This window comes from Antechinus flavipes, chromosome 4 (assembly GCF_016432865.1).
Source record: "Antechinus flavipes isolate AdamAnt ecotype Samford, QLD, Australia chromosome 4, AdamAnt_v2, whole genome shotgun sequence".
NCBI classification, from domain to species: Eukaryota; Metazoa; Chordata; class Mammalia; order Dasyuromorphia; family Dasyuridae; genus Antechinus; species Antechinus flavipes.
This window is the reverse complement of record NC_067401.1, coordinates 25,221,787-25,340,245: the sequence shown is the minus strand read 5'-3', so window position 1 is coordinate 25,340,245 and position 118,459 is coordinate 25,221,787. Positions and strand designations below refer to the sequence as shown.

The window sequence follows — 118,459 nt, the reverse complement described above, 5'->3', positions numbered from 1 at the left end:
AAATGAGATAATTTGGAAAGGACCTAACACAGTGCTATTGATGATGATGACATAAGGCCCAAGCAAATCTTTTTACTTCTCTCTATATACTTGAAATTATGAAGCTCAGGAGCGAGGTGGCGTAGTGGATAAAGCACCAGCCCTGAAGTCAGGAGGACCCGAGTTCAAATTTGGCCTCAGACACTTAACACTTCCTGGCTACGTGACCCTGGGCAAGTCACTTAACCCCAATTGCCTCAGGGGGGAAAAAAGAAATTATGAAGTTCACCTAGAATCATAGAAATCATAGATTTTAGATGGAAGGGTGGAATATTGGATACTTTCTAGATTTAAATTAATGATCCCAAATACACTTCCCAGGGTATAGGAGTTTTCTCAGCCATCCTCCTGACACCCATGGCCATTTAAGCCCTCCTTGATCCTAGAAGGGCATCAGAAATTCCAATTAGATTCAGGCTTATTTGATAAGCATTCATTTGGTACCAGGTGTATACTTGGGACTGGGGATGCCGAGAAAAGATAAAACAATCTTGCTTTCCAGAAACGTACAGTCTGTAAGGGGATATGTCGTAGGGATGGATATGAAAATAAAATAGAGAGGAAACTGAGATGCATCAGAGCAGGGATGTCCGGGGCCAGCACAGGTGACAGGGTAGTGTGGAAGTAGAGAAGAGGAAATCATTGTTTCATTGAGCTCTGAGTTTTATACTAGCCCTAAACTTAAAGTCTAGATGGAAGATCTTTCCAGTTCTGGGTATGGCCTGAAATTCCCTTCCAAATTTGCCATAATGACTTGACCCGTTCCTCGCTCCATTTTCCCCTTCTGTAACCATAGAATAAGAGGGATCCTTCCTCCAGGTGACAGCCCCTTTCTCTAGAATCAGCTCTCCCTGCCTCCCACAGCAGGCTCCCGTGGGACAGGCGACTGTGAGTGTCTCCTCTATGGGCTCGCCACGGGTCCTTGGGGCACATGTACCAATAGGCTTCCGGGCACCAGCCGGGCTTTCACGCCAAGCCAAAGAGAGCTGGGCTGGAGCAGATTTTAGAGTTTGATGCCATCCGACGGCTGGCCTGTGGCACATGTGCCCAACGTGACACATAGGGCAGCAGGGATGACTGAGGGTATGGAGGTGAGCACCATGGCCAAGGCAGCAGGAAATGGGCAAAGCAAGCCTTCACCACCGGACTCTCATTGAACTTTTCTCTATATTGTTCTCCCTGTCCTCCCAGGAGCCTTTCTTGGGGCAGATGAAAGCCTTTAGGAACCAGGAGTGTTGGGTAGTGGGGAAAGGGAGGGGACAAAGCTATTGAGCAAACAAGCGGAGGTCAGCGGCCTCAGATACTGGCCTGAAAAGGCCAGAGCAGAGTCTGGAGTGGATACCGAGCCTGGGAAACAGGGGTCAAAGGCTTCCCAGCACAAAGAACCAGACAATAGCGTTGCCTAAAGCAAACCAAACTCACACCAAGTCCCAGAGGCTCCAGAGGAGGTAAGATCTCAGACCAGAAAATGGGATTGGAAGGGACCCGAGAAGGCTTTCAGGCTTACCTATCCCTGAAAAAAAATCCTCCCTGCCCCAATCAAGTGGTTCAATGACCTTTGTTCAGAAATCTTTAGGAAAATGAAATTTTATTCCTGAGGTAGCCCATCCATCATCCTCCTCCCCAGCCCTAATTAGGAGGAAATTTTTCCTTCCATGAAGCTGGGTTCAAATCCTACTTTTGTTACTACCTTTGTGACTATGAGCAATTCTTTTGGTCTCTTTGAGTCTCAATTTCTTTTCTGTGAAATGACTTCTGAGGTTCCCTCTGGTTCCTGATTTCTGATCCTAAAATTCATCTTCCAGTTAGTACCTGTGACTTCCACCCCTTCCTCCCTGTTTTGTCTCCTGGGACCATGAGGGACCAGGGCAATCCCTCTTTCAGATAACAGTCCTTCACTCATCCCTTTCTCTGGGCTAAACATCTCTGCTTCTTTCACCTGATCTTCATGTGACGGTTTCAAGGACCTTCACTATCTGGGCTGACCTCATCCCAGCTTGACCCCATCCACCTTCCTACAACATGGTTTCCAGAAGTGAGCCCCACGATCTGACCAGGGCAGAGTACAAACTCGTGGTTTGAAACACCGTGATTCCCTTATGCAGCTTTCTAGGCTGCCAACAAAAACAGTCTACAATCTGTGGAATTGTTGAGAGATTTGAGTGGCCCTCCAATCAACCCATCCCTAAAAAAGAATCTGATTTCCATTCTATTCAACAAGTTGTCTCCTAAAGCGTGCTTGAATACCCTCTGATAAGAAGGAAAACCATTCTACTTTGTGACAGCTCTAATTGTTGGGATGTTCATATTCCCTTTACATCTAATCTGTAGCTGCATAATATATATATATATATATATATATATATATATATATATATATATATACACTCCTTTGTTTGTTTTTCAAAGCCCGTCACAAACCATCCCCCTCTTGTGCTCTTTAATTCTGACTAACTGCCTTTTTTCCTTGGTTCCTTATACACTATATCCCATCTCCCACTGCCATGTTTTGTATTCCTGCCCCCCTCTCCTGGAATTCACTCTCATTTCATCTCAGTCTCATAGAATCTAGCTCTGCCTTCAAGACCCAGTAGCATAAAGACCTACTGATCTTGGCTGCTGGCACTCTTGACAGATGGACTAAGCCAGGTTGAGGGAACCAATGGGCCTCAACGTAATTGGTAAGTTGGAAGGAGTGTCTACCTCAACTTCCCTTGCCTGCAGAATGGGTAGATGAGAACAATTTGTTCCAATGTGCGTGAAGGCAGCTGAAGCAGGTGTTGTGAAATGCTTAGAGCTTAGTCAAGAAACAAAGACACCAAGGTCCTTTTGCTGCATCCCAGGCTACCTCCAGCCTTCTCCATTAAACTCTGACGACTTTGCAAGAGAAAATGAGGCTGTTGATTTTGTGCAACGCTCCCTCATTTAAATCCAGGTCATGAACAAATCAAGATATAACCGTGATGTCACTGGTTCTCTGAAAATGAAGGGCAAACAAGACATATAGTGAATGTGTATATTCATGCACCCATATTTACATATACATACATACATGTATATACATATGCATTTCTATACATCCATCCATAAAAATACGCATGTCCTGGTTGTCTTTACTATTAGAATATAAGCTCTTTGGGAGAGCTTTATTGCCTTCATGTCCTCAGCCCCAGTATTAGTAAGTACTTAGTTTTGTTTATCCATCGATGTGCAATATCTTCCCATTGTTTCTAGTTCTGTCATGGGATCATGCAAAGCAAATCTAATCCCCATAGTTGAGCTCAGAGTGAGCAATAGGATGTTGAAAACCTGGTGCACATGACTAACCCCTGCCTCCCAGCCTCCCCTGGTTCATTCTGGCTGGCTGTCATTTTTGTTGTTCATTCAGGTCTGACTCTGTGACACCGTTTTGGGTTTTCTTGGCAAAGATGGTGATTTACCATTTCCTTCTCCTCATGATCCCATTTGGGATTCTCTTGGAGTAATTCGCCATTTCCTTCTCCAACCTATTTTACAGATGGGGAAACTGAGGTAAACAGGCTTATGTGACTTGTCCAGGGTCACATAACTATTAAGTATCTGAGGCCAGATTTGGACTCAGGAAGATGAGTCTTCTTGACCCTATGCCCAACACTATCTCTTTTACCACTAGCTTCCCTATTGTCTGTCATCATAGCTGAATTCATTAGCTCCCTCCCGCCTCAACAGTTCAATAGACCTCCCCCATTCTAGGGGCTCCAAAACTATCAAGAAAAATCAGATTAAAGAGGAAAAAAATGAGAAAGAAACTAAAATCCAAGCAAACAACAAAAAAGTAAAAATGCTATGTTGTGGTCCACACTCAGTCCCCACAGTCCTTTCTCTGGGTGCAGATGGCTCTCTCCATCACAAGATCATTAGCCTTGTATCTCAATTCTGCAATAGCTATAACTCATTCTTTTTTCTTTTCTTTTCTTTTTTTACATTTTATTTATTATCATTTTTTATATACAAAACATATTCATGGGTAATTTTTCAACATTGACCTTTGCAAAACCTTCTGTTTCAACTTTTCCTCTCCTTCCCTCCACCCCCTCCCCTAGATGGGAGGCAATCCCATATATGAATAACTATAACTTATAATAAAGCATTTTATGGCTTAGAGAGTCACAAGGCACTTTATGGTTTTCTTCAGGTACAATGGAAAGAGTATTGGCTTTGGGGTCAGAATATGGCTTTCAATCCCATCTCTGACACGGCCTACTTGTATGGCCTTTCTGGATCTCAATTTCAGAGATCCAGATTTTACAGATTTTACAATTTACCTGTAAAATGAGAGGGTTGGGTCAAATGGCCTCAAAACTCAGAAGGTCCCTGAGATCCTTAAGGGCCTTCTCCCATGACACTGTGCTGGGAGCCCCGCTGAGTTTAATCTCAGATGGCTTTGGATAGTTCCCGCAGGGAGAGGGATGGGTTACTCATTCACTCTGATGGTTCCAGCCAAATGCTCTCCGCTTCCATCAGGCAGAGAGCAGCTCCCGCTGCACTCCATTATCAGAGACTCCTGGGTTGATGTCCCGGATATAATAATCAGGTGTTTTAGCCACCAGCCCTGGGAAGTGCCCCGTAATCACCCCCATCTTAGGCCGAGACCACTTAATGAGGCTTTCAACAGCTGGCTGTGAGATACAGGCTGATAACGAGCAGAGCTTTCGCTGTGAGTTTTTGTGCCTGGGAAGGAGGGAGCAGCTGGGGGTTGGGGTGGGGTGGGATTGGGGAGGGAGCTTGCTGGGGAATAAAAAATGCCTGGAACACTGTGAGGCGTCTTTGCTCCTGAAAGATGGGAGCTAGAGAGGGTGGGAGGGAGACCAGAGCTGGGGGGTGGGAAGACGTGAGCCTTTGGCTGAGATTGCCATCACTACCATCGAGGGCATCCAATTCAAGCCCTTTATTTGGTTACAGGGAGCACACATCTAACTTGGATTCCCAAGGAGGGAAAAGCCCTCCTTGAATCATTCTAATTTTTTCCTTTTTTTTTTTTTTTTTTATTTAAAGGAGAAACCTGAAAATTCACCTGTGTCACTTAAGAGTCTACAAGACTCCGAAGGAATGACAGAAGTACAGAAGTTGCGAGCCCTAAGGGAGCTAGTTCAACCTCTTACATGAAGGTGGTCTCTAGCCTCTACTTGAAGACCTCCCAGGAGGCAGAATTCACCAACTCTCCAGGCAGTCCTTTCCATTTGGGATACTTGTGGTGGGAGGTTGTTCCCCACCCCACCCCACTCTTCACCCCCACTCCCACTCCCATCCCCTATGTCAAATTGCCCCCTGGAGTCAAAAAGGACAAGTATAATTCCCTTTCCACATTCAAATATCTGCAAACTATTATTACCTCCCTGAGCCTTCTTTTCTCCAGGTTTACCTCCCCATTTCTTTCAGCTAAATTTTTTTTTGCTGTTGACTCAAAGCCCATCACTGTTCTCCTATGTCAATGTCCTTACACTGGGGTACCTGGGCTGAGAACACTCTCCAGATAAGAAGGGCAGAGGATGCCGTGGGAATTGTAGAAGTTATTGGGATGATTTCAGAGGGGCCCGGAGAGACTGACAGGAACTGATGCTGAGAGAAGTGAGCCGAACCAGGAGATCATCATTTGCGGCAACAGCAAGACTATACCATGATCCATTCTGATGGACGTGGCTCTTCTCAACAATGAGACAAGTCAGGCTAATGATCTTGTGATGGAGAGAGCATCTGCCCCCAGAGAAAGGATTGTGGGGACTGAGTGTGGACCACAACATAGCGTTTTTACTTTTTTGTTGTTTGTTTGAATTTTAGTTTCTTTCTCATTTTTTTCCTCTTTGATCTGATTTTTCTTGGACAGTGTGGAAATATGTACAGAAGAATTGCCCATGTTTGACATATATTGGATTATTTGTCATCTAGGGAAGGAGTTGGGGAAGGGGGAAATTTGGAATACAAGATTTTGCAAGGGTGAATGTTGAAGATTTTCCAAGCGTATATTTTAAAAATAAAAAAAAAAAACTTTAATAAACAAATAAAAGAAGTTAAGCCCCTCCAAATAACATTGGGATTTTTTGTCTGGAACCCAACAGTTCTGACTCACATTGAGCCTGCACACATAAAATCCCCAGACCTTCAGAACAGCTGCTATCCAGACGTGCCTCTTCCCCACCTCATTCTTGTAAAGCTGATTTTTGTACAAGAATTTACACTTATCCTCGCTGAATTTCATCTTCTGAAATTCAACCCAGTGCTCTAGCTTGTCTAGCTCCCTTTGGCTCCTGCTCTATCACCTAATGTGCTAAACAGCACTCCCACTTTTGGGCCAGAATTCAAGGCATTGATGAAAAAGTTAAATTATTAACTACTAATCTTTGTGTCCTAACGTGTTCCCAATTTATCTGATTATATTACCTTCTAGCCAACGTCTCTCTATCTTTTCCTCTAGCTTAGCATGAGAAACTTCCCAAAAGCTTTACCGAAATTTAGATAAACTGTAAACACAATTTTCCCTTCTGGCATGACCCATTCCAGATGAAACTATCCTGGCTGTTTGTCACTCTTTCCCTTTCTAGAAACTCATCTCTTTGATTATCTGTCCTAGAATTTTCCCAGGAATTGAAGTCCCTGGAGGCCTGCATACTAATAAACAACAAAACTGAAAAGGAAGTTAATATCAAGTCACACAAAGATTTATTAGGCACTTTAAAAAAACAACAACAGCTTTTTATTTTCCAAACACATGCAAAGATAGTTTTCAACATTCACTCTTGCAAAACTTTGTATTTCAAATTTGTTCCTTCCCTTCTCTCTCTCCCTCCCCTAGACAGCAAGTAATTCAATATATGTTAAACATGAAGTACTTTCTATATTACAGGCACTAAGTGCTGAAACTATTCTTTTTTTTTTTTTTTAAGGCAAAACAAAACAAAAATCTTCAAGGGAAGAATTTCAGGGTGATCGTGGTGAGGGGTATATTTCTTGGGGGACTTGTCTTGCTCAGGACAATCACATCACATAGGTAGCTATCTATTTTCCCTACATGTAGAGCCAGTTGTAAGGTATATGCTAATTGTCAGTTGAAGATGAGGATAACTGATCTGTTTGAAAATCACTGAGTCCTATAAAGAGTCCAGCTTTCTAGGGCCACATAATTCCTCTCAGCCCTAATTTCTTCATCTATAAAATGGAAAAACTATTAATAATTATCTTCCATGGATGTTGTGAGGATCAAAAAGAAATATCTGTAAAATGTTTTGTGTATGTAAATGTATAAATATTTAAATAAAGTGTATATAAGTAGTCGATCATATTATTATTATTATTACTTTATATGTGGTATGTGGTTTTCTGTGAGTGTCGATAACCGATCATAGATTAGACTTGGAAGGGACCTCACAGTACCACATGGTCCAACTTTAGGAACTGCCAGCCCAGAATGCACCATGTTTGCTATTTCCATCTGGAGCAACCAGGACCTTTTTGATTTGAATGACAATGGAGCTTCCCAATCCACAAAGGGGATTTTTAAAAAAAAAACAGAAGTAGAAGTTGAGGCAGATAAAAAAGGGAGTAATTTATTCTGGGGGAGAATATAGTAATAGGCCATTATTGTCTAGGAGCCTGGACCAGCTCTGGCCAACAAAATTTCAAGCTCGGGAAATCGGCTGTGGGAAGCAGGAGTTGGGAGGAGTCGCTTGGGACTGGAAGGGATGCTGGATGTGGAGCTTGAGGATTTGGGTTTGAATTTCAGCTTCATCTCTTACTAGCTGTGTCATCTTGGACAGATCATTTGCCCTCTCAAGGCTTTCATTTGCTCATTTAGATGGGGGAGGAAGGGGCAAAGGAAGGGGTAGACTAGATGGCCTCTAAGGCCCTTGTCAGATCTAAATCCACGACCCTGATCGGGGCTGGGACAGAGATGCTAGGACTCGATCAATCGCCTCTTTCCTGACCTAGTGCCCGAGACTCCCAATGTGATGGCTCTTGGTCTGCAGTTCATTTAGTAAGTTTGTCTTTCTATGGAGAAAGACATTTCTCTGAGGGACTTCTTATTCATGGAAGGGACAGGGCCTGGGATAGTGGGGAGGTGTTCCCTGTATTCTCCCTGAGTCCTCGATAGTGTCTTTCTGCTCCAGAGGCAGAATTAGAAGGAAGGATTTCATTATATTAAGTGCAGCATGGAAGGCACCGTGGAACCGGGCCCACTACAAGGCCTGGTCAGATGGATCCTCCCAGGCCTGCATCCTACTGCAGAGAGAAGGGAAGGACTCTGAATATCATAAACGGAAGCATTTGCCTTTTTTTTTTTTTTTTTTAATCTCATATATGTGAAATCATACCAAAGTTTTTTCATATTTGCATGAAAACATTTTTCTAATGGAATAATCATAATTCACTATTTCAACAGTCAGAACCTGAGTTCAAATCTTCCTTACTCTATTTATGATCTATGTGGATCATTGGATCACTATGGGACTAAGATTCCTCCTCCTTTCCCTGGATTTTTGCTTCTCTTTTTTTTCTCCTTCATTGCCCCCAGAACCTCGGGTGCCCTGCCTCTTTGTGCCCATCTCTACTAATCCAACAGGCTTTGTGTCCTGAGCTCATTCTAGTTTCATCTGGAAAATGGCTCTTGTTGAGGGCAGGAGGTGATTTTTTTTTTTCTGGAGGACTTTCTAATAATCTGTGTAGCCCCCATCCTGGGCTCCTTCTCTCAGCAGTGCCCAGGGGGTAGCTGGGTAACCTCAAAGGGTCAGAGTTTCTTAGGTGTCCTGTAAACACTCCCTGCCCATCACAAAAGAAACGGGCCTTATGTTTTCAGGGACACCTGGGGTCAGAGGGGAAACGTGCACCTGCCCCCTCTCCTCCTGTCCCGAATCCTCACAGTATTCCTTCTGCTTCCGAGCTCTAGGACAGAGAGGGAGAGATGTCTGTCTGAACCGGGGTTCGGTGCCACGGGGGGTAAGCCCAAGAGCAGGGGACCGCCATGTTGCCTCAAGTGGGGAAAGACCAGAGAGCAGGTCAGAGCTCCCAGGCTTTTCCAGAGCCTCCATGTCAGGGGCTTGGTGGAGGGACCATAAGTGGTCACTGTATTTCCAGCCTGGGTGAGAGAGGGGGACCATCCTTTGGAAAATAAGACCATCAGCACAATGCTAGGTTTTGAGGAAGAAGGGAATGTGGGATGAACCCACCAGGAGGGGCAGATTGAGCCATGTTCTAGGAACTAGGCCCCTTTTCCATTTGTATTAGGCTGGAAAAAGCCTTAACTTCCACGACCTGGACATTAAGAGTTTCCTAATAATCTGGTCACATTTTCCATTAAATATTTATCGAGCGGGTTAAGATGTGCAAGGCCGTCCATGGATGGGCTACATCCCTCCTGACAGACGGCGTCTACCTTACGTCCCTCCTGACTGACAGTGTCTATCTTACGTCCCTCCTGACAGTGTCTACCTTTCGTCCCTCGCTGACTCAGGCCCTCCTGTCAGCGGATTAACAAGAGCCGGCCCCCCCACCGCCGCTCGCCAGCCAGTCTATCTGTTTCCCCATCTTTGGAGGAATGCTCTCCATCGCTCCTGTGGTTCCCCCAGCCTACGTGCTCCTTCCTCTCACTGCCCATTTCAGCCCCACCTGCTCAGTTTGTGAGGCCCTTTGGGATTGTTCTGGGCCACAGCCGTCTCTTTGTCCTCTGAGAGATCCTCCTCGTCTAACATTATACGGAGGAAAAACAGACTTTCCTTATAAAGAGATAATAACAGTGAACATTTACATAGCATTTGTTCCTTTTTGTATCCTTAGCATTAGTGGGTGTCTGGCCCACAGCAGGTGCTTGATAAATGTTTCCTGATTGGTATTAAGGTGTGTAAAGTGTTTTATAAGATGTATAAAATGTATAAACTGTTTCGTGAATCTTATTTGATCCTTACATCATGATTATTCCCATTTAATAGGAAACTGAGGCTAAGGGGGGTTAAGTGCCTGCTCAGGGTCCCACAGCTAGTAAGTATCTGGGGTAGGGTTGGAGTTAGGGTTTTCCTGACCCAAGTCCAGCACTTTTTGCCCTGGCTGCCTCTCTTGCGAAAGTCAGATTGTAAACCGAAATTCTCTGATTTAAAAGCCAGCTCTTCCTTTTTACTGGGGCTGCTAGATGGCATACTCACTAGAATGCCAGGCTGAAAGTAGGAAGACTCAACTACATGAGTTCAAATCCGACCTCAGGTACTTATTAGCTGTGTGACCCTGGGCATGTCACTTAACCTAGTGTGCCTCAGTTTCCTCATCTGTCAAATGAGCTGGAGAAGGAAATGGCCAACCATTTTCTGCTCAGAAACTCTGGGTAGTAGGTGCTATTATTTTCACCATTTTAGAATGAGGAAACTGAGTCATACAATGGAAATTAAGTTACATGGGGCAAGTCACTTAATAATAATATAGACAGTAATACTAACAAGTAAAATAACAATAATAACAACTGGTATTCACATAGTGCCTACGATGTGCTTTATAAATATTATCTCCCTTCGATTCTCACAACGCTGGGAGATCAGTGGTATTGAATCTCATTTTACAGATGGGGAAACTGAGGCAGATAGAAGCCAAGCGACTTGTTCAGGGTCACATAGCTAGTACGTGTCTGAGACCAGATTTGAATTCAGGGTTGGTTCCAGTTCTAGATTCTAACTGCTGTACCACCTGGCTCTCCGACGATAGATGTTCAACAACGTTCAACAAATACTCATTGAATTGAAGTGAATTCTCCCCAGAGGAAATGATGAGACTGATGTAGACACTTAACGCTGAGGTAAGGTAGAAACATCCAATGGGGGGGTTGGTCATGTGATGAATTTACACTGGCTTTTCTCTTGCCAGAAGGAAGGGTTATTTATGAGAAGAGGTTACGGACAAAATGAAGAGATACAACAGACGCCAGGAGTGGTGAATGTGAAATAGAACTGGGAGAGCCTACAGTTAGCAAGGAAAGGGGTTTTAACAATCAATAAGGGGAAAGGCAAGTTTCCCAGGGGAATTCATAATTAAGCCCGAGAAAGGGAAATCACTGTGAGGGAGGAGCGTGTCCTGAGCTGGCAGGTTAAGTCCACGAGGAGTTTGGCTCCCTGAAAGAGTTAGCTACAGCAAGGAGAAAGACACCATGAGACATGGAGAGTCATTGGCGGGGGAGGAGAAAGACATTATGGGACAGAACACCGGCTAACCCAAAGGGGATTCAGCCAAGATGGCGCGGGCCGAGGCAGATTTCTGAGGGAAGTTTAACCTTGGGGTTTGATATGACTTGGATTTCTGAAGGGTCCAGTAAGGTGGGTTACCCAAGTCTTCCCCGAGGGGTGGGACGGTAAGAGGGAGCTGATTCCCAACAGCTCCCTTCCCTGCCTGCCTCAGTACTTTAGGCTTTCTGGGCCAACCCCACTTAGTGACCCAGGACCTCCTCAGAAACAGATGGGTATTTTTCCCTCCATTTCACTGATGAGGACAACAAATGAGGTCATTAGGACCCGGGGCTCTGCCCTGGTCCCCACTTGCCAGCTGTGGCCGGGGCGACGCATCCTCCTGCTTTTCCCTCATTCTGGGCGTGTTTTAAGTGGAAGCTAAATTGGGTGCTGGTTCCCGGCCAGGGCTCCATACCAATCCCACCCAGGAGTGCTATGTGACTTGGCAACCTTGCTGAAGGGCCTTGACAATCAGCCGAGGAGCCTACAGAAGGGCTGGCTCCCCACCACACCAAACTTGGCTTCCATTGACCTTGGGTTTCCTGTCAGTAAAATGGAGGCAGGAGGGTGGTCACGGGACTAGTTATCCCTTCAGCTCTCATTATGGATGGAGTGTGTGAGCTTCCTACATTTTAGGATAACATTCTGTAATGGGATTCTACAATTATCTAAAAATGTGCCCAGCCCTACCCTGGGCCTTGTGGGAAATCCAGGCATAAATCCTGCCCTCGGGGACTTCGTAGTGTAGTGGGAAACATGACACACACAATCCAATCATGGAATTTTATAAATTGTGTGACTCAGACCTAAAAATCCTGTAAGTGGTGAAAGGAGGGACTGAGTGGGGAAGTTTTCCTAAAATGTGGGAAGCGCTCCAGAAGGGGTGAAAGTTTGAGTTCTCTTTAATGCTGTTGTGCAAATGGTTACCTACCTGCACCTGCCTGGGCTGCTTTACGGATAGAGGGAGCTCATTTCTGACTTTCTCAGAGCTAGAGCTCCGAGTGACCTGAGAGGTGCCCTCGTGGAAAGACTTCCAGGTGAGGAAGCTGAAGCCCTGAGAGAGTCAAGGTCATAAAAAGTCGAAAAATCAGGATTTGAACCCGGAATCCAAGCTTGGAATTCTTTCCACTACCAGACACTCTCTTTTTTTTCCCTAGAGGAAGCTTTACTTCAGGGAAATGTTTGTCCCTTGTTATCAAAGATAATGATGACAGCAGGGAGGTGACGCCATGACACGCAAATGAAGTGAGGGAGGGCTGGGTAGGATCACCTGTCTCACTTTTCCCTCCAGTACTATCTGGGCCTGGTGGCCAGACACAGATCGGACGTCTGGAGATGGCCCCGGGATGTATCTGGCCACAATCATACAGTTATCTAGGAGTCCAGTCTTTTCCTGATCCCAAGCTGTCAGAGGCCAAGTCTGCCCTGAGGGCTTCCCAGCTGTCTAATCTTTGTACTGCAGCCTCAGTTTGTTTATCTATAAAATGGGGAGAATACTCAACACCAACTACCACATGGGCTGCTGCAAGCTTTACTGAGCTGTAGACATGCGAGGGATCTCCTTGCCTCTTGCAGCCTTGTGCATTCTCTCGGTTTGCTCCCACATAGAATTCCTGGAAGCAGCGGCAGCTTTGGCGATGTCTAGAGCAACAGTGTCAGGGCCAGCAGCATTGTCCCCATTGGAAGGGAATTCCTGTGGGAGAGGATAATTGTTCTGTGTTTACTTTTGAACCGAGCAAACATTTCAATAACAGGTGAAATTGTGTCTTATTATATATAACATCCCAAGCCCTCATATGCAGGTAGTCTGGAAAGTGAAGGTAATGAGACTGCAATATCTCCCTCCCAGGATGGGCAGAATCACACCATTTCCTGGCTACTCAGCCAGTTGGAGTGGGGGGTTCGGTACTGACGTAATGTGATCTGGGGGTCCCTTGACCTTGGGGCTTCTGTTCTAATGAGTCCTTGGTCTTCTGGCTTTGCAATCTGCCTCAGGAAAGCGAGCGCACCCAATCTGCCCGAGACCTCCATTCATCTGGAGATTACTTCCTAGCCTTATTTCGGTCATATCTATGATTGAAAGCTGTGTAAGTGTATCTCCTGGCTTCAGTCACTTTATTGGATTCTTATCCTCTCAGTAATGGCGTCACATTGCTTTGAATAAACTTTGCCCTTTGACTCGATGGGTTCAAGGCAGCAAATTCTTTTGAGACACCTTGTGACGCCGGTCTGGGACTTTTGGGGTCCCCCCTTCTGAACCTCAACAGTACTCCTTCCTCTGTCCCTGGTCAGTCACTGTCCAGCAGGTGGCCTGAGAGCCTCATGGATGCCCTTCTCCCTCAACTATCCTCCTGACCCTTCTTCCTGACTAGACTCCCAGCCCCAGCCACCACCACTGCCCTAGAATCCCTATTCCCAGTCTTCCAGCTATGGCTGTCTCCATCACTTGGGCACTTGCCACTCCTTTCTAAGGTCCCGTAGACCTTTTCTTCTGACCCGCTGACGCACTTCAAGGGCTCTTGGGCTTGGACATCTACCACAGAGCAGAATCTTCCCCCAGTGGGGGCTCTGGGGAGCTGGGACCGGCTAGCTCTCCTCAATACTTAGCCCTGGGGAAGTCCTAATACTTTTTACTTATTCATGGAGAGAGTTGCAGCCCTTAAGAGGGAATGTAAATCCCTTGTAATCTTTTGTTTGGGATTTAGGATTTCATTGGTTCAAGCAGGCCCGGGAGGGTGTGTAGATCTTCCTGTCTCCCAGAATTCCTTTTCTCCTTATTCTCCTCTTCTGTCTCCTTCCCCATGTGGATGGTCATCATGCTGCTACATGTATTTGGGGCAAGATAGAAGCAGTTCGGGAGTGCGACGTCTAATTTGAATGGAAGGATGCAGTCTCACACCTTCTGGAGAAGGCCCACTTTACGCTCTCTGGTCCCTCTGCTGCTTTCTCTTGACCCCACGAGGGAGCCAGGGATTTCTGAGCATACGAAAGGACCAGCTGGGTGCACGGGGGATAGAGTGTTGCAACTGGAGCAGGGGACGCTTGAGTTACTCACTGAGACACTCATTAGCTGTATCAGAGGCAGGGGTAGCTTTGCTTTAAAGCTAGAAGGGGCATCAGAGGCCATCTAGAGCAACTCTTATTTCACAGGCAGGAAAAACAAGGTCTGGGAAGTTTTAGTGATTTTCTGATGTCACCTCTGGGGTAAACACTTAACTAGGAAGGGGACGTGTCCCTCCTCAGCACAGCACCGCTCCCGTGCACCATTTCACCGCTGTGGCTAGAAGGGCTGCCTTTTCCTCCCCCAATCTCAGAACATGGAACACAAGCGATCTCCCCGCAGTGAGCCCACGAGAAATCTGGCCCGTTTCGGTGCGGTGGGAGCACTCCGGCTCTGCACTGATGGGTTGGCCCAGACTCGTACCCAGCCTAAAGTGGGCTTGTGTTAAATTTCTGGTATGGGGGGCCAGGGGGCAGGGATGTAAAGGATCGTCTCACTGCAAATAAGAAACTTTCTCAGCGAATAGAGAAGGAAGGGATGCATCCTTAAGGGATCATAGGAAGAATGTCTCTATAGATACCTCCATAATGTAAAGTGCAGCAACAGAGACTGAAAAGCCTAGGGTGGTCATGGGATCTAAGAGCTGGGGGAGGGGGGAACCTCAGGGGTCACTTGAGCCCCATTTTACAGGTAAGAAAGAAACCCAAGGAAGTTCTGTGGCTGCCTAAGATATAAAGGGACAGAGTCAATGTGTGTTTTAACTCAGGTCTCAGCAGTCAGTCAACAAGGATCTAATAAGTCCTTACTACGTGCTCAGAACTTTGGAGAGCTAAGCACGCCAAAGCAATCCCAATAGGCCTTGGACAGAAAATGCCATCTGCGTGGAGAAAAAGAACTAAGGAGACTGAATGCAAATCAACACATGCTAGGTTCACTTCTTTTTTCTGTTTTTTTTATTTTTATCTCCTCCATGGTTTTTCCCTTTTGCTCTGATTTTTCTCTCCCAACATGATTCATAAAGCAATGTGTATCAAAAATAAATAAATTTATTTGGGAAAAAAAAACTGGCTAAGCACAGGGGATATTAACAAAGGGAGAAGGAATAAATAAAAGGAGTCTGCATACTAATGGGGAGATAATGGTAAATCCCTAGGTACACACAAGGTCAATTCAGAGGACTGGAAGTGAATCTAAAGGAAAAGGCTTTAGCAGCTGGGGAAGGCAAGCCGGGCGAGGCTTCCCGGAATGCCGAGTTCAACACTTTCCAATCCCTAGTTACGGCTCTGGGGGGCATTTTTACAGCCTCCTCTCTGAATCCTACGGAACCCTGTCAGTCAGGTAATGAGATGTGGAGCAGTCTCTGATATCGGAGGACCTGGGTTCAAATGCTTCCTTCGACGATTCCCGTGTGACCTTGGGCTCTCCCTGAACCTCAGTTTCCTTTTCTGTAAATGTCTAGATGGATGAACCGGCCTCTGAAGCCCTTTGCAGCTCCCCGCCCCTGGTGCGAGGCTCTTCCCAGCCCCAAGCCCGCTGTTCCCAGCGGCGGCTCAGAGAGGCTTCGGCCCACGCTTTCCCAGAGGTCCGTTCCTGTTTGCCGGAGCCAGTTCTCGGAACTCCCCGAAGGCTCAGAAATTCCTGGTCACCGGAGTTTGCCCTCCTTGGGATGGCCCGGGACGGGGTGGGGGTGGGGAGCAGGGGGCGGCCATGGCCACGGGCAGTTGCACAATGGCCCTATTCTGTCCGTGCTGCGCTTGTCCCCCGGGCTGGCTGGACCCGGCCGAGCCCGGGGAGCCTCGCGGACGAGCGGGGCAGAGTCCCCAGCATCCTTCCCCAGCGGCTCTCCACCCGTCCTGTCCCAGTCCCGGCGGAGTCAGCTACGAGTCCGGACCGGCCGGCTGCATCCCCCCTGCGGCTCAGCCCGCTGTCCTGGGTTGACACCATCCGGAAACGGAGTCCGAGCCAGGGACTGGGGGTAGGGTGGGAGGCGGAGTCCTGGCCTCCCGTCTCACTCCTCCAAGCCCCTCTCGGCCTGGCTTTGCTTTTGACCTTCCCCCTTCCCCCACTCCAGTGTCAGACGCTCGGACCCCTCTCCAGAGGCGGGGGCCCGAAGGAGGCGGGGTGGGGGTGGGGAAGCCCGAGCAGCCTCCCAGTACGGGCGTCTGTGGGGGGGGTGCACTTTTTTCCCAGGCGGAGGGAGCCCGCGCTCTGCCGAGCGCTTCGCCCTATAAAGCGTGCGGAGCGGCGCGGAGGAGCAGGCAGTCGGCGCAGTCGCCGACCGAGCACGGGGCTCACCGGGCGGGGCGCGGGGGCTGCTGCTACTGCGGGGTGACCGGAGCCGGGCACTCGTCCCCGGCCCTCGGGCGACGCGAGAGCCGGGCGGGGAAGGAGGCCCGGGGAGCCGGGCCGGAAGAGTGGGGTTTTGGGCGGGGAATGGCGAGAGCGCGGCCGGCGTCCTGCCCCGGGGGCGCGAGCGGCTCCGGGGGCCCTCAGTGACAGCGGCCGCCTGCGGGCCTGGGCCCAGCGGGGCGCGGCGGCGCGGAGAGTCGGGACACCGGGAGAAAGGAGAGAGGCGGGCGAGGCCGGGCCGGGCTGGGACGGGACGCGAGCGGCGCGGCTGGAGCTCCCCTAGTCGGGGGCCGGGCCATGCGGAGGAGCGGCGGCGGCGGGCGGCCCCCGAGGCCTGGCTGAGCCCCGGTTGCCGGGCGTTCCGCTCCCCCTCCCGGGGCCGCTGCCCCGCCGCCGCCTCCGGCACCCCGCGCTTGCCGCCGCCGCCCAGTCCCGCCCTCGCTCGTTGGGGCTCCGAGGGAGGCCGCCCGGCCCCAGCATGAGCGCCCCCGCCGCCCGCCCGGGGCCCGGGCCCGCAGCCGCCGCCCGTGCGGTCGGGGAGACGCCGAGGCCGGGCCTGGGGGCCCTGCGGGGCTGAGCGGCCTCCCGCCTGCAGCCGCCCCCCGCCGGGCTTCATGCCCCCCGCCCAGCGCGCCCAGCATGGAGGTGGTGGGGGACTTCGAGTACAGCAAAAAAGACCTCGTCGGGCACGGAGCTTTCGCCGTGGTCTTCAAAGGCCGGCATCGCAAGGTAGCCGCTGCCCGAGCCCCCTCCCCAAACCCAGCGGCCGTGGCCCCCGCGCCCCTTTCCCAACTCCCCCCTTCCAAATATGTTCTATCTGCCAACTTGTGACAGGGGGCGGCCCCAGTGTCTCCAGGTTTTCTCCTACAAACGGACGTGGGTAGTGGTTGCCAGGGGTTGTTTCGGTGTGCAGCGGGTGGCGTGTGGGAGGTCCAAGTGTGCCCCCGGATGGACAGCGCCCCGTGCCCGCGGCCCACCTCATTCCCTGTCTCCCCCCTACCCCACTCCATCCTCCTTCATCCCCTCTAATCTCCCCAATCCCCCTCCCCTCTCTGGCCCCCCATCCCCTCTAACCCCCCTGTTATTCTCCATCCCCTCTTAAACGCCCTCCCCTTTCTATCCTAACCCCTCTCCAAGTCCCACTCCATCCCCATCCCCTGTCACTTTAACCCTCCTCTACCCCCTTCCTCCGTCCCTCTCTAACTCTCCTTCCATCCTTCATCCCCTGTAGCCCCTCTCCAATCTTCCTTCTCCTATATGTCTTCCCAGACCACTTCCTCCATCTGCTCTGTCCCTCTCCATCCATCCTCTATGATTGACAGTGCTAATGTGTCCCCCTCCCCTTTCCATTCTCCCTGTCTTCTCTGTCCCCCTTCCACCCACCTCCACCCACCTCCATTCCCCTCCATCCCTTCCTTCCCTTCTCCATCCCCTAGGATTGACAATGCCGATGCGTTCCTCCCTCTTCTCCTAACCCCCTCCCCCCCGTAAACTCCCCCCCCTCCCCCCAGCTTGCTCGGATTCTCCTCTGCTCCTAAACTAAACAGCAAAAGAAGAGATTTGTGGCCACTAACAACTTTCCGACCCCTTTCTCTTATCAGCCCCATTGGACTTGACATTCTTATTGCTTCCTTCCCTTAAAACAAAACAAAAAACAAAGACCAAAAAACCTCACTTCCTTTAGAAACAGAGATTGAAGCCTTCCAGATAGATTTCATTAACTTTTATATTTTGACTAATGATTAATGTTAGCAGTTTGTGCCCTTAGTATTGGGTTAAAGTTGCTTTTAAACCATCAAATTTTGAAAAAATTCAACTTTATAGAGAACAGTATAATCATGAAACATTTTTAAAATCAGATCAGTGTTTTTTGGATTTTGGGGGTGTAACTATGGGTAATCAAAAGTAGAGGGTCTGTATTGATCGCTGCATAATTAGCCTTAGCTGTATTGGAAGACCTATTAATCTGCAATTGTCTGCATCTTTTTTTTTTTTTTTTTGTTTGTTTGTTTGTATTGCCTAGATTGTTTTGAGGGCTTAAATCTTACACAACAGGCAGAGCTCCATCTACTGACAACTGGAGTGTTTTTCTTGCTGGCTTCAAGTTGTTAAATAATGTATATATGTATGTATGTATGTATATATATATAGTTTATAACAGAAGAAAAGTTTTATCCTATTTTTCCTGGGACTCCAAAATGTTTTTTATCTAGACATTTTAAACACTGTTGAGGCTAGGAGCCTTTTGGTCTTTGGGGAGTCTAGTAGTTCCAGTGTTTGTCATATTAGTGTTGATAATTGTAGACCCAATGGAAAATTGGCTGCTCTCCCATTGGCTGAGGTTTTCTAAAATTCAAAGGTGTCATGTTTCCCAGCATTACTTCCTATATAACCCCAGACAAGCAGAGCAAACTCTTCTCCCACTTCCCCCCACTTCTTGGGTATCTTAGAATATTGAGTGGAAAACATGATTTAAATGTGGACTTTTAAAATTCTAATGAGCATGCCCAAGACTTGTAAAAAAATTTTTTTTAATCAACTGAAAAGTTGATGGTCATGTTAGGTTTCAGAATTTGTTTAATATAAAAGTATGTCAGAAATAGAAATAATTGTAAAAGGTTTGGCCATTCTTTTTGCCAAGAGTGATAATTTACTAATAGGATGTTTTAAAATTTGAGTTTATTTCAGTTCTGATCTAGTGGAATTTTTGTTTTTTCCTTTTCAGAAAACTGATTGGGAAGTAGCTATAAAAAGCATTAATAAAAAAAATTTGTCAAAATCACAAATACTTCTTGGAAAGGAAATTAAGATCTTAAAGGTATGTGGATATGTCCTCTTACTTTGCATTCGTTGACACTTAAGTTCACAAATGATCCTCAGCAGCCTTGACTGGCAAGGAGGCCTAGAATTGAGTGGGCCACATTAAGATTTCAAGAGAAATGAGTATTGGGAAGGCAGCCAAAGAGCATTCACTGATTGCTCTTATCTTATAGAAGGGATCTTAGTCCTTTGGAATACTTGGTGCTCTAAAAGGTTATAGGAGACTAAATTTGACTAGGTAACAATTCTTAGATTTAAAAGTTAATGGAAACTAGTAATATATTAGATCCGACTTCTGAGATTTTTTTCTTTTTTCCTAGTTATATTATTGATTGAGAAAATCCATATTCCAAATGGAGGAGGAGGAATTGTCTATCTCATACAGTTTTTGTATTTTCAGTTGGCCACTTAATTTTACAAATTCTGCTTTTAAATTTACCTCTGCTAAATTGAGAAACTTTGCCATGACTTGTATTCCTTGTATGTGGCCTTTGATGTTTATTCCAGAAATGAAATGTTTACTTAGGTTAATTAGCTTTCATCTCTCAGGCAGATAATGTATCCTTTAAAGTACTTTTTATCAGTGATTCCATTGCTATTTAGAAATTGTACATTGCTTTTAGATGGTCAGCTATACCATCTGTGGTCCTTTCAGACACAATCAGTTTGTTTTTAGGGTTGAATCAATTAACTTACAGGAGTTCTTTTTACATTTAGTTAATGTAGGTGGTAGAAGAAATTGAGTCCTTATATTTTCCTAGAATATGGATCATCAGATAAATCTGTGCTTTCTTTGCCTACTTATAACCTGTTATATTTGATTAAAATGTGAAAATTGTTTTAATTATTAGTCTCATTTTAACTTAATTTTTGTTAAAAGAAATATTTTTATGATTGAATTTGTTTTATAGGAACTTCAGCATGAAAATATTGTGGCTCTCTATGATGTCCAGGTGTGTTAATTTGGATTCCCTATTTTCTTAACTGTGTTGCCTGTTATTTTTTTTTAAGTATATTTCACAGAAAATTCACATACCTAGAAAATTTTGGAAATAGTAATAATTTTAATGTTATTTCTATATTTCAAAGTGTGACTGGATTGCATAATGTACATATTTATGTGTATATGTATACATGTTTTCTCTAACTAGATATGGGAACTTGGATAGCTTCATTTAATCTTCGTTTCCTACTGTAAAATTAAAAGATTGGACTTAGATAACATGTAAAATTTCATTCATCTTAAAGTCCTATGTCCTAGTTTAAAAAAGCCATTAAGGTTACATGAATTAGGAGCCTTAAATAAGGCAGTGGAAAAGCAAATTGGTAAATATTGAGGATGTATATTGCCCTGGCCTTGTATTTAAGGTTAATGATATTTATTAATATTAAATACATAATTTCTGTTACTAATAACTGCATAAAGGACTGGGAAATTTGATGGTTTGTATTTTTTTTCTCACCCTGTTTGCAAAAGTGTAAGTTGAACATTCTTTAGGGAATTGAGAGGATTATAGAAAGAAAAATAAGAAAATAAGGCTAGTCCAGAAATCCCTTGTTGGAAATGGGCAGGATTTATTTTTCTTCAAAGGCTTTTAGTGTAGTCTGACTTAAGTCTCTATGGACAGAGAACATCAGCTGGCATGTCATTACTCATCATGAGAATTGTAGAGTAGTTAAATTTCCTGATTTCAGTGTCTTACGGAAAATCCTGTTAAATTCAGGTTGGGAGTGTATACCATATAGCATCAGATATTTTTCTGGCAATGACTTCATTCTCTTTGGGGACTATTTTTTGGTTGTTGAAAGAAATGATATAATCATAATTAAAAATTGGAATTTTAGAATATATCTTCAAGATGGTTGGATTAACAGTTATTTTGTGATATTGTGGGGTAGATTTGGCCACTGGATGACCTGTTTTGGCTGTAGGAATTTATGAATACAGTATAATAAGGCACTGGGTTGGCAAAGTGAAGACTTTGGTCTGATCCTTAGGGATATGTGATCAATCTCATCTGAAAAAGGAGGGGATTTCCCTAGCTATCCTGAGGTCCCGTCTAGCTCTGAGATCCAGTGAATCAATCGGAGAGTGAGAAGATGGGTCATGTGCCCCTTTTCCTGCAACAGCCACCGATGGGGCTTGTCTCTAGTACAGCCATGCTTGCTCCATTCTCTCCCATTCTCTCCCATTCTCCCACTTTTCCTCTTCCATTCCCTAGGCACCATTCCACTTTTTCCTTCCAAGCTGAGCTTTGGTCTCTCCAGAACTCACCGAGGTGGGCTCTTACTTCTGCAGTGGGTCAGCTGCCTTTGGGGCTGCTCCATTCCTTATGGCAGGTAGGCACTAGTGAGTTAGAGCCCTGCCTCCGGTCTTTACACCTCACTCTCCTAGCTTGAAAGCTTTCCATTGACCAAAGGATGTACTGGGGCCACTAGATTTTTCAGTTTGTGGCATTAATGTTTTGGTTCAGAATATTTCTTTTACTGGTTTTTGGAGGCACCTAAAATAAGATGGTGATTTTAGTGGGGCAACTAAATGACACTTCACAAAACTGGTGATAAGGAGGCCAGGAAATAAACTAGATTGAGAATAGATTGAAATGGAGTGGAGTGTAATTTGGGTGCTTTGGCCATGATTAGTATTAAAGATACTGAATTTTCTTGCCACTCTAAACTGATAGCATTACTGGGAGAGGTTTGGGCAAAGTGTTTCTGTTCCTTGAACTTACACAATGGGAAATTCAGAGCAGTCTTATATCTGGATATTTTGTCAGTGGAGTGGAGCCCTGGCTTGGACACTGAGCTCTCCCTGTGGGCTATTGCTTTTCCACAAGCTAGCTCCAGGCAGCTGGCCTAACTTCTTTGCTTTCCCTCACACAAAGTCAGGAGGAAAATGCCCATGATACATAGTTAACTTTATGCTTCTGGTGTTCTGTGAGAGAGTGTCTGGAATAAGCATTGTCATAAAATGGATTGTTCTTCCAAGATAGAGGAATGGTTTTATAGGGATGAATATTGTTCTTTAATTAGAATTTCTAAGGTCTGGCAGTCTAGGAAGTTTCATTAGAATAAATGCAAATCATTTATCTTGTGTAATAAATGAGGGGTTCATTTCTTTTCCTGAAGTTGTTAGTTTTCACATATTAATTTCTGCCTTTATTTGGGACAAATACAGAATTGGTGAAAGTTTCTCTTTACATGTGACTTAATGCTTTTCAGGCTACTGTGCCGAGAAAGATGCCTTCAGCATAAATGTACATGATTTGTGCAGTGCCTTTGGTCAGTTTTTCCTTGTCAAAAAAAAGTAATGAGGAGAATTCACAGTTGTTTTGAGGGAAAAGGGAAACTGCAGATGGGAGATGCATATTTCTGCTATTAAGTCTTCTGGCTTTTCTGAAATATATTTGATAAGATTAGAGCTACCCAGAGATTTTTGTAATTCGTTTTCAAATGGTCACATACTTAAATATTGACAATTAAGACCTATTCAGGGAACGTGCACATGCAGACTCATGACTGCCCTTCCCAAGCCTGGATGTACACTGAGATATTCTTAGCGTTTGGGGGAAAGCAGGCTAAATCCCATGAAGCAACTGTGTTTCATGAATCCACATAGGGCCATGTAACTGAATGTGGAGATTGTGAAATTATGATTTGTTATCAGTAAATGTTTGATCTGTATACCTATTTTATATACTTATATATCCAGGATCACATAAATATTTCTCAGGTAAAAAGGGGTTTTTGTAAGCAGAAAAAGTTTAAGAGGTCCTGAGCTAGGCTGTTTTCTAACAGAACTGAGCAGTGATAAAGCTCATTTGGAACTAGAAATATTTCCTTCTGTGTTCCTCTAGCTTTGTATCAGAGAAGGATAATAATAACTCAAATCTAGAGCCTTTTAATGATCATTCAATACTTCAGAATTATCTAGCAAATGTTCAGTTACTTTTTAGAGAGTTACTACATTGTATTATATAGGAACATACCACTCAGTATTATACATATACATTTTATTATAACTTTTTATTTACAAAACATGTGCATGAATAATTTTTCAACATTGGCCCTTGCAAAACTTTCTGTTCCAACTTTTCCCTCCTTCCTCCCATCCCTTCCCCTGGAAGACAGGTAGTCCAAGTATTGTACATATTTACCAGAAATTGAGACCATCTTGTATGAATGAACTTTCTCATCTGTAGATACAAACGTGTCTTTTAAGGCAAGTCCCTGGTTTCTCAAAACCTGTGCTTCTGGGGAGTGTACATTTTGGCTGAATCTACTCTGATGGTGAGGCTTCAAAAATGGTCCCAGAAACACACTGTGTGTCATTTGCAGGCTGTCTACCAGTGCAGAGAGCCAAGAGGTTGGGGATGAATTCACATAAAACCTTTTGCTCACATACCCATGAAGGATATAGGAAAGGATTGTGGGGGTAGAACTAGAAAGTTTTTCATCCCTACAACTTCATCACTTCATCACTCTGGTTTTCTGTGACTTCTTCCCTTGGACTGGGAAGGGAGGGAGTGAGGAGAAAATCTTGTCCTTTGTATTTTGCATTAATATTTATACCTGATAAGTGTGGCACAGAACAAAAGCAAGCTCTTGGTAAGCTTTACTGTTAGATTTCTATCACCTTGATGGAAAAATGAAGAATAGCTACAGTTAGAAATTATTTCCTTGCTTAATAATTTGTTTCCTTTTCTCCTGCTTTTAATCCCTGCTAATTATAGACCATTTCTTATTGGAAGGGCAATGTTATAGAAGCTGTTTTTAAAAACGAGTTGTCTGCTGGGGAAACCAGCATCTGTAGCATTAGCTTCTTTTGATTTTTTGGTTTTGCAGGTTTGGTATGTAAATGGAGCATCTGCTGGGTACTTCTCCTGTGATTTTTTTTTTTGGGGGGGGGGGGGGCTGAGGCAAGAGGTTAAGTGATTTGCCCAGGGTCACACAGCCAGGAAGTGTTAAAGTGTCTTGAGGCCAGATTTTAACCCTGGTCCTCCTGACTTGGCTGGTGCTCTATCCACTGCACCACTCAGCTGCCCCTTCTCATGTGATCTTTTGCCAGGAGATTTGGACATTATGGGAAAAAAACGATTATCTCAAGTCTTTTTGGGTGGCTCACTCACCTAAAAACAGTGCTGTAATATGTGCATTTTAGGCATAATTATCACAACAATCCTCATCATAATTCATGCCAAGGGCTGTGCTAATCCCTTTATAAATGTTCTCATTTGATCCTCACAACAACTTTGGGAGGTAGGTACCATTCTTACTCCCATTTGATAGATGAGAAAATTGAGGCAAATCCAGGCTAAGGGACTGCCCAGGAAGTCCTTTAGGGATACAGCTAGAAGAGTCAGGCTGGATTTGAACCCCAGCCTTCCTGACTGCAGTCCCCGCACTCTGGCCCTCTTCAGCTGCTTGAAATTCAGTGAAGCTCCAGCGTGTACAGGGATGGTGGCGCAGGCGTTGCGCCAGCTTCCAGAATTTCCCAGCGCATTCCTTACTGTGGGCCTGCAGTGCTGTGCGCTCCGGCCCTGTTCCAGTCGTGAGCTTCAGAGAATGCCGAATTCAGTATTCCAGACAATTGGGTACTTCCTACCTTTGACCAGACCCAGTTGCTTGGACAATGTTTAAGTATTTCTGTCCCCAAAAGAAATGTCTGTTTATCTCTTCAGGAGGTTTTTTGAACTTTGTCAGCTCCGAATGCTAGGTCACCTGGCCTCCCTCCTCCAAGCCCTCAGTCAGTTTGGGTGTGTTTAACTAAAATGCCATTTCTGGAGGATTTATACTTGGTCACAGGAAGGAAGGTGTATTGATTGAAAAGGAATGGAGAGGGATCCAGAGGATCCTGGGTACTTGTATGTGTAAATGAGCCGTCTTGTGGAGGTACATTTTTTTTTTTAAATAACTTTTTATTGATAGAACCCATGCCAGGGTAATTTTTTACAGCATTATCCCTTGCATTCACTTCTGTTCCGATTTTTCCCCTCCCTCCCTCCACCCCCTCCCCCAGATGGCAAGCAATCCTTTACATGTTGAATGGGTTACAGTATATCCTAGATACAATATATGTGTGCAGAACCGAACAGTTTTCTTGTTGCACAGGGAGAGTTGAATTCAGAAGGTAGAAATAATTCGGGAAGAAAAACAAAAATGCAAGCAGTTTATATTCATTTCCCAGTGTTCTTTCTTTGGGTGTAGCTGCTTCTGTCCATCTTTGATCAATTAAAGCTCTCTTTATCGGAAGAGATCCACTTCCATCAGAATACATCCTCAAACAGTATCGTTGTTGAGGTATATAATGATCTCCTGGTTCTGCTCATTTCACTCAGCATCAATTCATGTAAGTCTCGCCAGTCCTCTCTGTCTTCATCCTGCTGGTCATTCCTTACAGAACAATAATATTCCATAACGTTCACATACCACAATTTACCCAGCCATTCTTCAATGGATGGGCATCCTTTCATTTTCCAGCTTCTAGCCACTACAAACAGGGCTGCCACAAACATTTTGGCACATACAGGTCCCTTTCCCTTCTTTAGTATCTCTTTGGGGTATAAGCCCAGTAGAAACACTGCTGGATCAAAGGGTAGTGCAGGTACATTTTGGCTCCCTATTGGTTAGTTCCTGACGGGCATGTATTTTGGTATCCTGTATGTGAATTCTGTATTAGTCTAGAAATGGAATAGTTTGCATTTTGAGGTAGTGTTCTCCATTGAATGTAATCAGTCTGAGACCGCATTTACAGCTGCCTTTCAAATGGGATATTGTAGAAGAGACTCTCCATTGGGCAGGAAATTGGATCAGCTAACAGCTGAAGCCCTTTCCAATTCTTTGGATGCTGGGTTTCCAATAGAAGGCTGATCACCTAGCAGAAGAACTGGATAAATCTAAGTTTGATGTCTGCATTTTGAAGTCTGTAGCTAAACCAACTTTTAGCCAAAGTGCTTTTATGTTGACAATAACTTACCAGTTTCTGGACTGAAGAGGATGCAGATTTCTCTTTTCTTTTCTGCTTACAAGAGAGTTCAGCATTTGTATTTGCACTTGTCCATTTACTTATTCCTAATTGCCCATTTTAGCAAATTTTAGATTTGTAGGAGGTACATTTAAAAAAAATTCCATTTATATACAGATATAAAAATGTATCTGTAGTTTTTATATTTGTGATTTTTTTTTACCAAGTGAAAATATCCTCCAAATATGATTTTTGCAAACCTCAAATATATAGAAATTTTGCCATGAGTTCTTTGATCTGGTATATTAGTATATAATTTCCCTTTTTAGTTTTTCCTGTGTGAACTTTGCACATAGTAGATGACATTTAGAAGCTTGTTGTATTACATCAAGTGGTGGTATTTGTCAGTCTTTAGTAAAGTTTATATTCAGGTAGGTACTTGATACCTGCAGATCTTTCTTTAATTGGACCCACAATTTGCTCAATAGAATAAGGTAAGTCATCACTGTGGGTCAGAGTGTTTCAAATTGGAACTTCTTAACATTTTTTGTGTTGTAGACCTTTCCTGCAGTCTGATGAAACTTATAAACTTCCTCTTAGAATAGTTTTGGTTTTTTTTTTTTTAATACTTTGTAATCGAAGGAAATGTTAAATTTCCTTTAAAATTTAGTGAAAATAAAGGTGTCATTTTTTCCCCCTACTCATGCTCATGGATTTCTTTCTTTCTTTTTTTTTTTTTTAAATTTAATTTTATTTAATAATAACTTTGTATTGACAGAATCCATGCCAGGATAATTTTTACACAACATTATCCCTTGCAATCACTTATGTTTCATTTCCCCCCCCCCCCCCCCCCAAGATGGCAAGCAGTCCTATATATGTTAAATATGTTGCAGTATATCCTAGATACAATACATATTTGCAGAACCGAACAGTTCTCCCGCTGCACAGGGAGAATTGAATTCAGAAGGTAAAAATAACTCGGGAAGAAAATCAAAAATCAAATAGTTCACATTCATTTCCCAGTATTCCTTCTTTGGGTGTAGCTGTTTCTGTCTATCATTTATCCAATGAAACTCAGTTAAGTCTCTTTGTCAGAGAAATCCGCTTCCATCAGAATACATCCTCATACAGTATCGTTGTCGAAGTGTATAATGATCTCCTGGTTCTGCTCATCTCACTTATGCTCATGGATTTCTTGAAATCTTTCCATAGACTCCAGTTTAAGGATCTCTTAAGTTTTATTTTTTTGCCTTGCATGTTGCTGTGCTGCGAGGGTAGGGGGGAAGGCTGGTCAAAGTTGACGTTTAAAAACCAGGCAAGCAGAGTCTTCTGCATGACTAGATCTGTTACCCTAATAATGGTGACTGACAAACTTGGACACTGGAGAGGAAATCTGACCTGGAATCGTAGAGGTGAAGACTGTTTTCCACTTTCAGCCAGTCATTCATGAGTCTGTGTATTAGGTGGAGCCCTGTGCCAGTTCTCACTGTCACCCCTTGGCACCCCCTCTGGGCTTTGTCACGGCTTTTGTTCATGTCAGGAAAGGGCAGAATGGACGGAGAGGGGACAAGGGTACCGGTGGAGCTTGCTCACTTCAGAATTTAGGCTTTATTAGTAAGAAGTCCCTGTAGAAATCCAGATCTGCTTCTGGGTGCACGTCTAGTGTGACCATTTAGCCACGGAAGAGTTCGTTTCCCTTGTAGTAGATTTTAGTTGGGGTTGGGAAGGAAACAAGGATGAGTGCACCGAGATGCTTATTTTTTTCACTTGAGTGGGCAATAGCTCTTGCTTTAGGATTTGCTGTATTGTGCTCTATGGGGCACAACGTTGTTTGGTGTTTCTGGCTAGGGAACACCTAGGGAATCTTGATGATTTCTAGAAATGGCTTCTTTCTGAGATATATCCCCTGGTTTTTCATGTGGTCTATATTGCAAGAATACCAAATTCTTTTCCTTTTTATGGGATTCTAATACTTGGAATTGAAGGGGACCCTCAAGTCATTTTTGATTTCCTAATTTTACAGAGGAAGATGCTGGTTGTAACAATGTTTTCTGTCCCCAAATTCAGTGCTCCTTTTTTTTTGTATTCTACCGTGCTCCTTTCTGCTCTTTTACTTGGTGTACTGAATGATAATTTAAAGTCGTTTTTTCAAATCACAATGCAGTTTCTGAAAGGTGGTAGTTATATTCAGAAATAAATAAAATAGATGACATACAAAAGAAGCATGAACTTTTATTAGGATTATACAGAACAGTCTGAAGATTTCTTTGGGCATAGCTGATTGTTGGAGATAAAGATTGCATCCGATAAAAGTAGGTTTGAGGATTCTTCTGCCATTTGGGAAGGACTTCAAAGGATCAGCTGAGGACAGAGATTCTCAAGATCACAGAGATCTACTTGTCCTCAAGAGGAAATTAGAGTTGTCTTTTTTATCCTTAACTCACCCTATGGTCTGCTCATTTATGAAAATGTTTCACTTTCACTTTATAGACCCTTCAGTTTGTGTGTGACGGGAAGATAAATTTCTTTGTTTTCAAGGTAAACATCAGACTAGTTGGAAACTTAAGCTTACCTTCCTAGTCTGAGGGACTTCTATATTTCATGTACCTTTTAAGAATGGACAGTTGGGAGCAACAAGAAAGAGCTCTGGGCACTGAAGTTCCCCTAGCTGCTTGGTTTGGGGGGACTAAAGGGATAGGGCCATTTAGGGTCCTGTTAGGGGAGAAGGAGCTCTTTGTTAGAGTCCCCTTAATTTGTCAGAAAGTGGCTCACCTTGCTTTGTGTAATAGATTGCTCGTCTTGATTCTGTTTTTATATGAATAATTGGCAGCATGCAGGATATCTGATCGTCTAGTCAGAAGTCAGCTGACATTTTAGCCTGGTAGCAAAATTTTAATCCTTTTATGTTGATGTTGTTTGCTGTTCATCCAGAAGAAAATAAAAAGTACTTTGGGGCAGTATAAGGAGAATGGTTTTTAAAAATTGAATATTGTAAAACTAATCTAGTATATACAATGGGAAATATTGGTGATGTTATAAAAGTTATTTTTTAAAACAATCATAGTTGGGGAAGTTAATGGTTCAGTGCTTAGAGTACCAGTCCTGGAGTCAGGAAAACCCAAGTTCAGATCCAGCTTCAGACACTTAACACTTCCTAGCTGTGTGACCTTGGGCAAGTCACTTAACTCCAATTTCCTCATCCCCAAAAACAAATTTTAAAAGGACTTAAAAGGATCATAGGTAGCAAATAATCATCCACTACTAATTATCTAGGAGCTGCAATTATCAATGACAAATTTTAAAGCATTCACCAAGGGACCATTAAAAGAGATACAGGTCAAACTGTTTTTAGAATTTTGGGTGACTTTACCTTCATTTTAAAATTTCAAACTCAAATTCTTAGCTTCTTGGAAAAACTTTTCAAATATAAATATGTTCTCCAAGTTTGTGGGTTATTATTAGTGCCATTATTGTCCTCTCTGTTAGCAGAGGTAATTGAGTTAACTAATATTGCCATGGTCAACAGTTCTAATGGGGTTTTAAGTGAGATTTTCAAATTGCAGGTTTTTTTTTTTTTAATTGAAAAACTACTACTGTCTACTTTTTAGGTAGAAATATAAGACCTTTCCATGGTCTTGAAATCTATTGCAGAACACAAAATGCATATTTAAGTAAAAATAGTTACAAGAAAGTATATGATAAAGGTTAAGTGTGAGGGATGATAAGTTCAGTGAAAGGGAAGAGTAAGGCCTGGACTGGACGTGGCACCACTTGAGTGGATGTTAAAATGTGTAGGATTGAGATGATCAGAAGAGAAAGGAAATACATATATTTTTTTAAGTTTTAAAAATTTTAAATTTAAACATTAACTAAGACTAATGTTTCTGTGTATGTGGTTTTGGAGAAAGGGGAATGTATGTGAAACTGCAGGTCTGTAATGTGCACCTTGCATTTTTCCTTATATAAGGAAAATATATAATATTATATAATGTAATATAAATATGTAATAAAGTCAACACATTACTTTCAAAGATGTTCAGTTGATGATTACTTCTAGCCTTCCTTTTCTGCATTTCAGAAACATGTTTCAATGATTTTTTTTTTTTTTTTCATTTTAGCAAACCTTTCTTTAGCTTTTCTCCTCTCCCTCCCATTGAGGAAAAAAGAAAAAAAATCTTTGTCATAAATATGTATAGTCAGAATAGACTTCTAGGTTTGGCCATGTCATTCATGCCTAGGTTTGGCCATGTCATTCATGCTGCGACTCCAGCCCATTCCCATATTTCTGTGAGAAGATAAATGGATAGTACCAGCTTCAGTGTCTGTCCTCTGGCCTCAAAAACCCATGAATGAGTGTGCCAACTGCAATTCACAAATTCCACCTAGAATCCCATTAGGAATTTCCTGGGCAAGTCACTTGACCCTGTCTGCCTCAGTTTTCTCATCTGTCAAATGAGCTGGAGAAGGAAGCGGCAAACCACTCTTGTATCACTGCCTAGAAAGCCCAAGTGAAGTCGCAGCGGGTCAGACATGACTGGAATGACTGTCAACAATAAGGAACAGCAACATGAGAGATGAAGGAAGTCAGTTCTTAGTCATCAGGGACACTGCCTAGAAGCCTTTCAGGGTGGTTTGTGGAAGGCTTTTCTAGGCCCAGATGGGCCGGAAGAGAGTAGGAATGCACAAGGCCCAGAGGACAAGGGTGAGAGCTGGGAGATCGATGCAGAAGGCATTGTTGGCAATGGTAGTGAAGCTGACTGGGAAAGCATCAGTCAGATGTTGTTTTTGATCTGGGCCTGGCTTGGCCACAGCCCATTTTTGTTAGAAATAATTTAAAAAAGAAACTGGATGAAGAAGGTGGAACCAGCTCATGAAAAAGTCTTAAATTCTCAGGAAGAGGATTTGAACTTGATGTTAGAACCAGTGCAGACCATTGGAAGTTTTGATTGACATTGAAGCTTGAAGAGACAATTACCATTCTTTGTTTGGGGAAAGAAAGTTCTGATTAAAGATCAGAGTTGTAGGATGTTTCAGTAGTAGAATTTGGCATGAACACGTAGACCTTGTGAACTGGGAATGAGAAACACTTGGCCTCCTAAGATTGTTGTGAGGATCAAATAATTGTAATAATAATAATTGTAAAGTGTTTTACACATTATTTAAGCCTTACATAAATGCAGGCTGTTACTTTTATTAAGTGTCTAGGTAATAGTTCTGCAGAATCACACTATTTTGTAGGAGAAATTGGTACCTCCAGTATCTCCTCCAGTCTTTTTCAGGCCATTTTTTTTTTTAAAATAGCATTTAATTTTTCCAAATATAAGCAAAATCTAATTTTTAACATTCACTTTTGGAGAAATTTGTGTTCTAAATTTTGTCCCTTCCTTGCTCTTCCCTGTCAGCAAGCAATTCTATATAGGTTAAACATATAATTCTTCTAAACATTTCCATGTTTGTCAAGCTGTGTGAGAAAAATAAGATTAAAAGGGAAACCTAAGACAGGAAACAAACAAGTAACAACAAAAAGGTGAAAATACTCTGCTTTGATCTACATTGTCTCCATAGTTCTCTCTCTGGATATGGATGGCACTTTGCATCACAAATCTGTTGGATTTGTTAGGTCATTTTTTTCACAAATTGCATTCCAGATTTGTGGCTTTGCTGGATTGGGGTGCTTAGCTTCTTCTGGGTCCCCACCATAGACCACAAATGAACTTTTTTCTCTTTATGGCATTATTGATTCTCAGGCATCCAGGCCTGAAATCTTCCGAGTCAAATTTGTTTTTAGCTCTTCTCCTCATACGTAATTAATTGGTTTCCAAGTCCAGTTGCTACTTCCAAAATTCCTCAGCTCCTCCTCTCATCCCACTGCTTTTACTCTAGTTCAGGCTTCACGTAGTTTTCATCTCTGTCTTGATAGGTTTAACTTCAGAATGGAAGAGGAAGAAGTTATCTAATCTAACTCTCTCCTTTTCCTTGCATTGGGCAAACATTTATTAGATTCCCTATTGAAAAACTAGACCCTGCCCTCAGGAAACTTGCATTATTGGTGCCATTTTTACTTATCACATTCATTAAAATATTTATCTAGTGTCTATATGTGCCAGACCCTATGCCAAGGATACAAGAGAGTCAAGTGGTAGTCTTTGCTCCCAAGAAGCTTACAATTTAATGGGGGAGATCAGTGCAAAAATTTTGGAAAAAGCAAGTTCTATAAAAAAATTGAAGGTAATGGCCAGATGGAGGATCCTCCCTTCTGTGTGACTGAGGTGGGTGGAGGAATATAGCTCATGTCATGGGAAATAATGAGGTTGAGGAACTATGAGTCCTCTAGTATGAGGGAGAAATTTAGGGAGGAGAGAAAAATTGAGAGCAGGTGCCCAAAGGAATCTGGGGGAGGAAGGAAGGAAAGTGACTTGGTAGTATGTAGACAATGGCTGTGAGGATTTTGATAAGGGCATTAGAAATGGATGTCATGTACCTCAAAGGAGGAGAGATGCCTGCCCTGCAAGTCTGCTTTGTAAGAAAGAATCTAAAAGGATGAGAAAAAGATCGCTCAGTGAAACCAGCTGGGATATGCAGGTACAACAGCTGTTTAGCCTTTCACCCAGTTGAAACCAATTATATGATTAAATAAAATAATTAATTTCTATGATAGTTGAGAAAAAAAGCTCTTTACCAATCTTAGTTGTGCCTCTTTTTTGCAGCCTCATCAACAGAGACTGCTTCTCTGTCAGTTTTTCCCATTGAGATGTGTCATGGCCCTTAATTATTTTACAGAAAAGGAAATGGAGGGAAGAGAGTTAAGGAACTTAATGAAAGTCTTGCAGGAACTCCTAAGGCCAATTAAATATGTGTGATATGTTTGGCTTGGAGGCTGATGACCTCCACCTTGTCTACCTTCCAGGTGCTTGAGATACCCCAGAGCCATTTGAGTTGAGGTTCCAGTTCAGGCCCGAATTCTAGGTCAGACCAATTGAGACTATTGCAGATTCTTACTGGCCTTCCTTCTGCTTCCAGACTCTTTCTCCAGTGAATTGTTCACACTGCTGCCAGCGTAGTAGTCTTAATGCATAAATCTAACCTTGTCTCCCACCTGCTCCAAAACATTCCTTGTTGTTTACAGGATCCAATATAAACAGCTCCAGGCATTCCGAGCTATCCAAAATCTGCTTCTGGTTTATTTATCACAAATAATCTCAAGCTGCACAGCCAGTTTAACTTGCTTTGCAACATATGAATATTTTTGCTGTGTAAAAATTTTGACTGAGAGGGGGAAACAAAAACCTTACACTGAAAATATGGCCCATCCCCTTAAAAATAAATGGACTAGTTTAAAGTATACTTCCCTTTCCCCCCCAACCCCAGTAATAAAAAGTAGTGGGATCCCAAATCCCAGATTTGGTTTTCATCCTGACCATTTACATAGAATTCCCCAATGACCACTGTCATCAGAGTAAGGATAATAGTTCATTCTCTTCTGAGAGGCTACCTTACTCCTTTCTCCTCTTCTCGCCTTCATGTTCATGTTCCTTAGGGCAGCTGCTGTCTGAAGGTCTTTTAGACCCTCTATGCTGTTTAGCGTCTTCCAAAAATTTGTCCAGACCAAAGGGATCTTCTTCAAATTGAACTGGTCCTTCATGGTCTCGCTGTCTATGATCTGAGCCAGAGAACACCTTATCGGGAACAAATCTGTTGGTCTTTATTCGGGCCTCTAGGTCATCACCATACATGTCTTTGTCCAGATTTTTGCTGGGTCGGTAGATGTTTTGAGCCATGTCTTTGCCACTTCTCCATGCTTGATCATAAACATTATAAATTTCATCTTCTCCACCAGCAAAACCTCTGCCTCCATTGAGATTTTGTCCATTAATTTTCTATCTTTTTTCATTTTATAATAAATTGCTTTGTACTTTGTCCTAGAGTACTATTGGTAGAGGCAGCTAGGTGACCTGTTGCGTAGATCACTGGACATTCTGAGTGCTGATGTGGCCTCAGACACTTCCTGAGTCTGGGACCTTGGACTATTTGCTTCATGTCTGTCTGCCTCAGTTTCCTCACCTGTAATGTAATGTTGCTTCCCCATAGTGATCCCTGCCTCCCATTTGCTTTAATGTGTCTCTGACCTCTCTTAGGCACTTACCTGTATTCAAACTTATTTGGTTCTGTGTATTTTCTTCTATCCCTGCTCCTGTTTTTCCCTGTGTGTTTTGAGATGCTTTAAGTCAGAGACAGTTTATAATTTTTATGCTCCTGCTGTCCAGAGTTGCCGCTTAATGTTTGTGGACTTTAATTTTCCTCTTCCTTCTTTACTTAAATTGGGCTGAGATTGAGGTGGGGGGGGAGAATTGTTTTATTAGGATGACTGCTGGCAAATAACTTACTAGATTTCCCTAAGTGATTACAAATTTTTTTAAATTATCAGAAATTATTGTGATGGGTCCACTCTGTCCTTTGTCACCTTCCTAAATGTATAGGTTGATTTATGGTCCTCCTTCTCTCTCTAGCTTTGAAGCAGGAATTTAGTTTAGTGAAATTTTAATCTTCTTGGATGGAAGATGAGGCTTAGAGAAGTCCAGTATTTGTGGAAACTTCTGACATATTTTAGTGGAGTCCCAAAATTGCCTAAGTTCTTCATAATTGTGAAATACTTGAAGATAAAGTAATATTTTAGGTAGCCTAAAAGAAAATACTATTAGAAAAGTTGTCTAAGAAATATATGGAATTTATAAGACTTTAAGTTTTGTACCTATTTTTTTTTTTTTAAGCAAATGATAGGTTTAGTACTTAAAAGACCCATAAAGGAAAAAAAAACTCTTTTAGAAGTTCTAGCAAATGGAAACTTCTGACATAATCATCCATTTCATTGTTACATGTATGTTTATTTAACAAGGATCAATTATTGTAGAAATCTATTTCTGCTGTAATGTTTGACATTTAGAAGCAAATCTATAGTCAAAACTTGCAAGTGTGATTGATGAGGTCTGTATTTGTACTCAATGGAATTAGAAAGTCATCTCAGAGGGGTACATTGGTGAGAATTCTTTTTGCTCTCTGCTTATTTTACAATTGATTACATTTACATTTGATAGTTTGACCTCTTGCCTATGGTCAGAATTATACTGGTTGATTTTCTTTTTTCTTTTTTCTTTTGCAAAGCAGTCAAGGTTAAGTGACTTGCCCAGGATAGCACTGCTATGTCTTAGGCTGGGTTTGAACTCAAGAACTCCTGATTCCAAGATTAGTGCTCTATCTACTGTAGCACTACTAGTTGCCCTGTATTTTTTTTTTTTTAGGTTTGGTTTTTTGAGTAACAAAGCGTATACTGTCATGTGAAGACGGTGTAATAAGTTGTTTGACAGGATGGAAGCTCTTTATATTTAGTTAGACTTGTGGTTGCTGAAAGCTATAAGCATTTTCATCTTGCTTGCTGCTTGACTACATATTCCATGGACTGAACTGTTACCGTGGAGCATCTTAAATTTAAATTTAGGATTATGATGAAGCCAATGATTGCTTGGAGGAAATGCCAAATTGCATCATTCATAGCTTAAAGATAAAGTCTAGTTAAGTTGTCCCAAAAGTGCCATTGAAAGTATTGAATGAAATGAAGGTGGTTAGAAGTCAGCAGTTCAAATTTTGAATTGACTTAACCCAGACCTGTAATAGTTTGAACTTGAAGAGATTGCTATCAAGTTGTTCAAATCAAATAGTGCCCAAAGTCAATTTGTTTTTATTATATTTTCTATGACACCTTTGAGAGCTAAGCTAATTAACTGGATTAAATATTAAGAGAATTCATAGGATATTTGGGGATACTAAGTTTATCCAGGCAATTTCCTGGGCTTAAATTTATAGATATTTGGAATTGCTTTGTAATGGAACAACTTTCTGTGGAGAGCCGAACTGTCTGAAAAGTGCATTCATGTAGATGCAAAAAAAAAAAAACAAAAAAAACCAAACCATGTGGATGTGGTTCGGGAAAGTTTTTTTATTTAACATTTTGAAAAATGAAATTGATTTTTATATATACATGTTGAGATTCTTTCTTTATATATTATAAATAAATATTCTTTATTTATTTTTCAATTTCAAAATTTATCTCAATTTCCCTTTCAGCCCTTCTTTCAGAGAGCCATTCCATATGACAGTATTTTTTTAAAGAAGGAAAAAAAAAAGAAAAACCAGCATAATTCCTCCCCCCCAAAAAAGTCAGAAAATATACGCAAATATTCTATATCCATGGCTCTCACCTCTGCAAAAGGAATGAGGGGTGAGGGTATGTCTTCCCCCACCTTTTTAGAGATCATTCTTGTTCTTTATAATTTGGCAACATTCGCTTTTGAATGTTTAAGGTTCTTTCGCTATATACATGATTGTGTATTCATTATGTATATTTTCTTGACTCTGCTTACTTTACTCTGCATTAGGTCATGTAAATTTTCCATGCTTCTCTGGAAACATTCATTTTCATCATATCTTTTTGTTTTTTTATAGCTCAGTAATACTCAATTACATTCATGTACCATATAGTCAAAGGGCATCAACTTTGTTACAAATTTTTTGCTGCTAGAAATAAGATTGTAAATATTTTGGTGTATGTAAGGACTTTCTTTTTTATCAATGAACTCTTCTGGCTGAAAGCTTAGTAGATGGAGTCTCTAAGTTAAATGTATGTATATTTGAGTTATTTCATTTGCATAATTCCAAATTGCTTTCCAAATTGATTGTTCTGATTCATAGGTTTCCCCCACTCCTACCCCCAATGTACTAGCATGTTTATCTTCTGACAGTACCTGCAACTATGCCCATTCCCACATTCTTTTCCAGTTTTCAAGGGTGAGGGGAAAACCTCAGAATTGTTTTAATTTTCATTCCTCTTATTAGTGTTTTGAAAATTCTTTTGTGTTGTTGTAAATACTTTTCAATTCTTCTTAATGAGTTCTTGTTTACTATTAGTATTTAGTCTTTAAATCTTTGATAAGCAGTTTCTGAAATTTATTTTGAGAACAATAACCATAATTTAGGCTTTGGTTTTTGATCATCTATCTAAGTGATATTTATTATGTTTTATTTTAGGAATTACCCAATTCTGTTTTTCTGGTGATGGAGGTACGTAGTAGTTTTTAAATGTCTGCTAAATTGGATTTGAAATTTCTTTGATAAGTACTTTGAGAATATGTGGGCAAATGAGATGATTTTGATAATTGAAATAAATACATGCACTACAGCACAGTTGAATTGTCATAAGTAATATTTGGATTTTTGACACTGTGGGACTCAGATTGAATATGTTTTAGATGATATTTGTTAAATTATATAAAAGTTCAATTAAAAATTAGTTCCTGGTAGTGGATTGAATATCCATTGAATAAATACCTTTGATTTTAATTATGTTTTTCTCTTTTTAAAAACCAGTATTGCAATGGTGGAGACTTGGCAGATTATTTACAAGGTAACAACTATTTTTTGATATTTACTGTTTCTGGTTGTTTTTTTTTTTTTTAATTTAAATGAATATCATCAACTTAAGTGTCTCATGGTTACAAAACTTTGACTTTGAATTTTATAAATTATCTATATAGGTTTATATTTGATAGTGTTTATAGCTCTCCATATAAATATGTTTCAGTAATGATTAGTAACATTCTTTATGGGAGAGAGAAAATTTAAATTGTATTTTCTTTTCTTTCTCAAAAATGATGTACTGCAGCTATTAGCAAAAACTTTCAAAGATAAAAGACTTTACTCAAAAAGTTATTGATGTAAAAGTGCTTTATAAAATTAAAAGCACTTTACAAATTCATTCAACAAACATTAAATGCTTTCTGGATACAGAATATTGTGCTAAATGTTGAGGAAGAAGTAATTAATTTTCGATGAAGGCCTTATCACCTTAGAGGGTTAGTGATTGCAAAGTGACCAGATTTGCAAGCCCTGGGGAGAGGAGGAGGAGGAGAATAAGGTAGCAGAGATCCTGAAGGGAATGGAGCTGGTATTGATAATATTCTTGCATGACATAAAGTTAACAAGTAGTGAAACCAGAGAGGCCTGATGTCCTGACCATGGAGACCATCCTGTTCTCTGTCATCCCTTAAAAATCTAGCCAAAGGGTCGGATAGAATGGACAGAGGCACAAGGAGAACAAGAGAGCATGGTCTTGGGACAGCCCTTTCTGGCCCCCTTGCTCGACAGTACTTCTCCACCTGAGGAAGAACAGTTGAAATTAGAGCTTTAGTTTGCAGGAATAAGCCGTTAAAAGGAATTCCAAATATCCCCGTACCCCCCCAAGTGGGAGTCTCTGGATTTCCCCCTTGTTCCTGGCCTTGCTGCCAACTGCCTCGGTCACAAAGGGCTCAGGGCCACCTCAGTGCAGATCTGCATGGTTCTCTGCCCTGGAAGTCCTGACTCCTGTTAGCCTATTTGCCTGTTTCCAGCCTGCCTCTCATTGCCTTCTTGGAGGAGCCCCACGTCTGTTTGAAAGAATCTCTGTTTCCTCTGAAATGTAGCAGCTGAGCACCCCGGAGGTCACCTCAGCAGCCCTCCTCTGCTTCCTCAGTCGTGGCCACTGGGGCTACAGCTCCTGGGTTCCCTCATTTCTCACAGACAATGTTTGTAAGGTGGTATTAGTAAGCACTCAGTGGCCTCTGGGGCAGGATCTTGACAGGTAGTCTCTCCGAGAAAGTATTAATCAGCAAGCATTTGTTAAGCACCTACTGTGTGCCCAGCCCTGTACTAAGCCCTGGGACACAGAGACAAAGCCAAAACAAAAAAAAGTCTTTCCTCAAGGAGCTTGCACACCAGTAGCACAGATAGGCGTGCATCTGTAGACATGGATGCAGGCAAGGGTGTCAAGAAGCTCTGATAAGAAATGAGTTGTCACTTGTCATTATTGTCATCCTGCAGTCTGCCGATTGACTTTATTCTCTGAGCTCTCTGAACTGAAGTGGTATTTTAGAGCAGTGCAAGGATGCACTGGTGCATGTTTAATAACTGGTCTCTCCTGGGGGGCAGAGGGGGATGCGGGATGTTTGTACATACTTACAGTTTAATTTGCATTGTTAATGTTTTCCCCAAGACTTCTTCCTAGACTTCTAGGCAATCAACAAAACATTAAATAAGTCCTGAATTGTGGTGATTGCTAATATTGAGGTATCATTGCTCACACTGCAGTTTTAACAGGTGGTTCCTAAAAACCTCTATTTTACATCAGAAAAGCTCAAATATGGCCTAGTTCGCATCCTGGTTGTATCCTACTATGGTTTGGTCCTTTGGACCACACTTTGCTTTCCATGTAGTAACACTTGTGAGGGAACTAACGTGAAAATTACTGAAAATGTCTAGTTATTCTGGAATGGAATTTTTTTCCATGGTATGGTTAGTGGCTATAAAGTATAATTTAAGTTTAATTAGAAATGTCAAGAAAGCATCCACTTAACTATAAAATATAAATGTATTTGAATATATTTAACATATAATAAGATTTATCTTGGAATAAGTCACTTCTGTTTGCCTGATTATTTAGGCCTTTTGATTAACCCTTTGGGTCATCTCTTTCCCCTCTCCCCACCTTCTTCACCAGAGAGGGGGAGTTAAAATAAGAGATGAAAATTTGACCTGCTTGACCTAACTAATTGAATGCAGTTCTTTGGAGGAAGATGGTCTGAATCCACTGAATAAAATTAGCATCTGTGGCTCTGTTAGTTATCCTTTTCCCCTATTACTACTGATAATTCAATGAGTGCATGCAGATGGTGTTTTGGCTTTGAATGTGTAAGTATGTACAAATATTTATGTAACTGCTTTCCCAACAGCTAAAGGAACTCTCAGCGAAGACACCATCAGAGTGTTTCTGCATCAGATTGCAGCCGCCATGCGCATTCTACACAGTAAAGGAATCATTCACAGAGACCTTAAGCCCCAGAACATCTTACTGTCTTACGCCAGTCGCAGAAAGTCAAGCGTCAGTGGCATTCGCATCAAAATCGGTAAATGAAAATATTTCCATGCAAATCAGCCTCTGGTGATTGTGATCTGTGTGATAGAACAAGGGGTAAAGTTGATGTTGTTTTGAAATCTTAACCAAGCTCCTATTGGGTATAGGCACTTTTCTGGGCCCTTGGGATAGAAATCTGTCTATAAAAGGGGAGTTCTCTCCTCAGGGAGTCAACGTGCACTTTGAAAAGCAAGTGGGAGTCCAGATCTGGGAGTCAGGAGAGAGTGTATGAGTGTGAGCTTAATCAGTTCCTCTCTCTTAACCTTAGTTTCTTTAATCCATAAACAAAGTGATAATAACTAAAATATTTGGACCTCAGGGTTGCCATGAAGACTCAATAAGATAAAGTGTGTCAATTCCTTGGCAAATTTTAAGGTACTATGTAAAAGATTGTCTCCTTTTCTTCCTGCTGCTGGTTTCCCAGGATACTAAGGTTAAAGCTCTGAATATTGAGCATTTCATAATAAAACAGATCATAATCACATTCTCTGAGTGCCCCCCCAAGACTTCTTGTCTAGCTGCAGGTTAATTTAATTACAGTGGTCAGAGAAGGATAGAGTATAAAGGCTCTTTATTATTTCTAGCCCAGTCCCTCTAGATTTTGAGAGTCCTTAATGTAACAGGTAAAATCATTAAGTAGACATCAGATGTTGGAGCACTTGGTAATGCTGGAGGTGATTAGTTGTAAAGCAGGATTATGCTTTCCTGCTGGTAATAGGAATTGTCAGCAGTTGTTTACATAGCTTTAATCTTGCCCAGGTTACATTTGGATTATGGAAAAAGTGAAAATTCCTTAACAAATGTTGATGACATTTTAATAAGAAATATGACATTTTTAATGAATGGTTTATACATAGTTGTTCAATTTCTCTTGGTGCCAAGGATAGTATTCCTTACCCCCAAAATTGGCAGAGCCACAGTGTATGCAGCTGATACCAGTCTATTTCTTGGTTTGTTGATTCAGGGATTACATTTTTCTTCTCTTTGTTACTAGGCCTCTTATCAACCATTTTCAGTAAGATGTTTTCCACCAATTTGTTTTTGTTTCCTTAAAATTCAGAAGGTCCATGATGGTAAACTACAACTGCCACTCCATCTTTTACCGGTCTAGACATTAAAAAATCTGACTCCTTATTCTCCTCCTTCCGTTCTACCTTCCCAGTTCTCAGACCCTATGTCAATGGCAGAAATGTCAAAAGTTAGAGAATTTAGACATTTTTCCTGTTAAGAATTTGGGTTGGGAGACACAGAATTTTGGTAAATGTGAAAAAAATTTGTTATTTTCCTCTCATTTCTTGAAATAGCGGACTTTGGTTTTGCTCGTTATCTGCATAGTAACATGATGGCTGCCACACTCTGTGGTTCTCCTATGTACATGGTGAGTTGTGTAGTCTTGTCTATTTTATACTGTAAATCATAAGTAATGTGAACTAGAAATAAATGAATGGATGTGATTATAAAAATTATTCATTTAGTTTTCTAATAGACTCTGGTATAGGATGAATGAATATATAGTGCTCTGTGAATAATTTCTCACTTAAGTAAATAGATACCTTCCAGCAAAGTTGGTTGTAAACTGAATTCCTATAAAGCAAAACTTTATAATAGGTGTCAGTAGAAAAATGTTGTCCTGGAAAATGATCTCCCCAGTTTTCTAAAATGAAAACTTCATGAAGGAGTTAAAACAAATCCAAGGCATGGTTGATGCTATGACTAAAAATAGCTTTAGAAAACAAAACAAAGAATTTTTTAGCACCTTGAAACACACACTTCTCAACATCAGAACAGGTTTTTCTTCTCCTTCTCTTCATGTTTTTCCATGTAGCTTCTTTTTATTTGTAGATAATATTAGAACATTAAATTTAATAATGTCACAGAGGCAGTTAGAAAAATGTATCCACTTCAGATGTGAAAAATAAGCTTGGATTTAAAGGCATTCCTGGAATCCAAGACTTCTTCTCGGTGGGAGTTTTCTGGGTCACACATGGAGGTCTAGGATCTTAGCCTTCTTCCCTCTCTCCTTATCTGAGGATTTACAATGTCTGAGAGTGGAATTCTAAGATTCTTTGGTATACAATGTACTGCATCCACAGTACATCATTCTTCCTTTACAATTTCAAGCTTCCCTGACATGAACTGAATTTAAGGTTTCTCTTGATCAGCTCTATCAGAGGGCTTTATAACCTGACAGCTTGCTCTTTGTGCTGATGAAGAGAACCCAGAATTTGGTTGGCTCAAAACTGGACAATCCTAGAGTAATTTATATTTGATGTGATAAGAAAATTTGTTTTTGGGGGCATGAGGGGAAACAGTTTTAACTTCCTGACTATATTTTACTTAAGAGAATTTAAAAAAAAATTAGTTTGACTTAAAAGCATAAACTAGTTGTGTCTTAAGGGCAGATACTTTAACCTGTGCTAAATAGCAGGTGGAAACTGGCTCTGGATTTAAAGTTTTCTGGGAAAAAACAGACAAATAATTCATAGATGGATAGGCAGTTCTTGATACCATGTTAAATGTTAAATTATTTATATGTTAAATTTTTTTAATGTTAAAATTTTTATAATTTTGGTGGTGATGGGTAGAGGAAATAAATATTGTATTAGTTAATACCATGCCTTCTGGATTTTTTTGTTCTGTCTAGGCGCCTGAAGTTATTATGTCTCAACACTATGATGCCAAGGCTGACTTATGGAGCATAGGAACTGTGATCTATCAGTGCCTGGTTGGAAAGCCCCCCTTTCAGGTAGCATAGTTTCCTTGACTACTGGGCTCTGGATTGACCTTGTGTTCTGGTGGAGTCTTCCATCTTATTCCCAAGCTCTCTTCCTTCTGTTCTGAAGGTTGTGCTGTCTGGACTCAGAGGGGTTAGGGGAAAAGCCAGACTACTACTTATTCTTGGTTACTTTTGAGTGGGGAGAAATGACTTAATGCTTATCAGAACCTTCTCCTGCCCTTCCTCCTGTCCCTTCCAGCTGGACTCTACAAACCAAGCTCGCCTATTTCTTAGGCTGGAGTTACAGGAAAGGGTCCAGGATTTCCAGACAATTATGGTTGCTTGAATGAAGGCAGAATGACCAACTCTGACATTTCTTCTTCAGCAAAAAAGCTGAAATTCTAATGGGGCAAATAATTGTAAGAAACTCAGTGAGAAATTAACCAAAGATTAATTTGTAGTAGTTTTAAGTAGACTCGAAGAAAAAAGGGTTTTTCACAAGTACTCTATGACCCAGAAATGAAGTAAGGGATTTAAAAAATGAAATAAAGAGTTGGAAGAGCATAGGGGAAAAAAATGGTAAAATGTATACAAGTAATAGACTCTCTGAAAACTAGAATAGACCAAAGAGAAACTTTATGAGAAAAGAAATAGTAGAACAAAATCAAAAGATGGCAACAAATAGAAGAGAATGTGAGGTGTTTTATATGGAAAACAGTTGACAGGTCAAGAAGAGGTAATTTAATAGTCTAATGACTCCCTTGATTAAAAGAAAAAGTCAGAACATTCTATAACTTAAGAATTCTTAAGTGAAAACTGTCCAGATCTATTAGAGGGCAAAGTGAAGATAAAAACTACCAATCACCTCTTGAAAGAACAAAGAAAAATACTGCCGCTATCTAGCAAATAGCAGAGAACCAAGACCTGGCAGCTTCTCAGAGATCTCGTGAGGGAGCTAGGGAAAAGTATTGCCAAAGGTGGAAGGGAGAAGTTTATGATGAAGAAGAGAGTATGATCATGGAGGAGAAATCATGGGCAAGAGAAGAGGAAAGATGGACCAGAAGACTCGGGCTTTCCTCCTGAAAACTTAGGCCGGAGCTGAATAGGAGTAACTTCGAGTAGCTGGAGCAGCTGGGGAAGGCACTAGAGTGATGTTGTGAACATTTTACCGAGGGGTGGGGGATTAAGGATCCTGCAGAGCAGAAGCAGCAGCTGGGTTGGGGGCTGGCTCTGGAGTCCTTCAGGAAGGCAAAGCTGAAAGGAGAGCCAAAGGAGGGACTGGTGCAGCGCAGGAGATCTAAATAGTGGACCTGGGAGAACTACACATACAGAGCTAGGGATAAAAATATATCAGTGCAGTAGACACAAGTAAAAATGGGGGCTGTGCTTGAAGGGAGCATCAGAAAGGAAAAAATAAAAGCAAAGAAGTGAAATCTGGGGGATAGAGGAGTAGTACCCTCAATTAGGAATGGCTGAGCCGATCCTGGTGTGTGAGTGTAATAGATAAGTGATGAGGCAATGTTGGAGGATGCTGGGCAGTGTGATCTGAAACACACAGAATCAGGAGGAAAATCAAGAAAAGCATCTTGGAAAGAACCAGGGACTCTGACTAATGTAATGACAAGCCGTGTTTGTTCCCAGAGGGACTTTTGATGGAATGTGACATTAGCCATCTTCTGACAAGAGTGGTGATGGACTTCACACTTTAGAAAGACATGTTTTCCAACATGGCCACTTTGTGCATCTGTTTTGTTTGCTTATTAGTTGCAAGATTTCTTTTTCTTTTGGATTGGGACAATTTGGAGGAAGGGAGGAATGTTGAAACATTTTGAAGATTCCCCATAACTAGCTGGAAGCAATTTTTGAAATACGTTATCTACTTTTTTGAAAGAACCAGATTTAGATCTGCACTTCTGAATTCACATCTCCTTCTGTGTTCTGTTTTATATATGGAAATGCTCTTTAAAAAATTTTTTTACACATTCCTAAAAAATAGCTCAAAACAAGGTTGGGTCTGGGCTGGGATAGGAGTGTAGTTAGGTGCTGAGTAGAGGTAGCAGTAACTTCTTGGTTTGTACTTATGACCAAGAGGTAGATTGGTTTGCATTTCTAAGTAGTAAAATATAAACTTAATTTTCCACATTCATTAATTCCTGGAAAAGACTAATATAAGGTGGGATGGATTTGTTTAGGTGTTAAGTATTAACTTTGGATTTTTTCTTGTTCTCATTTAAAGACTCATTAAAGAATGTCCAGAAATACTTAAGTATGACTGTCATAATCTTGATCCTGAATTGTTCATGTAATATGTATTTTTGGGCAGATATCATTTTGTCCCAGTTTTTGGTGGCAGAGATCATACTGGTTGTCTAAATTGGAGACAGAGACTAAATCCTCTTAATTGTCACCAGCATTTATACCATACTTATTATCTGAAGAAGGATCATCTTGTGAAATTAGTAGGCCAAGGCAAAGGAACAATTGGGATGTGGGTCATGGTCCCTCAGGGGTCCTGCAAGAAAGCTTGCATACAGTGGGACCATCTGTTACTAGGCAGACTGGGCAGCTTTTGTAGTAAGATTAATATTGATCCCAAGATGTGAGAAAGGATTTTTTTTTCAATTTCTTTTTTTTCCCCTTTCAATAGTGTTTTATTTTTCCACATATATGTAAAGATAGTTTTCATTTTTGTAAAACATTGTGTATCAACTGTTCTCCTTTCCTCCCTTAACCTCCTCCCTCTCCAAGACAGCAAGCAATCTGATTTAGGTTAAATGTGCAATTCTTTTAAGCATATTTCCATATTTGTCATGTTATGTAAAAAAAATCAGATCACAAGGCAAAAAAATCATGAAAAAGAAAAAACCAAGCAAACAAACAACAACAACAAAAGGTGAAAACATACTTTGATCCAAATTTAGTCTTCATGTTCACTCTCTGGATGTGGATGTCTATTGGAATTGCTTTGAATTACTTCATTGTTGAGAAGAGCCAAGTCCATCACATAATGTTGTTTTTGCTATGAACAATGTTCTCTTGGCTCTGTTCACTTCACTCAGCATCAGTTTATGTAAGTCTTTCAAGGCTTTTCTGAAGTTAGCTTACTTATCATTTCTTATAGAAAATAATATTCTATTACATTCATATACCATCACTTATTCAGCCATTCCTCAACTGATGGGCATACACTCAATTTCCAGTGTGGAAAAGGATTTTAAGCCTATTAGCTATTTTCCCCCTTCTTCTCCTGTTATGGACCAGAGCTCCTGTACTTAAAACAAGGATTGTTACATGGTGTTAACTCAGTAGAATTGATGAGTCAATGGTTATCTAGTTTAGCATGGTGCTTAATAGTTTCCTTGTGATATAATGATTGGTTTATAATCAATGTGGAGCATATAAGCTGGGACAAACTCAGCCAGAGTCCATTCCATCTTTGGTCAGACTCCTGGTGGCTGGCCTCCTGCACTTCTCACTGAGACCAAGTCCAGTCTGAAAGGCTCTAAGGAAGCTAGGCCGAGCCCCAGGCAAGGAAACTAGATTGTGAAGGAGAAAATAAAGACTTTGGACTTTAACACCTGGCTATTCTTCTGGTGATTGCCGAACTGAAAAGGCTGTTCCAAGATTTCCAGAAAACTAACAAAGAACAAAGAACTAACATTCCCCCCTTTTTTCCACCTACAGGCCAATAGTCCACAAGACTTGAGGATGTTTTATGAAAAAAACAGAAGTTTGATTCCTAGGTATGTATGCTTGTTACACTGAAATATTTGGAAATTGAGAATTTTATTTTCATTTCATATTTCAGATTAATTTTAAGGACTGTCATTTGGGCACATAATTTCATTTGCTGAAGAAATTCAGTTAATCAGTTTTCATGGATTTGTTTATCATATGTATTCAGATGATTCTCAGATTTCGCCCTAGTTTCTCTTCTGAGTTCTTGTGACACATCACTGACAACTTTGGGATATTTCAAAATGGATGTCCTGTAGAGATCTCAAATTCAATATGTTTAACATGTAGCCTAGTCTCCTTCCCAGTTCCCAAACCCCAAGCCTTTTCTAACTTTGTATTTACTACTGAGGTCTTTGCCTCCCTACAGTTAGCTAACATACTCGATTAATATATTTCCCCCCCTTTTTGTCACAGTATCCCCAGAGAAACATCTCCATATTTGGCAAATCTTCTCTTGGGTTTGCTTCAGAGAAATCAAAAGGACAGAATGGACTTTGGTGCGTAAGTTGTACAATTAAAAAAAAATTTTTTTTTGGTAATGTGCAGTTTCTATGTTCAGAATGAAATGACTAAATTGGGGTTATGTGTTCATAATGAAAACTGCATTTTAGTTTTAGTGAAGTTTTAGAAAATATTTTATGGATGCTTTTTGTTGTAGCAGTTGCTTCCCAATAATTCCTCATAGAATTCTCCTTTATAACAAAGAAAAACAGTTAAGCAAAATCTATTTAACTGATTCTAGCAACATAGTAAGAAGAAAAGCTCCATCTCCAAGACGTATTAGTTTTGTGACTGTATGAGAGATATGGAACTTCCCAGTGGCCCAAGCAGCTTTCTGAAATAACAAGATACAGAATAGATACCTTCAGTGCCGGAAGGAACTTCTTTGCTGAGAATTCCTTCTACCAGAGGTGTTCTCAAGCCTTTCCACAATTTAACAAAATTTTAGCATAAATCTTTGTAGTAAAATCCTCTGTTTTTAATATTTATTAGCATATATTTATTTAAAAATAATTGATGTTTCAGAGTTCCTTATGTAGCACAGTTTGAGAAATAATGTCCTCTACCATTTATAGACGTTGAGTGAACCACATTGACCATATTTTGTGATTCAATTTGGGAGCTCAGTTCTTTTTCTATTCAGTTATAGGTCTAGTCTAATTTTTGCCTTGTAGGAAAATTTATTCAATTATGGGAATTGTGAGGTAACTTTATTAAATTGTTTGAACCTAGCTTTGTGTGCCTTCAAAGGTGAACCACCTCAACCTGTTGTTCAGAGACTCTTAACTAATAACCTAGGTCATGTCAGATCTGAAGATGAGTGTAAGGAATTTTCTCCCAATTATACATCTCAAATAGTCTATATGTTTAATCTGAAAACTGGCCTTGTCTTAGTCAAGTTATTGTTTTCATGTTCCTTTGGTTGAATTACTGATATGTGGGGAGGAGGGACCTGTTGGCTCTCCTCTCTCCCAGTGTAGAATGTCCTTAATCATGTTATCTAATTTTTAATCCTGGTTAATTGTTTTCTTTTAATTAATTAGCCTTATTTGATGAATTGTATTAAGATAATTCTGTCTCACTTTGTATTCAGGGTTTTTGGATTGATTGGAGAGTCCATTGACCTATTTATTATACCTGTTTTGCAAATAAAAAGTATAGCTCAGATTGTTTTCTGTTATTGTTAATTATCGACCACACAGTGAAATTACAGGTCCTGTCTCTGATTTTATTTTGCAGTTCTTTTTTTATTTGAAAAATTCTGTATTGTTTACATTGCTAGCTAGATGCTGTGAGGGAAGTGAAATGTATAAGAGACAGATGTAGAAATGGACATGCAGGGGAGATAAGGCAAGAAAGTCCTGCTAGGTGGAAGATAGTAAGTCTTGTAAAAGGTATAAAAAATGCTTTATTACATAAAGAATTATCCCAATTTAACAATTAGATATTTTGGATCTATTCTCAGATTCTCAGTGAATGTTGCAGTGTATGTATAGTAATATAAAAATGGAAATGTTTCTGTTACTGGAACTATAAGGCATCTAATTGGATGAATAAAATTAAGGAGAATCAGTATTGTTTAAATTGTGAAACCAACTGCAAAAAAAAATTGAGGTGGAATAGAAGAGAATATATTCTACAGTTCAGCTGCCAAATGCCCTTTTCATTTAGACAGTAAAAAGCAGCAATGATACTCTGAACTGATCTTTAGCAAAGGATTTACAGAAGTCTCTAACTTAAGATCTAATTTAAGGTTTCCATAGAACAAGAGTTTTAAAAATGGACAGAAGAAAAATTGTGATAATCAAAGGGACTTTAGAACCAAAAACTTTGTTTGTGATGGAAAATCCATTTGCTTTTGCAAATCTACTATATATTTGTTTTTAAAATTTGGATCAGGAATATTCTTATACTCTCATTTTTTTTTTTTTTTAAGATATTTGTTTTGGAAAAACCCCCATATCCCTGAAGAATCCGAAATGACCTGTTGTATACATTAGCACTATTTGTAATCTCCAGAATATTAGGCATCCTATAGCTTACCTGCTTTATATGACTATAGTTATGGTCTTGTCTGATAAAACTTTTATGTTTTTGTCTTACAGAAGCATTTTTTAGTCATCCTTTTCTTGAACAAGTTCCAGTAAAAAAATGTAAGTAGCTGCATTTACTCAGTAGGATGATGCTGGCATGGGAATGGTTCACCCAAGGGAAACTCAATGCTCACCGTCTTGTGGAAACTTCTCTTTAGGCGTCAGCAGGGGTTCTTCTGCATTATGTAATAAATGTTCAGGTTTTTCATTAAAAGGTTTTCTTTCTCTCCCCCCCTCATCCCAGTCGAATTTTTTTGTTTTGGGAAACTGAAAAATGTACCCCATTCTTAGACAAGCACAGCACTAAGTTGGAGCAATTTTCAGAGTTTTTCTGTTGGAGAATTCAGGTACTGAATTGCCAAGTAAGTGACCTCTCTCCTCTGTTCTCTCTTCTAGCCTGCCCAGTGCCAGTGCCCATCTATGCTGGTTCCGTTTCTGGCAGTTCGTGTGGGAGCTCTCCATCTTGCCGTTTTGCTTCTCCACCAGTGAGTTCTGGTTTACCTGTTGTCTGTGTCTGTAACATCTGTTGTGAATTCATATTTAGCCATCCGTGTCATATAGGATTCTCAGTGGTTCAGGAATAATCTGAGCCAATGTCTCGGCAGCACTGGCTGGTCTCCGTAAAATTGTTTCTGCCCAGACTTGTCTCCCTTGTTCTGCAGCTTCAGGTCGTCTCCATCTCCATGGCTGTTTATTGCTTAAATATCCTGACCAAATCCTCTATACTGTTTTAAGATTTTTTTCTTTCTTTCTTTTTTTTTTTCTGAGACAATTGGGATGACTTGCCCAGGGTTACCCAGAGACCAGTTTTGAGCTCGGTTCCTCCTGATTTCAAGGCTGGTGCTCTGTCCACTGCACCACCTATCCGCCCTGTCCTGTCTTAGGATTTCTAGCTGCTCTGGCTCCATATCTTCCTCTCCCTCCCGGCCACCCCCCCACCTCTCCCGTTCTTCTCCCCAGCCCAGACTTTGTTTCCAGCTGCTCCGCTTGGGGCCATCCTTGGAGTTTTCAAAGCCCTGAGTGTCCCAGGACTCCGGCTCTGTCCTGGATCGGCTCTATCCAGGCTGTGCTCTTAAGTCTTTTTTGCCCAATTCAAACTGGAAAGAGATCAAGGGTTTGGCTGCAGATAGGACAGCACTTTGAGGTTCGCCATCATGGTGGCAGCCATCTTGGTGCTGAAGAAACCATGCCGTGGTTCTGGCCCCCCCCCCCCGTCCTGGGCCTTCATCAGCACTAGTGAGGCTGAGCCTTGGTCCGTGGGCACAGAGAGCCGGCTGGGGCCTTAGGTCCTATTTTAATGTAATGTGATAGCTATTGGGGGGGGGGAGGGGGCGAGGGAGGGGAGAGACTGTGTAATGAAGGAGCCCAGGAAGCAGAAGGGAAAGTCGGGGGGAACTGCTGTTGGATGGAGAGAGCCAGTGGGGGGCCATGGCTTGGAGGGGAATCGGAGCAGATGAGGCTGGAGGAGATGGGTTTTGTCTGAGCAGGAGTGCCGGGAGAGAGCTCGAAGGTGCAAGAAGGCAGTGCAGGGTGCGGGGGTCAATTTCTGAGCTACTGCTAACTGGAACAAAAAAAGGCCAGGCGCAGCTAGGTGGCTCAGTGGGTAGAGCACTCAGGAGGACCTGGCCTCAGAGACTTAACAATTCCTAGCTGTGTGACTCTGGGCAAGTCACTTAACCCCAATTGCCTCGGGGGGGGGGGGGGGGGAAATGTAAGCTCTTCCAAGGTAGGGGACATATTTTTGTCAGGCTGTTATCTCAACACAATGCCTTATGTCCTGAGAATGAATAAATGTTAAATTGGATTAAGGGGCCTAGCATTTTTTTTCCTTTGGAAAAGGGAGGAATACTTTTTTCAGTATTATTGTCAAAAATATTTTGACTTGGTGAATACCCTACGAAGGTCTTGTGGGTTCAGTATTTTTAGAAGAGGTACAAAAAACCCCCACATTTGACAAGGATTGGGCAGTGGTATCTTCTCTAGTCAAGCATTTTCAAATGCTTAAAAGCTGCCATGCAAATATAAAAGAAATAGGCTATGGCTATTGCCTTCTTTGATAGTGTTTGGAAGATTTCCCTCCCCCCTCCCCCCAGACCTTTTCGGAGAAGCAGAGCCAGGTATCATTCAGGAAGTGGTAGAGTAAGATCTGATGAAAATTCCTTAGTCTGACTATTGCCCCTTAGTCCTCATTGTACTTCCTTTCCTGAAATGTGACATCTTTGGAAGATTTGTTCTAAAACAATTCTACAAAATTGCTATATTAAATAAAGTACAAGAATCTGTTTCAGAGAAACCTGTTTTCCAATAAGGAAATGAATTGATGCTTCACAAAATGAAAGACACTTCAAATTAAAGGTCACTCTGAGAAATTGGGTCATGTAGAATAGTAGCTAGATGAGGTTTGGCTTCTGGGTTCACCTGGAATCCCCCTGTGCCACTCCTTTGTCTCTACTACTAAGGCAGCTCCTAACTGAATTATAAAGTTTAATAACCCTACTGATTTCTGCTGCTTTTTGGGTTCCAACCCTCCTGATAACCTCTTTTGCTGAATTTTCTTTTCAATGATATTGAGCTCCTCAAAGAAGTTTAGGATCATCTCAATCTGGGGCTCATTTGTCCCCAAAGATAAGCAAGAATTTTAGTAAATTCTTTGGGAAAGGGGCTTCCTAGAGTGCCCAGAGAGAATGGATGTACTAAGAAGGGAGAGTTTTAGGTTTTGAATAGAGATAGTGTTGAGGTTGGGAAAAGACCCCAAAAGATTGGGGTCACAGACCGGTGTCACAAGGTGTCTGAAGAGAATTTGCAGCCTTGAACCCATTTCCTACTCAAGGGGCAAAGTTTATTGTAATTGTAACTCCATTTGGAGCAGTTTGGATTCCAAAAGAAGTTAGCAAAGAAATAAGCAAGGAGACACATTATCTAGTTCTTCCTGTTACAGATAAGCTAATTTTATGGTCCTGAGGTAGGATCATGAAGAGGTCTCTGGAATTTGGCTATCACTGACCAACTGATTATCTGGCAGTCAGCAATGAACTGAAGAGTGGTCTGTTCACGATTGTCTCAGGAGTTTGATTTGTGGGACTATCCCGAGGCCAGAAGACTTCAGAATCAGATAGATTGTTAGAACAATAGTATTCTTAGGTTGGGTGTAGGCGCCTCCTTCACAGATTCCAAAGCCAGAGGACTTCAGAATCATTTGTTACAATAGAAGCCACCTTAAGGTCCAGGGGACCTTAAAATTATAGCTGCCTCCCCTAGAAGCTATATTACATCAATAGGTGGAGGAACCTGGGGATCTGCAAGGCCAAATGACTACACAGAACTTTTAACTGGGTTAGTAAGAAAGGTGCTGCTGCATCCCTTGGGGGAAATCAACCAGTGTAAGCTGTGAGTGTAGTGCATGAACAGCCTAGGTCTCCTACTAACCTGATTAGGGTGGCTGGAAGATCTGACCCATCAATGATGCGGTAGTTATGATAACTCAAGTATTTTTTCCTGCTAGAATGAGGTAAGTGGTAATTGGTCAAATTAGGCAATAAACCAGTTCCAGGAAACTTGTTTAATCCAGAAATTTACTCTGTTATAAAATTTCTATTAGAATTAGTATTCTTGAATGGGGGAAATAAGTCCCTGTGGAACCTGGGTTGTATTGCTTTGTGTTAGAATCTCTTGCTGGTTGCTTGGAGCTTTTCTATTCAATTTCCTTTCACTCTCAAAATATAGTTGGAAAAATTTTCCAAAGAGCTTTGATTATGTTCTTATGGATAAAACTTGTAATTTTAAATGTCCTTGTTCCTTCTCTACCCATTCTTTGAAACATGCCAAGGTTATGAATTTCCGTTTCTTCATTTTATATTTGGAAACATTGTCATTATTCTGAACGTATCTTTTAGTTTAGTTCTTTTATGGATTTCTGAAATGTCATAGGTTTAAAATTCTTAGCTACATAAAATTTTCTGAAGATGTCCTGTTTACTTTAAAATATTTGTAATTTCCCCCTATATTTGTATTTCCTAATATAGCTTTTTCCTGTCCTTCCAATCTCCTTTGTTATCCTTTATAAAAGGGTGTGTGTGTGTGTGTGTGTGTGTGTAAGCCAGCAGTTCAACAAAACACCGTGAAAAAGTTTAATATTCTCTGCAGTGTTCCAACCTCATGTCTCCTCACCTCCACAAATAATTGGAAGTTCTTGTCATACCTTTTCTTTGAGGCTCAGCTTGATCATTGTATTTTTAGAAACCTTTAAAGATAGGCAAAGATAACTTTGTTTTTTCTAAGTAGAAAACTTTAAAAATAGGAATTTATGAAATCTTACTGGTATTAAAAATTTTTGCTTTCCTCTTTTTTGTGAAAAGAATTTTTAGTTTTATTGTTTGTTGTTGCTTGCATGTAGTAATTGGGCTAGTTTTAAATTTTGTCATCTTCAGTCCCTTCCAGATATGCAGCACATTCAGGAAGACAACCTATCTTCGCCACCCTTGGGCCCTCCTAACTATCTCCAGGTGTCGAAAGATTCTGCCAGTACTAGCAGCAAGAACTCTTCTTGTGACACAGATGACTTTGTTTTGGTTCCCCATAACATCTCATCAGATCATTCATGTGAGTATTCTTTCTACTTGTGCAGTGAAGAATATCTTGTTTTTAAAATAGTTTCTGTATCTGAATATTTTGAATATATAATACATAATAAAGGAAAGGAAGGGAAAAATAAGTGTTTCTACAACACTTAACTATAGGCCAGACACTGGGCTAAGTGCTTTACAAATTTGTTCCTTACCACCACCCCTGGAGATAGATGCTCGGGTGATAACTGAGGATTTCCTAAATTTCTTTTCCCTTTCTTGCTAACTTTCACACAGAACACAGGGCTTGGAGTCAGGAGACCCGAGTTCAAATTCTGCTGCAGACACTTACTAGTGTCCCATGTGCCTCAGTTATCATCCAGGACTAGTATGTCATTAGGAAGGATACCTTGGATAAAGATCTTTGAAAGTGACAAGGACAGACTTGTACATTTGGGAACAAGCTATGTTTTGTGCATTGTTGGATTAGGTCCTCTGCTGAACGCCTTCCTGGTCAGCATGGTGAGGCTGGTCCTGGGGTCACACTGAGTACAAACCAATCATTGTATCACTAGGAAACCATTATTTGTTGTAGGATTAAATCAATGCTAAACTAGATTTAACCACTATTTCCTCAATTCCACTTAGTACCTTGTTTCAAGTTCTGGCCCATACCATCTCATAGGATTAAATCAATCATACTGAACCATGCCGAATTAGATAATTATTGTCTCTTATCAATTCCACTGACTTAGTACCTTGTAAGAATCCTTTGTTTCAAGTTCAGAGTTCTGGTCCATAATACTTACCAAATATTAAGCTGATGAGACTAATATTCTTGGAAACACTTTAATCTCTTTAAAAACAGGTATAACATTTGTACTTCTCTTGGGACCTCTATTCTCATTTCTCACCTCTAATTCCCTATTCCCTAACAAACTTAAGTTGTATGTCTTCTGACACTATTAAATTGATTATTTCAATTTTCTAAGAATCCCATGTGCCTGCTTGAGTATGGTTTTCCTGATTTCTTTAACAGCTGAAACTTGTTCTTGGTGAAGTGAAGTTTAGTTTCCAGGGCTCCTGGTATAGGAACCAAAAATATGATGAGGTTTATGTTGTGGGTTTCCCTTTTGTAGGGAACCAAATGATATGGTCTAGATATAGGGAACCAAAATGAGATTAGGGTTTTTGATGGTCAGGAAGTTAAATGATAAGGTCTAGTGGCAGAACCTAAGAGGTTTGGCTCCCCTGCACCTCCTTGGGATTCAGCGCAAGGGTAGGGAATTTTGGGAACCCCCTTCTGGCAGCACAGAGATTATCTGTAAAGGAATTTACAAACCCCAAAAAGCTAGACTGATCAGAAGTTTATTATAGGGATTGGGAAGTAAGGTTAGAAATCCTGACAGGGAAGCATAAAGCCTGGTTAGAGAAATAGGTGAGGATAAAGAGAGGGTAGCACTGGAAGAGAATATTATTCCAGTGGGCAGAGGTTTCCTTGGCATAGCCTGGCATAGCTGGCATATTTGGAACCTCTGCAAGGGAATGAGTTTTTAATTGCCATTTTTATTAGGAGGTCTTTGGCTGCAAGGGAGGCCTGCTCCTTCTCCCAATGAAGCTGGTGGGTGGAGTTGAATTGAATAGAAGATCTTTAATTGAATAGCGTTGGAATTCCTTTAGCTCAGGACTGAACCAACCCCACCTAGATAACAGAATGTAGCTGTTTATCTTGTTTCCCTGGGCAGGGTTCCCTCTCTGAGGCAGAATTATAGGAGATTTTCTCCTTCAGGGAGTTTTAGAGAGTTTTGGGGTCCCTTCTTCACAGGGAGATGCTATTATTTTGCTAAGTTTTTTCTTGATTATTAGAAAACATCATATTGGTGGCTGAGGGTCAAACTGAAGATGGCAGCTCTTAAGGTGGATAGTGGACCAGTTAAAATAATTTGCATAAATCTACAAGTCAAATGCATGTATTTGAATGATTACTTAGGAAATTTGCATAGTAATGCCTCTGTGTTAAAGTAGCTTAGTCAGCTTTATCTGATTTTCTGATACTTATACAAAGAAAGATGTTTTCCCTTGTATATTCTTAATCTCTATGCCTTTTTTCTTAATTCTTAATTTCATTTTATTTTTATTTACTTACTATAATAGCTTTTTATTTTCAAAATACATGCAAAGATAGTTTTCAGCATTCATCTTTGCAGAACCTTGTGTTCCAAATTTTTCTCCCTCCATTCTCTCACCCCTCTCCCTTAGACAAGAAGTAATCCAGCATATGTTAAACATGTCCTATGCCTTTTTTTTTTTTTTTTCAAGTATTGGTACCTTGGTTTTTATGTCACTCATTTCTAGATTTGTACCCCACTAAGGAAACCAGTTAGGCAAAATCAGCCGAAGCAAGGACATCGGCTGACAGTGTGGGCAGTACTCCAAAGCCGTGGTCCCTCACCTCTCATGAGATTGAAGAATTATCTGGGGCTGAGACTGATCATGCCCATATTATACTGGTTATTTCTAGTCAGTGTTCTGAAAGAAGAGCAGAGATAGAGTAGGAAGGAGTAGCCAGCTCAGTTCTCTCTTCCAATTAGCTTAACAAAGATTGAGGATAAACCAAGGGATTCTTGATTGGGAAATGCCAAGAAGAAGCCACAGGGGGTCCATATCAGCATAAGAGCCTAGAGACAGAAGATGGCCCTGGACATAGGGGGAGACTTGGGCCTTTTTAAGCTGAGGTCCTTAATGAGTCTCAGCCTGACTGAGGCAGCATTCAATAGAATAGAGGCAAACAAAAGCCCCAAATGCTCCAAATTAGTCTGGGAGGGTAAGACCCTCAGGATTTCTGGCCTCCCCAAGAATTTGCTATTTATAGTTTTTCTGAGCCATTGGAACCCAAGCCTGGACCAAGTAAGCCTGGGCAGGGATGTCACTTGACTTATCAGTAAATGAGGGGGAGTGGCCCCTTCCTGGGCCCCACTGAGGATCCTATGGGGATGTTAGGCATAGTGATTGCCTTTTCCCTTAAGGAACTTCCACTGGATTTTCATTCTGCTGATTGCCCTTTCCTGAGATTAAAAAGAGTCTCTTGAAGATGTTTTCCCCCCTCTTTATATGTTGTATTATACCTTTATTTTTAAAATGCATTTTTTATTCACTGGGATGGGATAAGGTGGGTTTGTGAGGGGCATGTTTTAGAACTGCGCTGGTGAGAAGGAGCGCTGGGTCCACACTCTGTCCTTGAAGCTTGCTGTGACTGACGTGGGGGAGCCTGAGATTGTGCTTGGGGCCTGAGAAAGGAGGTAGTGCCCTGGTGAGTTAGGATGGAGATAGCAAAGCCACATTGACAAATGGCCAGTGTGAGCGACATTCTGTCAAGGGGAATGGCTCTAAAGACTGGGCTACTTTTTAAGCTTGACTTTTTTCTTTCCTTTTTTTCAGATGATATGCCGATGGGAACTGCGGGCAGACGGGCTTCAAGCGAGTTCTTGGTGTGTGGTGGAGGGTATGTTTCTTTCTTTCTTTTTTTTTTTTTTTTAATAACTTTTTATTGATAGAACACATGCCAGGGTAATTTTTTACAGCATTATCCCTTGCACTCACTTCTGTTCTGATTTTTCCCCTCCCTTCCAAATGGCAAGCAGTCCTTTACATGTTGAATAGGTTACAGTATATCCTAGATACAATATACGTGTGCAGAACCGAACAGTTTTCTTGTTGCACAGGGAGAATTGGATTCAGAAGGTAGAAATAACCTGGGAAGAAAAACAAAAATGCAAGCAGTTTATATTCATCTCCCAGTGTTCTTTCTTTGGGTGTAGCTGCTTCTGCCCATCTTTGATCAGTTGTAACTGAATTAGCTCTCTTTATCCAAGAGATCCACTTCCATCAGAATACATCCTCAAACAGTATCATTGTTGAGGTATATAATGATCTCCTGGTTCTGCTCATCTCACTCAGCATCAGTTCATGTAGGTCTCACCAGTCTTCTCTGTATTCATCCTGCTGGTCATTCCTTACAGAACAATAATATTCCATAACATTCATATACCACAATTTACTCAACCATTCTCCAATTGATGGACATCCATTCATTTTCCAGATTTTAGCCACTACAAACAGGGCCGCCACAAACATTTTGGCACATACAGGTCCCTTTCCCTTCTTTAGTATCTCTTTGGGGTATAAGCCCAGTAGAAACACTGCTGGATCAAAGGGTATGCACAGTTTGATAACTTTTTGAGCATAGTTCCAAATTGCTCTCCAGAATGGCTGGATGTGTTCACAATTCCACCAACAATGTATCAGTGTGAGGGTATGTTTCAACACATCATTACCATAACATTCTGAATATTTTCACATTTGTGTCTCAGGCTCTTTTTTTAGGAAGATTCTTGTTGTATTATTACTGGGATTTTTCTTTTAAATTTTAAATGGGAAGCTCACACCCAATGTGAACATTTTAAATGAATTAACAACTTTTTTTCTCTCACTGGGCATATGCCTCTTTTTAAAAAGTCTTAACTGTCAACACAGCTAATTATTGTTTAAAGCAGACTTCTAACAGATCTTTCTATTGTTCTGACCAGTCTATATATAAAATGATTGAAAGCTTTTCATCATTTCCCTGAAATTTACTTAGGGCAAAAAATAACCGTGTGGAATATGATTGGCTGGAAATCAGGAATGTGGAGTGGTTGATTTAACTATTGGTGTATAGATAACGCTTTCCTTTAAGGGCAGCTAATGGTATAGAAATAAGTTTTCTTTTAATTAAAGTGACTTATAGGGAAAATGAACTTTTAAACCTAACTCTGAGAGGGAGGCTGACTTTATGAACTTCTGAACTTAATTCAAACACAAGGAAACACTGTATTTTGGCAGTTTTACAAAATGTTAAATAATCAAATCTGTCTCAAATAGAATCATTGCTGATTTTCCCAGTAGGAAGAGTTAGTATTCTTAACTGTACTTTATAAGAAGCTTTTCAGCACCATGACTTTCCCGTCTAGAGGACTGTCAGGACTTTTTCCATGCATTTCAGTTCAGTGGCAGGGGGTGGGGGTGATGAGAGCCCCTGAGTGAGTGAGATTCACTGGGTTAGAAACAGAACCAAGCCCTGAGCCATGGGTGGGGAAGAGCTCTGTTAGTTTAGTGGTTGGGGCAGGATCATGATGGGACAGGGTCAGACTTTTGATTTTGTAACAAAGCCAACTTCATACATTTGCTGTCTTTCCATCCAAGAGATCACAATGGCACAGAGAAGAGAGCTGAGAACCAGAGGGCCAGTGTTCAGTTCCATCCCTCCCCCCCCCCCAAAAAAAAAAAAAAAAAAGTCTTTTTGTGGCTTTGGACGAGTCATTTCACTCTCTGGGCCTCAGTTGCTTCATGTGTAAAATGAGGTGTTAGAGTTCTACCCGTCACTCAAAACTGGAGGGAAAAAGAAGCTGGTCAGGGAGTCCTCACTCTTGGCTGCTTTGTGGTGAGCTCTTGTTGGCCAGAACTGGTAATGCCTTCAGGCAGGCGCCCTGTTGCTGGGAGAGGGAGGACCTGAAATCACTGGGGGGGGATGGGAGGAAGGGGATCTATGGGGTCCTTCCCGCATTGCTGGAGACCATACCGCTCTTCACCATTTAGTGGTTGGAAGACATGGATGGAAGACAAAACAAAAGTCACCCCTCTCCTCAGGGAGTGAGACAAGCAGCCTTGCTGACGAAGCCAGGAAAAGATTTCTGTTCAGATTCTTATAAGAGGTTACAGTCAGACTCTTCCTGTCCCAGCTCACTAGAGTGATGAGCTCAACACCAAAATAATGGGATGTAGGGTGAGATCCCAAAAGTATATTGGGGTTGTGGCCCTATGTTGTGAGTCTTCCCAAAAGAATTTGTAGACATAGACCTGAAAATAATGGGGCAAAGAAATGCTTTATGAATGCTGCTAAGGGTGAATAGAATTCCAAGGGGAGTTAGCAAGGAAAGGGAAAATTAACAAAGGGAAAAATAAATTCCCTAATGGAATTCACAATTAAACAGGGGGAGGCACCCTTAAAGGGAAGATGCCATGTGCTCCACTAGTGCTAAGTTCATAGAGAAATTTAGCCAAAGGGTTTAATTGGGGAAGGGAATTGACTGACTGGTCTGAACTTATCTAGAAGCCATTGATTGATGGGCCAGTCCTACAAAAGGAGTTGAACAAGGATCTATAGTACAAGCAGACATCTTTTATAGGGAAGTTTTAGCCTGAAGGAGAGGTGTTTGACATAACTAGGCTTTTTGATTGGGTAAGTAAGTAAAGGTGGGGTTTCTAGAGACTCCCATCTGGGGTGGGTCTGTAATCAGAAGGCCCACGTAAAGATCCAATCAGGGCTCCTCCCAGCTTGCCTCAAGTTGTGGAGTGGCTGCTCTTCAGGCTTTCTCTGATGATGCTCACCTGGCTGCGCATGGCCTCATCACCCTAAAAACAGACACAGGCATGCCCCCCTCAATCATTGCTTGTGACCTTCTAGGGTCACCTGTACACTTATCACAGGTGAGAAATAGATGGTCTTTTGTGTGTTTTCCTTGTGGGAATCTCTTTCCAAAGGTGATCAATGGGTTCTTTCAATGACTGTTTGCCCCTTTGTTTCTAGACTATTGAGGCAGTTCTCTTGAAGAATGCTATTCAGGCTCTTTTTTTTGGTTATGGCCTTCAGGTAGACCAGTAATTTTTAAGTTGTCTCTTCTGGATCTATTTTCCATATCCCCTGTTTTTCCAATGAGATATTTTACATTTTCTTCCCTCTTTTTATTCGTTTTAGTTTGCTTGACTAATTCTTGATGTCTCAAGAGTCATTAACTTTCATTTGTCCCATTGCTTTGTTCTTGTTTCTAATATGTGATTTTCTTCAGTTAGCTCCTTTTCCATTTGGTTAATTCTACTTTTGAAGGTGTTTTCTTCAGTGGATTTTTTTTTTCTTTTGACCAATTGTATTTTTTAAGGAAGTGCCTTCCTTTTCTAAGCTGTTGATTTTCTTGCATACCTCTCACTTTTCTCATTTTTTTTTTCTTCTACCTCTCTTATTTGCCTTTTAAAGTCTTTTATGAGCACTTCCAAGAAGTTTCTTTGGGTTTGAAATCAATTCATATCATTGAGATTTCCTCTGTGGACATTTTGTTCTCATCTAAGTTGGTGTTTTGGTCTTTCTTTCTTGTCACCATAGTGGTCAAGGTTCTTTTCTATTTCTTGTTCATTTTCTTTCCTTTTCTTTTGATATTTCCTCTTTATTTTTGTGGTTGAACTCTGCTCTTGGAGTAAAGGGGCTCTGTCCCAAGCATCTCTGAGCCTTGACTTTGAGAACAGGGGGGCTAGCTTTGCCGGTTCTGTTCAGAAAACAGCCTGGTTTCCAGAGTTTGCCTTCTGGGCTGGGACTGGAAGCTGCCTTCCTAATCGGCTCCTCTACTGAGCCAGGACTGAAGTCTGAGTTGCCAATTTGTTGTGATTAAGATCCTCTCACCGGCTTTCCACAGTCTGAGCTGGGCTGAACACACTTTTCACCCCAGTGAGACTGAGCTTTCTTGAAGTCCTTCCAATATGTCTTTGAGTTGGAGAGAGGTTTCATTCCATCAGACTCTGTTCAGACTTAGTTTCATGTGGTTTTCAAAGGAAACTTGGGAGAGCTCGAGCAGCTTCCTAGCTTCACTCTACCAAGTTGAATGGGCATTTATTCGGTTTCCACAGTTATGAAACTTAAATTAGAAAATTGAAATTCACAGGGACATTGGAGGATGGTTGAAGTAGAGATAAACTGGCCTAAAAAAATGTAAGAATTATCTCCTTGAGAGCAGAGACTGTATTGAATAGAAAACATCCTGCCCCGTTAAGCATTACTTCACATCTTACTTCACATTTTTAGAAACTGCTGTTTAGAAACCCCAGCCAATGGGGAAAGAAGCCAGGGGGTTGGGGAGGGCAGCTTGATTAGGGAATAAAAAAGGGACCATCCTTTGCCTGGGTGTGTTTGTGTGTGTCTCTCAAACTTCCCTTTGTATGTCAAATTGCGCATCCTTTCTCATGAGAAAAGAAACTTTTTCCTGCCCTCATACTCAGACTTCTGATTGTTTTAGTGATCTCTCTACAGTCTCAAATGCAAGATACCATAATGAAGGTAAACACTCCATAGCTGCCTTCTGAGAAAGCCATTTAGCTTGGAAGTTAATTGCTTTTTGTTTTCCAGTTTGCAGTAATGTTCAGATGTAGTTACCAAATATATGAATAATTGTTTTGCATACTTCTTAATCTGAATACTTAAAAGATAAAGAATGTTTCTCTGTTTGAAGTGTATTGTTGGATTTTTTAATTGGAAGAGTGTTAAAATATTCTAATAGATAAATATTAATCTTATACTTTAGGATATGTAAATGCCATTTTTTTGGGGATATTTGAATGTGTGCTCTTGTTATACTTAATCCTGTTGGGAAGAGGAAGACTTCACAAAGCTTTCCTGGGAAAGGAAACTGCTTAGGAAACTTTCCTATTCCTGTATTGCTCCTGAATCATGATGAAATTTCAAGACTTATTGTGAGAGTAGAAATTAAACCAGAAATATAAAACCATCTTAAGTATAATATTTCCTGCATTTCTGATAGTGACCTCTGGGTCACTTTTCTATACTTATTGAAACTGAGGAAGGAGGTAAAATCCTTGGACTTAATTTTGTATGTACATTTTTTAGAAAATAGAATTGAAGAGGTAGAATAGGCACTAAGAGTGGTAATATGTACTGGATTTAGGAGAACAATAGAGTTGGGAAAGGATAATTGTAAAGAATATTGTAAAAATACTCTGAAAGAGATTTGGGTACAGTTCAGTTAACCTGAAGAAATCAAGTATCTACACACAGGTTGCATGAAAATAGTTTCACAGGCTCAAGCTGTTACAGTGCAGAGTCATAAATGAATGAGCAGTTTACATTTGAGGGCACACAGTTTTTAAGGTATTTCTGAGGAAAGGGGAGGAATCAGTGTGATAGCTCAGAAGACAGGATCAAGCAGGAACTAGGTGGAATCCACCTGGCTGACCAGATCTCAGACCTGTCTAATCATATGTTAATCAAGATCTCAAAAGTTATTTAAAGATGCTTAGAGGTTGGAGGGATAGACCATGGAGGCTGATTAAAAAGTTCTGTCCTTATATCACTCTCTCTATACAGGAGACAATCTGGCATTTGGTTAAAGCTGGTAATGATAAGGGAAGAAAATAAATTGGTTTCAAAGTCCACATCAGAACAGCATGTGGGTTTTTTAAAAGAGAAGATTCATTCATACAACATGTTTTTAATCTTGAGAAATTCTGATGTCCTTCTGATTAACAGCTTTTGTAAACATTCCACTCCTCTTTGCTTCTGAACTTCCTGTTCTTTTGTGCAGTAGATTTTCCTAGAACTGTTTTGCTCTCAATGTGTAGAGATCTGCCAGTAGGAGACATGGAGTTCAGCTGACTTGGGAACTTTGTCCATTACTGTTAGGTTTAGTTTTCTTAGTTCATGTCACAGTTCTTGGTCTTTAGTGAAAGTTGGAAGAACATTTTAAAATGACGATACAAAACATGTTAAGTTTTAAAGTCATTAACCTCAGAAAAACTTCAAGTCATTTCACATGCACATATAGAATGTTAAGTGCCAGTTCAGGCCAGAGAAGCATTTTTCTTACCTTTGTCAACAAATTGTGATTGCAGACCGTGTCAGCCCTCTCCATCACCTCACAGTGAGACAGCCCCTATTCCAGTGCCTACTCAGTTAAGGAATTATCAGCGGATTGAGCAGAACCTCTCCTCAGCCAGCCCTGGGGCAAATCCCCATGGTTCTCCAAGGTGAGGCAATTATTACTGTGTGTGTGTGTGTGTGTGTGTGTGTGTGTATATATATATATATATTTTTTTTTTCGAGGCTGTTGGGGTTAAGTGACTTGCCCAAGGTCAAGTGTCTGAGGCCAGATTTGAACTCAGATCCTCCTGACTTCAGAGCTGGTGCTTTATCACCTAGTTGCTCCTAAGCTGGTTATTTCTGTGATGACTTGTGCATTTAGAATTGGGTCAGTCTTTGGTCCAGACAGTGCTTCTTGGCTTGGTCTATGTGACCAAATTGTTGCAAAAGGAAGCATTGCTTTATGGAAAGATTAAAGTCTCCTTTTGTTCATAGCTGTCTTTGAACAGCCCTAGCAGACCTTGGGGTGCCTTCCTTTTCAGTGCTGATATGTCCATCCGCTACATTATCATCCACCAGCTAACATCTGTCAGGGGATGATCAGCGTTCCTTCGGTTTTGAACAAACTCCTGTTCTTCACTGAATTCAGCTGCTGCTTGCTGCGTGGGCTGTGTTCTTTGCTTTCATTTTTGTTTGTGTTCTGGTCCTGTGATGTTGGTATTGGAGACTCCGTCTCAGTTCTGTGGCCTGGGCTTCCAGAGTCGCTCTGGAGCTGTTTAGGTCTCCAGCCCAGGAAACCAGGCCTGGCCCTAGGACTTGTGAGGGAAGTCAACTTCAGATCCGGTCACTCTCTTCTTGAGTCTCAGGTTTTTCGCTTGTAGAGGGCTTGGACTAGTCCTTAGCCCTGTGTGGATATTTCTGTTAGGGGAGAATGTTTGGGACCATTTGTTTGCTAATAGTTGCTGGATATGGGATGCAGAACGGTCATGGGAATGATCCCTCACCCCCGCCCCTCTTCCTTCCCCCCAGAGTGGCCATGGCTGTCAGCTTTTCCTCAACAATGTCCCTATTTCCCCTCTGCCCCACTTTGGTTCAGCCTTCCTCCCCCATTCTGCTGGGGCTCTACCTGCCTCGGGTTCCTTCTCCATTCAGCCACCAGAGGGATTTTCCTAAGGTGCAGCCCTGACCACATCCATCACTCCATAAACTTCAGGGGCCCCATTTCAACTCTAGCTTCAAATATCAAATCTTCCCTTTGTTGAGAGCCTTTCCTAACCTTGGCTCAAACCTTCCTCCCCAGCTTGTCTTCTTCAGTTCAGTAACCCAGAGCGCCTGGCTGTTCCCAGCCAACTCCCATCTCCCCTACTCCTGGACCCTCATCCCTCTTCTGGCTTCCTTCAAGTCTCAGTTAAAAATCTCACCTGCAGGAAACATTTTCCAATCCCTTTTAAGTCTGGTGGTTACATAGGCTTGTTTGTGCAAGGTTTTTCATGTTGTCTTTTCTAGTAGATTATGAGCTCCTCAAGGACTGAGGTTCTTTGTGTCCCAGCATTTATTCAGTGCTTTATTTCTTATTAAAGTTTTAACATAGGGTTGTAGGAGTTTTTCTTAAAATTCCACCTTTAAAAACAAAACTTTTCAGATCTGCAGTAGTTCGAAGGTCTAATACCAGCCCTTTGGGCTTTCTCAAGATGGGCTCCTGCTCTCCAGTACCTGCAGACACTGTACAGACTGCTGGACGTAGGCTGTCCACAGGATCTTCAAGACCATATTCCCCTTCTCCATTAGGTAAGGAAAACATAAGAGATAAATTTAGTTTTTAACTGATATCCACAAAATGCTTCTACCATTGCACATAAGTAAAAGGAGAATTGTGGGTGTATTTGTTTGAATATGATTTCTAACTGCAAATGGCATGTGGTTAAAGTTAGATATTTTTAAAATTCTAATTTACCAAATTAAGTGTCTGATATGTTCCTGTTCTTCTGCCTCTTATGGTGAGAGAAATCAAGCCTTCAATTCTTTGTCCTTCTCTTACAGTTGGCACTATCCCTGAACAGCTTGGCCATTGCTGCTGTGGACAGCCACAGGGTCATGACTCGAGGAGTAGAAATTCTTCAGGTGGGTTACTTTAGGCAGGGGATTAAGTGAGGTTTTGCAGGTTAATTTTGTTCTAGTCTGTTGTCAGTAGAAATGAAATAAGTCTTTAGTTTTTCAGCATTTTGTGTATGCCATCTTTGATTTACCTCATAGCTACTTCACTGTCTCACTGTGGGTGCCATCAGTGCTTCAGGAAAGTGACTCCGAGGGACCAAACAATCCTGTGTAAACATGATAAATGATGCAGAAAATGAGTCTTTATAGTAGTCTTACTGCTGGCCAGAATGATCTCTTGCATCACTGACATGGCGGTCTAGACCCTTGGATGGTTTTCTGCTCCTTAGCTCCCCAGTTATTTGGTTTTGCTGGCTGCTGATAAAGGCAGGAGGTGCTGTTGTTCTGAGAAGGCTGAGCACAGGGACCTCAGCTGGAGGTTTGGGTACGGAGGCCAGTGTTCCCGGAAGGACGAGTCACTGGAGTTCTCAGGCCGAAGCGTGTATCCGGCCCTCGTGGGGATGGGAAGCGTTGCTCCGTGAGCCCACTCTTGTCTCCTTGCTCATCTTCTCCCCAGGTTCTCCAGTACCACAGTCGCAGTCACCACAGTCTCTCTTGTTGGGTGCTAGACTTCAGAGCGCCCCCACGCTCACCGATATCTACCAGAACAAGCAAAAGCTTCGGAAGCAGCATTCTGACCCCGTGTGCCCGTCCCACGCCGGATTTGGGTACAGCTACTCGCCGCAGCCCAGTCGGCCCGTCAGCCTGGGCACCTCCCCCACCAAGCACATGGGATCTTCTCCCAGGAGCTCGGACTGGCTCTTCAAAACTCCTTTACCAACAATCATTGGCTCTCCCACGAAGGTTGGTTTATTAAACCATGTTATAAGTTGAGAAACATGGCAGTGCTTTATTCAGAGCTTCCATTTTTTAGCATGTCACCAATGGAAAATGAACAGGAATTCTATTAAAACCATCTTAAATTTGTTTGTCCAGGCCACAGCTCCTTCCAAGATCCCTAAAACCCAAGCATCTTCCAATCTGTTAGCCTTGGTTACTCGTCAGGGACCAACAGATGTGGCAGCCAAGGATGTGAGTGACCCACGAGAGTTCTCACATTTTCTCTCAGCCCAAGGAAGTGAAAGGCAGGTGGCTGAGCAGCATAGCAAGGCCACATTTGGCAGGTAAAATAAGCCAGTTTATCAGTTTTTCTTTGTAACCATAAAAATAAAAAAATCACGTGATAGCCTGTACATTTTCCCTTATGGAAGTTATAAGATAAACAACTTTTCATCTTGGGGATATGATATGAAATTGATTGTGGACATTTGTTACTTCTGAAAATTATAGTTGGTTCCTATGTAGCATAAATAGTTTTGATTTCCTGGACCTCTTGACCACCCTAATTTTATTTTGATATTGAAAATACGTTTCTACCCTACAATTTTGAGCATGTCCTCCTTTCCTACTCTAAAAAAATTACCTGTTTTTGTGGATTACTTATAATCTCAGTCTTTTTGGCATTCAAAATAATTTTTAAGATCAAATGTTATCTTTTCCATTGACAAGAATACTGTTCTTTTATAGATCTGTAAGTACTGGAAAGTTGTCAGATCAACAAGTGAAGACACCTTTAGGGGGGCAACTGTATCAGGGCAGTACAGATAGTCTGAATACAGAACGACCAATGGACACAGGTAAGAGGGATTAAGGTTCTTTTTAAATGTAGAAGTTATATAGTATTAACATTCTTTCATTAGACCATCTTCTGTCTGCTTCCCCAGCTATTAGCCCATTTCTTTGGTGATGGGCCCTAGCACTTGGAGAAAAAAAGTTAAATCATCCTTCAGAACATAACAAGTGTTACACTCAAAATTAAAGTAAAAATCACACTTTTCTATTAAACAGTGATTCTGCTGAAATCTTTGGCATTAGATATAGCATACTGAAACTTAAAAGTACATGGCAATGTAGAAAAGAGGAAATAGCTTTCATGTTTTTCCCTAGGTAAATATTCCCTCAAAAATGTTTAATCTTTATCAAAGATTAATAAATAAACATCCATTGCAAGTAAAGAAGTTTTTTGTACAGAAAGATCCTTATGATTTTTTGGGATACAGTTCTTGCTGAGCCAGATTGTTCAGTTTTGTGATGCTTTCCAGAATGTCTCCACCAGTGGCATGCTGACTAGCATAAAGCCTGGGTCCAGCCCTGGAGTAGCTCCTGGACATACAGAGACCCCCCTGGATGGTCCCTCTTCTGAAGCAGCTGACCTTCCACATGCAGCCCTTCTACAAATAGCTCTTTCCCTGCTAACATGGGATCTCATCAGCTTGTGCTATTTTTCTCCTTTTCATCAAGTTTTCTTTTATGTTTTCTGTGTATATTGCTTAACACATCTGACTGAGACAAAAGTATGATTTTGGAATTTTTGAGTTCATTATCACCAGGCCCTGATTATCCTTCTATAAATTTCTGGTCCATTTCTCTTCCATTGATCTTTAGTAGTCTTTCTTGGGAGTCCTTGTATTCTGTTTACATTATGTTTACACTATTCTTTTTGATGTCTTCTGCTTATATCGTTCCTCCAGGTATTCAAATTTTTCCTGATATCCTTCTTCCCATCCTGTATTATCATCCTTGGATCTCATATTCAAAGTGATCCCTTCTCTCAGCTCTTCCTCTCCATTCTTTCATTTGCAGTTCACCCACTCTGAGGCACCTTAAGCCCATCTCACCTGCTTAGGCCATGAATGTTTCCAAGATGCTCACTACCGTTTTCTCTTCTCTGAGTCTCTCCTGTGTAGTGTTTTCTTTGCCCCCCGCTTGTCTTTCTGTCTGTGAGATGGTGTTTGTGGCTTAGTGCCTGGTCCATAGTAAACACCTACTAATGCACTTTGACTTGACCGGTTGGCTCATGGATTGCTCCCTGTCACCTAGGCCATCTTGACCGTTCTGGCTTCTTGTCTCACTGCTTCGTGCTGACTCTCCTTAACCCCATGGATGACTTCCAGTTGCCACTCTGAGCTCAGAGCTGCTGGGCTCTGCCTACTTCCATACCGGACAGTTGCTCCACCTTCACAATAACTGGAACCTCTTTCCATCTCTCCCTGCTTCCTCCGCTGCCCGGCCTTCCTGAAACATGCTTGTCATGTTCCCAGCCTCTTCAGTACCCTCATCACCCCAGACTCCATCCTTGCTCCCTAGGGCTCTGCGTAGGCCATCTTGGTGCCTTCTTCCTCATTTCCTACTCCAAACCTTTGGAGGCTTCTCCCCCAAAGAACCTTATATCAGTTTAGTGTGTACTTCCTCCATTGCCCTCATGGAGGTGGGACTGTTCTGTTTTTCTCCCAGCACCTGGCTTGGCAACTGGCATTTAGCAGGCGCTTAATAGGTGATAGATAGGAAAACTTGCACTTGGAGTCCCAGAACCGCAGTCTGAGTCCCCATGCTGCTGCTTGGTTCCTTGCATATCATCACCTGTTGCTTCCATCCCATCTGGTCAGTCCTGCTCGGACCTCTCTGGGCTTCCCTGTGGACAATTAAGTGAAATTTATGATTCTTTATTTGACTGGCTCATGTTCCCAGCCCAGCGTGCTCTCTCCCAGGATTATCTGCCACCACTTTTCTCTCACATCCTCCAACATCCTTTCCCTGTGCTTTTGCTTCTGCTGCTCCCTTGTGCCCAGAACTGTTTACCTGGGGCCGGCTGTCCCATTTTTAAAGGCAACCTCGAAGGCCAGCTCATCCAGAAATAACTCCCCTTTCTCACTGGGACCACACAGCCCTCGGCTCTTACTTGCATGGGCTGAGTGCATCTATGTGCCGTGGGGGCCATTTTCCAGGCTCCATGAGGTTGGGTTGTTCTCACAGCCAGTAGTTGGTAATCTTAGTTGGTAATCTTAACACAGCTTCAAGCTCTGAAGGACTGAGAAGGACCAGACAGATCAATGGGAAAAACCCTGGCCCTCTCGGATGGCCCATGTTGGAGTGCTGGCTGATCACTCCAGTGGTGGAATGGAAAAAATGCTGGATTTGTCACCAGAAGATTGAGATGATCTTGGGCAAATCCCTTAACATCCTGGCACCTCAGCTTTCCCATCTGTGAAATGAGCGATTAGATCAAATAGCCTCTAAACCTCAGATCCTAGCATCATTATTATCATTGTTGGTATAATTTAGTTTTCGTAATAAATTCTTCCCTTTCATTATACCTATATAGATGATAATATGTCATTAGCTTATGAGAGACAAAAAATGTGGAAATTCACTTGCACGTGGACAACATTGGGTTTCTATCCTGCTCTAAGAAAATTCAAAATATAGAAATTTTGTTCAGAGATAGCATTTTATAATAGAGTATGATTTTGGAGTCTGGGGACTTAGGTTTAAATCCAGTTTCAGAATCTTATTAGCTATGCAGCCACAGGATATAAATCATGTGTGCCTTATGTATACATACAAGGTTGCAGAGAGCAAGAAAGTGCTCTCTGGAAGCCCTTGTTGGACTCTAAATTGGTGGTGATTATGATAATGAATCTACAAAGTAAAAAGTAGAGAATAAATTCTTAACATTAATATACTTAGAGAATCTATTTGGGTAGCTGCAGCATTCTGTTTATTTGGGGTTTTTCCTTCTTTAATAAGTTAATATTCCAAACATTGTTTTGAAATGGCAATCCAAATCTCCTGGCTACTTTTCTCCACAGCTGTTAAAGCAATAACTCTCTATTTTTGTACATCTTCTATCCCCATCTCTGCATTTGTAATTTTTGTATTATTGTTAAGATTTGAAAAGTTTTCCAGTGAGATTTTTTTTCCAATTTTATGTAAGTTAAGAACAGGATATTCCTATCCTGTTTGTCTCCTGTTCTTTACACACACACACACACACACACACACACACACTCACTCACTCACTCTCTCTCTCTCTCTCTTTCTCTCTCTCTCTTTTTAAGACAATAGACATTAAGGCAGAACTGTTGCTATTTCTGGCCTCTTTATGTTCATCCTTATAATTAACAAAAAGTCATCCTTTTAGTCTTTGACTCTGGTTTTCTCCAATATGAGCAGGAGAGTTTTTCTAAGTGTTTCTGTGTGTACTGTCTGTAGCTATGGTTGATAAGGGTTAGTTTGGGAGTTACAGTTTTTACGCAAATAATTTTTTAGTGTTTATAGTTACCAGACACCCAAATTTTGAGGTCACAGATAGGAAAAGGCAGTTTGTGCCTCAGCTAGAGGCTAGGCTGTGCTCCAAGTAGCAGCTGTTAACAACTCATGTGAAAGTTGACTATAATGTATTTTGGAGCCAGTTCAGTACAGATTTCTTAAATTTGTATTGACAATTCCTTCTGGAGGGAGAGTCTTGGAAAAAAGACTTCCATTTGACAATTCAGCACCCTACATTTATGCCCTAGCTCCCTCTTATTTGGGGAGTAGTATAGGAATAGGGAAGAGAACATCTTAGGTCTTGTGGGTATCACTAGGAAATGCCAGTGCCTGTTACTTCTGTAAGGGCCTTTTTCCCTTATCCCTCATTTATAGTGTCCAGACCAGTGAGGAAAGAATTTGGTGGAAAAGGGAAGAAAAAGATGCTTTGGGGATAATCCCCATTTAGCTGGTGGTGTTTGTAGTGGCTGAGACGCTGAGCAGATAGTGGACAGGAAGGCTCCTGGTGATTTGGAAGGTGGAAGTTTCTTTTGGAGGAATGAATGTGTGATTTTAATAATAAAGTCAATGGGAAAATAGAGCTTATTTGATGGAATTTCACTTTAAAAGGCATTTAGCAAGTTCACTGATGCAGTAGGAGAGACCATCAGCCTTTAGCAGTCATTTGGTTTTGTCATATTCTGCTCTGATGCAGAACCTCTCACCTGGGAGGGAGGACCAGAGACTTCTGGGAGAGTGCGAGCTTGTTTCCCCATCTTGTGCCCTTGTCTTGCAGCTCCTGCGGGCGCCTGTGGGGTTGTTCTAGGGCCTCCCGTGCCCCCCGGGGTGAGTTCGAGGGCTGTGATGTTCACGGTAGGCTCTCCGCCCAGCAGCGCCACGCCTCCCACTTGCACCCAGATGGTTCTGCGGACGAGGACGACCTCAGGTGAGCCTTGGTGATCTTATGGCGGGCCTTAGACAGACTGCTGGCCAGAGGCACCACCTTGGTATTGGAAGGGATTTTGACTTGGACCTACTCCAGACAGTGCCATTGGCGTTCTAGTTGCTGGCTGTCTGTCTGCCTCAGAGACAGGCCAGAGGACCTCTCAGGACCTCATTGAGCAAATTAATAAAGAATGTCTGGCGTAAAGGTATATAAAAATATGAATTATCTCTTGATGGAATAATTTAAAAGATAAATGAGCAGTTTTAGTTGTTTTAGATCCTAATTTAAAGGCCTGTGACAGTAGACCCAAGCAACTTTGGAAAGTAAAAGTTGTATTGGATGCCAAAGTGATGTTTCAAGTGTTTGTCCCTTTCGAGAGTTTTTCTTCACATTTTGCATATGATTCAATCAGATTTCCAATTTTATGAATATAGAAAGCTTGTAGTATTGTGTATTTTCCCTTTTTTCTCATTTGTTATTGCCTCACTGGTTCATGTATGTCTTTAGTCCTCTCATGTTAGATAAGTCAATGAATTACCCTAAGGAAAACTCCTATGCTTTCTTTTTTATGTAGTTGGATCAAACAGTTCTGGAGGGTCTCTCTGCTCTACTAGTGGCCGTGTCTATATGGGCTCTCCTCCTGGCATTTATATGGGCTCTTCTCCTCCGGGAGCAGAGGCAGCACCAAGCCTGAAGTATGCACCTTATGGGACATCGCCTCCCAGCTTGGAAGGCTTTATCACTTTTGAAGCTCCAGAACTTCCAGAAGAAACTCTCATGGAGGTAGTAAAAAAGAGATTTGGGCATTTTAATGTCATATTTATAACAAATTTGAAAAGGCACCACTAAATCACACTTAGAAACTTTCTTCCTTTTTCTTTTTCATCCAAAAAAAATTGTTTTAATCTTTTCTGAATAAAGTAGATGTGACCTTCTTTACTAAAAGCTAGAGCTAATGGGAAACATCACCAGAAGGCTGTAACTAAGCTGCTCTTAGTTATCTAGGGAATACCCAAGGAGGGTCAACACCAAAAAAATTTACTTACGTTCACAGTTTGTTCTTAGAATTGTTAAAAATGAGAAAACTCTCCATGTTGCTAGAGACTAGCCTACTCATGCAAGCCCCTCCTGAATCCCTGTTGTAGCCAAAGGGAGCTGTTCTCTGTACTCAGTAAAGCCTATCAAAACCCAGAGCTTTCAGCTCACTTCTTTCCCAGGGCTAGACGAGGGGACACTTTCCCCCGCCCCAGGGTCCATTGGGCTGGCCCCCAGCACCAACCTCTGCCCTCCATCTTGGAGGCAGCTGCCTGGAGCCAGTAGGTCATATGGGGTTTCTTTTTGTTGTCAGGCGGCTTATTCCTTTGTCCCCGTCTTGTGGCCCTTCTTGTATATTGTTTCCCTGCCAATACAGGATTAGGGGAAAGCTAAACCAAAGCGTGTTTCTTTGCTGTGATCCAGACAGCCTGTCCAGCCATCTTTTGCCATTTGGACCATATTTGAAGTCAGTTAAGTCATGCTAAACCACATCTGTGTCTTGAGGGAGGCCGTGATGCTCCCTGAAGAGCACAGGAAGACGAAATTAACCTTTGAAATTGATGTTGTTCAGTACGGAAAACCTTGACCTGATTTTAAAAGGTCCAGATGAGCTTTAAAATGAAGGACCATGGAATGTTATTTCTTGAAACTGCCTCCTTTTCACGGAGAGGAGAGTGTGAGTTTGCTGGGAGCAGAGACTGTTTTGTTTTTGTCCCTCTGGCCCTCCCATAACTGCTTTGTTGATTTGAACAAATGCTCATTTTCAGCTCATATTTGGGGCTGAGAGCTGTAGTTGCTCAGGAACCTGGAATCTCACCGTACAGCAGTACAACAGCAGCAGACGTGTCACCTTTATCCTTCACCTTTGGAAAGTTAAAATTGATCTTTTAACTGCTAGTGAATGGGTGACTCTCCTGTGGCGAGAGCTTGCCTACACAGGAGGAGGCTCTTTCCTTGGGGCTGAAGCTAAGAGACACCCTCCTCTTCCCCACAGAGGGAGCACACAGACACGTTGCGCCATCTGAACACAATGCTGACGTTCACCGAGTGCGTCCTAGATCTGACGGCCATTAGGGGAGGGAACCCCGAGCTGTGCACATCGGCCGTGTCCCTGTACCAGATCCAGGAGAGCGTGGTGGTGGATCAGATAAGCCAGCTGAGCAAAGACTGGGGGTAGGTGCTTCCATTCCTGGGGAAACACCCTTTGTTCCATTTTCTTCTGTCACAGCAGACTTCATAGGAGGGGGGGGGGGAGGGGAGGACAGGGCCAGGAGGTGCAGAATCCCTGTTCTGTTTTAACTTCATTGTGCCCAGGCTGTTAGGTGGGACTTGGATTTGAATGGGCCTTAAGGGGCCCTGCAGACCAGGTACCTTCATCCTGGGGGCCTTCTTGCTTTTCCTGTTGCCCTCTCTAGGCTGACTTGGCCTGTCCTGCCGTGTCTTTTCTTATTTAAAAAACCTTTTTTTATTTTGAACAGCACTGTGAACATTCAGTGAGCAAAGATGACATTGTTTAAAACTTTGTTACATTTAAAAGAAGTTTCATTAAATTTACTATAAGTTAAAAACTGCCCCTCTACCTGTAGTCAGGTGAGAGGAGAAGAGTCTGTGAGGTGTCTTGTTGCTACAAAAAGACAGAGCCCAATGTTCTTTGTGGGCATCTGAGTGTGGGGGGAGCAGTTTTTTTAATACTTTGAAAGAGGGAGAATCCTCTTGGTACCAAGACGCAAAAATAAAAGGAGCTTGTCCCACTTTTTTCCCTTTTTATGGCCATACAAGCAAAATAACTATGGATATGTATACATATATTGTATTTAACACATACTTTAACCTATTTAACATGTATAGGACTACCTGCTATCTGGAGGGGAGGGTGGGGGGAAGGAGGGGAAAAGTTGGAACAGAAGATTTTGCAAAGTTCAATGCTGAAAAATTACCCATGCATATGTTTTGTTGATAAAAAGCTATTTAAAAAATAATAATAAATGAGCACAGTCTCCCACACTGCTCCTACTCCACGTCTCTACAGGGGGCCCAGTGGGCTGATTTCAGTCTGCCCAGCTCTCTCTATTTCTTTTTTAGTTACTTAGGATGCATTGTTGTCCATTACACTCTGACTTCCTTCAAGGCTGTTCCAACCCTACCTGCCCAAGAGGCCTTTCTTTGTTTCCTTTTTGCTTAGTCCAGGACCCAGCAGGGAAAGCAAGCTTCCAATTAATACGTTCTTGTTGACTGACCACTTTGTGGAGCCCTATCTTTCTTCCAGTTTGTTGCTGTTGCAAACACTGTGACTGTTTTGAGTATATGGATTCTTTCCTTCTTTCCTAGAAAGTTGTATCATTTAAGGGACCTATTTTGTAACAATTGCAAATTGTTTTCCAGAACAGGTTGCCCAGCGCATAACTGTCAGCATCCTCCTCCAGCCTCCTCGGTCATTTCTGCCAGTTTTCATTTGAATTTCTTAGTGATCAGTTTGTAGCCTTTGTATGACTGTTGGCAGCTTAGCTTTCTTTGAAAATTGCCTTTTTGTAGCTTCCAAAGTGTTATCTGCAGGAAGATATCTCTAAAATGTCTCTTTCTCTGACCTCATGCACGTGGTCCCCAAGGATGGGAAAAATCTGTCAGCAAACTCTTAAGCACCCACTATGTGGCAGACACTGTGTGAAGGGCTGAGGCTATAGGAGAAAGTGATAAAGAAGTTTACACTGCATGATAGATGTGTGCAGATGTGTGCAGCGGGAGCATGCTGAGGTCAGGCGGGGGCGACTTGGCCATCTTGCCAAGTTTGATGAGTGGACTTTGAAGAGTGGACTTTGGCTGCTGGCAGCCAAGGGACAAGGAACACCTGCAGGGAAGCTGGGCTCCGAGCTGAGGCGAGGGACAGCACTGAACAGTCTGGTCCCGGGGCAGTTCTCCCCACCTTGGGCCCTGCTTTGAGGATAGAGACTGAGACCCGAGCTTGTGGCCTTTTTGCTGTGGTGCTTTGAGAGGGAGTTGAGGTGGCACTCGCCACTTTGTCCCTGGTCCCCGAGAATGGAAGGGAAAAGCTGACAAAAGCTGAGCTGGGGGAAGGAAGTCCCATGATGCATCCTCAGAAACACACCTTTTGTCCCCTCCCCCCAGGCTCTTTCCCAAATACTGTTCTCCCAAAAAGACAAGTTCACATTTCATTTGTGTCCCATGATTGACATTTGCCTTTATGTGTATCTCAACTTGGAACTTTAACGTTTAGTTTACAAATAATTGTTGGACATTTAATAGTAAAATGCACACTTTGCTCTGTGTGAGTTTTAAATTGTGATGAGTTCTTTTGTGTTAGAACACGGCTAATACTAGTGTCTGACCCAGGCCTCCATCCTCGGTACCTCCTTGAACTCATGACGCTCATGCTCACTTGTCTCTCTCTCTGGGTCTGTGTCAGCCAGAGAGGGCGCTGTTGATGGGACCCTCACTCCTGTTTCTGCAGCTGCTCTGTCCACAGATATTCATTGGAAGGGACCTGTTGGCAGCCCAGCAGCCACTCAAGCACAGGTCTAGGTTAGGGGGTAGGACGCCCCGCCTTTGGGGGCAGAGACTTCTGTCCTGTTGGCGTTTCTGATTTCCTGAGGGGTAGGTGGTCGGGCTTGGGAACGTTCCATTCCACCTTCAGAAGGCTGGCGAGTCGTCCTCGAGGGGTCTGATGTTTACACTTGGCATCCCTGTCTCCTCTAGACAAGTAGAACAACTCGTGTTATACATGAAGGCGGCGCAGCTGCTTGCCTCATCTTTGCATCTTGCCAAAGCCCAGATCAAATCAGGGAAGCTGAACCCATCCACGGCTGTCAAACAAGGTATGGAGCTCTGCCACGGGCATCACCGAGTAGTGTCGGTGACTTACTTGTTCCAGTAAGGGTTTATGGGAGTTAAGAAAGGAAATAGTAGGGGAGGTAGGTGCACAGTGGACTCCTGAAGTCAGGAGGACCCAAGTTCAAATCTGGTCTCTGTGTGACCCTAGGCAAGTCACTTAACCCCAATTGCCTCAGCCAAGGAAAAAAAAAAAGGAAAGAATATCCACTGTGCAGGAGATAGAGAAAAAAGTGTTAGTTATTTTAATCAAGAGAAAACCTTAGGAGGGAAATGGATTTTTTTAATCACGTTTTCTAAGATCGATCTTAATTTAGGGTAATGGAGTAGGAAGAGGCAAATCACGGGATCTTTTCCATTTCTAATACTGATAAATTTGTGCCATATCTTAACTTTTCCAGTTGTCAAAAATCTGAATGAGAGATATAAATTCTGTATCGCCATGTGCAAGAAACTTACAGAAAAACTGAATCGCTTCTTCTCTGACAAGCAAAGATTCATTGATGAGATCAATAGTGTGACTGCAGAGAAACTCATCTATAATTGTGCTGTAGAAATGGTAAGTGATCCTTGGCAGTTTTGCCCTTTGTGGGGTTTACATGGGAATGGACGAGGATCTCTGGGGCTTCTGCCTTTGAAGGTAGCCTGTTGACATGTATCGGTCATCTCTTCAGCACCATTTCTTCCTTTAAGAAGAATGGAGAGGATTGTCTTTACCCCGAGTCTGATGACTTTGTAATAGAATAAATCTAAAAGCTTTTGTTGCCTGATCATTAATATAATTTGTACATTGACTTCAAGAAGTACACTTGATACATACAGAGGTACTCTTGGCATTAGGAATTATCCAGATGAAAGAAGGCAATTCCTACTTTAATGATACTTACAGTCTATTGGGGGGTTCCAACAGCCCCAGCTAGAAGGGTTACATGGTCCACAGTAGGAAAAATCATTTGCTGTTCGGAGAATCAGAAAAGGCTTCGTGGAAGGGACAGCATCAGAAGTGGTTTTGAAGCACAGATAGTATTTTCATAGGCAGAATAGAAAGGAGGACCTTCTAGGAAAAAGAAGGAGCCAGAGGCCACAGGGTGGCCTAGCAAGGTCCCTGGGAAGGGGAGAGATAGGGAAAAGTGGGGGTGGGAGCCTTGAACAGAGAAGGGACCTGCTCGGCTCTGACCTTAGGAAAGATGTGCAGTGTTGTAGGGTTGCTCCAATGGATCCACAGTTGCATCCTTGGGAGCATCTCCGCCCAGGTGCATGTCTCAGTGCAGCCCCCTGCCCTCTGGGCCTGCACTGCTTCCCTTTGGCCCTCCATCTCCCCTTCCCCAAACTGGCTCAGCTGAGGACCTTCTGGTCCTCCCATCTCTGTCCTCTGGTCTCCTCATCCACTGACTGCTTCCAAGCACAGTATCTCTCCCCACCCAAACCCTCAATCTGATTCCTGTCCCCTCCCTGTTTTTGTGGCTAAGCTCCTTGAGAAGGCCGTCTCTAGGCCTTACTCTCTGCAGTCTAGCTTCCATCTTCCTCCTTTTCCAGGCTTTCTGTTTGTTGAACCTCAGCCTCCTTTTCTGGAGCTTTGTCTAGGTCGCGCCCTCTCCCTGGGGGGAGGAAGGTGTCCCCCACTTGTGATTGGAATCCCCTTTTTCTCCCTTTATAATATTTCTCTTATGGTCTAACTGGCTGCCACAGATTGGTCTCCTATCTGTCTCTGAGGCCTCGGGTTCTTATTTTATTGTCCAGCCCTTAGGGTGTCTCCTCCAAACTGGCCTTCCTGCCTTAGTCCCTTACCCATTGCCCTCAAAGATGTCGTCCTCTGTCCTCTCATTTACATGTCGTGCCCCCGGTGTCTCCCTCTCTTGGATGTCCAAGTATGGACCATGTCCCTCACACTTTTCCCTCCAGGATCAGACAGTCCTGCTTAGCGTTGGGAGGCCTCCCCGTGTGCCCCAGGACCCAGCCCTCTCATTTACTCTGAAGCGCCATCCTTGGCCCCCTTGCCTTAGTACCTTCTCTGAGACTTCTCCCAGGTTACTGTCTATGGCTTTTGAGCTTATTGTCTAGAGGAGGGAGCCAGGCTGTTCACTTTGCCACGCTCCATCCCAGCGCCAATCAGGATGTTGCCCTTAACACTGAATTCCTTGAGAGCAGAGGCTCTTTTCTCTTTGAATCCCAAGGCTTAGGACAGTCTCTAGCACATAGTAGGCACTTAGTACTGGCTTCTTGACCTGACTGTTCAGTTTGAAACGATGGCTTGTTACTTTTATGACAAACATTTTCTGCATTTTAAGTAGTTTGGCCGTGATAAAGCCATTAACAAAACACATGCTTTGACTTATCTAGACTTAGCAGAAATTTACAGGCTCAGATTTTGTTTTCAGATTACTGAAGTATAGAAACAAAATAAGTCACTTTTCTAATTGCCTGGTTTTAATATGAAAGATTATATGATCACCGTAACCAAAAATATATGTTGAAATGGAGATGTTGACAATGTTAGAAAAGGAAAAAAAGAACAAAACTTAAAAGTAAGATTTTGTGGTAAGTTTCTCACCATCAGGAGATAACCCTCTTCTCCAGCCTGTTTCAGGTAATTTTTGCTTCCTTACAACATGAAAGACTAATTGTACAGAGCAACTCTTGGTTCATTATAATTAAAAGATCTAAATGTAATTAGTTTAGAGATCTCTAATTTAGATATCTAAATCATAATGGGTCTATTAGCTACCCACAGATATGTTTAAAACCTATTTCATAATTCAAAGGCAAAGGAATAATATTTCTACAGTGGATACATTCTTAAGATTAGTTTTAAAAAATATTCTTCATCCTTTCCCTTCCATCCTCTTCCACAGATCCAGCCTTTATAACAAAAGATAAAAAAGAAGGGGGAGGGATCTTTGTTGAGCAAAATTAATCCACACATTGCATAATTCTGCTGCTTTCCTCAGTGTGCCATAGCCAAAGCCCCCCGCTTGTGTTAGGGAAAGAGAGAAGGCTCCTCCAGCCCTCTCACACTTAGCTGGTCTCACTGCACAAGTCCCTCCAAGCTGGACTTTGGGTGTTCCTGCTGGCTCAAAATGTGAAATGCATTTGTTTTAATTCCAAGACTCACAGCTGTCTTGTTTTAAATATATTTTATTTGCTTGGGATAGTCTGGAAAGTTTTGCTTTTCTCTTCTATGTCTAGGTGCAGTCAGCAGCCCTTGATGAGATGTTTCAGCAGACAGAAGATATTGTATATCGTTACCACAAAGCAGCTCTTCTTCTGGAAGGCTTAACAAAGATCCTGCAGGACCCTGCCGACATTGAAAATGTTCACAAATGTAAGTGGGTCTGCAGCTCTTCATCCTGATAAAACCATTGTCCCCTCTGACCCCAAAACTTTGAAGAGGCTATTAACTGGAAAAACAGCATATGTTCAGGGCACCAGACGATACAGTCTTGGTGAAAATGCTAGAAGGGAAGGGACTTAGATTCCACTAAGAGGGCACCTCCAGGTAGATTCAGTCGGTCCAATTCCATGAGGCACCTGCTCCATGCCAGGCTCTGCACCCCAGTGCTGGAGTTGCCCAGGAGGCAGTGCCCGTCTCAGGGCTTGAGTTAGAACAAGGTTGGCAGGTGCCCCAAGCAAATAGTGATGGGTCCTGGAGTCTCGAGTTGGGGCAAGGGAGGGAGGGTCGGCTCTCCTGGTTGATGACGTCTGTCCTAAAGGGAATGTTCTGGCTTTGCTTGCAGATAAATCTAGTATTGAAAGAAGGCTGTCTGCACTCTGCTATGGGGCGGTGACCGTCTATGAGCCATAGCCTCTCCCCTGGATTAAGCAGCAGTGACACAAGGGAGGTGGGGTCCACCAAAGAGGCAGAGAGGAACAAGGGCCCCCCAACTCCTGCTGTATTTGTAGCAAGGATCTGCCCATGGGAGAAGCCCCCTCCTCTCCCTGGGTTTCAGTCTCAGCTGAGTAAGCGTGACCCGATGCTGCTGGAGGGGGAGTCTCCTTCAAAAATTTGCCTCTCAGACTGCCAGGAAATGCCCGAGGCATCAAGTGGGAAGCCCTGGCCCGGATAGGGGCAGCTCCGACTCTTGGGGCAAGATTGGCTCAGGCCGAGCGTGTGTCCAGAAGGGGAAAGATGCCTTTTAAAGGATGAAGTTGTGCCCCGCCCCATCTGGGGTCCTGGATTTGATCTGATGTGGTACAGCTCGATCTCCTTCCAACCGATTTCACGTTGCACTAATTTACTAAAGCAATCGTATTGGACTTTGCAGAACTATTACTTTAACACCAGATAAGGCACAATGGACTTAACTCCAAAAAAGTTTCATTTTATTGTAAATAAACCCTTGGTGGAATTTCAAATGTAACTTCTAGGAGAATTTTAAACAGACTGTACAAACTTATCTTCATGTGATCTTTTGCCTTTTTTTTACCTGTTTGTCTACAGCTACCACTTTTTTCAGTAATGGAAATGTTTGGAGTTCCTGGTTGTTGTTGCTTTCCCTCTGCAAGGCTTGGTTGCATTTTTGTTGTGCATGCAGAATGTGCATTAATCAGCGCCTGGGGTCTCGGGGTGCTCCGTCTCCGGCTTCTTGGGCTGTATTGGAGCCAGTGCCGGGATTTGAGAGGGGGTTCTCCAGAACTGCCAGGCCCGAACCAAGGTCTTGAGGGAGGTGGTGTTTATACATCAAATTAACAAAAAAATCAGGGTCGTTTTTTCTTGTGGGGGTGGGGGCTCCCTCACCTGGGTGGGCACTTTTCATTTCAAGCTCAGTTCTTGCAGCTTACCAAATAGTAAGGCCTGGAGTGTTTAGGCAAGTTACCTGAAGACTCCTCTGGAGATGGTTCCAATATTGTATTTTATTTCGTTTTGGTTACTTAACTGCTTGAATACTTGAATAAACCATTCTCCAGAACAAAATCATTTTAATCCTTTTAGATAACGTGGTCTGAACTCTTTGACAAAGTTGTACAGTAGCTCTGGCATCGATAGCGTTTTAGTGTACTGATGAAAACCATGAGTTTCTCTTTACTTTGACAAAGTAATGTAATTTTTACCTTATTTATCTGTATGAAATTCCAACAGTTAATTTGAACGTTTATTTATATAATGTTTGTATTTTTAGGTCTTTAATACAGTGTTTCTACCTCTCATTTGTAACAGCATGCATTCTTCTGGAAACTAGGGAATAACTCACTGAACTGTTGTGTGAGAGCCTTTTTATTAGCGCCTGTATAAATGTATATTAAGGGAAAATAAAACTGACAACGGTTTCTAGGTGCAGTTTGGTCTCTTCCAAAACTTGATTCCTGACAGACGGGTAAGCTACTTGTCATCCTGGATAATAGTGTATGTGTGTAACGTTATCTATGTATCTCTAGGGTTCACAAAACACCTCACACATGTTTCCATTTGGTCCTCATGCTCTAGGAGTTAGGCACTTTTATCCATATTTTGACAGATGAAACCCTTCCTCTCTTCCTGTCCAGAGAGACCATTTTCCTCCTCCTGATAACAGGATGGTGAAATCCTGCTGTAGTAGGATTTTGTCCTTAGGGGACAAGGGATTGTTCTTGCAGCATCCTGTAACGTTCCCGACTGTGGGAACCATGATTCCACAGGGACGACTAAAACCTCATGAGGAGCCCACCCTCCTCTCCAGCTCGGAGCTTTGTAGAACATTTGCCTCCATCTGGCCTCTTCCTCCAGCTTTCCCTGTCTTTGACTGGGGGAAGCTTTGGTCAGCCGCATCCTTCCAGGCTCCCTATTCCCTCTGGTAACAGTCAAGGGGTCTAGGGAGTGAATTTAGGGTTAGGGTTAGGGACCGTCTGGCGTCCCCTTGGCCTACATAGTTCAGCGTCGCTTGTCTGGGGATTCTCACCTTCGTTTTGTCAGCCTTAATGGCTCCTGCTATCCCAGGTTTTGTGGACTCAACCCCTAAAATTCAACATGTATGGACCATGTCCTCCCCCATCCCAATCTCCCTTAACCATTTTTCTTATTATAGGATCACCTCCCTGAGGGCTCTCAAGTACTGGGGGGAGGGGTGGGAGAAATTTATTTGGGTTTCTGGAGGGAAGAGCAGGTCATAGCTACCATGTAGCTGCTATTAGGAATTTTGGTTTTTTTAGTGATATTTTCATTAATATTATTGTGTACAGTTTTCTGGCTCAGCTCTTTCCCTCTGCATCAGTTCTTACAAGACTGCCCGTGTTTCTCTGAATTCCTCCTATTTGTGGTTACTGGAGTATAATGGTATTCAATTACAATTGTAACCTCTTCAGAAGCAGCTTTTTTGCTTCGTGGTATGAACCCATTTTTCTCTCCTTTTCCAGATCGCTAAGCACCAAAGAGAAACATAAATATAAGGCCCAAGGAGTGTGGAGAGCCTCCAAGCCCTGCCATGAAGGAGTCACCAGGGAATGGGGCTGGTGGGGTGCTATAAAAGGCTTGGCAGGGTCTCTGGCTGGTGGGGGGAATCTCCGGAGAAAAGGGGGCAGGGACCTATGGGTCATAAAGGGGTTCCCCAGAGCCAGCCTGCTCTGATATTTAACATCTGGAGTCAGCTGCTCAGGGTCTGGCCTGCAGAGCCGCAAGAGGACACGAGTGACTTGTTCTGAACATGGTTCCTGCCCCCTTAATGGCTGAGATAAATACTTGGCAGTATCCATCTACCAAGAAGAACAAAAAAGGAAAGAAAAAGATTTCTGGGCGTTTCTGGCCCCATATTGTGAGAAAATAACAGAAGCAAGAAAGATGAAGGGACTAGATTGAGACCATCACAGCACCTATGATTTATTGAAATTACTTCTGATTTATTGAAATTACTTCCGATTTAATGCTAATATTTTGAGTTCAGTGAATTCTGTTCTAAATGCTGAGTGAATTTTTGAGCCTTTAAAAGTAACGAGAACAAGATTGGGGATCCCAAGCAGGTGGAGATAACATGAGCTAAAGAGTTATGGTTTGGGAGGGAATGGAATTAATCTATATTTCTATATTGGAAGCCTGAAGGCTGCTTCTAAGGATTTCATACATTATAAGTTGAAATGGGCTGTCAGAGCTCTGCCCAGAGAGGCGCAAATCCTTACACCTACAGTGTCTCCTGGCTTTTGACAGTAATTGTATTTTGCACCAACTATTGAAAAGAACCCTTCCTTTCTCCCTGAAGAGTCCATCCTCAAATAAAGGGCAGCCATCACTAGCTACTGCCCGAGATCTCCAGGCAGAGTGATCTTTCTCATCTTCTTCCCAAAACATGTTGCTGGAATTGCCAGGAATGTGGTTGCCCCGGGAGAGTCTCAGGGCAGACTGGCCAGAGCTCGCTGAGGAGTTCTTCCAAGCTACTTCCTTAGAGCCCAGACAGACAAAAGGGGATTTCCAAGAGAACCGGAGGAGGATGTGCTCTCAATGCCAATTGCCCCTAGCTGCCTCCTCCTGGCCAAGAGGGACTCGTAGAAGGGACTGGCTTTGCTTCCTGTAGATCCATTGGGCTTCTGCAGGGAAGGCAGAAGCCAGGAGAATTAGCTGGGCACGAAGCAGAACTCCAGGGAACGGGCTGGAGCAGAAAGGCTTCCTGTTGGGCAGCCGAGACGGCCACAACGCAGGTGATGCTCCTGACACAAACATTTTGCTCAGAAGTCCAGCCCTCGTCCTGCTGCCAGGGAAAATCAAGGGTACTTTGTGTTGTTTGGAGAAGGAACACGGGAGGTGAACATAGAGCTCTTCCTTGGCTATGTGGCCTTCAGTCACATTTCCCCCTCTACATCATTCCTTCCTCCATTAGCACCCACCCAATGTCAGGTACACGGTGACAAAACAAAAAAGAAAACCCCTAGTCTAGAACGTGAGAACACAGACTGATTTTTGCCTCTGAATCCCCAGCACCCAGCACCTGCCAGTATAAAATTGTTGGATGAGGAGGGAAATATATCGAAAATCGTCACAAAAGAAATAGTTTTTTCTAATGCTTTGTCAAGATGAGATGACTCAGTTTTTATAATGTTTTATCTTTTGTATTTAAATCAGTTTTTTTTTCTCTCTATCCAATAAGCGTAGCTTCAGTACCATTGATGGCCTATAGCTTTGACTGTAAGGTAAAGATTAAAGATTTCATCTATTATATAAAGGATGCAGAGGGAGGGTAGAGCAATTAAGACAATAACTGCAGGTATAATTGTTCAAATGGTTTCCACTTTGTGGACCTCTATGGTGCTAGTATGTGCTAATTTTTTTGTGAGTATAAGAATTAACACATAAAGCACTTATATTGGGATATAGGGATAGGATAGGAACTAAATCTCTGCTTCCACTGGTAGAGAGAACTCCCAAGTGTTCCCAAGGAGTGAGGATGCTCCCCTCACCAATGCAGGTTTGTCCTTCCCCAAAGTTATGTTTTTTTTTTTTAAGAGTCTTTTTAAAGAATGATCTAGATGGGGTAGGCGATGGATAGAGTGCCCGTTTGGGAGTTAGGAGAACCAGAGTTCAAATCCAGTCTCAGAGACTTCACTTATTCCCCTTACTAAAGGCTCAAATTCACTCAGCATTTAGAACAGAATTCACTAAGGTGAACTCAAACTATTAGCATTAAATATGAAGTAACTTCAGTAAGTCAACAGATGCTGAATCTAGTCCCTTCACCTTTCTTGCTTCCATTCTGTCTTCTCCCAGGGTGGGGCCAGAAACCCCAGAAGCCTGTGTGACCCTGGGTACTTAACTCTGGCTTTATGTAAAGTAAAATAAAAGTTACCTCGAGCCCTTAGACATGAAACAGCTCAGCTAAGCTCTTGGATGTGCGTCTGGGATTCTTACAGCTTCTCCATCCCGGTTAATCCAGGCTGCTTAGGGGCTGGTCGGGCCACAGGCCGTGGGCACTGTCCTGGCTCTCTGGGCTGCCGAGGATGGGGTCGCTGACTTGCCCTGCGGGGGACGCTGGTCAGTCTCATCTCTTGCTAGGAGACAGATCTCTCACTTTGCACTTCTGTGGGATTCTGGTCAGCCTTCTAAGTGGGGCTGGGCAGGGCCGAAGAGTCTCCAGCTGATTTTCTTTATTTTGGCCCATTTTTTAAAGCATTTCTGGAGTGTTGGTGATGGACTCCTCCACCTCCCAACATGCTGACATCTCCCCACCATCCTCACCCCTATTTTACAAGGTTCTGTTTTGTACCATGGTTGTTTAGGCTCTTATCTCCCCGAACCTTAGAAAGGCCAGAGCCATCTCCGTGCTTCCTGATTTGTATCAGACTACTGCCCCCCCATAGGGCTCTGGAGGAGAGCATCCTCCTCCACATCCAGGTCATCTGCGTGTCATGGAATCGCCTCCCTGCCATCCTGAGGGGCAAGCAGCCTGCTCTGAGCAGATCCTGTGTCCCCCCCTTCCGTGGGTCACCACTCCAATCCCAGCCCTTGGCCCTTCTCACTTGGCTCCGACTTCCCGAATTCCATCCAATTGTTCTTCCCCACAACTGTCATAGTGATGCTCCCCAAAGTCCCAGTGACTCCCTATTGAATAAACCATCAGCTCCTCAGCTTAGCATTGAAGGCCTCTCAGTTTGGCTCCTAAATACTTTTGCCATTTATCTATCACTTTCCTAGACATTCCAGCCAACTACACGCTGCTCCCTGAACTGGCCTCCATGCCATTGCCCAAGCGATGCCCAGAAAGCCTTCCCTTCCTTAGTTCTGCCTCTTAGAAGGCTGCTACCTCCTATGGGAAGGAAGCCTTTATCTTGTAGTAGTTGTCAGCATTCTCTCCCTTCTCTTTTCGTGTACATTAGGCGTTTTTTACCCAGGAGAACTTATGAATTTTTTTTTTTTTTGGAAAATTTAGAAATGATAATTTTGAAAAATTTTTGATAACTTATATTTATTCAAAAACATTATTCTGAGAAGGCTGCATCGGACTACCAAGGGGCTGTTATCTGAAAAAAGTTAAGAGCCCCCATCAAACCTGCTCTCTCTCCCAATAGAATATAGGTTCCTAGATAGGGCAGGGGCTATTTCTTCCATATCTCCATACATACATATCCTTAGTGTTTACTGATGTATTTGTTGATTTGGACCAACTGAGGGGAAAGAGACTTAAAAATTCTCTCATTTCCTCAGGATAGCAAATTCCTTCCTACAAAACAGGAAAAGAAATAGAAGCCGGCTTCTAGGAGAAAGGCTGCTTTCCTGGCTTAGGCTGAGGGGGGAGAGGAGTTGAGCGGGGGTGGTGGGCCCCACACACTGTCTGGGTGCCCGGATGCTGAGGCTATCCTCAGCCAGCCTTCTTGAAGGGCTAAAAGTGGCCTCCTGCCTGGAACATCCCGGGTTTTACATTCAGTACAGGAACTTTCCGCCAGCTCCACATTTAAGGAGTGAAATTAGGCTGAATTTAGCCACAGGCTGATTTGTTTCTTGGGGGGTGGAGGTGGCCCATCAGTGAGAATCTCAGCGGATGCTATCAGTGAACGGCGGCTCCAGCTTGGCCCTCCGCCCTGGCCCAGGAGCCAACATCCGCCTCATGGGGGACTGGCCAGAGAGGGACAAATTCAATCCGGTCCGGATTGGCCCCAGTATTCCCTCTGGGAGGGGAGGGAGTGTGGGGATGTGTCCTTTGAAAGGGATCACCTCGAGGGTCACAGATTTAGAGCTGAAAGGGCCCCCCGAGGCTCCCTAAGCCACCCTCTCACTTAGAGATCAGGGAGACGAGGCCCAGGGAGGTTGTGACTTGCCAGAGGTTGCCCACGGAGGATTTAAACCAGAACTAGCACCCTTTCCACTGAGCCACCTCGCTTCTGACTTGTGTCCATGTCCTGGAGCTTTTGACAGCTTACAGACCATCTTCAGGCTCTGAAGGACTTGCTAATGGAATTAAATTTCACTGTTAATCCTGGAAATCCCTCCAACAGGGCGCACGTTTGCTAAGGCTGGCCTTTAGTGACTGACATTCCTAGAACATTTGCACGAAGAGGGTGGCAGTGTGCCCTAGTGGGTAGGGAGCTGGCCTTAAAATCAGAAGGCCGGAGATCAGAGGGTTATAACCTAACATCATCATCTTCATTATTATTTTTTAAATTTACATGCTATAATTAATATAATTTGTTTAGAATTAAATAATTTCTATTTTATATAATTTTATTAACAATATAATAAATTTATAGTTAACCTATAGTTATTAATATATTATTTTTATTAATAATAATCATTAATACTAATAATAGCCAGCAGTTAGATTGTGCTTACTATGTGCCAGGCGCTGGGCCAAGTGCTTCACAACTAGAATTTCATTTGATCCTTACAACGGCTCTGGGAGGTAGGTGCGCTTCCCATTTAAGATGGGGAAACCGAGGCAAGCAGGCGATCAGCTTTGTGCCCGGGCTCACCCAACTAGAGTGTCTGAGGTTGGATTTTACTTGGATGTCTCTCACACAGAACATTGTTACATGTGTATAAGTTGTCTAGATGTGTAGGTGGGATCACAAGTGGTAGGGATGAATGAGGCCGGAGGTCTTGCCCACCCTCCAGGAGCACCCGAAAGGGGCTGTTCCTGCTCCCCCGCGCCAGCTTGGGCGCGGGGGTGACCGGGGACCGAGGGCCGGCTGCCAGCGCTTCCCTCTAGTCTTCAGGACAGGGATTGGGCTAGCAGGAAATATTTCTCCCTTCTCTCGGGTCTCTGGTCCACGGGACGAGTCCTTCTCTGAGGCTTCTGGTCAATAAACATTTATTAAGCCCCTCCTGTGGGCCGGCCCCAAGCGCCGAGGACGCCCTCCAGGGCCGCGAAGAAAACCCGGGCCGGACCAGTTCCCCTCCTCGCGTTCTGTCCTCACGACCCCAGGGGAGAGGGGCCCCGGAAGAGGTACAAGAGCGCCCCCCTCAGGCCCCGGGGTGCCACCCACAATGGCTGCCTTACTGGGCCTGCTCCCGCGGCCCCAGCACCGATGGCCCAGACCCCTCCGCGGCGCGGTCCCACTGGGAGCCTGGGAAGGCCTGGCTCCGGCACAGCCATCACCATCCTGCCCGCCGGGCAGGGCCCGCTCATGGCCCAAGCAGGCTCCGAAAGGCGCAGGCCACCGGGGGTCACGCAAACAACCGGGGCTCCGGCCTCTGCCACGCGGCCCTCCCACGGGCGGCTCAACAGGGAGTAAGTACTTAGGGTGCAGGAGGCGCCCGGCGGGGGCTCGCGGAGCAAACGTTCGCCCTCTGAGCCGCTGTGCCGTGACCGCCCCGCCCCCCCGGACTCACCTGGCAGGCCAAAGCCCGGATGGGGGGGGGGGAGGGAGGGGTCGCCCTGGGGCCGCTCCCTTCTGTGAACCGCCCAGCTCCCAGGCCCCCCCTCCCCCAGGACCACGTCCGAAAGGCGGGGTGAGCCCTCCCCGCATTTATAGCCTCCACAGGTCGCTGTAGGCGGAGGAACCCCCGCCCGCCCCCTCCCCCCAATCGGCAACAGCCGTTGCAGCTCATTGGTCCAGGCCCCGCTTGGCGGGCTCCGTGGGGCAGCTATGGCTAGGGAGGGGGAAGGCGTCATTATCCCAGCTGGGGGGGCCTGGGGCTGGGCAGGAAAGGTGTGGGCTGAAAGGGCCCTCTCTTAGCTGGAAAGGGTGGTCGGTGGTCCAAGGGGCCGGGATACTGTGGGGAGGGGGTCACCTGAGCCCGGAAGAGGGTTAATGTGGCTCCCAGGGTTTCCGGCCGGAGGGATCCAATTTAACCCTGCCATTTTGCAGATGAGAAGCGGAGGCTTTGAAGACATCAATCCCATGTCATTTAGAGTCAAAGGCAAGCCGAGAAATAGGAGCCATCCCACCCAAAGGCAGGAACTTGTCAGGACTTTTAAAACAAGAAGGAAAAGCCACCAGCTTTGGGCTCTACATCCACTGTCTCCAATTCCCAGCCTTAAAACTTAAATATCAATCAAATAATCAAGCATTTACTCCTCTTGTTTTCTATCTTCCTGGATTCAAACCTGGCCTCTGACACTTCCTAGCTGTGTGATCCTGGGCAGGTCACTTCACTCTGAGTGCCTCAGTTTCCTCATCTGTCAAATGAACTGGAACAGGAAATGGTAACCGCCTCCAGGATCTTCATCGAGACAACTCTGTGTGGAACAGAGAGAGAAGGTGAAGAACTTACAGGAACATGTGAATTCTTTTTCTGTATTTCATTTTCATTATTTCTGTGTTTCCCCTATGAACTGTATAATAATGCAGGCCCATCTGTACTTGAGCCTTGGCCAACTATAAACATATTTACTTCACCTGAGCCGATGACATTTATCGATATTTAGTCCATTAGCTTGACCACTGTCTATCTGAAGCCTGAGGGCCTGATTTTCTGTTTCCCAGAGATCAGGTGATTTTGGGGAAAGAGAAACCTTCCATTCCAATCTCTCCGGATAGCAACAACCAATTAGATGCCTCCTCCCCTTCTCAGTGCTCTCTCAGATGTAATCTCTTGTATAAAAGCTGTGTATCTTTACTACTTCTTTAGGTCTCCTACCAGGAGCTTTCTCTTTTCCCTATCTGATGATAGGATGGCTTACCCTCCGGAGGTATAATAAACGACCTTTCTGCTTTCTATTTTGAGTGATCTCTGAGTAGTCATTTTGGGTAAGGGTCTTCTACATCCCACACAGTTGGGGGCTCTCCGGGATGCAGTCTTTGGGGGAGACGGCTGTGCACCCCGGAAAAGGATAGGGGCCCACGGAGTAGTTTTCTCCATGGTCTCTGGCTCTAGGTGAGCAGCCTCCCTCCCTCTTAAACGACCCGAGGCAGAGGTACTCGGTGGAAAGCAGAATTGAAGATTGAAGATTGAAGGAAGTAGAGTCCTGATGGCTGGCATTTGCAGCCTGAAAGATGTATACATGTGAAAACTCAAGGTAATGCTCTCAAGGGTCTGGGAGTCCATTGGCTGGGTCGAGGGAGACCCCGAGGGATTAGCCCTCCTAAATTTGTTTTCGGTGTGGACTGCTGTCGACCCCAAAGATAAAGGACTTTCCTGAGGAGACCCTTGGGGGGCTGCGGGACATGAAGGGAAGGGCCTTCGCCAACACCCGGGCTGGGTCCAGGGTGGTAAAATGGGATAGAAGCAGTCCAAGAATTTGTATCAGGACATTAGCTAGGAAATTCGAGACTGGGATGAACTTCCCAGATATAAAAGGGAAAAAAAAACCTGGGAGAACGTTTTCAGGACTTAAATCTGTATGTAAAAGGTGAAAATAGAGTTTTGAAAAGGTGTGTCTGTGTGTGTATTTCTGCTTTGCATTGTTTTTGTTCTGTGTTAAAAGTTAGCAAGCTCGTAAGAGATAAGAATTCAGCCTCTGTGTTACAGGCTTAGAAAAATATCAGGCTGAATTGTGGGAATTGGAATTCATTCAGAGTAGTAATTCTTTCAGAGTGGCTCAGAATGTATTGGTCTTAGATCATGGTAAGGTAATTTGGGAACTAGTTTGGGCTTCTCTCTCTCCCTCTGCCTCTGGCTGACTGCAGCAGCTTTGCAGGAAGAGGGGGAGAGAAAGGGAAAAAGAAAAATAGATTGAAAGTTTGGAAAGTTTTGAGAAAATAGAAGAGCAGTGTGCTATCTATCACTTTAAAAGCTCCTGTAAGCAAGAAGTCTGTTATCAGAACTCAGGCTTGTAGAATCCAGCCAGAAGGGGAAAAATCTCAAGGTAAAGAAAGGATTGGTGCTTAACTCTTTCCTGGCTTACTAAAGAAAAGAAGTTTGAATGGAATATCTAGGTAGATTTTAGGAAATTTCACAAACTAAAGTACTGGTTAATTTAAAAAAAAAAAACTTTAAATTGGTATGTGTGTTAAGATTGGAAACAAGAAATTGTAGATATTGGAAGAGAGGAATAAAAATAGAGTAAGACATTGTTGGTGGAATTGTGAATACATCCAGCCATTTTGGAGAGCAATTTGGAACTATGCTCAAAAAGTTATCAAACTGTGCATACCCTTTGACCCAGCAACGTTACTACTGGGCTTATATCCCAAAGAGATCTTAAAGAGGGAAAGGGATCTGTATGTGCCAAAATGCTTGTGGCTGCCCTGTTTGTAGTGGCCAGAAGCTGGAAAATGAGTGGATGCCCATCAATTGGAGAATGGCTGGGTAAATTGTGGTCTATGAATATTATGGAATATTATTGTTCTGTAAGAAATGACCAGCAGGAGGATTTCAGAAAGGCCTGGAGAGACTTACACGAACTGATGCTGAGTGAAATGAGCAGGACTGGGAGATCATTGTACACTTCAACAACAATACTATATGATGATCAGTTCTGATGGACCTGGCCATCTTCAACAATGAGATGAACCAAATCAATTCCAGTAGAGCATTAATGAACTGAACCAGCTATACCCAGCGAAAGTACTCTGGGAGATGACTAAGAACTATTACATTGAATTCCCAATCCCTATGTTTTTGCCTGCCTGAATTTTTTTTTTTTATATTTCCTTCACAGACTAATTGTACAATATTTCAGAGTCCAGTTCTCTTTGCACAGCAAAATAACGGTTTGGACATATAAACTTATTTTGTATTTAATTTATACTTTAATATATTTAACATGTACTGGTCATCCTGCCATCTAGGGGAGGGGATGGGGGAAGGAGGGAAAAAATTGGAACAAAAGGTTTGGCAATTGTCAATGTTGTAAAATTACCCATACATATAACTTGCAAATAAAAAGCTATAATAAAAAAAAAAAGAAGGTAATAAAAAAAGAGTAAGAGAGGTAATAGCTGAACACAGGGGCTCTGACATGTTGGACTTGTGGGAAAACTAGATATGTTTCTAAAAATGTCTCAGGAGAAGAAAGAAAAATCATCATTAGCAAGTTTGCTTTCATGGAATTAGAGAACAGAAAGTTTAAGAAGGCCAAACCGGGTAATTGTTTGTAACATTTGATTAAGAATTTTGACAGTGCAGTGCATCAACTCGAGCTTCAACCCATTACAACTTACTATATTTTAAAGAGGTACTATAATTTTGAAATTGGGGGAAATAATTTTACTGTTGCCTTGCACATGCTAAATTTATTCTGAGTATAAAATCTTAATAATTGTTTGAATATTGTGGCCTTTACAACTGAAGAGAAAAACTTTTTTTTTTTTTTTTGCTTTATTGTTTGGTTGAACTTCAAATTAAAATATAGGTTATTAAACAAAATGTCAGTAGCTTACCTTAGGGGAGGTCGTGTTTGCATCTCCCTACTTAAATGGTATGTTGCTTTCTAGAAGTATTGGATAATTTGTAAACTATATTATAAGTTTTATGAAATTTGGATCAAAATTAGTTGTGAATCTTGAAATTTATAATTTTTAAAAAGTTGATTTAAAGACAAGAGAAAAGAAAGATTGATTTACAAAAGCAATTAATAGTTTAAATGGAGCATCTAGTCAGAAGGGTTACTGGTTTGGGAGTGTTTAAAGTATGTCGGAGAAGGTTTGAGTAAGTAGGCTTTGGGAGGAGGAGAGAGAGAGAGAGAAAGGGATCGGAGAATGAAGGTGATTTAAGAAGGATTGATTAGTAGGAGCAAATGATTCCAAGAAGAAATCAGTGGGAAAAAGAAGAAACTGATTGGAAAGGGTAGTTACAGAGAGACGGCTGTGAGACGGATGTGTTTTTGCAGGGGGAGAGCAGCAGAGCAACAGTGGAAAGCTGCAGCCACTTTTGGCTGAAGAAAGCAAACTATGATTTAAAGGGACAGGCTGCCCTTACAAGATATTAATTGATTGAACATTTGTTTTAGATACATGATGATTATGAATATTAAACAATATGATCAGAAATGTTATGTATCGTTTGAAAGGGTTATTTCAAAAAAAGTTTAATTGATGTTTTCAAAAACTTTTCAGATTCTTTTATGTGAAAATGGGAAGTTTTAATTAACTGTATTGATGCCAGTTATCTGAAAGGGACTCTGAGAATAATAGTTTTTGCCTTCATCCTTTTGAAAATGTTTTTGTTGTAAACAATATGTAGTTTCTGTGTATTGGGTATTTTAAAAGCAAAATGATTGGTATAATATTCAACTTATTCAAGATTCAACATCTACTTGGGTATGTAAGAATTGTGTGCATTTTCTGGGATAAATTTCTTACTGTTACCGATATAAGGTTATGGGAAATATCTGTTTAGGACATTTCTGAAACTTGGTTAATAGAATTTGTTATTACAAGTAAAATTCTTTGGACTTATAATTAATGCTATTTGGGAGTTTTACAGCTCCACATTCTGACAGTGAGACAATTAACAGGAGTAAAAATGAATTAAAGCTATATTATCCTGTTTTGCTGAAAGTTAAGTTTTAACTGCTTATGTTATGTTATAGTTATGTTCTTGCATTTTTTATTCCTGTGACTGATTTCTATGATCAGAACAATGGTCAATAGAAACTGTTAATGCAATTCAATTATGTCATACCTTGTTGTTTCCAACCTGGTTATATGCAATCGTTATATCCTAAATGCTTAGGCAAATAAGTGTTTAGCCTAGTCATCTGCCTGTTATTGGACATTTGTGTTTTGTTTTTTAAAACCTTTTAAAAGGTTTCTAAATGATAAGAGGACAATTAACAATGGTCTGTGAAATCTAACTGCTGTTTTATTTATTGGGAATATAGCTGACAGCCGTTTGCCTGTCTTGTGAAACAAACTCAGTTTCTGGTGAATCAAGTCTTTCTATCTCAGACTGTTCTAACCTTGTTAGATTTGGGTTTTTTTTTATTGTTCTAGATTTAGGTCAAATAACAGATTATTGAACCTCTTCTGTGACATGAATCGGCCCATCTGAAGCTTAGATTGACGCCATACCCGCACCCTGCATGGATTGAGAGCCTTCGCCCATTTCTCAGCCCGAAGCAGTTTAGATTGAGACCATCGCCCCTGCTCCTGTTGTAATTTGGACTGATATGGGGGAAGTGGGAAAGTGGTTGTAAATTATTGTTAAACTGTATTACTGTGTGTTAAGATTTGGGATGGAAATTGTTACATTGTGTAATTGTTGCTGTTATGGATATAGAGGAGCTTCATATGTGGGATGGTTAATTGATGCTTTAGCTTTGAGATCCCTTATTCTGTTGGAATTGCTCTGGCAGACTATTCTCTGATTGCCTGTTTTTAGGAAATCTCCAAGATATAGATACCTGTCCTGGGACTGGCAGTCTCCAGCCCTGTAACCCCAGTTTCTTAATTGGTATCTCTGCATTCTCAAAGGACGTTTCAGGCTCTAAAGTTTGGAGTTTGTCTGCCTTGGTGGTCTAACTGTGCATGCTCTGATAGCTCTGCTCAGAGATCTGTATCCTAGTAGCAGCCCTGTCCCTCTGGGTGGAGCTACTCCAAGCTTCACCCTTCTCCCCTGGAGTGGGATGCCCCTCTGACTGGGCAGCATGACTGTCTCAAGCCCTGCGACTCCCTATACAAGCAGAAGCTGAGTTAAGTGCACAAATGACTGCAGACCACCTAACACAGTGAACCGTCCATCTCAACCTGGATTCTCTGGCTGAGATGAGGGCCTTTGTACTGCTGATAACTCTGGGCTTGTCAGGAAGACAACCCCAAAGGAAGGTTGCCCTTGCCATAAGTTCTTACATTGGGTTGGTGAACATTATGGTGCTGAGACCTCCCAGGTATCTAGGGGAGATAATTCAATAATTCAGATATTCAGAAGGAAAGTGTGTAATGTGCCTCAGTTTCCCTAGATTGTCATCTTTGTTAATTTATCTTTTTTTTTATGTCTGCCAAATGCCAATCTGTTCTGTGATAACTGTTTCTAAGATAGTTGGTGGAAGCTATTTTTATGATAGGGACTTATTGCAATCAGTGGTATTATCCTATTGCCACTATGTCTACTCTGTATAATTACATTAGTAACCAGAATAGTTCAACGGTCCCTATCAAAAGTATTGCATATAGAAGATGCTATTAAAATAATGATTCTTCAGAGAAAAGGCTGGAATGTATTAGAGAGGGATGATCTTGATGGTGAACTTGATAAACACTGTATAGATATGTTAACTGATTTTGAACAGTGTGTAAGTTCTTCATAGGAATATGATAAGAATCATTTACATATAACAAGGGGGGAATTGTGTGGAATAGAGAGATAAGGTGAAGAACTTACAGGAATGTATGAATTCTTTTTCTGTATTTTGTTTTCATTATTTCCATGTTTCCCATATGAGCTGTATAATATGTGCAGGCCCATATGTACTTGAGCCTTAGCCAGTGATATCTGAAGCCTGAAGGCCTGATTTTCTGTTTCCTAGAAATCAGGTGATTTTGGGGAAATAGAAATCTTCCATTCAATCTCTTGGGATGGCAACAGCCAATTAGATGCCTCCCCCTCCCCTTCTCAATGCTCTGTTACTTTTGATGTAATCTCTTGTATAAAAGCTGTGTATCTTTACTACTTCTTTAGGCCTCCTACCAGGAGTTTTCTCTTTCCCCTGTCTCGTGATAGGACGGCTTATCCTCCGGAGGTATAATAAACGACCTTTCTTCTTTCTTTTTGAGTGATCTCTGAGTAGTTATTTTGGGTAAGGGTCTTCTACATCCCACATAATTCCAAACGGGATCATGAAGAGTTGAACACAAATGAAAGATGACTGAACAATATCACGTTTCACTTTGCTAGATGTTGGGACACAAAGAAAGAAATGCCTCTCTTGCCTCCTGTCCTCACCCCCCAAAAGCACTCATATTCTTTTTTTTTTTTTAAATTAAAGCTTCTATGAACGTTTATTTTTATATTTTGGGCAGTGTGATTGTATAGTCCTATATTTTTATGTATAGTTGCAATTTCCTGGAATTTACTATTTTAAAAAGCTTAATTTTTTTTGTGAATAAAGTTGCAATTTTATTGTAAAAAATAGCTTTTTATTTTATTTTAGAATTTATATACCATTTTAATTTAAAAAATAATAGCTACCATTTTAGTGCCCTTAACATAAGTTATCTCATTTTAAAAAAATATTTCTTTAAAAAAATTTTTTTTTTAGAAAGTTAAGCTTTTTATTTTCAAAACCTATGCAAGGATAATTTTTCAACCTTAACTTCTTGCAAAACCTTGTGTTCCAATTCTTCCCCCACCCCTTCCCCTAGATGGCAAATAATCCAATATATATTAAACCTGGTAAAAATATATGTTAAATCCAATATGTGCACACATAAAATTATCTAAGCATTTATATTCTATCAGAGGGAGATGTACCTATGTATAAAGGACACACAGAAGATTACAAGTTAATCTAGAGGGGATTTTAGAGCAGCACTATTACCTGGTGGATGGGCCAGGATAAATCACCTGCCAAAGGTGGTGCTTGAGTTGAGTTTAAAAGGAAAGCAGAGATTTTAAGAAGTGAAGGTGGGGAGGGTTGTGTTCAGTTAAATCATTACTCACCTGGAAGGTTCGATCCCCAGCATCTCCAGTGTATTTGTTTTGCAGGTACAGTAGCTAGAGCATTGGGCCAAGATGTGAGTTCAAACCCTGACTCAGACACCACTGGTGTGACGATGGAGAAATTCTCAGCCTGCTTTTTTCATCTGTGAAACAAGGTGGAGGAGAGGGGGATTGGAAAAGAGTGTAAAAAAGGGAAAAGGACCCACGTGTGCAAAGATATTTGCGGCAGCCTTCTTTGTAGTGTCAAGAAACTGGAAACTGAGTGGATGCCCATCGGTTGGGGCATGGCTGAATGAATTGTGGTATATGAATGTTATGAAATATTATTCTGTAAGAAAAGATCAGCAGGATGATTTCAAAGAGGCCTGGAGAGACTTACAAGAACCGATGCTGAGTGAAATGAACAGAACCAGGAGATCATTATTCACGGCAACAAGATGATCAATTCTGATGGGGATTCAAGGCAGTTCCAATGATCTTGTGATGAAGAGAGCCATCTACACCCAGAGAGAGGACTGTGGGGGCAGAAGGTGGATAACAACAGAGCATTTTCACGTTTTTTGTTGTTTGCTTGCATTTTGTTTTCTTTCTCATTCCTCTCCCTCCCTCCCCCCCGTTTTGATCTGATTTTTCGTGGGCAGCATGATATCTGTGGAAATGTATAGAAGAACTGCACTTGTTTAATATTTATTGGATTACTTGCCATCTAGGGGAGGAGGTAGGGGAAAGGAGGGAGAAAAAGTTTGGAACACAAGGTTTTACAAGGGTGAATGTTAAAAATTATCTGTGTACATGTTTTGAAAATAAAAAGCTAAAATAAAAATTAAATGAAAAATAAACAAAAAAGAAATAAGTGGGTTGGTCTAAAATTTCTTCCAGCTCTATTCTATGATCCCTCATTGGCTGAATAGGTAGGCCAAGAATTCTCTTTAAACTCTTTAAGGGTAAGAATTGTTCTGTTCTGGTCGGTATTCCCAGGACTCAGCAGTATATCTGGCACATAGTAGGCCATTAATAAATCCTTTTGCAATTGAATTGAATCGAAACGTTAAATTCCCTTTTATTCTATTTGTACTTTCCCACAGGGATGAGGTATTTGCTTTTAGGGGGAAAAGCAGACTAACCTCAGCCCTGTGTCCAAAGATGTGCTGACAAATGTTTAACAACCGGCTCTTCAGGGGAACCTAATCATAAGCATGACATATTTTTTAAAATTAATTTTTAATAGCTTTTTATTTACAAGTTATATGTATGGGTAATTTTACAGCATTGACAATTGCCAAACCTCTTGTTCCAAGCATGACACATTTTAAAATTTAATCTGCATTAACATTTTCTCCACGACTTTCTTAAGTCTGGATACTCAACAAAATAATAAATCAAAGCTTGCTTTGAGCTGTTTGCCAGTTTCTGAGGAGGTATAAATACTTACAATGAACATTTAACAATCGGCTCTCTGGTTCTATGAAACTGATTCACACCGATTCCAATTCATTCCTGTCAGTGTCAGAAAGGAGTTTGCCTGTAACTGATCTGGAAAAATCAAAGGAGGAATAGGGTGGGTGCTGTTACCCCAGAAGGCCACAAGGTGGCAAAGTATCACAGGAGATCTTCCACCACTTGAGGTGGGATGCAAAGGAATTGTCCCAGGAGGTGGAGGGAAGTGGGTGGATGGAAATCAGTCTATTTCCTATTTCAGGTAATTTTTGCCCGGGGCTCCGTTTTGACAAATTAGTTTGCAAGGCTTAGGCTTGCCCTTTTGAGTTCTCTGGATCCCTGCAGGAAAGTCAGTAGTCCCCCAGCCATTGCCATGTTATCTGGGGACCTTCAGTGACCCCAGTGACCAATATTATGGGCCCCTCTACTTGAGGCACCTGGCTGCAAGCAGCCCCTGCCTCAGGGAGCTTACTTTCTGCTGGATTTGTGAGGATTTGCAGACTGAGGAGCACAACTTAGACTTCAGGCCGGCCCATTGGGCTTGGACATCTGAGCTGTTAGGTGGAGAGGAGAGAAAGGGGGGAATCAGGCCATTGTGCTTCCTGCCTCCCATCCCCCCCCTCACTCATCCCATAAATCTCAGCGTCCGAGACTTATAAAATAGAGCTCAGGGAGCGCAGATGGACTAGAAGGGTGCAGGATGAAATGGAGCCTGGTGGTGTCTGATGATCAAGTTTAATCCCCTTATATGGCCTTGAGGGCCCACTCCAATTAGGCCTCTCCCTAAAATTTCCCGACTTGTTTCTTACTATTCCTTTTAAATACTCTGCTGTACCTGGTATATTGACATTCCCCAAATATGGCATGTATGTCACTCTTCTGCTCAAGGAGCTTCAATGGCTCCCTCCTGTCTCTAGAATAAAAACAAACTCATTGGATTCATTATCTGTCACTCAAGGATCAAGCTCAGTAAGTCTCATGTGTTTGGTCACAGAGTGATGAAGGTTTGGACCCTTGAGAATCATTTGTTTGGTTATGGAAGGGCTGAGATGGGTGTTAGTGGAAGGAGGAACCTCCCTTCAATTCCCCCACCCACAAAATCATGCATCCCTTTAATGTTAAGTTTTTAATAGAAATGATGCCCATTTCTCTGGGTGTGGAAGCTTTAAAGAATGCTTCCTTCCCAACAACCTAGCAAGGGATTATTCTGTCATTTTACAGCGGAGAAAAAAAAAAAAGTCTTGTAAGATCAAGGGCTTGCCCATCCTCCCCAGGCTGGACTTGAACCCAATTCCTGAGCGTCAGGCCATTGCACCAAGTTGTCTCATTGGAGGGAATTTTGCTGCTGATAAGAAGTAGAACAATCTCTAAAGGTTCTCCCTGGCTTCCAAGTCCTGTGTTTTTCCTAAACTTTCCTCTGCTTCCCCCAAGGGCATTATTTTGCTTCCTGTGTGGTCACTGCAGGGTCCCTGGTGCCCAGGAGCCTTTGGAGAAGAGAAAAACAATCCCTCAGGATCATAATGACTACTGAGATACAACACAGGGTAAGGGTTAAACCAAGAATCATGTGGAAGATGGAGGGGAGGACATGTGGGCAGCAGATGGGACTCTGGAGTTGTAGAAATAAGATTGGAGGTATCAGGTATCATTGTATCTTATATCTCCCTCTCTCTAGAGGGAGCTTCCAGACATCGAATCTAACCGTTTCATTTTACAGATGAGTAAACTGAGGCTCAGGGAAGTCGTCACCTAGGGTACCAAGCAACGGAGGCAACGGGTCCCATCTGGTGACTTGGGATGTCTGACTTGGAGGCCTAAATTTAAACATGTCTGAGATGGGGGGACGGTGGCGACGTAAGGGGAAGAATATTGGATTTGGGGAGTCGGGAGAGCTAAGGCAAGCCCCTGTTTCCTTCCTGGGTGACCAGGTAAATTGCTCCCCTTCTCTGGGCCTGGCTCCCTTCTCCCTAAAGCCAGGGACGCCTTTCAGGTCCCATGAGTCCTTCTGTCCAGCTGTCCAAGGCGAGTCCAGGCTGAGGATTTTGTGAATGGATCTCAGTGTCTGCAGGTTTTACTCAGGAGTCACCACCAGAGGGAGCCAAATCCCCGCTGGGAGCCTGATGACGGTTCCATGGCCACAATTTTACCAATAGTCGCCCACTACTAAAATGGGAGGACCGCTAGATGGCGCCATAACGCGCGGTCTGGTCAAGAAGACTCATCCACCTGAGTATGAATTGACCTCAGACTCTAGATGTGTGATCTCGGATAAGTCCCTTCACCCTGTTTGCCTCAGTTTCCCCATCTGTAAAATGAGGTGGAGAAGAAAACGGCAAACCCCTTCAGCATCTCTGCCAAGAAAACCCCAAATGGGGTCACGAAGGGTCAGACCCGACCAGGTGAAAGGGACCATTTTGTCCAAGTTTTACCAATTTTGGCCAATTTTACCTATTCTGATCCTGGGAACTCTTCAACTGGGATCACAATATTTTTCCTTAAAATAAATGTTAATTAATACCAGTTTTTTTTTTAACTTATTTTCCAATTTCCCCTTCACTTTCCCCACTTACAGGCCGTCCTGTAAGACAAAGAACAAAAGGGCATAAAGAATTAAAAGTCTTGAGAGTCTGTAGTGTTCCACGTCCACATCCCTCACCTCTGAAAAGAAATGGGAAGAAAGGAGGATTTTGCTTTCTTATAGCTCTTCCTTGGGCTGAATCTGCTAGTACCAGAAACTTCTAAATCTCTGAGTCCACCTGAATTATGATTCCTTTTTTCTGAGGAAAGGGGGGGGGGGGGAAAGAAAGAGAAAAAGGAATGGGGAAGAGTCAGGAATCTTGAGTTCTAGTCTCCCCCCTCTCCTTTCCCCACTACTCCCTTCTCTGTCTGTTTGGGGTCAGTTTCCTCATCTATAAAATATGAATATAATCCCCTCATTTTTTTTGCCCACTGAAAAGGGCCTTTATGAGAACATCCAAATGAATATCGTTGTTGTTATTCAGTTGTTCAGCCACGGTCAACTCTGTGACTCCAGGCACCATAACATGCCAGGCCCTTTTATTCTCCACTGTCTCCGAAGTCTGGCCCATCTCATATTCATCGTGTCATGACCCTCTCTATCCATCTCATACTCCCAAGTCACCTTCTCCTTTTGCCTTCAATCTTTGCCAACATCAGGATCTTTTCCAATGAGTCCTGTCTTCCCATTAGAAGCCCAAATATTTAACATTATTTGACCCTCCAGTGATCAGCCTGAATTAATTTTTTTTAACTATTGACTGATTTGATCTCCTTGTCGTCCGAAGGACTCTCGTAAGTCTTCTCCGGCACCACAATTTGAAAGCATTGATTTTTGCAGCATTCAACTTTCCTTACAGTACAACTGTGACAGCCGTACATCACGACTGGAAAAAACCTTAATTTTGACCGTACGGATCTTGCTAGCAAGGAAACATCTCTGCTTTTTAGTGTAAAAGCTTTGCCATAGCTTTCTTTCCACAAGAAGAGAAAATCTGATGCTGCTTCATTTCTTCTCCCTCCATTAGCCAGGAAGGGATGGGACCGGTTTCCAAGATTTTTGTTTTTTTGATGTTTAACTTCATCTGCAATTATGTTCTCTTTCTTCACCTTCATTGAGATGCTTCTTAATTCCCCTCCACTTTCTCCCATCCAAGTGGTATTGTCTGAGATAGTTGACATTTCTCTGGCAACTTTAATTCTGACTTTTATTTTGTCCAATCTGACATTTAGTTACATAAGGTGACAATTATACAGCCTAGTACTCCTTTTTCGATCTTAAACTAATCAGTTGTTCCATGTTTGGTTCTAAGTGTTGCTTTTTAGTCCACATATGGGTTACTCAGGTGACGGGAAAGATGCCCTGGTATTCCCATCTCTTGAAAGACTTGACACATTTTGTTGTGATCCACATAGTCAAAGGTTTTAGAGTAGCTAATGAAACAGAAGTAGATATTTTTCTGGAACTCCTTTGCTTTCTCTATAATCCAGTGAACGTTGACAATTTGGTCTCTAGTTCACCTGCCTCTTTGAGAACCAGCCTTCCTTCCTCCCTCCCTCCCTCCCTCCTTTCCTTCCTTCCTTCCTTCCTTCCTTCCTTCCTTCCTTCCTTCCTTCCTTCCTTCCTTCCTTCCTTCCTTCCTTCCTTCCTTTCTCTTTCTCCCAGGATCACACAGCCAGAAAATGTGGAGTGTCTGAGGCCAGATCTGAATTCAGGTCCTCCTGACTTCAAAGCTAGTGCTCTAACCACTGCGCCACCCAGCTGCCCCTACCAGCCGGCTTTTCTGATAACTCTTGGTTCACATACTGCTGAAGTCTAGCTTGTAGAATTTTAAGCAAAACCTTGCTGGCATATGAAGTAAGCCTGACTAGTAATTTCAACATTCGTGGCATTGCCCTTCTTTAGGATTAAGATATAAACTAATTTTTTAAAATTCAGGAGTCACTACTGAGTCCTCCAAATTTTCTGGCATATTGAGTACAACAGTTTAATAGCATCATCTTTTAGGGTTTTCAATCACTTGGCTAGAATTCTCTCACTTCTCCTAGCTTCACTGCTAGCAATGCTTCCTAAAAATCTTCATTCTCCTAGATGTCTGACTGTAGGTAAGTAACCATGCCATTCAGATTCTCAGTGATGGTAAGATCTTTCTGGTATAGTTCTTCTCTGTATTTTTGCCACCTCCTCCTCCTTCTCCTCCCCTTCCTCTTCCTTCTCCTCCTCCATTCTTCTTCTTTTGCATTGCGTGTAAAAAAACCTTCTTATCACTCCTTGCCATTCTGGAATTCTGCATTCAACTGGGCATATCTCTTTTCTCCTCCTTTACCTTCTTTCTTCAGTTATTTGTAAAGCATTATTACAATCAGGTCTGACTCTTCATTATCTTATTTTGAGGTTTTCTTGGTGAAAATACTGAATGGTTTGCCATTTCCTTCCCCATGCCATTTCCTCCTCCAGGACATCTTACAAATGAGGAAACTGGGGCAGAGTTAAGTGACTTGTTCAGACTCACATGACTAGTAAGTGTCTGAGGCAAGATTTGAATTCACAGATGAATCTTCCTGACTCCAGCCTCAGCACACTATTCATTGTGCCACACTGCTTTGCAATGAACATCACAAGCTGGATAATCTCATTTTTCACTCACTTCCTTCCCCACTGTCTCTCCATCTTTTGCCTGCCAACCACTTTTATAAACCATAGTTAAATCAATTCTGCCATTGTTCCTGGATGGGCTGTGTCAACCCACTTTTCTATCTCACCATGCACCTAACTTTTCTGAATAGAGAGCTCCTTTCTGGCCACTCCTCCTCTCTGTAGGTTGGTTCTTCCATTAGAATGAAGCCAGGGACATTCATTGTTTTATGTGTTTGGATGCTAGTGCTTAGAATAGAGTTTGGCTCAATAGTAAGCACTTAATAATTGCTCATTCATAGGAATGAGCAGTTATTCAGTGCTCACTGTTGAGCAGGGACAGTCATCATTTTATGTGTTTGTATGCTTCCTATTTTATGCCTCACAGAATTCTAATACTGAAAGGAACCTTGGAAACTATACTGTCCCACCTGGACCTAAACAAGTACTTTCTCTGTAATGTGTCTCCAAAGTAGTCATTGTGGTTCATATCGATCATTTTACATTTTGGTCATTTTGTTTTTAGAGACTGAATCAATGATATTGCTATTCAAATGATAACTTTTTAAAAGCCCTGTTATTAAGATATCTTCTTGCATGATCCTATCATGTGCATCAGAGATACCTTGCTGGAAGAGGACCTTGAAAAGGAATTTTGTTCTGCTGAATCTATTTTTAAAAAATCAACAAATAATAAATCTACCTTATTATCCTATATCCTTATCGAATTGTATTATGGTAGCCCAATGGACAGAGTACCAGGTCTAGAGTCAGGAAGACTCATCATTTAGATCTGCTCTCAGATACTTGCTAGTTGTGCAACTCTGGGCAAATCACTTAAACCTGCTTGCTTGAGTTTCTTTGTCCATAAAATGAGCTGGTGAAGGAAATGGTAAACCACTCTAGTATTTCTCTCTCTCTTTTTTTAAATAGCATTTTGTTTCCCCCAAAAACATATATCAAGATAATTTTTAGCATTATTTTTTCTCCTGAGGCAATTGGGGTTGAGTGACCTGCCCAGGGTCATACAGCTAGAAAGTGTTAAGTGTCTGAGGCTAGATTTGAATTCAGGTCCTCCTGACTTCAGGGCTGGTGCTCTATCCACTGTGCCACCTAGCTGCCCTTTAGCATTCATTTTTATAAGATTTTGAGTCCAAATTTTTCTTCTTGCCTTCCTCTCTTACCACTCCTCTTCTGAAAATGATAGACAATTTGTTTTGTATGTGTAATTATGTAAAACATAGTTTCATGTTAAACACAATTGTAAAGGAAAAAACAGATCAAAAGGGAAAAATCATAACAAAATGAAGTCAATGAAAAAAGTATGTTTAGACCTGCATTTATACACAGTTCACCAGTTCTTTATCTGGATGTGAATAGCATTTTCCATCTTGAGTCCTTTGTACTTTTCTTGCATCATTGTGTTGCCGTGAAAAGCTAAGTCATTCATGACTAAGGCATCGGTCAATGTTGCTAAATCAAATTGCTTGCTCAGAAGTCGGTTGTGAAGTCTTTCCTCTTTTTGTGGTAAAAGTTACAGAATAGCTTCACAATGGTTGGAAACAAAACATGCTTCTCTAGTTAGGAGCCCTTAAGGTGAAGGAGGGTAGCCATCTTGGACCCTCTACTCCCCACCACTACTTCCAAGTGCTGGACCACATAGAGGATTATGTTAGGTTAAACATGTTCACATTGCATCTGTCCCCCATTACATATGTTAATGAGGGGTTTGAATGCTGATCTATGGCATTTCTCCAATCTGGAAATCTACTGATCCATCAGAAAAAGGAATAAGGGTAATCTGTTTCAAGATGAAGTTATGCAAGCCATTATTAGTGATCACTAACAGTCTTTTTATTTTTCAAAGAGTGTTTTTACTTTATTTTCCCCTCTCAATTATAAGTAAAAACAACTTTTTAGCATTCATTTTTTGTGATTTTTGAGTTCCAAATTCCCTTTTTCCATCCTCCCATCCTCCTTCCTTGAGAAGGCAAGCATTATGATATAGATTATACGTATATAGTCACACAGAACATATTTTCATATTAATCATGTTGCAAAAGAGAACAGGGACAGAAAGAAAGAAAAAAGAAAGAAAGAAAGAAAAGAAGAAGAAAGAAAGAAAAAAGAAAGGAAGGAAGGGAAGGAAGGAAGAAAGGAAAAGAAAGAAAGAGGTAGTATGCTTCAATCTGCATTCAGACTCCATTGGTTCTTTCTCTTGAGATGGGTAATGTTTTTCATCATAATTTGCTCTCCAAAATAGTTTGATCAGTTCACAATTTCACCAAGAAAGTATTGGTATTCCAGTTTTTCCACATCTTCTTTATTTTTCATTTTCCTTTTCTGTCAAATTTGTCAATGTGATAGGTGTGAAGTGATACTTCAGGATGGTTTTAATTTGCATTTTTCTGATCAATAGTGATCTAGAGCATTTTTCACGTGGCTATAAATAGCTTTGAGTTCTTCTTCTGAAAACTCCCTATTTATATCCTTTGACCATTTGTTAATTGATGATTGACTCGTATTCTTGTTAAATTTGACTTAGTTGTCTATATTTTTGGAGAAATTAGGCCTTTCTCAGAGATATTTGTTGTAAATTTTATTCTCCATCCTCCTTTCCCAAGTTTCTTGCTTTTCTTCTAATCTTAGCTGCTTTGGTTTTGTTTGTGTAATATCTTTTTAATTTAATGTATTAAAATTTTTCCATTTTTACAGTCACAGGATTGTAAAATGTATATTAAATTATAATGATCTATCTCTTATTTGGACATACATCCTTTCCTTATCAATATATCTGACAGGTAAAATATTCCATGCTCCTCTGATTTGCTTATGTCATCCTTTATTTTTAAGTCATGGTTCCATTTTGGCTTATCTTAGTATGTTGTATGACATGTTGCCCTATACCTATTTTCTAACAAACTGTTTTCTAGTTTTCCTTACAATAATTGTCAAATAGTGAACCCTTGTCCCAAAAGCTTGGGTCTTTGTATTTATTGAAAACTAGATTACTGTGGTCATTTGTGATTGTGCATTGTATATCTAATCTATTCCACTGATCCACCATTCTATTATTTAACTAGTACCAGATTATCTTCATGATTGCCACTTTGTAATAGAATTTGAGATCTGGTACTGTTAGGCTACCTTCCTTCACATTGGAACCATGAGCAATTAATATTTCTCAAACTGTTTAGATTTGTCTTTAGTTGTATGAGAAATATTTTTCAATTCATATAGTGCCTTGGTTTTTCTGGGCAGGTAGAACCCCAAGTATTTTATGTTATCTGTAGTTATTTTAAATGGAATTTTTCTATCTCTCATGGCAAGACTTTCTTGGTAATATTAGAAATGTTAATGGTTTATGAAGGTTTATTTTATATCCTATAACTTTCCTGAAGTTGTTATTATTTCAAATAGTTTTTTTTAGTCAATTCTCTAGGATTATTTAAACATACCACGATATCATCTGCAAAATGTGATAGTTTTATTTTCTCATTGCCTATTATAATTCAATTTTTTTCCTTCTCATTGTTATAGCTAGCATTTCTAGTACAATATGGAATAATAGTGATGGTAATGGACATGCTTGTCTCACTTCTTATCTGATTGAAAAGGCTTCTAACTTATTCCCATTACAGATAGTGTATGCTGATGGTTTTAGATTGATGCTACTTATCATTTTAAGAAAAGCTCCATTTATCCCTATGTTTTCTAGTGATTTTTAAAAATAGAAGTGTGTTGTGTTTTATGAAAACCTTTTTCTGCAACTGTTGAGGTAATCATATGATTTTTGTTGGTTTTTAATCAATATGGTCAATTGTATGCTGATAGTTTTCCCTAATACTGAACCAGCCTTGTATTCATGGTATAAATCCCCTCTGGTCATAGAGTACGTGTGTGTGTGTGTGTGTGTGTGTGTGTGTGTGTGTGTGTGTGTGTGTTTGGTGATATATTGTTGTAACTTCCTGGCCAGTATTTTATTTACATTTTTCATATCAATATTTACTAGGGAAATTGGTCCATAGCTTTCTTTCTGTTTTTGTTTTTCCTGGTCTAGATATCAGCACTATTTCTACATTCTTTTTAAACATTTTCATTGAGTATTTTTTCTTTTTACATCACCTCTATTCCCAAATATTCTCACTCTTTCATCCAGCAGAGCCAATCCAACATTTAAACAGAGTCTGACAGTATATTTTGCTCTTTCTTGCTCATTGTTCCTCATCTCTGTGAAGTCAGTCTTCATTTTTGGTAATAACAAAGAACTGAAAACAAAGTAGATGTCCATTGACTACGTATCTGACACATAGTAGGTACTCAATAAACATTTATTGACTGATTGCATGGTTAAAAAGGGGGTGATGGTACATGAATATAACATAATATTATTGTGTTATAAGAAGTGACAAATATAACAACTTCACAGAGTCCTGGAAAAACTAACTTGAATGAGGGAAGAGGTAAGCTGGGAGAGCAGAATCTGGGAAGAAAGTCACAAGAACCAATGTGGTGGGAAAAATTACTTCTATGGGGGAGAAGAAACAAACTCTTCCATATGAAGTTTCCCAGCTTATTCCTGTCAAGAGCGATTCCTGAGTTCTCTCTGCATTTTCATTTCTAAGACTGTGTTATTCATTCAGTGGAATCCATGGGATCATGAGATTTAGGGATCTTTAGAGATTCACTGAGGAGGAAACTGAGACTCAGAAAGAAGAAAGTGACTTGTCCAGAATCATATAACAAGTATTAGACTGGAGTAAAAACTCAACTCTTGTTGGTGTTTCTATAGTATTGGGAGGGAGAAAGGGGAAGAGAGAGAGAGAGAGAGAAGGAGGAGAAGGGAGAGAGGAAAGGAAAAGAGGGAGAGACAAATAGAAAGAGTGAGAGAGTATAAGAGAGACACACAATGAGAGATGGAGGGTGAGTGAGAGAGAGAGGAGACAGAGAAAGAGAGAGAGAGAAAGAGGGACACAGAGAGAGAGACAGAGAGAGTAAGAGAGAAAGACAGAGAGGAAGAGACAGAAAGAGACAGAGACACACAGAGACATAGAGACAGAGAGAAAGGGAGAGATTCAAAGAGAGAAATATATATGTTCCTCTGGATCAATGGTTTTCCACCATCAGACGTGTTCTTTGCCGGATCCAACAACCATTGGAATACTCCCAGAGCCAATCTTGGCTTATTTGTTTGCTAATCACTCTGTTCCCTGTTCAGCCTCATTGAAGCAGGGTTCCTACCTGATGAAAGGGCTGCTGAGCATAAATAATCTCGATGATACATTTAATAGTCTCAGAATGATTGGCATCCAGGAATAGGCTCCTCTTCCATTCAGAGTAAGAAGGATGCTCAGAAATCATCTTATTGATGAGGAAGAGGAGGCAAACAGGTCAGGTGATTGGTCTAAAATCAGACAGGTGGTGAGAAGAAGGGACAAACTCATACTCAGTCCCTCTGGCTCCAAATCCAGCATTATTTTCCCATAGCACTACTCTGCCCTCCTCTTTCCCAGTAAGACTTTGCAGACTGCCCTTTGGAAGGTCCTGGCCAGCGGGGACCTTTCTCCTGGAGTCTCTCCCACAGAGCCTGGCCAGCAGCTTGCTAACCAATAATTACCAAGTAAATACCTCCTGGATTGACTGAGTTCAAGGGACTCTTTAAAAAAAGGAATTTGGGAGGGACCTTTAACGATTGAGGCACCTCAGAAATCTAGGGTAAAGTGGTGAGCGAGAGTTCTTGGGAGCCGAGGAGCTGATTTCTGCTTTGGATCTGGGCACGGGTCCCAGGGTGAAACCAGGCATGCAGCACCTTGAATACCCCGTGGGGTGGGGCTGCAGGGAGCAGAGGATGCTGGGACACAGGTAGAGCAATGACTCAGGCTGATGATGACTAAAGGAGGGGGGGGCCGTGGGCTGCTGGCACTGACTGTCCCCTGGTGAAGAATCCCTGGCACTCTGAGCTTACCTCACTGGCACGGCTAGTTCTGCTTTCTTCAGGCTTGAACAATCTAAGATTGTTCAGAGAGAGTGAGAAAAAGAGGGGGTGGGGGGGAGATGGAGACACAGAGAGACAGAGACGGAGACTTTCAGAGAAAGGTGTTTGCTTTGGCAAGAGACTGGCAGGAGAAACAATCTAGCTTCAGGATCAGCTCCAACCTGCATCTGCCCTCTGCCCCACTGGAAGATGAAGTACTGGTCACAGAGTGCTAGGAGCTCTGGGATTGGGCCTTCTTCTGGGTGAGGATTTCCCCTCCCAGGTGGGATTTGTTTTATTTTATTTTTTGTGACTAAGTAAAAGGGGCTTTTCTTTGTCTCATTTCTTTCTTAGCTATCCTTAATCACCGAATGGGTGTTATCTCCGTCAAAAACTAAGATCCGTTGAAGACCTTAGCTTAATAAGACCAAGGTCTCCCAGTGCATCCAGGGCCATCTCCTGTCCTCCTGGTCTACATCTGGCCTCTGGCCCCAGATGGCTTCCGAGGGGAAAGTGAGGCCCTCCCTCACTGAAGTCCAATTCTCTTGTGCCCCTCACCTCCCAAATGTCAAGGTCGTCTTTGAGAATGAAGGACAAACAACAACAACAGCTCTTCAGGGGAGGCCTATTCAGATAAATGTGAATGCTCCAGAAGGGGCCAGTAGCAAGAAGAAAGAAAGAAAGAAAGGGAGGGAGGGAGGGAGGAAAAAAAGGGAGGGAGGAAAGAAGGAGAGAGGGAAGGAGGGAGGGAGGGAAGGAAAGAGGAAAGGGAAAAAGGAAGGAAAGAAGGAAGGAGGAAAGAGAGAGAGAAAGAAAGAAAGAGAGAGAGAGAGGGAGGAAAGAAGAGAAGGAAGGAGGAAGAAAAGAGAGCAAGGAAAGAAGAGAAGAAGGAAGGGTGAGAGGGAGGATGGAAGGAAGGAAAGAGAGAAGAGAGGAAAGAAAGGATAAAATGAGAAATAAATGGAAGAGAAGAAAGTCATTTAAGAAAGCGATCACAAGATTATAGATTTAGGACTGGAAGAGACCTCAGAGATCATTTGATTCAACTCACCAATTTGACATTTGTGAAAACTGAGGCTGAGAGAGGGGAAGGGACCTGTTGATAATCACATATGACTGTCACAGAAAGGAGCTGAACCTAGAGTGAGGGTGTGGGAGACAGACAGACACACATATACAGACAGAGACAGACAGACACACACAGACAGAGGGAGACATAGATAGAGGAAGAAGAAGAAGAAGAAGAAGAAGAAGAAGAAGAAGAAGACGAAAGAGAAGATGAAGGAGGAGGAGGAGGAGGAAGAAGAGGGGGGAAATGGGAGAGAAAAGAAAGAGAAATAAAAAGATGAAAGGAAAAAATTATGAATGTGAATGAAAGAAAATAAAGGAGAAAGAAACTTTCACTGAAGTTCTCTTCACAGAATTTGAGAGTTGAGAGGCTCTTCTTCAGGCATCTCACACAAGCAACACATGAGATGAATGAACATTTTTAACATCTTGATATGGGGACTTCTGCCTTTGTTGAATGGCTCCCTTCCCAGCTGCCCTGAGGCAGCCCATTGCCCTCATGGGCAGCCCCAATCTTTAGGAAGCATTTACTAAAACCAAACCGAGATTTCCCATTTCCCATTTGCAGTTTCCACCCTTTATGTCCAGGTCTGCCTTCTAGGACCAATATAATGGATCTAGTCCCGCTTCCATATAATTATAGACAGTTACCACCCACCACCTACCACACTCATATTCTTTTCCCCAAGATCAACAAACCCATTTCTTTCAATTGATCCTCATATGCCATAGACTCAATGCCCTTCATTGTCCTGGAGACTCTTAACTTATCCATATCCTTCTTAGACCCTGGTCCCCAGCATCAAGCATCATTTCCTACAGCAAATCTCACAATTCCTGGGGACCATGGTCCTGTTCATGCAGCCCATGCTAGATGAGCAATTGGCTTCCATATCACACCTCAGACTCACTTTGAGTTTGTGGTCCACTAAGATCCTCAAAGTTTTCCCAAGAGAATTGTTGTCTAACCATGCCTTTTTCAGTTTTTATTTATGGGATTGATTTAAATTTTTTTTAACATTATATTTATTCCTCTTGAATTTTATCTTGTCAATTGAGTCCAATGCTCCAGCCTATCAAGACTTTTTACGCGTCCTAACTCCATCATCTAGTTTGTGTTCCCTCAGTGTCACTGGTGAATTTGATAAGTGAGCACTGATGACATTATCTAGGTCTCTGATAAAAAGGTTAACCGTCGTATAGTCAAGTTTAGAACCCTTGTCCTGGAGACTTTTGGTGTCTCCTTGTGACATGAGGGGATGCTGAATGCCTGAAGGCTGCTCCCACTTTGCAGATTCTTGCAGGTCCTACCAAGTTAGAAAGGCTTGGAGGGCGAGCCCATGTTGTCTTTTGCAAAATCAGTCTAGTTAATTTTCCAAAGACGTTATCACCGGATTAGGGATTATGAAGTATTCCACTATAGTCTTAAAGACCTCTTACTAATTAGTAAGGTCCTATCCAAATCATGATAGGCTCAGATAGGAGTACTAACTTGCCCAGATGGCTGGAGAGGAGTAAAGCTGGCATTGGACCCCAGGTCCCCAGTTCTAAGAGCTCTTTCCTGTATGCCATGATGCTTTGGTGATATCTTATACTGTCTCCATTCTGTGGAGAAAAAAGTGGATTCTTACCTTAGCCATTTTCTAACTATCCATTCTTCCTGACACAGCATTTTCTGGCTCATGGGACCTTGCCATCCACTATTCTGAATCTCTGGACATCTAGAAATTTTGTATTAGTGGACTTAACCTTTTCATTTTTGTTCTCTCTGGGAGAGAGAATTTGTCAATATTGAGAATGTCATAAGAGTCAATATATTTACTCCATGCTTCTCATTTCTTTTTTAAAAATTAAATTAAATCAATTATTTAAATATTTAAATTATATCTATTATATATAGTAAATTAAATTAAAAATAAAAATAATTAAATTAAATTTAAAATATTCTTTTAAAAATTTTTATTAGCATTCTGAAAACTGGCATAAATACAACAGAAAGAGGATACACCGACACATACATACGTTACTAGTTTTTGTTCTTGCATCTTTCGGATGAGTTCCAGATTAGACAGTAAGTGACTCATTTAGGAAAAATAAGATAAACAAAGTCAAACACCCCACAATCAATCTTCTCTACAGAAGAGTGATGTGACAGTCTTTGACATGTTTAAGATAAACTACAGCCTTCCCATACTCAAAAGGATCCAACCACGAAAACGACATGGAAAAGTTAAGCAATTCTTTGAGGTTGAATATGGAGACAGCGAAAGAGAGAAAAACAGGCTCCTTCCATTACACAAGCTCAAAAGGCTTGAAGAATGATGATCATTTGCAATGATTAATCAAAAATGAAAAACCAAGAAAAGTATTCATAAACATCACAACAAGCATAGTAGAGTGAGTTATGTTATTCTAGCACATAACACAGAAGTCTAGACTAACTTGAAGAGAGTGAACAGTTGTTTGAGCCAATTAGAGTTGGATTAACCCTTTCCTAGAGGAGTCTGATTATTAGTACCTCCTATATATATAAATAACTACTAATGCATTATTTAGGTGCTTCTCATTCTACCCTGACCCATCTTCTTTCCATTTCCCCTTCTATCTCCCCTCACTTTTAACTTTCCAGCTTTTGAACTGGAATCAAACCAACACTGCCATTGCCACTGGAAAACCACCCGTCAACCGACCAATATGGTTCCATTCACTGTCCCTGGGAATTCCCAGGCAAGACCAACTTCTCTGCTGGATACTTCCTCTTCCTATTAGACTATAAGCTTATTGAGGGAAAGGTCTCTCTTTTTTATTTATGTCCATGGCATTTAGTGCAGTGCTTGGCACATAGTAAGTGCTTAATATACTTTTTTTCATTCATTCTTTCATTTGATGCCCATTTCTCCTTCCAAGGTCGTCTTTCTCTTTATAATTTTTTCTCACAGTTTCTCTAACGACAACAGAGGGGTCCGACATCTTGCCAGGGCAAATATACAAAATATGACTGAGACTCTCTTAGATTTAGCAAAAGAGGGGCAGCTAGGTGGTGCAATGGATAAAGCACCAGCCCTGAAGTCAAGAGGACCTGAGTTCAAATTAGGCCTCAGACACTTAACACTTACTAGCTGTGTGACCCTAGACAAGTCACTTAACTCCAATTACCTCAGCAAAAAAAAAAAAAAAAAAAAAAGGATTTTAGATTTAAAAGGATAGAAAAGGGAAAAATGAGCCTTGCAGAACTAACAAGATAGGCATCTAAAAGGAGGCTTATTTATCTGGGATCTGTAAACTGAAAAAAAAAAACAACCAACGGACTATTTGAATATAAATGATATCCTTTATAATTGTATGTATTTTATTTTATGCATTTGAGAATCAAATGAGATATGTTCATAAAGTGCTTAGTATATAGTAGGAACTTAATAAATGCTTGTTCCCTTCTCTCCCTCCTTTCCCTTAAAGCATTATTCTCAGAAGGGGTTTTCACCAATATCCAAGAGCTCCATGGTACATACAGCAAAGTACAAGTGCCCTGGTTTTGATAGTAGGTACCACAAAGAAAGAATAGCATTGAGACTCTCAGATGTGTATAAGAAGAAAAAAAATCCAAGCAAGAAACTAGTAATAAAATCCAGCACCTCAAAAGTCTGCACATGGATTGTGTAAAATTTATAGTAACAAGCAAATAGAGCTCACCCAGCTATACAAAACCTGGCAGAAGTGAGATCCATGATTAGAATAAGGTCCGTGAGTGAGTATATTGTATTCAAGAGAAAAAGGATCGTGTCATCGTTAGGTGGCGCTGTAGGGGATAGAATGCTGGGTCTGGAATCAGGAGGACCTGAATTCAAATTCAGCCTCAAGCATTTACTAATATGTGACCCTGGCCAAGTCACTTAACCCTGTTTGCCTGTTTCTTCATCTGTAAAATGATCTGGAAAAAGAAATGGCGAATCTCTCCAGAATCTTTATCAAGAAAACCGCCAAATGGGTCATATGAGACCTCCTGGACAGAAAGAGGGAAGAGATGCAGAATTCAAGAAACAGATGACATCTGGTAATAGAAGGGTTTGTATATGTGTGTGTGTACACATGTTATATATACGTATATGTAATAGTTGATCCTTATTATTCATAGATTCCATATTTGAGAATTTGCTTACTCATTAAATTTACTTGTAAACCCGAAATCAACACTGACCCCCCCTTATACAGTCTGTGGCCATGTGCAGAGCAGCAAAACATTTGTTCAGCCTATATTTTTGGCCGAGGCTGAATGAGGTGATCATCTGCCTTCTCATTCCGGCCCTCTGGCCATAAGCAGGTGCCTGTTTTATGCCACTTTGGGGCATTTTTTCCTTTCCCTCAGTGATTTCTGTTTATTTATTTATTTTTAAATAACTTTTTATTGATAGAACCCATGCCAGGGTAATTTTTTACAGCATTATCCCTTGCATTCACTTCTGTTCCGATTTTTCCCCTTCCTCCCTCCACCCCCTCCCCCAGATGGCAAGCAGTCCTTTACATGTTGAATAGGTTACAGTATATCCTGGATACAATATATGTGTGCAGAACCGGACAGTTTTCTTGTTGCACAGGGAGAATTGGATTCAGAAGGTAGAAATAACTCAGGAAGAAAAACAAAAATACAAACAGTTTACATTCATTCCCCAGTGTTCTTTCTTTGGGTGTAGCTGCTTCTGTCCATCCTTGATCAATTGAAACTGAATTAGCTCTCTTTATAGAAGAGAAGTGATTTCTGTTTAAAATGGCTCCCAAGTCCTGGGCTGAAACACTGTCTGATTTTTCTGAGCATGAGAAGGCTGTGATTCGCCTTCCAGAAAAATATGGCTATCAGATAAGCTCTGTTCGGGCATGAATCATAGCACTGTGGGCTGGGAGTTCACGGTTAATAAATCAACAGCTCGGTACATTCTCCCATCTATGTGTGAGGCTGTCCTAGCAGTGTCTGAAGGTGCCTGACTCTGTGTTTCTCCTATGACCGAGGCTCTGCCGTCATTAAATTCAGGGTTATCATGAATGATAAGAATCGGTTATCTACCTCGATATCTTTGTTAAATAAAAACTACATCAGACGTGAGTTATAGACATACAAATACATTATATCCACGGATATGTTTGTAGAGTTTTTCTGGCACATGTGCAGACCTCCTAACCCGGAGGCAGCCAGCTCCTGGGAGGGGGTCCTGGACCTCCTACTGTGTGGCTGGGAGTGGTTTCCGGCAAGCGGCTCTGAGCCAGAATTAGCTAGTTCTTTTACCACTGCCAGACTCAGGTGGTCTCTTTCCTACTTCCAGAGGGTGAGGATCACCCACCATAAGGACACCCTGAACCGAACCCTGAAAGAGAGATCCCTTTTTTGTCCTGAGAAAAAAGCCTGGTTGGTTTCAGGTGCCAGGGTGATCTCTTTTGAACCAGGCTTTTGGAGCCTTGCCCACCTGGGAGCCAAGTTGGCAGAAAGATGGCGCAATCCACTGGGTAGGGAAGCCCAAAGCAACCAGGGTGTTGTGGACATGATCAGGCTGGAATTTTAGACTTGGAACGTAGGACTGTCAAACTATGAATCTTTCTTTTCCCTGCCTCAGGTTTTAAGAGGTTGCAAGGAGGTAGGGGTAGGGGAATTAAGCACTATATATTGAGAAATTTATATATTTGTGATTATACTTTTGAGGTAAATATTCTTTTGTAAAAGCTAATTTGACAAAAGCATTGGTTTGGACAGAAGCCACTTGCAGAGAGCCAGGGGACTCATGAGCTCCTTAAGGGTACCAGAGAACCATGGGGGTTCTTTAGGGGCAAGGAAATCAGTATTAGGTATCTAACTACCGATATCTCCATCTTATGTCTACAGCTATGTCTTTATATTTGATAATGTATAGGAGGATGGGAAACTTTAATTATTTAATTATTATTTCTTTCTGTCCCTGTCTCTGTCTCTCCATCCTCAAAGCAGAGAAGCTAATAATTGCCTTAAGAATCATTTTATCCTTCAGATGGCAGAGGCCAATGAGCTGAAATTCTCCTTATTGATTCTCACAAACAAGGGAGAAATGGTTGCTGGGACTGAAGTGACAGCAACAGCAGAGGAAAAGGACTTCTAGCTCTTGAAACATATGATTGAGAAGAGGAAAGTCAGGTTCTACCTGACATTTACCCTAGATTTGGGGAAAGCAGATTTCAAAGGATTCAGATAAAGGACATAGAGGATTCCATTGCTAAAAACTCTAGGAGAAGTCAAGAATGACTCTCAAATTTTGAAGACACAAAAGTAAGCCATACCAACTAAGAGGAAAAATGAGAATTGTCTGAAGAGATCGATGTGGATGGGTAGAGAACTCACTGACCAAGTTTGATTTCAAAGAGAAAGGTACAACCGAGAGAAACCAGGGCAAGGAACACAAGCTGATTAGAATTGGGGAAAGCCCTGTAAAAATAGGGTCGAGAGGACTAAAACTTTGAATGATCTGAGGCTATTCATGGAAGTTAAGGACAACAGAATGAATTTTTAAAAAGCTATAATGGGAGAAAGGGGAATCAAAAAAGGGAGGCATTGTTGCATGAGATGAATGAGGTGATGATAGTTGACAGTATGATCAGCTCTTAAATGACTTCTCTTTTCTTGGCTAAGGGGAGTGAAATTTGCACTGGGAAATTACAGAATAGAGAGCTGATACTCAAGAAAAATGAGAAAGAGAAGGAGAGAGAGAAGGAGGAAGAGAGGGAAAGAAGAAAAGAGAGAGAGAGGGAGAGAGCTTGTCCAAGGTCATACAGAAGGATCTTTACATAGGAAACCAAGACCCTGAGATGGGAGGTAGATAGGAAGAAAATGGCAGACCTATAATTAATAATGGAAATGATAATAACAACAGCTAGCTCTTTGGGCATAGTTCCAATTTCCTCTACACAAGGATTGAATCAGATTACAATTCCACCAACAACACATTAGTGTCCCATTTCCCCCCAGATTTCCCCCAACATTTATCATTTTTCTTTTCTGGCCTATTTTATAATCTAATAGGTATGAGGTAGTATCTCAGAATTTTTTAAATTTGCATTTCTCTAATCAATAGTAAGTTTTTTTTTCATATAGTGATAAATAGCTTTGATTACTTCATCTGAAAACTGTTCATATCTTTTGATCACTTGTCAATTGGGGAAAGGCTTTTATTTTTATAAATTCATTTCAGTTTCTTATATTTTTGAGAAATGTGACTTTTCTCTGAGGAACTTGTTTCAAAATTCTTTTCACAATTACTAGTCTTAACTGTATTTCCACCCCTTTCAATTCTTTTCTCTCTTTCCTTTCATCCTGTTCCATCTTGAAAGTGCTTTGCTTTTGACTACCATCTCCCTGAATCTACTCTCCCTTCTATCACCCTCCCCCATTCTTGTATCCCCTTCACCTTCTACTTTCCTGTAGGATAAAATAGATTTCTACCCAATAGATTCGCCCAATTGAGTGAGTATGTTATTCCCTCTTTGAGCCAATTCTGATGAGAGTAAGGTTCACACACTTGTCATTCCTTTCTCCTCTTCCCCTCCACTGTAAAAACTTTTTCTTACCTCTTATATGTGAGATAATTTAGATCATTCTACCTCTCCCTTTTCTATTCTCTCATTCCTATTTCACCCTTAGTTTTATTTTTTTTTAGATATTATCTCTTCATATTCAACTCACACTTGTGCT

At 41.9% G+C, this 118,459-nt stretch overlaps 1 protein-coding gene across 1 annotated transcript; it reads left to right on the top strand.

Moving 5' to 3' along the window:
• Positions 1–17,171: 17,171 nt before the first annotated feature.
• On the top strand, positions 17,172–82,030 carry ULK2 (unc-51 like autophagy activating kinase 2). The gene is made up of 27 exons (XM_051992102.1): positions 17,172–17,349; positions 19,346–19,438; positions 20,352–20,393; positions 37,487–37,519; positions 37,826–37,862; positions 40,222–40,395; positions 41,708–41,781; positions 43,048–43,149; positions 46,804–46,862; positions 47,272–47,354; positions 49,464–49,511; positions 49,848–49,936; positions 53,879–54,050; positions 57,452–57,515; positions 63,722–63,856; positions 65,332–65,477; positions 65,730–65,810; positions 66,361–66,647; positions 66,780–66,967; positions 67,371–67,480; positions 71,728–71,877; positions 72,452–72,660; positions 73,907–74,085; positions 76,624–76,742; positions 77,157–77,314; positions 79,942–80,077; positions 80,490–82,030. Exons 1-27 carry the CDS (start codon positions 17,260–17,262, stop codon positions 80,555–80,557), a joined length of 3,126 nt encoding a protein of 1,041 aa, XP_051848062.1. The 5' UTR covers positions 17,172–17,259; the 3' UTR covers positions 80,558–82,030.
• Positions 82,031–118,459: the final 36,429 nt, after the last annotated feature.

Bases quoted from the DNA above. Each gene is read 5' to 3' on its own strand.
- ULK2 (XM_051992102.1), top strand. From the start codon at position 17,260: ATGGAGGTGGTGGGGGACTTCGAGTACAGCAAAAAAGACCTCGTCGGG. The intron at 46,863-47,271 runs GTATGTATGCTT...TTTTTGTCACAG, and splicing joins AACAGAAGTTTGATTCCTAG to TATCCCCAGAGAAACATCTC. The intron at 66,968-67,370 runs GTAAAATAAGCC...GTTCTTTTATAG, and splicing joins AGCAAGGCCACATTTGGCAG to ATCTGTAAGTACTGGAAAGT.